Source organism: Lepidochelys olivacea, assembly GCF_965140295.1.
Source record: "Lepidochelys olivacea isolate rLepOli2 genome assembly, chromosome: 2".
In the NCBI taxonomy this organism is placed as follows: Eukaryota; Metazoa; Chordata; order Testudines; family Cheloniidae; genus Lepidochelys; species Lepidochelys olivacea.
Window position 1 is genome coordinate 67,249,889 of NC_140412.1, and position 122,019 is coordinate 67,371,907.

Sequence of the window (122,019 nt, forward strand, 5' to 3'; positions counted from 1 at the left end):
TGGTAAGAAAGCCAGGCAAACTTGATAATTGGCCATTCAAAATCTACTGAGCCAGAAGCAAAGGCATTCTGCCTGAAGATCCATTTCCTGCTACTCCAGTCAATGGTCATTGTGATGGGTTTGGTCACAGAAACCCCCTTGGGCCTGTCTATGCTGGGGCAGATGTAATGTCCTGGTGAAGGAGCTGGTCTCTTAGCTTCAGTAAGAGCCTTCATGGAATACTGCATTCAAGGACACAGGAGAAGCTAGAGTGGCTGCTGCATTATGGTGTTTCCATGATGCCTGATCTGAGGATAGAAACAGTATCCTGGGATCCTCCAAACTGATGATGTGGAAGGGGCTCAGGATACCAGATTAGCACTGAATAGCGAGGTGTGGGGCAGCATCAAAATGGCCATTAGGTACTGTACTCAGATGGTGTCCTTGGGATTTGTAATAGTGAAGTGTTCAGGTTTGTTAGTGCTGAGAGGTCCAGTGGATGAGATGTGTGGAAAAGAGGTGACAACTGCCATTTAAGAGGCCCCATACCAATCCTATATTGATGGGAGAGAGTGCTTCCTCTTATTTACATCTCCCACCCTTATGGGGAGCTGGCCTTCCTTTTTTTCCTTCCCCGAGGGTACTCTGATGGGTCCTCTGGAGCAGTTATCAGTGCTGGAGGACAGGCCCCAGAGCTGGTGCAGATAGCAGTGGTGCTGGTTGAAGTGGTAAGACACCTGAGTCTATACAAGAGCTTTTGTAGCCTTGTGAAACAGGATGCCTTCATCTCAGTGCTGTACTATGAATCAACATTGGGGCAAAGCAGTGTTGGCTAATTCACCCCATGATGAACTCCCACCTCTTCGGTGGAAGGGTGTGCTGAAGCCAAAGTGTGTGTGGGGGGGGTGTATCTTCCACCCCAACAGGGAAGTACTCAGCCCTGAGGCTGCACTTGGGCTATGTACATTCTAAGGCCAGATGAGCCTGGGTCCTCAAGTCTCAATCCCTGCTCATCTGAGGAGTAAGGGTACAGCAAACTGTACATCATGGAGGTGACAGCTATGGGTGTCAGATATTAGCATAGTCTATACTGCAGCCGGGAGCAAGCTTCCCACCTCAGCTAGATAGACTTGTACCAACAGGCTTGAGCTAGCAGTATGGATATTGCATGAGAATGCTTGAGAGCCCATGCTGCAATGACATCACTGCTATTTTTAGCATACTAGCTCAAGCCCTGCACCCATGAGTCTGGTCTAGGTGATTTACCTCCAGCTACAGCACAGCCTGATGGGAAGTGGCTCAGGCCTCAACACAGTCCCAGTGGAGAACTTTGAGTGCTTGCAGGACAAGAAAATGGACTATTTAACTGAACAGTAACCCCCTCTCCCAGAATCTTGCCCAAGGCAGTGCTATTGCTTGACAGCAGGGGGAGTCAATCCCACAAGGCTGTACAGAGACAGTTTGAAGAACAACAGGAGCATAAATGCCATCCCTTCCCTGTTGCAAACCTACATAGGGAATTTGAATGAAGCACTACTGCCTAGGCCACCTAACTCCCCCATTTAGACTTCCTTTCAAACCCATACACACTCAGCTGTGGGTACAGATGAAGCTTCCTGGATCCTGATGCTCCCCCAGAGCTAATGGCCTCACTCACATCTCAACACAAGTGGGAGTCTCAAGGTAGCTATTCAGCCCCTATCTCTGCAGTGGCATCTGAGCACCAGGAGGCATTCAGAGAACATGCCTAAGTGGTAGCAGCTGGGGCTAAGCAGGTAGCCTAGCACTTAGGAAAAGCACTTGGGATATGGAAGACCTAGGTTTGAAATCCCTTCTGATTTAGCCTACCTACTGAGCAGAAACCATAAAGGGCTGTGCCTAACTCTCTTTGAGGGGTTAGGCTTAGGTCCCCCTCCTTCCCTCAGCATTTCCTACTAACTAGCTTGGTTTGCTGGCATCTGGGAGTTTGGCTCGTTGCCTCAACAGCATTTAGGTGCCTAAGTCCCACAGGAAATCAATGCCATGGCAGGGAACCTGACTCCCTTTCCACTGCCTCTCTTTCCTGTCAGGCTGACTCCTAGAATAATTATGGCATGCATCAGCTTCTCTTTAGGAAGGGAGGTATTTTTTTTTCCCTTCATGAGCAGCAACAACTTGATTGAGCCTGAACCACTATGGCATTTTATTAAAGAGTGGGAATTTAGCACATTCTCCTTCAACAATCCCCCAAATCAGCACCAACCCTTTGCCCAGAAAAAAAAAATTCAACTGATCAAGAAGTTCACTGCAACAGTGATCATCTGCAGCTTGCAAACAACCTGAAATAACTGAGTAGTTATGATTGGTGAGGCTTGAGAAACTTAAGCCACCCATCACGGAAGTCAATTACACCCACACAGACATCCCCTCCTCTCAAACAGATCACAAGGGAGTTGTCATCTGATTTTACCAGAGTCTTGCTTGAAAGCTTTCCTTCCCACCATTTTTCAGAAAGCAAGTTTAGTGTGAAAGACCAGTAGGTTCTTGACAGGGAGAGTGCACAATTAGCTGTATGTACTAGAATAATCACATAAATGACCCAGCCTCAAAATATGCAAAGACTTCTGTACTGGAATTGGCTTAGGAGCAGCTCACCCTCTAAAAACTTTAGCTTAGAAGATTTAGGAAGCAATGGTCAATCCAATGCTCAAATAGTTGGTGTCCTGGTGTAGGAGCACAAAGCAGGACAAAATATGTGGCAATCATTGGCCTATGGCATCATCTGGCTCCATTTCATTAGTAAATATGGGAAGTGGGGCCCTATCCCTCATGCAAGTATGAAAAAAGTTATTTCAGCATGCATTAAACCTCCATTTCAAACTGTGAGAAGAATGTAATATTTGTAGTTGCCTAGATTCTGTTAAAAACACTTAAAATTAGAAGTAATTTCACTAATTACACTTACTGCTGAATGCCTTTTATTTACTTATTTCTAAATGTTTTTCCCTTATTGCTATGTCAGACCCCCAAAGAAACAGGACAAGCTAACTCCATAAAGGGGAAAGAATGAAATTGACACCACACCCACCCACCCAACAAATACAGGATGCTCTTTACGATACCGTTGTTCTGTAAATATTCAACTTACATCAATTAGCTGTTATTTGCAACAGTAGGTAATGTGTATGTTTAAGTTAACAGTGTCCCTTTAAGTCTAAAAAGCTCTGGGACTGTTTCAAACAAAGACTGCTGCTAGCCAAAACCATTTACAGGAAAGGGAAACCATTTCTACACTAACCCATTGGAGCTGCTTATAATGTACAGCTATTTGAATTGTAACATTTAACATAGGGGAGATTTAGACTCCCACTGAACTACCAATAGAAAGAACCAACTCTTCCTTGAACGAATGCTCCAATTTTTCAGATGCCGACCAGGAACAGCATTTTGCAAAGTATCAATTTTAATTTTATTTGGATATACCTCCTGGTTAACGCTTAAACTCAGTTTGCTTGAATAGTTAATCAACAAAGTTACTCTGCAGTTTTAAAATGTTCATCCTACATCTTAAAAAAATATCCAAAGTTTTGCAATCTTATTTGGTTATTCCTGAACTTTATTTTTAAACATGTTTAAGGATACAGAATTTAAGCATATTAGAGTTACAATTTGTATAATAAGAGTAGTAAAAAGTTGAGTTTAACAATCGATTTTTATCGATATACTTTACCCTTTAAAGCACTTTAACGTTTAATGCCAATATTAGCTAAACTTCGTTTTCAAGTGGCTTTTTTTTTGCCAACAAGATTACTTGAACAAAAAGCACACTACCACTAAAATAGTCAATTTTCTAAATATACTGTTCTAAATATATGGTTACAAAGAGAAGGCAATAAAAATACTTATTCATCCGAAAAAGAACATACAAAGAGCAGCAATATGTTCTAGATCATGGATAACTGATATTATCACTTGCAGAAGAAACACTTATTAGTTTCCTTTTGTTGCAATGGCTTATAACCATAGAAACAGTAGTAAATTAGAGTAGCATGATCCTACAGAAAAAGAGATCAGCAGAACTTTGTTGAAAATTTCACATTTGTAAAAATCAGCATTAGGCTACAAACAAGTCTTACGGTTGCATGAATAAACAAGATAACGTGTTGAATGGTAACATTCCCAGCCATGATATATAATGTAAATGCTCAATGCAGCATATCTCCTCTTGGACTCAAGAAATGCTCATGTGCAGAATCCAGAAGTTGCTGAGTATAATAGCCCAAGATTAGCTGAGTTCTCATATGCATATACAATACAATGGCTTTAAATTTAGACCTCAGGGATTGTATGGTCCATCAGACTTTTCATGATGCCAGAAGCCATCCTGGGGGAAGGGGAAAAAAAAAGTCCTTTACTAAATTTAAAAAAAAACTTCAAACCCTTACTTTGTTATTAAAAAAATGCAAAGAAAGAGAAACCAAAGAATACTTGACATTAAGTTTTAAATCAAAGCATTTTGTCTTACTAGATTAACAGCAAAACATTGCAGCAAATGATATAGAAAACTAGCAGGTAACCATGCCGTTGGCATTTTATTCTACCTTGTACGTTATGAAAGAAAACAGAATATTCTAATATACTTTGTGTATGGGTAAAGAACTGGGAGGTGTATTCTGCCTGATGTCAACTACAGAGAAACTGCTGAGTGTAGCAGCTAAGGATAACTTTTTCCATCCTCAACTTTGAAAGCAATATGTTTTTGTCATACTGCAACCAGAAGAGGTGCTCAGGTAGTGGCAAAGGCTTAAAGCACAAATGAAGATGGCAAAAATGTCTCAGTTTTACAGAGAATAGTGGAGTCCTAGTCCATCTTTAACAGAAGCTGGACTAGTTTTAGTGCATCACCATGGTCTAACTGGGGTGAGCAAACTTTTTGGCCCGAGGGCCATATCTGGGTATGGAAATTGTATGGCGGGCCATGAATGCTCGCGAAATTGGGGTCAGGGTGTGGGCAGCAAACCACTGAAGCATTTGAGATTTCAAATACATTGCTATATTCAAAAATCCATTAGAACTCTGAAAAATTATTTGGCTAAATTTCAAAGAGGGCTGTTACTTTGAAAAACGTTAATGAAGCAGAAAGTTACATATTATTGATTTTTTTTTTGTATATGAGATGTAGGAGACATCTTTCAATTTGACTGGAATAACAGGATTAAAGACAATGATTTCCCAGTCCCAAAAGACTCCATTTCAGGTTTACAATTGTTTGAAGTAAAAAGGTATTCCATTTCTGTAATCAGCTACTCTAACATTACACATGAACTCTGCCCAAGTCACAACAGGACTGAAATGAAATACAAATCTTGTCCTACAATAATCTGAGATATAGTCTAAACTGTGGGAATTTTATAAGTTACACACTTCCCCCATAAAGCTATTCCAGTGCCCTAATTCCTTGCCACTAATTTCTTCTGTAAGTTTACTCTGTTTTGTTTGCAGAAAACATGTTTTCAAACTTTTGTCTTAAAAGGATCCATAGTCATCCCCCACAAATTCAGATTAAATCATGTTAGTGAACTGAAAACACATGACAGCAACGCCCTTGGCATAAATGCATTTCCACATTTCCTGATGCCAGATTTGGCATTTTCTTGACTCAAACACACAAAATGCATTTGTGTTTGAGAGTTAAAATTTACCCTAGAACCAAAGGAGTAATCGTCCATTGGAATATTGTTTCCACAACACTTAAGAAGCAGATTCGTGCAACTAATTAGCTATATTTAAAAAATGAATCAAAGTTTTCTTGCTTACCTCTTAATTATATGTTCAAAGATATATGAAGGCATGATAGTAATTGTCACAACATTCCCAGCTGTTGCCAATATGTCTGCAATTTGGGAGTCCTGTTAATGAAATACAAATGAACAAAAAAACCTCATGATCTGAATTCCTGAAATCCTTCTGCATATAGCTACGGACCATAAACAGGGCAAAAAGAACCTTTTCAAAATATCTGCAAGGAAACACTAAGGGAAGATATCTAATGTAGACTAGGACCAAACAATAGCTGTTAGCATAATTAAAAGATCCCTGGTCTTGGAATACAAAGGTCAGCATGTACCCAGACACAAGGACACCCTGGACAGGAAGCCATAAATTTACAGGGCAATCACTCTCAATGTTGATACTGGCAAGGGAACATCTAACAAGATGTACCTCATGTCTCCAGATGGAGAAGGAGAAGAAATACCACGCACACATTTCTTAGAGAAATGATACTAAAACAGAGAGTTTAAGAAAGTTGATGACAAAAACCTAAGGATAAAGCTAGGTAAGAGCCTAACTCTTAATAGCCATTTCTATCTGCTAAGACACACAGAAAACTGGAATAATCAGATAGACCACCTTCAGATATTGAGATGTTAAAATTTTGTTGAGCATTCTTGATTACATGGACTGGTAAAAAGTCACATCAATAAATGTTCAGAATGACACTCTCTCATACCATACTTGTGATCTTCTAAAAGCCCCACTCCCCTCTCAGAAGAGTGCAAAGATAGGACTATTGTTACGCTGAATTTATTTTTGTAAAGCACATTACTTTACCTTCAGTCCAATTACATTCTGGCCATTAATTTCACACATGTTGTGATCTGTAAGAAGACCATTTCTAGCAGCAGAACTGTCTTTTACTATTGAGGTTACTTTTCCATTTTTGAATATGAAGCCAACATGACCTGTGCTGTCCTTATGCATAGTAAGAGTTCGTTCAAAAGGCCTGTAAGAAATATGTTCACAACTTATTATTGTACTATATTCACTAAGTATTCAACATATACTGAACAATTCCACAAGATATTATAGAGTTACTACTAAACGCTAACAGCTCTGCAAGTTTATGCCATAATATATTATAACATTTACAATATCTTTGACCTACAAGTATTCTTTTTGTCTGAAATGTCTGTTCTCAATATTGGTACTATCCACCTTCCTAGCTAAAATATTTATAAAATTATATAGATTAAGATACAGTACGTTCCAGAAGTCAGTTTTGATTATTCAATTTTATGAGTAATTGCCATTTCAGTTTCAAGTTATGATTCTAACACACACAGTTCACTTCAGCGTTGAAAGAGACTATGGTATTTTAGGTGACTAATGTACTCTACACACCCATACTTTCAACTATATGCTGAAAGTGGCCTGATATAACCAGCTACTTCACTTAATATTTTAAGCTTATTTTTTCACTCAGGCGATAATCATTGTTCATTGGCTTTTTACCTATATTCCCCTATGACACAGGAAATACGTAAGTATCCCACCCTCTTTAACATATGTACATTTACATTTTAAATTACGCGTTCTTGTAGAATGGATTGGTCACCAAGTGTTACAACTAAAATAGCATTGTCATATATAGTAATAACATTGGTCAGATCACTGATCTCCTTTTTGAAGGCCTAATACTTGCCCACATACAAACTTGCACTGATGTGTTTTTAAATCAGTTTAAGTTAACAAGTGCAAATGTGTATGCAGACACTTATTTCAGTTTAACTAACAATGTCAAAAACACACCTCTAATTAAACTTGCACGAGTCTGTATTGCTAAAGACCTTGGTTTAAAGCAGGGGTGGGCAAACTTTTTGGCCCGAGGGCCACATCGGAGTTGCAAAACTATATGGAGGGCCAGGTAGGGAAGGCTGTGTCTCCCCAAACAGTCTGGCCCCCCTCCCTATCCGCCCCCTCCCACTTCCTGCACTCTGACTGCCCCCCTCAGAACCTCCCACCCATCCAACCGCCTCTCAGGACCCCACCCCTATCCAACAGCCACTTCTCCCTGACCTGACTGTCCCAACCCCTATCCACACCTCCACCCCTTGACAGGCCCCCTGGGACTCCCACACCTATCCACCCCCCGCTGCTCCCTGACTGTTCCGACCCCTATCCACACCCCCACCCCGTAACAGGTTCCTGAGACTCCCACACCTATCCAGACCCCTCTGTTCCCTGACTGCCCCCCCGAACCTCTGCCCCACCTGACTCCCTTACCATGCCAGAGCCAGCCATGCCACCCAGCAGGAGCAGTGGGCCAGAGTGCTGGCGGCGCAGCGTGCCGTGGCTGCAAGGAAGGGGGACCACGGGTGAGGGGCCGGGGGCTAGCCCCTTAAGATATATGTATACTTTTTTTCCTATTCAAAAGAGGCCTAGACAGTAGTAGCAAAATTGCATTGGCAGAGTTTGAGAGAAACTCTGCATAATACCTGCCTGAGACAGAGTTAGCAGCCCTTGCTAATGCCAACAGTCTTAATTTAACAGATTTACTCATGAAATATTAGACAAGAAAAGGAAGCTTCTGAACTACTTAGACTGTAAGCTCTTTTGGGCAGAGATAGTCTTTGTTATGCGTTTGGTGCTTAAACACAGAAGAATCCCACACCTGGACGAGGGGCTCATGGTGCTACTGCAATACAAATAAGTAATAATGAACAATCACTTTCCTTTACACTTGATAGTTTTACCTGTCACGAATTATCATCGAAATTCTCTCCCCCGAAGCCTGCTTGAGAACTTTATGGGATTTCTCAGAGCTCCATCCTGCACAGTTTTCACCATTAATTTGCAGAACTTGGTCCCCAAACCTCAGACCAGCTAAAGATGCTGGAGAGTTGGCTTGTACTAACTGGACAAATATACCCTAAATGGAATGATAAAAATTGATTATTCTTGAATATTAACAGTCAGAAAAAGTTCCCAGTGCCTATTTTACACATAACAAAGTATACATAAGCAGCAAGCAGAAGATGAGTTGAACAACTATGCCTTTTGAAAATAAAGATATACTCAGGAGATGAATAGGCAATAATTTTTTTTTTAAATACATACAAAGGTGACCTACAAAAACTAAAAGGCTTATTAATCCTTTTATGATACAATGAAGGCCTGAAATCTTGTTTTTCATTTTTAAAAATGAAGCATTACCACCACAGAACTATCAGGAAGACTAGTCTTCACATCCCCTGATTTTACGGCAGGATCTCTTGGTCTCAAAGCAGGTTTATTGTGAGCTTTAAAGACTTGCATTAAAGTGGTGAAGGATGGTGAATCATTAGCAATGGATTTTACGTATCTCAAATGCTACTCTGAGATAAACAGGTGTTAACACAGTTGACTGAAAATCCCTTCTTCTCTCAGCTACTCAGCTTTGATTCCTGTGAGGTTATTTAGTAGTGCTTCAGTCATCATGGACCCTGTCTACAGTTAAAAAGCTAAACTAGCAATGCTGGGAGCCCTAATGTAGTTGGGGTTGTGTCTGCAATTATGGTTAACACCATCATGTTGATTAGATTTGCCCCCACTTCACTTTCATGAAAGGGTGCTGAAAGCTAAACCCCACCAGTGCTGGGGCACACAACACCTGTTCAGCTTAACCAGTGTTGACAATAGTGGGATGTTTCCGAAATGCAGACAAAGCCTTAGGGTTTTCCAAGGTAGACAACACCAGAATTTCTATTTTAAAAAAAAAAGCTGTAAGATAGTTATACCTTGGACAAGCCCAGTTTCTCCTGATTTTGCAGGTCACTTAAGAATGTGACAAGTTTCACAGTTGGGAACAGTCAGTCAGAAACCACAATGGAGGAGAGACTGGCTGCAGAGAAGTTATAATGATTTCTTTGCACATTTGGTCACCACAAAGGAAAACAAGAAAAGCATACTTTGGTGTTACTCTTTATAGATAGGTTTCAGAGTAGCAGCTGTGTTACTCTGTATCCGCAAAAAGAACAGGAGGATTTGTGGCACCTTAGAGACTAATTTATTTGAGCATAAGCTTTCGTGGGCTAAAACCCACTTCATCGGATGCATGCAGTGGAAAATACAGTAGGAAGATAGATATACACACACAGAGAACATGAAACAATGGGTGTTCTCATACACACTATAATGAGAGCGATCAGTTAAGGTGAGCTATTACCAGCAGGAGAGGAAAAAACCCAAAACCTTTCGTAGTGATAATCAAGATGGGCCATTTCCAGCAGATGACAAGAACATGTGCGGAACAGTACGGGGGAAAAAACATGGGGAAATAGTTCTGCTTTGTGTAATGACACATCCACTCCCAGTCTTTATTCAAGCTTAAGTTAATGGTGTCCAGTTTGCAAATTAATTCCAATTCAGCTGTCTCTCACTGGAGTCTAGCAAATACTCACCAGCAACCACATGCCACACAACAAAAACACTAACCCAGGAACCTATCCTTGCAACGAAGCCCATTGCCAACTGTGCCCACATATCTGTTCAGGGGACACCATCATAGGACCTAATCACATCAGCCACCCTATCAGAGGCTCGTTCACCTGCACATCTACCAATGTGATATGTGCCAGCAATGCCCCTCTGCCATGTACACTGGCCAAACCGGACAATCTCTACGTAAAAGAATAAATGGACACAAATCAGGCGTCAAGAATTACAACATTCAAAAACCAGTCGGAGAACACTTCAATCTCCCTGGTCACGCAATTACAGACCTAAAAGTCGCAATATTACAACAAAAAAAACCTTCAAAACCAAACTCCAATGAGAGATTGCTAAATTGGAATTAATTTGCAAACTGGACACCATTAAATTAGGCTTGAATAAAGACTGGGAGTGGATGTGTCATTACACAAAGTAGAACTATTTCCCCATGTTTATTTTTCCCCCCGTACTGTTCCTCACACGTTCTTGCCATCTGCTGGAAATGGCCCATCTTGATTATCACTACAAAAGGTTTTTCCTCTCTCTCTTGCTGGTAACAGCTCACCTTAACTGATCACTCTTGTTATAGTGTGTATGATAACACCCATTGTTTCATGTTCTCTGTGTCTGTGTCTTCCTACTGTATTTTCCACTGCATGCATCGGATGAAGTGGGTTTTAGCCCACGAAAGCTTACGCTCAAATAAATGTTAGTCTCTAAGGTGCCACAAGTACTCCTGTTCTTTAGAGATAGTATAGGCCAAATCAGAGCTTCACTTTCCCTAACGTTCCCCATCAGAGTATATGGTCTTAATCTAAAGGTGATGCAGGCACTCTTACAGTGGTTAATAGCACAATGAGAAATTAAAATTGCAATGTGTTACCCAGCTAAAGTTTATGAATGAAGACTAAAGCTACCGAGCTATGACCAAAATGCCATTTATCAAGTACTATAGCAGATAGCTGAAAGGTGTCCAATATCTGTGATGCTGCACCCCATATTCTTCAGTGATATTAGCATATGATTATAGCATAATTATGATGCATTTTGTACAAAATGAGTCGTGTGAGGTGTCGTTGGAAAAGTTACGATTTGCTGAATATGATTCGTATGCATGTATCATTTTTGTATCTAAAATTAAGAATATTGACTATGTATTTGTATTTCAATTGTGCTTACTTTGGGTGACACCCACAACTAGCCTTTCAGGTACAACAATGAAGAAACCAGATGGGGCTGATGGCCCATCAGCAAAGACAATGGACTGTGGAATAGCTTAACTTTCCTGTGGGCATTTTGGCCAGCCTGTAAACAAGAGCTGCTATAACAATGCAAGGGCATGTGACCAGACCACATGTCTCAGGACTCCATCTTGGATGTCAGTATTTTTCCACAAACCAGTTTGGGAACCAAGTTTTGAAACAAAAGGGTTCTTGCCATATGCTAAAACTATATAAGGCAGGGGAGTGACATCATCCGTGCTTCTTTCCTCCCCACACAAGACGAGTCCTAGAAACACCCGAGGAACAAAGACTGAACTGGGGGGAAGTGCTAGATCCAGGCTAAAGAGATTTCTAGCCTGTATATGAAACAACTGGGCATGCCAAGCTGCAAAGCAAGTGTAACTTGTGCCTTAAGACTCTGTAGCCCACTTATATCATCTGTCCGCGTGAGATATTAATTCAAATCTTATCTTTCGAGTATGTTAAGCTTAGTTTGCATTTTTGTTTATTTACTAGGTAATCTGCTTTGTTTGCTATCACTTACACTAACTTAATCTATTTTTTATAGTTAATAAATGTTTTATGTTTTAATCTAAATCAGTGAGTTTCGAGTGAAGTGCATGGGAATCTTAGCTCAGAGGGGCTGGTCCATTTCCTCTCCACACTGAACTGGAGGTGAACTGGATAATAAATTCATACTGGGTTGGGGTTTGGACCAGGGCAGAACAGCAACTGGTGGTTATTTTGGCTGTAGCCTCTCTATTGTTGGTTCACATGCAGTGGCTGGTCAGAGAACTGCAGCTGTGAGTTGTCCCTACCTGTGTGAATGCTGGTGGAAGTGTAAGACTGGGAGCATGTCTGCAGCTTGTCACAGCAGCATAGTGTGAGAGGGAGCCCAGGCTGGTGGGTCAGAGGGCTGAGTGGTACCCCAGTTCGAGGTGGTACCCTGGTGGGGAACCTGTCACAACCTGTACTTTTTATATAAAAAGGTGCGATATGTAAACTTGGGTACTAAACGTACAAGTAGTACATAATGCTAGTTGCTTCTATACATTTATATAAAAGTAAATCATTAGGTAGTACTTAAGTTTAAATCTCTAATCTATTAGTATATTTTGAAAGTGTTAACAGAAGACAAAAACAGCAGCTATAGATAAAAAAAGACAGAAGAAACATTATGCACCAGATAGAAGTTTATCCCATTTCGTATTAAACTTCACACTCCCATACAATTTCACTTTTCATTACAACAGGATTCAGTTACTGATCTACAGAAGCAAGACAGATTTAAGTTTCCATATACTTACATTGTCTATAGATTTAAGACGAAGTCCAATTTTTCCATCCTGATCTTTACACACAACTACTTCACGGATGCCTTGTTTAATTTCTGCTCTGCGAATTCCAACATCATTTCCAGTTACTGGAGCCACCATGTAATTCACAGTGGAAGGTCTTGTTACCAGTTGCTGCTGATTAAAAACCACATCATATCAAACTACTTAGAACAGCAACTTGTGTAGACATCTGAACAGGACAGGAGAGTCAAAATGAAATCACATTTTCACACAAATAAATGAAATTTTAGGATGTCTTACTTCTAGTTATTTTGGGGGCAATAAAATTGTTAAGGTTCAGTAAAAATTTCTTTATACAAAGTTCTTACTGAAAGGTAAGCTCTAGAGATGGAATGACTTAGCACCTTAAGATCATTAATCCATCACTGATTAACTATGGTAATTACCAGAAGTATAATCCACTAAATAGAATATGTGGAGTCCTATTTTTAAGGGCAAGGTATTTTGTTAATAAATACCCTGTCTCTGTATTTTCTAAAGATCAGGTTTACTTGAATGGTACCTACCCCCTGAGATTGTGTATCTGCAACCATTGGCAAGTTTCTCTGTACTTCTTCTTCATTAAGACTTAGGCCCATGTACTGAGCAAGTTCTGGGTATAGCCTGGGATAGAGGCCTATTGAAAGAAAAAAAATGCAAAGTAAATGATTCACTATTTACAATATAGAAAATACTTAGTATTTTAGTGAATAAACATTTACTGATTTACTAGAAGAACACTGTAGATTATGTTCCTATATGTTACTTGTCTGTTCCAGTACTTTACTTCAAGGTCAGCTGCATCAATAGCAACAAACTTTGCTTCTGAAAGCACACGCAATATCATCCATTAGAACAATACTGCTATTTTGTCACCCATCTTAAGATACTTTACTACTACTACATTTTACATAAAGCACTCTCCATTGTTGAGGTAATTTTTAGCCTTTTTTTAATCCTAGCTGAATCTATGCCATGCCATTTTTAGTTTCCAGTAATTCATGAAAACAAGGGTGAAGGGATTTGTCACCACAGACACGAGGTGAGAAAGCACTTAAAAGCTAGACTGTGCTCTGGAAGTCTCTGAGCAGAAGGCATGCGCTTCAGTTCCCCAGGCCTGTGTGGAGGGGGGGAGGGGGACCATTTCCCTTTCACCCCATTCCCAGGACTGTATGAGGGACTCTGCATTGGGAGGGACCCAATCTGGATGGGCATACACATGTTGCAAAGGAGCAAAGCATCCGATCAGTAGTTCTCGCAGAGACTCAGAGACTGCACACAGACCATCCTTGCTTTTTGCAGATCCCCAGGCACCCGTAGAATTTTGGAAGGCAAGAGGCCATAGCCATATCCTGTCAACAAGGGAAATAACAACAACCCTAACGGAATTCCCTCCCACTGTACCTCTTTCCACAGGTTTTTACCAGAAGCATGCCCAGTATGACCCTCAGTTAGTTCAACTTTCTGGGATGGCTATACTGAATATGTTTAAGCAAAGGTTAGAAAAGCATGAACTATTCATTCTCTTCAATACCTATTTGTTTTAGCAATTAGTTGATGCATAAGTGAAGAGTGAAAAGAATAATCTGTCCTGAAAAATAGTAATTATCAGATTTTAACTAACTGTGGTGTCAATTTCCCTAGGAAAACAAGATATTTTGATTACTTAAAATATTTTAAGTATAAATTCAGTATTTTATATTACTGATGAGACTATTAAGTACCCCGACACACTGTGTAGTACTAGCAAGTTAATGGCGCTATGAAAACCTTCTGAATTTCCTATCTTGCAAGTTCAAAAATGCTGAGTGTTACACAAAGGATTTTGCATTTAAAGCTACTGTGAATTTGCTTTTCATTGTCCAGTGTTTTAAGTATTTCACCGTACCTAATGATGAATATATTTTTGCTTTCAATAGTATCAGCCGACAGTAAACATCTTGATACTTTGCTCTAACACAATTCACTTCTTACAGTTATATGAAACTAAGGCACACAATCCACTTTATAAGACCGTGTTCGGCCAAATCATACTTCCATGGGGGAAAAAAAGCCCTCAGAAGGGCCAGAAAGCTATTAGTTGCAAGTCAGTTTCTGTGGAATAGCAACATCAAGGGAGCAGAATGTGCTGTCCCATAGAGCAAACATGGTAAAAATTGGAAGTAGTCATTGTTTTATTACAACAGGAAGAAAGTCAGTTTTGTTGAAAGGAAGTGGTATAAAAATATTTTAATACTGAGTTGGTTGGTCACTGGAAATTTCAGAAAAGCCAGGAAGATGTTTTTTAAAAACAAAAAACTGTTCAAAGACATTTAACACTTAATAGTTTAAAGCCATAGAACTTTACTCAACTATGATGGAGAAAAAGCCAATTTTTTAAAGAATAGTTCTGCTCAATAACTGTGCAGTTGGGTGACAAAATATCCCACCAAAAAAACAAACTTAATTATAGTGGAGCAGCAGCACCTCTATAACTAAAGGTTACTTCACAATATCTGTTTAAAGGTTACCTTTCTTAAATCCTCTAAAACTGACATGCTTAGTCGGATTTCTATGAAATTTAGTATGCCTTGGGAGGGTGTAGAGCAGGGTTGGTGAACCAAATGGAGTCACTGAGCCCAGGGTGCCAGAAATATAAATTCCCCACACAAAAAAATGCAATATTTTAAAAAGTTTGTAGGTGGGATTTTTTTTGCCCAGAGCTAAAGGCGGCGGGTCAAAATAGTCTAAATCTGTCAAATCTTATCCAAGATAGTGCATGGCACCCATGAAATCTCAGGGGGGAGGGACGGACCCAAACTGAGAACAGTAATAAGAAAATGCACCGATACCGAAAATGTGCTAGGTTTCCATTACTGCCATTTTATCTTTGAAGCTCCACTCTTGCAAGTGCTCTCAAATTGAAACATTTAACCGGATTGCTCTGAAATTCGGTGTGCTTCATGGGGGCACAGAATAGCATTAGGTGATACAAACTTGGGGTCATATGACCAAGGGATTCCTGCAATGCACCCCTCCCTCCCCAGGTTTCCTTTTGCTGCCTTGTACTGTTAAACTGAGAGGTGCTAAGGATGGGATTAATCAACAGAGCTCTGGATGGCTGTAAACTCTCACCCTTCAGTTAACAAAACTAAGGATAAATTAATCACACACCCTCCACCTACGTAGTTTTAGACTGAATAGCTGGAGGCTGCTATAATCTAAGCCCCGGTCTACAGTAGGACTTTAGGTCGAATTTAGCAGGGTTAAATCGATGTAAACCTGCACCCGTCCACATGATGAAGCCCTTTTTTTCGACTTAAAGGGCTCTTAAAATCGATTTTCTTACTCCACCCCTGACAAGTGGATTAGCGCTTAAATCGGCCTTGCCAGGTCGAATTTGGGGTACTGACGGTATTGGCCTCCGGGAGCTATCCCAGAGTGCTCCATTGTGACCGCTCTGGACAGCGCTCTCAACTCAGATGCATTGGCCAGGTAGACAGGAAAAGAACCACGAACTTTTGAATCTCATTTCCGGAGACTGCGGGAACTGTGGGATAGCTACCCACAGTGCAACATTCCAGAAGTTGGCGCTTGCCTCGGTGCTGTGGAAGCACTCCACCGAGTTAATGCACTTAGAGCATTTTCTGTGGACACACACACACACACGAATATATAAAAACGATTTCTAAAAAAACGACTTCTATAAATTTGACCTAATTTCATAGTGTAGACATACCCTAAGAGTCATGGATGGCAATTTTATTTTGGGGATAATGTAATCAGTCACTGAGGGAAAAAATTAGACATGTGAATGCTTCCTGGGAGAGTAGGCATATTAGGGAGGGGAGGAAGAGAGGGGAAAAGGGGTTGGGGCTGCAGCAAAGAGATGAGGGTTATGTGGATGGATGGCACCTGCAGGTCTGCCAGTACACCCTGAGCCCTGTGCGCTACCAATACTGCCAGTGCATCCCAATTAGGACGGAACGCTATAGGTGACAGTGAACAGGTTGTAAAAAGGAGACAAGGTGCATCTGCATTTCAGGAACAGTGGGGTGGACATAGAAAAGGTGTGTGTTAACAGGGCATATTGGGGCACTGCTGAAAGAGAGCAGAGTTAAGGTTGAATGGGCAATCTTAACTCTGCATTTCCTGGTTTTCAGAAGTTTGAGTTTTGCTAAACACAATGTTCTGCAAGGGAACAACATACCACCAAGCAAACAATGCTGCATTAAAATATTTTTTGCCATTGAATCTTATAGTGACTAGTTCATCACAAACTTGGGATCCATGCGGACATCATCATCTTGAAGTCAGAATCTTTGAAAAGCAGTTTCAGAAGCATCCTTGTGCATCCCCACCAGAGGTTGAACGGCCAGAGTGGCTACAACCCACCCTTAGTTCTCTTTACCTGGGATTTTGAATTGGCAAGTGAATGACAGAGGTTTGTGGGATCTATGTGGACAAGAAAGAATGGCTCAAAGAAGCATAATTACTTTAAGGTAAGTAAACTGTTTTTCCTTTAAGTTTGTGCGCACATGTGAATTGCATTCTAGTCTAGGTGACTAATAAGCACACATGCCAAACTTGTTGGGGGGCGGGGGGGAGAGGAAATGCAGAAACTGGCTTGTTTTTGGCTTAATTGACTTGTGAGTTGATTATTGGCTTGTAGCTTTTTTTTTTTTTTTTTTTTGGATCAGCTCCTAGCAAGCAGGGGAAACGGGGGTGGAGGGGAAGCAGGAGCAAGAAAGTTAGGGGTACACAGTGGGCCCATCACAGTTCCAGGGCGATCTAGTCAGATAGAGTGTTGGGGTTCTTAGGGATTAGCTTGTTTTAGCATTGTTTTGAAATGGGATTAGCTTGATTTTTGGCTTATTGTGAAAATCGGGGTGCTTACTTACCACAACTGTGCTAATAAGCAGTATGGAAGATGGGACTGAGGAATCTTAACTGCCACTAACAATCCCCTATCAAATTTTGCATCTGATCTCATAGCCAGGAGAAGGGCAGTGTTTAACAAAAGTAAGGGGACTACCACAATTAGCTGCCTTGCAAATTTCAGATATGGTGATGTGTCCACAGCATGCACAAAATGCAGATTGTGCAGTAGTGGAGTGAGCTTTGGCATTTGAAGGAAGCGGTGTATCAGTCACATTACAGCAGATTGAAATACATGCATAATTCTTTTTTATATTCTCTGGGAGAGAATGGCTTGACCCTTAGGAGTACCAGAGATGGCAAGAAAAAGATGGGAAGACTGTGTAAAGGCTTTATTTATCTTATGATGAAGATACAAGATCTTTGAAACATCCAGGATATAGAATTTCTTCTTTCCTGAAGAAGAATGGGGTTTTCGAAAGAAAACAGGTAAATCAACTGTAATTCAAAATGAGAGTGACAAGTTTGGGAATAAACTTGCGATGAGGTCTTTACACCAATTTATCTCTGTGGAACATTGTGTGAGAAGGGTCAGCCTTACGAGACTGGAGTTTGTCATCCTTCCGCCTGACATAATGCTGACTAAAAAGGCTATCTTGAGAGTAAGGTAGTGCAAAGTGCACTCCAAGAGGCTTAAAGGGGGGCTTATAAGGACAGTGTGGAATCTTAATATTGTAGACCGTTATCTAACTGCTGGGTAAGTATGGAGTAGTGATGGTATATGATGGTACCGAGGGGGGGGGGAGAAGAGACGGACGGACTTGAGAACACTGCAAGGTGGCTTTTGATAGAACTGAAAAAAAAAGTCCAGTGCTTTACATAACGAATATAGTATAGGGTTTTTTGTTTGTTGGGGCATTTTTCCCTTTTGTCCAGAGATGGTCCAGGTGCACATACAATGCATCTGTGATCAATGTCTTCATAGGAGGAGCAGAGAAGGGAATCTCTTTGAATATTTTTGGGGTCTAATGACCCATTCAGTGCCAATAAACGTGTCCCGACACTTCAGTCACATGCTTATTTGATGTCCTATAAGGTAATACACCCAGCTTTAATCAGCCTTTTAATGGACCCAGGTGAAGTCTGACTAATAGTGTCACATAAAAGCAAGGTGATGTGAGCTAAAAGTTTGAGGCAGTTTTCTTACTGTAGTTGACATTCATTTTATGAAGAGAAAAATCTGCCTTTGGCAATATATGTTTTTGCTGGTTTGGAGTCCACTACAGCTCTTATAAACTATCATTTATGATGGACTGAGACAGAATTTTTCACAAGTTATCACGAGGCCCAGCTAGCTGAACAAGACAACGTAGTTCAAGGCTATGATGTCTCCTTAGATCAGCCAATCATCTGGTTATGGGTATATGTGAATGCCCTGTTTTCTTGGATGTGCCACCACTACAGCGAGGCATTTTATAAAGCCTCAGTGCTATAGAGAGACTGAATAGCAAAACCTTGGATGGGCCCTACTGTGAACCTACTGTGCACCAGGGGATGGCAATATAGAAGAATGTGTCTTCAAGGATGACAGCCAACCAACCAGTTTTGAGCATGAAGGGACAGGATGATGGAGGCAAGATACCATTTCTTCCTTTAGATAATTTTCATTAAAGGTCCTCGAAGGACAAGAAAGGGGATGGATAGGGGTTAACGACTGAAACTGGATGGAACAGCTACAGGAGGTAACAGAAAGATGGGTATTGGAAGTGATGTCCCAAGTCGAATGGGAGAACGAAAGCCAGTATCTACAAGACAGAGTTTGGAGATGGCTTTTGAGTGACTTTAGTGTGGTTTTCTACCTTCACATCAAACCTGCTGTTCTGGAAGCAGCTGTAGACTGCTCAACAAACAAGGAAGATTCTCTTGGACAAGAGAATCTCAGCTTCTCCCTTGTTAGGTACTCAGAAGACCACTGTTGAGAGAAGGCAAGATGTCTTCTGCCGCAATTGACATCCTAGTATCTGAAGGTCTTACAATTTGGGGCTGAGGTGTAGATGCCCCCAAAAAACTATGTGGGTCTGGAATCCTATAGGGAGTGTAGTGATTCATCCGTGTACAAGTTAAATAAATCTGTGCTTTCAAATGACATCCTCAATCGCATTTCGCTGAACGCCAGAGACTTGCAGCAATGAAGCAATGGGCAGCCGCCACAGATCAAGCTGTGTCTTATTTGTCTATTGCTGACTGTACATGTTTTAGCCACAAGTCCTCTTCAACCACTCTTCAACCAATTGAAATGCCTTTCAATTCCCCACTCAAATCTCAGAGGAGTTTAGCTAGATGGAGAATACCTGACCCCATGTGAGATATTTTGCATTTAAGCCCTGATGATTAGCAACTCATAGTTCCAGTGATCCTGAAAAATAGGCTTTTCTCCAAAATAAATCTCATTTCTTTTGTCTTTTAGAATGTTCTTAAATTGCTTGGTCTTTTCATGAACCACATTAAATCATCAACAAACCCAATGTTGGATAGATACAGAACTCCTTTTGGGGTAACCAATGTTTCTTTTCTGCTGTCTTAGCCAGAAGAGGCAGCGTGGCTGGTGCCTGTCACAGAGTCTTTGCTGGATCTAATAGGCCCTCACTAATTGCGGTCCCAGCAAAAACAGAAGAATATAGAATACCAAAGAGCTTGTGAGATTTTTTCTTCTATCACAGATGTTCTATCTTGAGAGTCTCAGCAATGAGGAAGAGCAGCTCCAGCCGTGCTCTAAAGTCATCAAAGGCTGATACATGATCTGAAGGGAAAGCCTCATTCGGAGAAGCTGAAGATGAGGTGTGTTGCTCAGGGGGTATGAATGCCCATTCCTCCTCTGCCAGCTGCTGCTGTTGTTCTTTCCTGTCTGCAGATAAAGATCAAGACCCTCTATACTTCCTTCTATATCATTTAAGAAGGATCAGCCCCTGGATGCAGGTCCCTGGTATGCCTATAGGGCTAAGGCAGAGCATTACATTGGTAAGGCTTGTTCTGATAGGATTGACCAGGCCATTGCCCTGCCAGACAGGAAGACACTGGGGCTCTAAAACGGAGTCCCTGGTCTGCAGAGAGAAACCTTTGCCTGACTGGTCAGAAAAAGGTTCCCTGCTGGATAGTGGAGATGTAGTACGTACTGGAGATGAAGAACAAACATCTTCTAGAGGCAGGACCAATCTTCAAGACAGCCTCAGTACTGGGAGATCAGAAATAATGCAGTACTGAATGTAAATAGGGGTGTTAAGGGTGGTGCTGGGACATAATTATCTCCTTCAACATTGAATCAGGTGGTACATTTAAGGCCTCCATTGACAGGGCCGACGTTCATGCTGATGTTTACTAGTTACCAGTATTTTCAGGTATGGGTACCAAATGTGACTTCAGTTCAATGGCCACTGCTAGTCAAAGATTTTTGACCTGAGGAGCATGAGGTTCATGCAAAATTAGATGGGATCCATGTGGTCACATACTCTAAGAAGAAACATGTTTTTATCATGAAAAGTGGCAAGTCAGTTTGTATCAGTCTTTAACACCTTTCCAAACACACGGATCTTAAAACATCAGCAGGAACTTCATGCAGAAACTTCATACTGTCACACAATTCCACTGTCCTGGCTTCTCCTCAGTATTAGAGATAGGATCCCTGACCCTGTCCCAAAAATCCCCCTTCATTTTATGACTGTGTATGCAGAGACGAAAAATATGTGAAGATAATGCTGACAGTCCTCAAACTTGCAAATCTCCCATGGATTTCAAGGGTGATAATGGCAAAGAGCCACTAACTCCCCAGCTTCAGAACTGTAATCACCTGAAAGAGGTATCCACAGTGAAGAGAAAGGATGAAAATATATGTATTTTCCACACAACTCCCTCTAATTTCCTTTCCTTTCCACACAACCCCCCCTAATTACTTCATTTTTAAAAAATTCTGCAGCCTACCACCCAAATATTTGCATTTCCAGAGGACACAGTCTGACCCTTAAAGAATTATTTTGTTCTCCTATACAGTACAGTTTGACTGTACTTCAAGCTCCCCTCCAAAAGAGTGTTTGTTTACAAAGTTTCAGGATTTTACATTTTTTTTTTTTCAAAACATCAACTTTTTGTACAGTACTTAAACTTACTTCCATCTTGAGGGATGGGAGTGGAGGCTTCAGACAAAATTGCTGGATTGGAAGGGTTTGAAGAAAAGGCAGTCTGGGCCTAACAGGAAAAAGGAATTCACATGCATCATTCTGTACAAGAGAGACTATTAGATAATTATGTAGTTGCAAGGTCAAATGTTCAGGTTTTTAGGAAGTACAGCTCGTTACATTAAAAAGCCAAAACTTCAGAACTCATTCTTGGATCTGAACACTAATTCATATAAATGGAGTCTTTTTCAATGGTGTTAAAAATTGCTTAATTAAAATAAATATCACTTGTCAAAGGAGCTTACGGCTGTGACTTTCTACAGAGAAAAAGCAAGGGCAACAGCACAAAAAGGTAGTACCTTATAAAGAAAGAGGGTTGGTAAATTAACTAAGTGTACTTACTAAAACAGACTCAGAATTTAAGATATTTACACTAAACTTCTCATCCAGAATACATGATGAGAAATCTACACTAATAATACACTAAGAAATTTAAGTTGTTCTGAAATGGCACTGTTTAAATGTAATATGAAATTTATAAAACTTCAGCAATTGCAAATACCCAAAATATTTTCTTTTAGTTCAGTAATTCATAAGGACCTTCAGAGTCTAGATGTGTCACACTCATCCAATCACACCTACCTCTTCTTGTGCGACCCACAGGGATTAAATTGTGAATCAAAGCTAAAATGTCAACAATCCTTTAAGATTAACAGCTCCTATTCAGAGAAGCAGTTAACCTTCTAATTAGATTTGTATACAGAACTTGAGAAGTGGGTTATTACAAGAGAGGACACAATGCTTACAGCTAATGCCCCCCAAAAATACTCTCTATTTATAAATTAGTATTTGCTAGTCACTGGAAGAGAGTAAATGATAAGCTTATGTGTAATGCTACATATTTCCTTCCTTTTCAGTCTCCCCATCTTTCAGTAGTTTTAGAGAACACACACGTTTTCTGCGCCTCTGAATGCAAGCCAGGTACTACTGACCATTTAAAAATTACCTTTAATCATAGAATCATAGTTGCCACAGTTCATGGCTATCTGACGTTTTACAATTGAATTAAAAGAACACAGGCATCAGCATTATGATTTAACAACCTAGTTCAACACACTGGTCAAATTAACCAACAATTTAAGAAAATAAAGCCACCACTAATAATGCCTTCTCTGGAAAGCTGTGGATTAGAAGTCAAACGCAAGTTGCACTTGAAAATAAGTCTGAACAATAAATGAAAACAATTGTAATGGTTAAATATGACAAGCCATCTGGGGGTTAGTTTCCAGTTTAACTATTCCTGTTCAAATCTGTCCTTTTAATCTATACTCACTGGCTGAGACTAGAGAATTTGTGCTTTTTTCTTCAAATGAAATTATTGAAGGGGAGGGAAGGTCTCAAATCTCAACTACTACAAAAAGCTTTAATATGTATCCACACTTGACTTGCTTGCGACACCAATCACTAACACTGGTAATACAAAAGAAAAAACATGTTCAAACACAGAAGCCTCTAAGACAACCAGGTTACTGCATAGCTCAACTTCTAGCGTGGACAGGCCCTCATAAAGGCTGGTTAGCAGGATTTATTAAACTTAAAACTTTACATCAGACCACATGCTGGAGCACCAAATAGTTTAATCTTTATCACTGAGAGTAGCAGTGAAACTGGAGTGGTCCAAACCTAGAACATTAAGATCAATTAACTGTCCCCCAAAAAACACATATTTGTTCAACATAGTATTCCGGGATGCAGACTGTGCTTTGAGATCAAAATTTGAAGTGGGGTTGGAAATAACTTGACAGTACTTATATTCAAGGGGTTATTTTCTTTTTATTACGCACACTCTAAGTGAGACGTGCAAAGTGTGTATACTGACCTGTCTAGCACATCTGAATAAATGGAGTAATTTTGTTCTAGAAAGAGATGCAGCTTTTAATCAGCATTTTGTTACTCACTGGTTTACTGTATGATCTAACTTTTATTTGCTGCAGCCTTTATCATTAAAATAAAATGTACCTCTTATCTTTAAATTGTCATTTTGATATAAGCAGAGAAGTTGCTATCAATTTTGAGATACCAGCAAACAAACAACTATTTGGTTAAAAAAAGCATAAGTGTGCCATATGGATAACATAAGATTTACACTGAAATATTTGTAAGAGCAAGCTCTCCTAATTTAAGTATTAATATCCAATCCATCCAAATAGGTGGCAAAGTACAAAAAAATAAAGACTTTATAGTAATTAAGTATTAAATGTAGTACCCACACATTTAACATGAGAAACTTGTTTTAGATATGAAAATCTAATTATTAATTGAACTGTTCATTTTTAACTAGAACTTATCTCAAAAAGAAGTCTATATATTTCAACATACCTGAATTACCTTGTCCACTTTCAGATCTTCCAGAGAAGGATAGAGAGACATTTTTGTGCAATTTCCACTAAAGAAAAATAAGAACATTATTTTAATAATCAAGTTATTTTACTCCCAAACAATATAAAATGCCAAGTAAAGTTTGGAAGTTGGCTATGTTAAAAGCTCCTGTCCAGAAAAGTGAATTTCTGTGAGCAAACAAGAGTAAATCATGTTATAGAAGAAAGATGAAACCCTTATTTGATCTGCAGTCTAAAGTCTTGCTTAATGCTGAACAAAAAACTTCAGGATAGATTGATGCACAGGACATTACTGCACTATCATCATCATGACTTCTATTCTACCCACCAAAGAACCTCCAAATGTTCAATTTTACTGAAAGATAGATCTGGAATGTAAACAGAACTTCTAATGGAGATAACTGTGTTCCAAAAGAAATATTTTATTCTATAAAGGTGGATTTCTAGGAAGCCAAGATTCACAGAACCACAGGTTTAGATGGGGCCACAAGGGACATCTAGTCTAACCCCCTGCTAAAATGCAGGGTTTTTTGTGTCTAAATCAGGGGCCTCAAACACGCAGCCCATGGGGGTTATTTTTTGCAACCTGCCAGCTCCCCGCAGCCCCCCCAGCGTTTACCTAGAGCGGCTCCAGTGCGGCCCGGCACACTCCGGGGGCAAGGGCAAGATCCCCACCTGCCTGCCCTGTCCCCGCGCCACTCTGGGAAGCAGCCGGGACTTGGGGGATGGGGGGCACAGGGGTCTGTGTGTTGCCCTGTCCGTGCCTCCAAATACCTCCCTCAAAGCTCCCATTGGCAGCAGTTCCCCGTTCCCAGCCAATAGGAGCTTCGGGGGAGGTGCCTGGAGGCACAGCCAGGGCAACACACAGACCCCTGTGCCGCCCCCTCCCCCAGGTTCCAGCCGCTTTCCAGAGTGGCATGGGGGCAGGGCAGGCAGGCAGCCTGCCCTGCCCCCAGTGCATGCCAGGCCGGAGCCCGCCCCCAGAACCCTTCCTGCAGCCAAACCCACTGCCGCACCCCGTGCCCCTCCTGCACCCGGACCCCCTGCCCTGAGCCCCCTGCTGCACCTGAACTCCCTGCTGCACCCCGACCCCCTGCCCTGAGCCCCCTGCTGCACCCTGCACCCCTCCTGGGGGCAGGGAGGGGGTGGAGTTGGGTGGAAAGAGGTGGGGCAGGGCCTCATGGAAGGGGTGGGGCAGTGGGGGGAGGGTGTCAGTGATGCAGCCTTCAGGACAATGTACTAGTCCTCATGTGGCCCCCGTGGTCATTTGAGTTTGAGACCCCTGGTCTAAATCATCCAAGACATACAGCTAATCCAGCCTCTTTCTGAAAACCTCCAGCAAAGGAGATTCCATGACTTCCCTAAGCAGTTTGTTTCACTGTTCTTCCAGTTAGGCAGTTTTTCCTGAGATTTAATGTAAATCTGCTATGCTGTAATTTGAACCCATTGCCTCTTGTCCTGCCCTCTACTGCAAGAGAGAACAATTATTCTCCATCTGTTTTATGGAAGTCTTTCCAGTATTTGAAAACTGCTATCATGTCCGCCCTTAATCTCTTTTCAAAACTAAACGTACCCAGTTCCTTCAGGCTTTGCTCATATGGCTTGCATTCCATCCCTTTGATCATCTTTGTTGCTCAGCTCTGGAATCTTTCCAGTTTCTCTATATCAGGACCAAAATTGAACACAGTAGTCCAGCTGAGGTCTAACCAGCACCAAGTAAAGTGGTACTATCACCTCCTGTGACTTGAGTGCTATGCCTCTGGTAATGCAACCCAAAATTGCATTTTCTTTTATTTGCAACAGCACCACATTGTTTACTCATGTTAAGGTTGTGATCCACCACAACTCCCAGATCCTTCTCAGCAGTGCTGCTGCCGACAAGCCAGTTATTCCTCATTCTCTATTTGTGCATTTGGTTTTTCTTCCCTAAGTGTAGCACCTTAAATGTGTCTCTATTGAATTTCATTTTGTCTATAGCCCAGTTCTCCAAGTGAAGGCCCCTTTGAATTTTAGTTCTATCCTCCAAAGTGTTTGCAACCCCCCCACCTCCTCCCAGCTTTGTATTATCCGCAAATTTAACCAGTATGCTTTCTATTCCTACATCCAGGTCATTAAAAAAGATGTTAAGTAACACTGGACTGAGAACAGATCCCTGTGAACCCCACTTGAGGCCTCCTTCCAATTTGACATTCTATTAACAGTCACTTTTTTTGCAGTTATTTAACCAATTATGTATCCACTTAATGGTAGTTCTACTGAGCCCACATTTCTCCAGCTTACTTATGAGAATGTCACATGGGACTGTGTCAAAAGCCTTGCTAAAGTCCAGGTGTATTATGTCCACTGCATTCCCTCTATCCACCAAACCAATTACTTTGTCAAAGAAGGAATCAAGCTGATTTGGTATGACTTGCTTTTAGTAAATCCATACTGGCTGCTAGTGATCACCCCTTCACCCTCCAAGTATTTGCAAATTTAATGTTTACTACCCTTGCATAGCTTCACAGGTATTAAAGTCAGGTTGACTGGTCTATAGCTCCTTCTTTTTCCCCTTTTTAAAGAGGAATACTACACTGTCCTGGAGAAGGGCTTTCTCCTGTCATCCATGAGTTTCCAGGGGCTCCAAGATTTCTTCAGCTAATTCCTTCAGCACCCTGGGGTGAACAGTATCAGGCCCTGCTGAATTGAATTCATTCAAATTAGTCAGAAGATCTCTGACATGTTCTTTACTTAGCCTGATCTTCATTCCTTCCCTTTTATTGTCTATGATAACTTCGTCAGTAATCCTGTCACGTTATTTTATATGTGAAGACTGAAGCAAAGTAGGTATTCAGCAGCTCTACCTTCTTATCTTCTATAGTCAGCTCACCTTCTCCACTGAGTGGCAAACCCACACCATCCCTGATCTTTCTTTTTTGCCTGACATTTTTCAAAACCCTTCTTAAGTCTTCAGAGTAACAGCCATGTTAGTCTGTATTCGCAAAAAGAAAAGGAGTACTTGTGGCACCTTAGAGACTAACCAATTTATTTGAGCATGAGCTTTCATGAGCTACAGCTCACTTCATCGGATGCATGCCGTGGAAACTGCAGCAGACTATTTATACACAGAGAATATGAAACAATACCTCTTCCCACCCCACTGTCCTGCTGGTAATAGCTTATCTAAAGTGATCATCAGGTGGGCCATTTCCAGCACAAATCCAGGTTTTCTCACCCTCTACCCCCCCACACACATTCACTCTCCAGCTGGTGATAGCCCATCCAAAGTGACAACTCTTTACACAATGTGCATGATAAACAAGTTGGGCTATTTCCTGCACAAATCCAGGTTTTCTCACATCCTCCCCCCACCCCCATACACACACAAACTAACTCTCCTGCTGGTAATACCTCATCCAAACTGACCACTCTCCAAGTTTAAATCCAAGTTAAACCAGAACATTCGGGGGGGGGGGGGGGGGGGAAGGAGGAAAAAATAAGAGGAAACAGGCTACCTTGCATAATGACTTAGCCACTCCCAGTCTCTATTTAAGCCTAAAGTAATAGTATCCAATTTGCAAATGAATTCCAATTCAGCAGTTTCTCGCTGGAGTCTGGATTTGAAGTTTTTTTGTTGTAATATCGCAACTTTCATGTCTGTAATCGCGTGACCAGAGAGATTGAAGTGTTCTCCGACTGGTTTTTGAATGTTATAATTCTTGATGTCTGATTTGTGTCCATTTATCCTTTTACGTAGAGACTGTCCAGTTTGACCAATGTACATGGCAGAGGGGCATTGCTGGCACATGATGGCATATATCACATTGGTGGATGTGCAGGTGAACGAGCCTCTGATAGTGTGGCTGATGTTATTAGGCCCTGTGATGGTGTCCCCTGAATAGATATGTGGACGTTCCCGATTTTATCCCTATACATTCAAGCTACTCGCATGTATATTTCCATAGTTACATGCTCCTCTGTCCATTTCCTGTTTGTATCCCTTTTGGTTTTTAGATACCTAAAAAGCTCCTTGTGCTGCCACACTGGTGTCCTGTGGCTCTTATCTTTCCTCTGCATTGCAAGAGCTTGATATTGAGCCTCTAGAATTACATCTTTTAGGAACTGCCAGCCCCCGTCCCCTTTGATGCTTTTTCTTCTTAACTGGTCTCTCCCCGGAACCTTGCCTACTATTTCTCTGAGTTGGCTGAAGACTGCCTTTTTGAAATCCAGTGTCTTTGTTTTGCTGTTCTCATGTCCTCATTTCTTTAGGACCTTGAATTCTATCAGAGCATGATCACTTCCTCCCAATTTCCTGACAACCTTCACATTCGCAACTAATTTATCCCGGTTGATCAAAACCAGAACCAAAATGGATGACCCCTCATTGTTTCGTCAACTTTTTGAATCAGAAAGTTGTTCCCTATATATGGTAAGAACTTGCAGGATACATTATATTTTGCTGAATTAGTTTTCCAACATCTATCAGGGAAGTTAAAATCCCTCATTAACAGAAGCTTGTGTGTGTTAGCTAATCTTGTCACCAGCTTGAAAAATGCTGAATTAGAAGTTATGTCCTTCTAATTAAGTTGAACAAAAGTGTTCCATAGGTAAACATGAAATTCCAGAAGTGCCACCTTAAGTGCAGTCCTACGAAATCTGTTAACAAGCACAGACAGAATTGCAGAATCAAATCCAGGCTCTCCCTGGCACTAGGACAGTGGCTCTCAAACTTTTTTACTGGTGACCCCTTTCACATAGCAAGCCTCTGAGTGCAAACTCCCCTTATAAATTAAAAACACTTTTTAATATATTTAACACCATTATAAATTCTGGAGCAAAGCGGAATTTGGGATGGAGGTTGGCAGCTCTCAATGCTGCCGCTCCCCCCACCCCCCCCAAATAACCTCATGGCATCTTAGGGGTCCCAACCCCCAGTTTGAGAATGCCTGCACTAGGACCTCAGCACAGGCAGGCAGGGTGGGTTGCACAGCTGAACTATGTGCAGCCACTGGAGGTAACAGACCAGTGGGCACGGGGCAGGGGAGTCGCGCCAGCATCTGGGATTTACAGGCAGCTTCTAAGAACTCACTTCTTTGCTGTGTCAGTTTCATGTCAGGAGTTGCAACTTCCAGGCAGACTCCAGCCATGCAAAAAACATCGATTAGTATAACAAACTACCACCTCTCAACCATCCCTCACCAGAACTGTGTGAACAATGGTTGGTGTTTCTGTATAGCACTCAGCATGAGCCCACCTCAGATCCATGGGATCTTTGCGCTTATTTGAAGGTTATGAAGGGACGAGTGCCTAAAGTAGCAGAGGTTGCCCTATCTTACATCTTCTTCCTTGTCAGCTCTGTAGGCAGAGAAAAGTTTTAGTAAATATAAAAATCTACTTATAGACAAGAGGGAATCACTTTCTGAGGAAAACACTAAAAGGCTAACTACAATGTATCACAACGGAAATGTCCGTCAGAGATGGCAAAAACATTTAAGTTTATGAATTTGTATGTTATTCAGCAATAAACTGTTGATTTGATAGTTTGAAATTTAAGCATTCCTTCAGAATATAGGAAGTACTGAATTTAATTTAAAATGGCAACAATGAACGCTGCAAGGACAGATTTTATGCTGGTGCTTTTCTTATTTTTTAATTATTCAAATATTAATTCAGTTAAATTGACACTACAAGGCTCTTCTGGGGACTTCTTGTGTTACTGTTCTCCAATGTCAGTGTGGTCATATTACTAAGTGCTACTTCAAAAAGTGATTTAAAATGTATTACTTTTACCATATACTGCATATCTGCAGTATTTGTTTAAACTGTACGCTTTTTTCCTAAAATTGTTTTTTCCTATTGCAATCCAATTCTGAACATTTTTATGCATTTATAGTAGGACCACTTAACTGTTAATGCAAACATTTGATTAAAAATCAAAGACGGAATTTTCTTAAATGATAAAACAAAACAAAATCAGAAAATAAAACCAAAAACCCACAATAAAATGGATTTCATAGGGTGCTACTTAAGTATTTGTATACTTTCTGATCTCCTATGAAGTTTGTAAGACCAACTCACTCAAACAATTGGATTCTACTGTCCATTAAAGCCACTTTGGTGCCATATTAGTAATAGTGAGTGACCTTAAAACAATGAGAAATAGCCAGTGGAGAATTCCCCTTATGTAAGTGAACTTCACCATGAGTGAAAAGTTGGCGGAAGTGGCCAGACCAGGGGTTCTCAACCTTTTTCCTTTCTAAGACCCCAACCCCAGCATGCTATAAAACCTCCCACCTATGTCACAACCGATTTTCTGCATAAAAAAGCCATGGTTGGCATTAGAGGGTAGCAAACATGACAACTGCTTGAGGCCCCATGCCACAGGGAGCCGCATGAAGCTAAGCTACTCAGGCTTCACCTTTCTGCTCTGGGCCCCAGTGAGTCTAATGCTGGCCCTGTTTGACAGACCCCTTAAAACCTGCTTGCGGCCCCCCAGGAAACCCTGGACCTCTGGTTGAGAAACACTGCACAACACCCCCTTCACCCACAGGCTAAGGATAGAAAGAGGCAGGTCATTGACTTTCTAGAGCCTCATTTCACCACATGTGATCTTCCAATGGATCTTATGGAAGTTAGAGCAGCAGGGGGTCTACTCTAACATCTGCCAGGACTAGGTGGCTGAGAATCAGGGAGCCACATTATTGAATATTATCTGCACATGAACTCCCACTGAAGTCAAAAGGAACTCCATACAAAGTTTGGAAACGCTGGATACTAAAGTTTTTATTTGTGCTTTCCTTTCTTAATAAAAAGTATATGAACTGTCAAGAGAGGATTTTGCCACGTAATCTGGCACGCATGGTTCAAACTTTCTGTTCTCGTTTATGCAAGTATCAAGTGCCAGCTTCAAACTTAAAAGATAGGATTTAAATCATCAGGTCATTAATCCATAACCTGTTGATTCACTTTGTCAAATATTGGGGGTAGCCGTGCTAGTCTGTATCCACAAAAACAACAAGGAGTCCAGTGGCCCCTTAAAGACTAACAGATTGCATCTGAAGAAGTGAGGTTTTTACCCATGATAGCTTATGCTCAAATAAATCTGTTAGTCTTTAAGGTGCTACCAGACTCCTTGTTGTTTTTGATTCACTTTGCTATGTAAAGAAGTTAACTTCCTTGTCTGCTTTTAAACAGATTACTTATATACATCTTAACACTAGCCAAAGTGCATAGCCTAATTTTGCAGCAATACAATAGACATGCCTATGCCAGTCCAATCATTAACAGATTTTTGTGATTCAGTTAGCTATCCATCAGACAGCTCCTACAATGTCAATTTGGACTATAATCAAGCTTTAGAAAAAAACCCGCTCAAAATTCAATATCCCTGTACACTACACAGCATACGTACAGGAATACGTACAGCATATCTACCTATTTCTAAGGCATCAGTAGTGTACCTAAATGCTACATCTGTGTCTGTAACAGTTTATGGTTTAAATTAGGCTCAATCCCAATTCCTTGTTGGCTTATTTCCCAAATCGCTAGCTCAGAGGACCCCGAACTGTGGGGCAAGCCCCCATAGAGAGGCGCAGAGGAACATCTGGGGTGGCGCAGCAGGGCCCAGGCCAATAGGGAGTGGGGAGGGACCACCACCCAGTCCTGCTCTGGCCCCGCACCCAGAAGCTGCCCAGCTCCCAGCCCTGCCTTAGCTTTGGCCACTGACCGTGGCCCAGATGTACTCAGCCCCATCCCCAGCCTCTGGCAATGGGTCCTCAACAGGCCCCAATCCCATCCCAGCCTCAGCCCCCTTACACTGCCCACTTTGTCCCCACTTCCCTGCCCCCAGGAGCCACATCCCCTGTCCCAGCCACTGGGGGGAGGTGGGAGCACAACACTGAAAAGATTGGGAACCACTGCTGTAGCTGTTCCAATTGAATTAGGGGGGAGGGATAACTCAGTGATTTGAGCATTGGCCTGCTAAACCCAGGGTTGTGAATTCAATCCTTGAGGGGGCCATTTAGGGATCTGGGGCAAAAATTGGGGATTGGTCCTGCTTTGAGCAGGGGGTTGGACTAGATGACCTCCTGAGGTCCCTTCCAACCCTGATATTCTATGAAGAGGATGCAACTTCAGCATTAAGGCCTTAAATACACTGGGCCAAAAAAGTACATTTAACCGGTTTAGAATTCCCTTTAAAACCAGCGTTAACCTGAACCAATTAAGTCTTCTTTTCCCCTCACAGCCAGAGTGGATGAGCTCAAACAAAATCCTGAAAAATCCTTACTCATGCAAGCAGTCCTTCAGACTTCTGCTTGCACCAAGTAAGCCGATAAAGAGAGAAAGAATCTCCACTTTCTTATAATTTTTCTTAGCAATGTCACCTGATCACAAATAGGAGGGGAGGTGGTCCCTGCAATCACAAAAGAGATGGGGAAATGGCCGGAGCGGCATGTTGCTACAAGGAGGTTCACATTATGGAAGGGTTTGAGAATCTCTTATTTATAATGTAAATTTGCAATGAGTCAAACATAAAAAAACCTTAACTGCAACCACAACAGCAGAGATCAATAATCACTGAAGGTCTCGGTCCGAGCTTCTAAAAAAAATTATACTAAGAAATAGCATCTTTAATGATATTGGGTATTCTAATGGACCAAAAATTCCAGTTATTTTAAAAAAATCATGTATTCAGCTGAAATGTGTCATTAAATGGTCAGATTTATACAAATATTAAAAGCCACCAAGATGAAAAACCTTGAAAAAACTCCCCACTGCAATTAGCTATTGTAGTACATTGTGTAACAGGCAGGCATCTTCTACCACAGACTTAGTAGCTTGTAGCTAGCTTGTTGGTTAACATATTATGACAAAAGTATGGACAGAAATCACTACCCTATTATTACAGCTATTTAAAGTTATGAGAAACACCGAGCAGGAAAAGGATTCTGTCTCCCCACACAATCACTTAGCTTGATTTTTGTACAGAGATGACTCAGTCCATTTTTGTTGATAAAATTTTGCATGCTGGTATGTGCTGCAATACCTAAAAAGGGGGGGATTAGATAAGTGACTCTTTGGGGAGAGGGGGAACTGAACTAGCAGACTTAAACAAGCTTTTCATTAAAACAGATTGCTCCCCTTTTCCCAAAATCCTGGCCTGTAGATGTATCTTGTTGATTCTCTCATATCCATCTTCCAGACTCCACTGCGAGCAACAGACTGAGGACAACCAGTTGTACATCCCCTCGTTCACAGACTCCACCAAAATCATCTCTATCCCTAGAGATCAGTAACTGGTTCAAATTCAACCCAGCAAGACCAAAGCTATACTAGCTGGAAGAGAGAAACACTTTGAAGAACCGACCAAGCAACTGTTCTCCCATTCCATCAAGGACATCTCTAACCTATTCACTTGAAAGATTCGAAGGCTCATGGTCTTGTCTTAATTGCCACTTCGTCTGGAGTCCAAGGCAGCATCAGTGATGAAAATGTCTTCTTATACTTCCAATTTACTGCTAAGTGACTCCTTTCTCAGGCAAGGAAGATATCTTGCAAAAGTGACCCACATATTCACCAGCTCCACTCTGGATTGCTACAACTAGTAGCATCTGCATTTGAAGCTGAAGTTTCAGCTTGTGCAGAATGCAGCAACTCAATTCTCCAGTGTCACTGCAAGGCCTTAGTTCTCATCATTAAGGACATTCACGAGTCAGGACCCAGTTATATCAGCAATCATCTTCATCCACAACCCACTAAGTAGGCTGTCCTTCTCTCAAAAATTTAGTTTACAAATCCAGGACAAAGTGAGAATCAGAGTAAAGTCATTCTCAGAAGAGGAGTTAGAGTTTTCAGAGGAAAACAGTCTAATCCAGAATAGTACCATCTTCAGAGTAATTTGGTGACCTACGCACAAAAGTAATCCTTCAAGAAAACAATCTTTCCAACCAACTATAGTCCAAGCCCATCCTCCTCTATCAAGGCACAAGAAGATTAACAAACCTAGTCATGTTTCACAGTAGCAGCCGTGTTAGTCTGTATCCGCAAAAAGAAAAGGAGTACTTGTGGCACCTTAGAGACTAACGAATTTACTTGAGCGTAAGCTTTCGTGAGCTACAGCTCACTTCATCTATGAAGTGAGCTGTAGCTCACGAAAGCTTTATGCTCAAATAACCTAGTCATGCAATCCTCATCATGAAGCTCCAAGTAGGTTACCTGAATAGAACTTAGATTCTGTAGTGACCGGCATAAAAGAAAGGGAGGGGGGTGTGGGGGGAAACAGGGCTGATAACTAACCACAGACTAAAGATCTCTACCTCTAAAAATGTAGGCATAGATAAATATTTACTATAGATCCTGGGTAAAATAAACTTGTGGTCTCAGTAGAAAATGAAAAGCAAGTCAGTCAGCCAGTACACAAATGAAAAGCTAGTTTATATATGCAATCCTAACTGACCATTGTTGCAAGGAAGTTAGTTGAGCCTTACTTACAAACAGACAGGTATTTATTCATCATCTTCTATAGTGTTCAAATTATCTATAAATTAAAACTCTAATCCCAAACAGTTTTACCCAACCATTACTAAAGTGAGAAGCTGATACACAGTAGTATCTCAATTTTAGCCATGTTTTCAAGCAGATAGTTAAGGACTCTGTCTACACTGTCGACATCCTAGCCATAAAATCTGTTCCTACATGGATAAGTCAAAGTGAGTTAGTTTGTAAAAACTAAGAGCATTAACCAAGTTATGGCACAGAAGCCTGAATTAGCCACTGAATGGTTTGTGAAGTGCTACAGCGCCAGCTACGGCACTACGGGTCTTGTGAGCGCACCAGATCTATCCCAGTAACACCGACGCTTTCAAGGGGAGGTAAAAGATTGCCAAAGATACAAAAGAAAAAAACACCTTCTCCAGTAAACCGAGCCGAGCAGACGAAGCACTGATTACTCTCGCTGGGTAATCACCAGAGAGCCCAAGGGAGCAGGGGCTCGGCTCAGCTCAGCCCCCCACCCCCAAGCCAGGACTGCCTTATTTCGGGGGGGCTGGGGGAGACTTGCAGGATTTCCCATTGCGGGGTCTCCACGGTACCCAGGTCTGCTGTTTGCCTCCTTCAAGGGGCAGGAGCAGGAGTTCGAGTAAATGACATGCCCTGCTCCCCCCGCTAAAAAAAACCCGTCTCCCACCACCCACCCCCCCGCCGGCCCGGGGTGTGCGTGTGTGTGTATGGGGCGGGGCCCTCAGGGCTTTACTCCCCGCCCGCGGAGCAGGGGTGGGGGAGCGCGGAGCCCAGCCCCACGCTGGGCTCAGCGCCAGCCCGAAGGTGAGGGCCGGGCCGGGCCGGGCGGGGCGCGCTCTGTACCCGGGCCCCCAGCCGCTGCGGCTGCCCGGGTGGGGCGGCAGCAGCGAGCGAGCCGGGAGAAGGGGCGGGGGTGATACCTCCCCGGACCCCGCTCCCGCAGGGGCAGAGCCGGGCTGCCCACCCCGACACTCACCGGCCGGGCCGAGGCGGCGGCGGCTATTCCCAGACCGCTGTCGGCGGCGGCGGCGGCGGCTCCTGGCGACGCGTCTCCGCAGAAGGAGCGGCGACCGAAGCTGCGGAACAACGGCTGAGTGCGCGGCTGTGCGCATGCGCCGCCCTCGGGGCCCCGTGACACGGCGGAAGGAGGGGGCGGGGAGTCTTTTGCCCGCTGAGGGAAGCTGAGCAGGCGCCCCGTCGTGTCGGGGCCGGCACCCGCCCTCCTGGAGCGTCTGCAAAGGGCCTGGGCGGCGATCTGCGGGGGAGGGGCGGCCCTGGCGGAGCCGGCGGGGGACGCCCGAACCCCATTGCCTGCAGCCTGGTCCGCCGGGCGGTGCCCGCCTAGCGCGGTGTTACAGCCCCCGTGCCCAGCAACGCAGCCCTCGAGCCCCACCCCAGCGCCCCCCGGGTCCCTCACACGGACCCCCTCCCCCCCCCCAACCCGTGACCGGAGCTGCTGGCTCAGCGGCATGGTGATTCCCCGCTTCCGTCGGTAGCCCCGGCGCGTGGCAAGCCGCGGGGCGCCCGGAGACCCTGGCCCATAGGTGCTGGAACTAGGGCAGCTGGGCAGCACCCTTGGGGTTGAAGTGGTTCCCATCGTTTACAGGGTTACGGTTTTGTTCTCTGGCTTTCGGCACCCCTTCTGTAAAAATTGTTCCAGCGCCTCTGCCCTGGAGGGGATGCAGTTGACCATGCGGTTAACCTGAGTTCATTTATACAGCACAGTCCTGATTAAAGAAATGAAACTCCTCATCAAGGCCCCTGTGTCATGCTGAGAACGAGAGAACTGGTTTTACATTACAAACAAACAAACAAACAAGGCGTCCTTGGGGCACCTTAGAGGCTAACAAATTTATTTGGGCATAAGCTTTTGTGGGCTAAAACCCACTTCATCAGATGCATGGAGTGAAAAATACATAAATAAATACATAAACATTTATGCCCAAATAAATGTGTTAGTCTCTAAAGTGCCACAAGGACTCCTGGTTGTTTTTCCTGATACTAACACAACTACCCCTCTGAAACTTGATTTTACATAGTGTCACGGCCCTGAATTACGCCTTTCTACTTTCATAGCCTTGAGGTATGATTTTGGCATGGGGCTGACAAGAAACTAAAGCATGTGACAGTTGTGCATACTGTGAAGTTTTTTGTTTTTTTTTTTAACTAGCCAGAAGTCTGGGATAATCAAGTGAGGAAGCATAAGTGAAAACTGCAGCTTTTCCCAAAGTATATGAAAGCTTCATAGCACCCACCATAGCCATATTTATTTATATTACGTGTGTTCACTCTCTAGAATAAAGGTGGGGGGTTTTCAGTCTTTCATCATATATTTGCCTTCTTTACTCATGTTTTTATCTTCTCAAGTCAGCAGCTGCGTGCCCATATGATTCAGTGTTTCTCTTTCCATTTCTTTCTTTTTTTTTTTTTGTAATCTTTTAAATGGTTTACGTACTGTTCTTGGTTGTGTTTGTGGTTTCACTTCCTTATAGGAGGGACTTCAGTTGCTCTTTTTGTTGCTGTCTTGTAGACAGTTTCATTTGTGGCTAGATATGGCACTTGGCTTCACCTCATCATTGAAAGAAAGCATTTGTAGATTTAATTTGTTTATTATTCTCAGAAACATTCATATTGTCACTTGGAAGACTAATTTAGATTGCAAGATCTTTAAGGGAGGGACCGTCTTTTTGTTCTGTGCTTGTATACCATCTAACACAATTAGGGTGACCAGATGTCCCGATTTTACAGGGACAGTCCTGATTTTGGGTCTTTTTCTTATATAGGCTCCTATTACCCCCCCCCCCCAACCCCTGTCCCAATTTTTCACACTTGCTGTCTGGTCATCCTAAACACAATGGGGTCCTGGTCCATGACAGTAATACAAATAATAATAATAAGACAGATAATGATTCTTTTACTGCTTTTCTAGCTTTGAGTGTGACCACAATTAGTTGTTTAAAAGACGTGGACTGAAAGATCCAGAAATATTAAAGTAAACCAGGTTCAGCATACCAAGGGAGCAAGCTGCAGCTGATTTAGGCCTCCACCTTATAATGAGCTCAGTGCTGGCAAACCCTTGCACCCACACCAAGTTCATTGTAGGACTGGGGCTTTAGTATTGTCCACAAAACTTAAATGAAAGGCATTATAGCACAGTTTGAAATTTGTGTACTCAAAAATAATCAATAATACAATTATGTGCTTCATAAAACCAAGTTAAGACACATTTCTGAGCCTCGTTCCATTAGTCAATGGGAGTTTTGCCACTTTCACAGAACCAAGAATTGGGTCCACAATTCCTGCCATAAAAAAAAACAAAAAAAAACAAAAAACCAAAAACCTTATGTTTTAAGGCCCCAATCCTGTAATCTGATCTGAAATGGATGGGTCTCTCTGCAACCCCTCTCATTTCAGCAGGACTCTACATTAGCAAGAGCGAGAGCTTCCCCAAACTCTGGGTCCATGTTGAAGCTCCCCAAGGATAACTTGAGGGAGTCCTTGAAATGTGTCTTCTGGCTTCCCTGAGTGCTTTCCCTCCTTTAGCTTGCCGTAAAAGATCTTAGATGAGCAACTGCCAGACATTCTGGTGACATGGCCTGCTCATCTCATCTGTGACTTCATCAACCGTGTGGGGATGCTTGGAATGCCTTCCCATATGAGAACTTCAGTATTTGGAACCTTGTCTTGCCATCATTGGTTTCCTTAGACAGCCCATGTGAAGTGAAAGTGATTCAGCTTCATAGCATGGCATCTGTACACCATCCAGGTTTTGCATACATACCTCAGAGTTGGGAACACAATGGTTTTGTAGACCTTCAGTTTTGTTTGACTGATGTCTCTACGCTCCCACATATTTGCACATATTCTGCCAAAGGCCATGCTTGCTTTGGCAAATCTGGTGTTGGTTTCATCAATGTGAACTGCATGTGACAGTGTATTGCTGAGGTAGGAGAACCCTCTTCAGTATGATGTTCTCTGCCATGCTTCCAGATGCCTTTTGTGACTGACACCAGGGACTGGCATCAGATACCGGACTGATGGCAAGCTCTTCAATTTGAGGAGACTATAGGAGAAGACAAAAAGGTACAGGAAGTGGCTGTTCATGATCTTCTGTTTGCTGATGGCTGTTCCCTGAATGCTAAATCGGAGTCTGACGTAGTGGACTTTGTCATAAACCAAAGAAAAATAATCCAATTTAGGTCTTACAATCAACATCAAGAACACAGAAGTGATGTACCAGCCTGCACCAGGAAAGCCTTATGTAAGCCTACTATCACAATGAATGGCCAAACCCTCCAGGCAGTGGACCACATAGGTAGTATGTATGTATATTCACGGTTACAGGGCTAGCTGAACCTCTGGTCTGTTCAAGTGCAGTCTTAGTGGTCTCAGGCCTTGTTTCCTTACCTGTCTTTAGGAGAGAATCACACAATTCTCATTGCTTTAGACCAGGTCCTGAGTTGAAGTACCCTGTGGATCAACTGTGCCTTCCCAGCAGGTCTGGGTTCTTGTGGTTCTTTCCTTTAGGAATCTGTGACCAGTGGGTTACAGTGACCCGGAACTGCCTTTTTAAACAAAAGTATCGATTATTTAACCAGAGGAACAAAGCATAGCATAAAAGACAGAATTTTACACCACCACAAGGGGTACTTACGTATCTATCATACCTAGTGTCCTAGGCATGCCTATTTTACCTTGGGCTCCTAATCTCAGCGATGGGTTGGGGGAGGAGGGGTGAGTGGGTTTGAGTGTCAGTTTCCAAAAACCTAGGTAAGTCCTTATGGGAGCGTGGGTGCCTTTAATTCCTGCTATGGTTCTTTGTTCACAGTTTCCTGAACTTGGACTTGCTGCCCAACATCAGTTTGGTGAGTTCTGCAGGCTCAGAGATAGCACATCCAAGCCGATGGCTCTTGTATCATTCCTGAAGTGTTTGCTTAGAGGTGTATATTGAGATCTATCTCCCCTTTCCTGGGTGCATTTCCTGACAATCCTGCTATTGAATTAACTCAATATATGTATACAGTAAACCGCAGAGTAACCAGATCATACATAATATTTATAAATTCATACAGGAAACTCAAAATTCATCACCACCAATGTAATTCATAGAGATGGCTGGAGAATGAAAACCTATATTTGTGAACAAATTTTAAATTGTTTTGTTTCAAAGTTTTCAAAATGGACCGGTTCTTTTTGGGGGAGGAGTTGAACATTTTTTAAATGCCTTTACTGTTTTAGCTTCTGCTAGTTTCTGCTGTTCTGAATTGGCCTTGAGCAGTGACCTTTCCTGAATTGGAGAATAAGAAAAGAAGATAGATAGGAAAAAGTGGGAGTGTCTTTAACAACTATAACTTAACAAGCCTCACATACTTTGAAAATATTTGTATAGGGATCAGTACCTTAGCAACCTGAGATAAAAAAAACCATTTATCTTGCTTAATATAATAGATATTCTCATTGTATGTATGACAGGACCAGAACATCATCTAAATAGCTAGAAATAGACTTCTGTTATTTTTTTTAAATGCAACAAAATGCAGTTAAAATGCTTTTAGTGTATGTGAACAGTTCAAAAGGGGAGGACTTGCAAATGTTACTCCTGAGTAGTTACTCTTTACCCTAGCGCACAAATCAGATAAATGTAGTATTTTTAAGGGTATATTTAACTGAGCTGATTTAGAACTAAAAATAGCATGTAAAAATAGCATTTTTAAAACTCTAATATGATATTGTTTTCTTTGGTTTTGAATAGCAAGATCAAGTAGGGCTGGTTGCTTTTCAGATTAACTGTTTATGGAGAGGAGTCCTTAATTTCTTAGTCATTGAAGTTCACGGGAGTTTTGCTTGAATAAGGGTTACAGAATTAGATCTATTGTTTGAGAGCAGAGCAAACACATGGTGAAGTCATCAGTTTTTTGTTCACTTAAATTGCAACCAATAGCTTGGTAATTTCTGTTGTTGAAATACTTTTTTAAACAAACCCTGTTATTGTGCTAACATCCGGAGAATAACAGACTCTACCCGTGGGGAAATAACTAGTCATCAGAAGCTGAAGAATTCCTAATAAAATAATCTATGGCAGGTAATGCGGGCATTTTCCCCCTGAAACTGGAAATAGACTCTACTTTGCACATGAGAAAGCTCTCTGACCATCCAGCAGCAAACAGTTGTGAAGAGTCACTTGGACTCTACAGAGAACAAAGACATTTGTTCTCTGCCATATACATTGTTTGTATATGGCAGAGAGGGATCCAGCATGTATGTGGCAGATACAATTATTAAAAAAAAACCTACATTAAAAGATTATTAAGGTTGCAAAATCAAGCACTCAAATGTTAGGAAATGCCAGACTAAGGCTGCTTGTGCAATGTTGATTTGGCCCTCTTGTGCATATCCGTGATGATACATTCTTTAATCACATGAACATGTGCTATTTTTTCCACTTCTGGCTCATTCCAAGGAGGGACAGTGCTAACTGAATGAGCAGCTGTTCAGTTTTCTCCTTGTTCAACAAGAAGCCATATGACTTATTTACTGCACACTATTCAACCTGGCTTTAATGGCAGAATTATTAATTTCCTCATGGGCTTTTCTGTTATGCTTATCAATGTGCTTCACAAACATTAATGAACTTATTTTCAGAGCAGCCCTATGAGATGAGGGAGTATTATTCCATTTTACAAATGGGGACCGAGACACAGAGAGATTAAAGTAAAAAAAGTATATGAATTTTGGTACCCAGTTTGAGATGCCTATAGCCTGGTTTTTCTCCCCTGAGAAATTAGCATTCTGCAGCACTTTATTGCTCAGTACACACCTTCTGACTCCAGATTTTTACAGAGGTTCTGACTGCATCCCTACCACCTGATTTATGAACATCCCATCCATGGGCCCACAAAGTCGCAGAACAGCCTTTTCAACCTCCTCCTAGCACTGGCCAACATAGCCATTCATCACACCAGGTGGAGGAAGCTAGACGGGTGGTTTCTCTGTAACTGGGGCCTATTTCCTTTCCCGTGTTCAGTCATGTCTCTAGGCTGAGTTCCTCTGGGCAGTGTCCACTGATTCCTTGGACACCTTTGAGGGACAGTGGGTGCTGTCCAGGGTTCTCTGCTCAGTGTCCCTATCTGGTTCTTTGATTTTTCAACTTTGGACCTCACTCCCATTTCTGTTTTCTCGTTTGTTGTCCTCTGTAATTAATTGGAGCCTGGTGTTGGTGGTTCCTCTCACTTAATTGTGGTGGATGGCCTTTAGTTTTGGGTGGACCTAGATGCACCTGTCCCCAATACTTCAAATGCTACATACTTCCCAACTTTAGAACCTCTTGCTGAAGTTCTGGCTATACTTTTCCTCACACCACCTGATGAATGCACATCCTATGCGTGGTTCCATAAAGTCATGGGACCTCCTTGCCAAACTCCTCCTGGCACTGGCCAGGACAGCTGGATGGGGGTGGTGCTCTGCAACTCTGGGGCCTATTTCTGATTCCTCATATGATCATGCCTCCAGGAGAGTTCCTCCAAGTAGCATCCATTGAATCCCTAGCTGCCTTTGAAGAGCAGTGGACTCTGTCTGGGGTTCTTTGCTTGGTGTTCCCTTCTAGATTCCCGATTTGTTACTGCTGACCTCCTCCCTGCTCCTTTTCTTTTATCTGTGGCCCTCTATAATCAACTGAAGCGTGGATTTAGGGGTGCATACTTCTTAGTTGAGGGCCTTTAATTTTGGGCAGGCCCATAATTGCCTTTCCCCAGTATTTCAGATATAATATGCCTTCCAACTCCTGCAACAAATGAGGCAGGGGCCCTACAGACAACAGCCTCTTTCATCACACAACTCTGATTTATTCCCTGTGAGAGGAGACAGGAAAGAGAAGTCAGGAAGTGGGTGGAGTGAAGCTCTGCACTTATACATAGAGGGGCTTATTGTGCCTTTTCTGTAACTAAATCACAGGTGGGGTTCCTCTGGAAGGGATAGTGACTGAATGAGCTAATATGACTTTTCCATCTCCTACCTTGTATAAGTTAATGTTTTAATGTGCTAAGGCTGGAAGCTGAACTGAACAAATTAGCACTGAAATAAAGCTCACATTCATAATAGGGTAATTAACCATTAGATCAACATACAAACGGATGTGGTAGATTTTCAGTCTCTTGAAATCTCTAAATCAAGATTACATGTCTATCTAAAAGATCAAACAGAAGTTAGGGGCCTGATGGTGGAAATACTGGGCAGGAAGTCAGATTAGATCATTATAATGTAGCCCTCAAAAATCTCTAAATAAAATGGAATAATTGAGTGTTTCTCTGTATTCTGCAGGTAGTGCTACACTATATTCAGCTGAAAATGCAGTAGTGGTTTAGTTAGAATGTTAAGTGAGTTGGAATTCATCCAGGACACTGGGACTTTGCAACTCTTATGAAAAGTGCCATGGGTTCTTTAAGTGGTCAGAACCTCCATTTTATAACTCAGTGCTCTCCCCCTGCCCCCCACATCAGTAGCACAATGACCCTATATACTTTCCCAGAGCACTGTCTCAATACTGACTTAGAGCAGAGGGAAGAACACTATATTAACAGTACTTTCTGCAGCTCATGGGTTTTTCTTGGAAATCTGCCATCTAATTACTGACCAAACTAAACCTGTTTCATTTAGGAGGTCAGAAGCCTTAGATGGTATGGCTGCAGGAACACCCATGTGAACACCAATTTGTAAAGAAAATAATTTCACCTATCTAAACTTTCCATCTGTTTCTATTCTTCTGTTTTCTACCCCTCTTTTCATGTCGCCTCATTATGTGTAGGAACAGGTTAGGAATAAAATATACCTCTCTTCCAACATCTAGTTTTTTATTTCTCTATTCTCTTCCCTCTTCTTTCAGTATATTTTTTCCTCTCTCCTCCTTTTCCTTTGGTTGAAGTCTCTCCCTTCAGTGCATGATATAAGCATGCTAAGTGCTAGTTCTACAGCCTTTACCAACTTTAAAAAAAAAAAAAGATACAAAAAGTTCTAGTGATGTTTACAGGGACAGAATAATTTGTTTACACACAACTGCACAATAGCAAAATGCAGTGTACTTAGTTTGGACAAAGGACAATTTAACTGTGAATTTTTTGTTGCTTTTTAAATTTGTGGAGAAACTGAAAGAAAGGCTGCTTCTGAATTCCTGCTCCATCTGCTGGAGTAATACAACATGGCTTGTCACATGTTTGGAGCAGATTAGGATAATTCTGTTGGTAATTTACATAACTTCTTCGCTGTGCAGTAATTTTTTTCATACTAATAGCTACCATTTTGTGAGTTTTTTAATTTTGACTTTTTAAAAACTACTTTTCTCTGTTCAACTGAGTGCTTTTACTTATTCACTTGAAACTAATGAAAGTTATTTTTTAAATATGCTGTTTTAATGGGGGCCTTATCTTTAAACAAATGATATTGCCCAAGCTTTAAGAGTACACTTTTAATGCAATAACTGTTAGCCATAACCCTTCTCTTCATGCTACATTTTGTGTCCACTTCTCCAATTCTGTGTCATTTGCTACTTCTCATTGGTGTTCTCTCTTTCACCAGCTTGTAGTTTGCTTCTGCTTCACCAGCTGCTCCCTCTTTTCAATTTGTTCTGAAGTGAAGCTTACTAGAATCCTGATCTTTTGCATCACTGTTTGCCAATATCAAAGATCAGGGATTGAGTAGACTCCCTTTGCTACCAGCTGCCAATGGAAAAAAAAATAAAGCACAATAAAATTGTTTAAAAACAAAAGTTGTAAAATCGTAATGCTAAATGTTATTAAAATCTGCTTATTTGACAGAAGGGAAACTGTTTGTCCAGAAGTTATATTTCATATTGCTTGGAATTATGGAGAACCAAATGATCCCAGTCCAGAGCAAGTGCACCTGTATTCCCCATCCATGGTCTCTTGAGGATACCGAGTCTAGGCTCCAGGCTCCTCAGCGAATACCTCTCTTGGGTAGAGACCTGGGTCAGTCTGTCTCTCCCTCCCTATCCGAGTTTTTGAGGCTATGCAGTTCCCTGCTTACACTGTGATATCCTCAGCAAGCCAGGCTGTCTAAACAGGCCAGCGTCTGTGTTGGCTCTCTCTTCTGTTACTGCCAGCAGTCATAAATTACTACCCAGCCTTTGTGTAAGCAAGCACATTTATTCTTAAAGTAAAAATATGACAGAAAAAACCCATTAATAAAAATAAAAATCTACATGTTAATAAACTTACCAGAAGTCATGCATCAGTCTTATTGGGCCTTAGTAGGTCAAGTCCTTGCAAAGGAATACTATCAAAAGTGGAAACATGGAAAAATTTCTAAGGACGAGTATAGAAGAATTGGATAAACATGTAAGGACAAAATCAGAAAGGCTAGTGCACAGAATGACTTACACCTAGCAAGGGGGAGATAAAAGGCAACAAGAAGCGTTTCTTTAAAGGAGCAACAGAAAGATGAAGGAAAGTATAGATCCTCTACTTAGTAGAGAAGAAGAGCTAATACAAAATTACATCAAGAAGACTGATCAGTTCAATGTCTATTCTGATTCAGTCTTCACTAAAAAGGTTAATGGTGACCAGATACTCAACACAATTAATATTAACAAGGGGGAAGGAACAGAAGCCAAAATAGGGAAAGAACAGGTAAACAATATTTAGATAAGGTAGATGTATTCAAGTCAGCAGGGCCTAATAAAATTTATCCTAGGATACTTAAGGAACTAGCTGAAGCAATCTCAAACCATTAGCAATTATCTTTGAAAACTCCCAGAGGATGGGGGAGGTCCAGAGGACTGGAGAAGGGCAAACATGTTCCCCTTTTTAAAGATAGGTACTAAATTGGACCTGGGAAATTATAGACCAATCAGCCTAACTTCAATATCTGGAAGGATATTGGAACAAATTAAACAATTAATTTGAAAGCACATAGAGGATAATAGGGTCATAAGGAATAGCCAGCATGAATAAAACGTGTCAGCTATAAATATTATAAGCATAACCTCCTCTCCATTATCCAAGTAATTAATGAAAATATTGAACACTACCAGTCCCAGGAGTGACCCTTGCAGGATCCCACTAGATATGTCCTCCCATTTTGACAGAGAGCCATTGATAACTGCTCTTTGACTATGGGTTTTCAACAAATCATGCACCTACTTTATAGTAATTTCATCTAGACCGCATTTCCCTAGATCGCTTATGAGAATATCATGTGGGACTACTGTGTCTAAAGCCTTACTAAAATCAAGACATATCACATCTATTGCTTTCCCCCATCCACTAAGCTAGTAACCCAGTCAAAGAAGGACATTAGGTTGGTTTGGCATGATTTGTTCTTGACAAATACATGTTGGCTATTACTTATCCTATTATTTTGTAGGTGCTTACAGACTGATTGTTTAATAATCTGTTCCAGTACCTTTCCAGGTATTGAATTTAGGTTGATTGGTCCAGAATTCCTGGGGAATTCTAGATAGAAAGTAGACATCAATCTGTTCATTCTCAAGAAACAGTGGTCTATACCAGTGGTTCTCAAAACCTGAGGACGTGGCAGGTAAACAAACTGGACTAGCCCGCCAGGCTGAAAAAAGCCCACCTGAAAAAAGGTGGTGGCCCTAGTTTGAGAACCACTGGTCTATACAATATTAAATTAAATTTGAAATGTTCAGTGACTACTATGTTTGGAACAGGAGAGAAAGAAAACCACTTCCCAATATTGGACAGTTTCAAAAACACTGATTGTCCCAGTGCAAATATAATTCATTGTAGCAGAGTACTAAAACATTAACTTCAAAGATTCTCCTAGGTATAACTGGCCAAAATAAAGCAGGTCACCTGGTCTCAGAGGATGTGAGAGCTGCACCTTTGCCACGGTAAGACTCAGACAGGATTTGATACAGAGCCTGAGAATAACACAGAAATCTAGAAGTTAGAGCATCATATTTTCTGATTTCTTTTGTGTAACTTTAAGGATTTGGGCTTGCCTATGAAAAACTAGGGAGTCTTGGGCTAGGTATGTTTCTTTCTACTGTTTATTTATTTTCTTCAAAGACAACTGAATCCTAGAATGCACTTTTTACTACAGTCCATCATAGGAAAGGTAAACAACTTCGGAGGAGCCAGTCTAATTTGGTTATAAATCAAGTACACAGACCAAAGGATGCAGCTGACACAATGCCCAGAAAAAGCCTGAAACCTAGACAAGAGAGGATTGGAGGGAAAAGATTGACATTAATTTTGTCAGGCTATGTCTACACTGGCAACTGATCAACAAAACTTGTGTCTTTCAGGAGGTGTTAAAAACAACCCCCCCCCCCAAAAAAAAAGACAAACGTTTTGCCGACAAGCACCGGCATGAACAGCTCTTTCTGCCAACAATGCCACTCGTTGTGGGTGGAAGGTTTTTGTTGGCTGGACAGCCGACAAACAGTAGTTACACTGCACGACTTTTAGCGGCATGGCTGTAGCCACACAGCCCGTCACTAAAAGCTGCATAGTGTAGACATAGCCAGAGACTTATACCAACTGTTAACATAAGGCCTGGTGACTTTTGTCAGATACTGGGCTACCTGATCGCTGAGTTCCACCTCTCAGGCCTCAAGCCATCACCTCTTTGGGGGCAGAATCATGTGATTCTCTCATTCTCACACCAGGTTTGGGGCTGCAATCCCCTCTGTACCAACTGTGATTACCTCAGGAGGCCTGACTTGTTAGGTTCAATACCTGCAGTTCTGTACCCTCCTGGAGCTAGGACCACTGATATCCAGTGACCAGATAGCCTTCTTAAAGCAAAGGATTGTTTGTTTAGAACCAAAGCATTTCAGAGCAGAAGATTGCACAATGAAGAACAGTCTATATACATGCTTATCTTGCCTAAGGATTACCATTGCCTGGAAGTTTGGGAAGCCCCCCCAACTGCTTCAGACATTCTTGCAGTCTCTGTGACTGTCTGTCCCCTGGGTGACCAGCTCACAAACAACTCCCCCCCAGCCCTCTCTCCAGGGAGTCTTTTTAAACTGCTCAATATGCCAGTAACTTTGAGCGGCAGCCTGGAAGTAGCATATTCACTGCTAAAAGTTCATCTGTTTTGTAATCACTCCCAAGTGTTTGTTAGGAAGCTGGTTATCTAAAACCACTGTGTTGTCTTCTTCCTTGTCTGTCCAACAGCTCCCTATTAAAACTAAACCACCACATTCATACACGAAAGCCCAGTAACTCAGTATAGCTATATAATGATTGACCTGACTAACCAAGTCACATACTGTATTCATAAGATTATTACCCATCATTATTTCTAGATCATTACATAGCAGCTGCACGTCCACTACAATTTTTCGTCAGTGAAACTGAAATGTTGCTGTATAAAAATGGTACATGTTCTACTTCTTAGATGGAAACGTTCGTAAGCAAACCGGTAAGTAGGTGGCTGAAATACTTCTCTGATGGACTGTATTTACTGAAACAATGAGGAGTCCTTGTGGCACCTTAGAGACTAACAAATTTATTTAGACATAAGCTTTCGTGGGCTAGAACCCACTTCATCGGATGCATGGAGTGAAACTACAGGAGCAGGTATCAATACATGAAAGGATGGGGGGTTGCTTTACCAAAATTCAAAAGTTATCTTTCTTCCCCTGGTATCCTGCTGTTAATTGATTTAACTTATTATACTGTCCACTAACTTGGTAAAGCAAACCCCCCCCCCCCATCCTTTCATGTATTTATACCTGCTCCTGTATTTTCACTCCATGCATCCGATGAAGTGGGTTCTAGCCCACGAAAGCTTATGCCCAAATAAATCTGTTAGTCTCCAAAGGTGCCACAAGGACTCCTTGTAGTTTTTGCTGATACAGACTAACATGGCTACCACTCTGAAACCTGTATTTACTGAGGGACTACCTATCCTAAATTCTCAATTACTAAGGGACAATCTACACTCATTGCTATATTTGTTTTCCACAAACTACTATTAGCATAACCTTTTATGAGTGATGTACCAGAATATTTGGATGCTAATATCTAAACTGTATTGTTAAATTTATTAACCTTTATTTGGGATAGTGCAGATTATGTACTATATGTATTTTATTACTTTTAAACCAAACTTTGTACTTTTGGATAATTTAAGCATTAGTCTCTCCCTAACCTGTGTATTAGATAATTTTAGCATTAGCTTTAATACATTTTTTAAATCTGCCTATTAGATCATCTAGTACTTTACCATGGCAATGCAAAATTGTTCTCTACAGAATATTTGCTACTACTTTACTCAGTCTCCTTTCAAATGCTTCAAAAATGGGTCTTCTCCACCATTTGAGACTGTTCCACTGTCTAAGGAAGAAGGAGAAGACTGAAAAAGAATAGTGAACTATTTTTTGGTCAATTTACCTCTGATATCACAACCAACACATAATCCAAAAACAATAATCTGTTGTTGAACAGCTACAGAGCCAGAAGGAGGCAGAGAAAATAATGGGGAAGTGGAGGATGCAACAAACTACCTTTGATGTCACAATCCCATTTCCTAACAATAAGTTCTCTCTTTGAAATGGGGAGATCAGCAGAAGTTGTAGTGCAACAGGGAAGAAGCAGAGTAGTGCTGATCATTTCCTCCCAGGATTAGTACAGACCAAACTGCTTTGCTCATTACTAGAGAGGAAGGAGGAAATCCTGGCCCTGTGGAAGTCAGCAGCAACTCTCCCATTGACTCCAATGAGGCCAGGATTTTATCTCAACCCTCAAAGACAGAGGTGAGTTAAACTGGCAGAGTAGTGGGGAAGGCTACCTTTCCACTCTCTGCCTAAACTACCTTTAGTCTGACTAAAATAAAGACTTCCTTCTCAAGTGCTATTAGTACAATAACTTTCAAAAGCCCTATATTTATTTTACAAAGAAGAATACTTTTAAGGAGGATACAATTATCATTCCAAAAGGCACTTATAGTAATGGAAATAAACCCCACAAATATCAAGAGATAAATTCTATTATTGCTGTAGAATACATTATTCAAGTACCAGTTCATAAAATGAAAAGGAATACTTGTGGCACCTTAGAGACTAACCAATTTATTTGAGCATGAGCTTTCGTGAGCTACAGCTCACTTCATCGGATGCATACCGTGATGAAGTGAGCTGTAGCTCACGAACAGACTAACACAGCTGTTACTCTGAAACAGTTCATAAAATGCCACTAGGTGGAGATGTTATGTAATCATCAGTCACTTTACAGGCAAGTTAGAAGACGCTGAGCTAGAAGCAGATACCTTGCAACTGTACTAAACTTTTGTTTCCTGTTTTTGTTCTTTATTATTCAAGTTTCCAACATAGGTTTTACATATTTCACTGATGTAATTGTATCTTCTGATTGCAATGCCATAACAATACAATCTATTGCTGACCTGTGAGCTACAGCTTTCTTTTTGTATTGCTTTCTCTGGTTCTTTTGATGGCTGATGTTAACAGAGATCTTACAAAATATATAGGGAAAAGCAGCAAAAGGCAAAGTGTCTCTTCACCGGGGACATTTGTTATCAACCATCACTGCACAAACAGAAATTATAATAAGCACACTCTAAGTACATTTCTTATTGCCACTTATCAATTGCCTTTCATAACTCACTCATTTCCCTGCTTGCTCCACTGCACCTGAATTATGAGGCTATCACTAACAGTGGGAACAAATTATGCCCATTTTATACACTCTAAATATTATGGGTCAAATAACGACATTACTGGTGGGAGCTGTGAGAGCAGAGGAAGCAGCGTGGTCTCAGCTACACATAAAGCTGGATCGTTAGTGGCCCCTGAGCAGCTGCACAGAGGTGAAGAAGAAATTCGCCTACACCTGGTGTAGGTTTTGAGGAAACATAATAGCAGTTCCTTTGCCTGCACTGTGGAGAGAGCAGGGACTACTTGCTCAGTCTGCCACAAGAAATTCATGGCCTTGCTTGCTCCTCCGCTTTGGCTCACAGAGTAGAGCCGGAGCATTCTTGGCAGACCGATGTCTGCTGCAAGGTATGCATGAACCCCCATGTGTAGGAGTGCCTCAAGGATAAATTGGCATAATCTCTCTGGTGCTCTTTTTATGGGCAGAATAGTGCCACTCCCCTCCTCCTCAAGACTGTGACATTAAAGGCACAGTCTAACCCATATACTCTGTGGCAATTCTGCCAGTATTGGCTTTGACTCATGGCCAAGAAGGAAGTGCTGCTAGGTGTATCTTATTACTGCTAATATCTGCCTCTCGCTAGTGCATGCTATCAATCACAGTATGTGCACTGACGCCATCTATACCCTCTTGTGGGCTTTCCTGTTGGGTCTGGGGTGCATTTTAAAACCAGGAATCCCTCTCCATGTTGTCTTTAGGGCTGGGCAGGTATTCATTGGATAGCACAAGGCAGATCAGGACTGGGACCCTATGGCAGGAGAGGCTGTTAAAAATATTTGTTTTTTCAAGAAAAGGTTGAATGAAATCTAATTGCTTAAAAAAAACAGAAACCCCGTTCTCTAGTACAGTTTAGTCCATACTAATTCTCACCAAACAATAAATCAATGTATTGCAGGTCTGCACCACTCTTTCTAACCGATATTTCTACGGCACGAGCAGTTAAACTGACAAACCCTATTAAAAATAATAGGGCCCAAGTCATGCTAAAGGTATACCATGACTACTTTTTTTAAAGTAGAAAGTTATTGGCCAAATAAAACAAGGCCCTGCACTCAGTGTGATGGCATTTCTCTGTCTGCCTTGTAAGGCGATATCTTTTGAGCACTGCATCCAATCAATTCCAAAACTCCAAGGAATGTTCTAGGCATCAAAGGGCAGAACCCCATTGATTTTGGTGAAAATGGAAAAGCTAGAAATGCCTGGTGTGACCAGAGTCCCGGGGGGGCCACACTGAGATTTCTCAATTAGAGAAAACTGCAAATAATAGGGCAGACAATCCCCCGAACTTGTGGTTATTCTACTACTTAGATTCACCAAGCTAGCAACAAGCCAGCTTCTATAATATCTTATTGGTTACCCAGAAGCCAAAACCCACAGTTCCCTTAAAGCAACCCAGCCTTGAGCTCCCACCCAGACAGCCAAGTCAAATATGATGAGGATTATTGAAAACCTTGGTCATCATATAAGAAGTCCTACCAATCCCAAAGGATCAGACACATTACCCACCAGGTTAATGAATATTTTAGATCTTACCCAAATACATGCTTACAGCTAATTCTTATTAAGAAGCTAAAATGTATTAAAAAGGGGAAAAAAAGAGAGAGTATTGGTTAAAAGATCATTATACATATAGACATGAATAGAGTTCTTAGGTCAGCTTTATAGTAGAGATGGTGAGCTTTAGAGCTGCAAAGAGTTCTTTTAGAATTAGTCCATAGGTTACAGTCCAATGTCAAGGTGATCCCGATGAGACTGAAGATCTCAGTCTTGCAACTCAAACTTCCTCTGATGAAGCTTAAGCACATCTGAGATAAAAGGATCAGGGCCCAAGAGTTCTTTTTATAGAACTCTGGCAGGCCATTGACAGCCTCTTGACAACAGGTGTTCCTTGGGTGAAGCATTGTGACTTTTAAGTAGAATCACCTATTTCCTATGTATACACAGGTAATTAGTTGCATTCATTAGCATAAGGTAATTATGCATTAAGCAGTTCATAGACAATTTACTACAAACTTCAAAGAAAAATATAGACAACGAAATTATTACATTCAGGTTTCATTTACATTTTAATATTCCCTTTTGATCTCTGAATCAATAGACACAGTAACAGAGAGGAACCATCTGTTTACATGGTTAACATCTAGCAAGATATAAGTAAATACATACAATTAGTATTACCTCTAATTCTCTAACAATACAGGTATGCATTTCAAAGCTTTAGTCTATTTAACATGAAATTGCCCTAATTACCATTTACATACTTTTCTAACACATCTCTACAGATTGAAGTTGGGTCATTTAGCCTGCTAGTCATTTAACCCTTTCTGGCTTAATGTCACACCTGGTTTTCCACTGGTACAAATCAGAGGAAAAAATCAGACACCTGTGTGGCCTATTGGGTGCTGCTGGCAGAGGAAGCTCTCTGGTGCCTTCTACTGCTGCCCACACATATCACAGGCAGAAGTTTCATAAATTAATCTCTTTCCTTTTCAAAAGTTTTTGTATTGATGACCCCTTTCACACAGCAAGCCTCTGAGTGTGACCCCCCTTATACATTAAAAAAGGGGGGGGTAATTTAATTTAATGGGGGCTTAGGGCTGTCAGCCCCACATTGCTGACAGCTCACAACCCCCATGTAAACACCTTGGGACCCCCCTGAGGAGTCACAACCCCCCCCAGTTTGATGAACCCCTGGCATACAGTGTGGACCACATAATCAACAACATGTGCAGCCCTCTAGTATTATTGAGTACCCAATAACTGTGCTAGGCACATCAGTGAGAGCAGCCATAGTGGTATTTTATCTATGGTATTACAAAATATTTTAAGAAAAAGTGGAGATGGATTTGACTCCCCTGCCTATAACAGCAATCGAGGTAGGCTTTGTCAATGACCGAGATATGGATGGTCATGCCAGTGGCTAGAGCAGGAGTCAGGTTTACTGGCCAGAGAAGGAGTCAGTAGTCAGGAATCAGAGCCCAGAGTCAGAGGCCGGATGCCAGAGCCAAGTCAGAGTCGAAGTCAAGAACTGGAGCCAAGGATCAGGGCTGTGTCACCTGGAGTGAGGCAAGGCAGGGGCAGTGCTGGGAATAAGCGGGCACAGGAGCTATTGCAGACACAGCTGAATGCTTTGAGAGCCACTGAACTGTTACTGGGCTTCAGAGCCGGTCTGCTGACTCTTCCAATCAATCGGGTGGTGTAGCCAAACAGGCAGCCTATTGCAGGCCTGCTGCACTCATTAGGTTGCCTAGAGACTGATTCTGCTGCAGGCCCTGCTTCCTGACTGTACTCCCCTGCCAGCTGCAGGGTGCCTCTAGGCTTGGTTTCTTGGGCTACTTCCGATGGAACTCTTGCAAAACGTCCAGGGCATGGATGTTCTCTACCAGTTCCCAAGAATCATAGAACGGGAATGGACCTCGAGAGGTCATCTAGTCCAGTCCCCTGCACTCTTGGAAGGACTAAGTATTATCTAGACCATTCCTGACCGGTGTTTGTCTAACCTGCTCTTAAAAATCTCCAATGATGAAGATTCCACAACCTCCCTATGCAATTTATTGCAGAGCTTAACCACCCTGAAAGTTAGGTAGTTTTTCCTAATGTCCAACCTAAACCTTCCAAGCTGCAATTTAAGTCCATTGCTTCTTGTCCTATCCTCAGAGGTTAAGAAAAACAATTTTTCTTCTTCCTCCTTGTAACAACCTTTTACATACTTGAAAACTGCTTGTCCAGACCATAACCTTCCCAGTCCACCACATACTGGAGCCTTCCACTAATTTGCCAAAATTGAGGATCGACTTTCATGGGTTCAGATGACAGAGAGGGGACTAGTGATGGCCGTGCAGAGCCAGAGGGCTGGTGGGAGCAAGGAGGACCATCTTTTTTCTTAGTTGCAGTCGGTCAGGTAGTTGTCGATCTTGATGCATAGGTCAGCTAAGGCAGTGGTTCTCAAAGCCGGTCCGCTGCTTGTTCACGGAAAGCCCCTGGCGGGCCGGACCGGTTTGTTTACCTGCCGCGTCCACAGGTTTGGCCGATCACAGCTCCCACTGGCCGTGGTTCACCACTCCAGGCCCAGGGGGCTGCGGGAAGGGCGCCGCTTCCCACAGCCCACATTGGCCTGGAGCGGCGAACCGTGGCCAGTGGGAGCCGCGGTCGGCCAAACCTGCGGACGCGGCAGGTAAACAAACCGGTCCGGCCCGCCAGGGACTTTCCCTGAACAAGCGGCAGACCAGCTTGGAGAACCACTGAACTAAGGGATCCAGGCTGGATGGAATTCCACCCATGCCAGTTCATCTTGAATATTATCATTTAGGCCAAGCGGGAAATGATAATGCCAGGCAGCCTCATTTCACTTGGTATCTACTACCAAGTATGGAACTCTGCTGCATATTTAGCAACTGGCTGGCATCTCTGCAGCAGCACCTGATTGTGGCTTTGGCCATATACTCATGTCTCGGATCATCAAAGATCACTGCCAAAACTCAAAAGAATGTCCTCAAATTTTCCCAGAAGGGGGCTTGAGTTTTCCAGGAATGGAGACACCCAAGCCAGGGCCTCCCCAGTAAGCAGGCTGATAATCAATTCCACTCAGGCTTGGTCAGTGGCATACAACTGTGGTCATAGTAGAAATAGGAGCAGATACCAATTTAGGAACCCAGAAAACCCACTGTGGCAATCGCCTTTGAACTTGTCAGTTATGGGGCGCTTGGGCTCTCAGGCAGTGGGGTTTGGAGCTGAAGGAGGTTTGGCTTGAACTTGCATGACCCCATTCTGCACCTGCAGGGTGGCAAACTGGGCCTGTGAGGTCTGTAAGGCTTCCACTGTCTCTGTCAGAGAGATATTGTCCTTTGAAGAATCCATAGCTACCAGATCAAGGTAACTCCTCAAGGTGTCAGTGACCAGGATATGGGTGGTTGTGCCCATTTACTTGGAGTGATGCTAGACAGGAGTAGGAGCTGCCACTGAACTGCTGCTGCTGGGCTTAAGGGTTGGTCTCCTGACTCTTTCCAACCAATCAGGTGGTGTAGCCAATCAGGCATCCTGTTATAGGCCAGTTGCACTTATTAGGTTGCCTGGAGACTGGCTCAGCTGCCAGCTCTTCTTCCTGTCTGGCTCTGCTGCAGGCTCTGATTCCTGACACGGTGGCATCAAGTTTCTCCATAATTCCCAGCCTTGCACAATTTGATTTCTATAGTACATGAAGAAATCAAAAGGCTCCTATTTTTAGACTTGCTGCTCCTTCTTCTGGAGTAGCTGAATCCAGTCTGTGAAAGGCATAATGACATTATCACATTGTATTGTACCTACACAAGTCAAGTAAGGAAATAAGGAGCAGGTGTGACAGAACTATCTAGATGCACGTGTTATGCTGTCGTGAGCCAAAGATCTTAAAATAAAATAGGTCAATATCTGTTATTTGAATAAATCCTATTACTGCTATATGACCTTCCAGCTCATAGGAGGCAGAAATTTTTGCAGACACACCCCCTATTTATTGAAAAAAATTTTGCTAAACAAAAGACTAAGACCTGCACATGTGAAGAGAAGAGACATTGTTTTGCATAAAGTGACATCCAGAATTGAAAGGGTTTTAGCTTATTGCTCAATGCGCAAATTTCCCATAATGGAAATTACCAGCTTGGTAGACTGGGAGTAAGGAACATGAGTCTTACAAAGTGACCACCAAAAGAGGATATAAGCAGCAGCCTGTAAGCTTAGTTACAAAGGGGCGGTCTTTTCGGGAAGTCAAAAAAGGAAGGAGGATGTGAAATCGGACTTTCAGCTGACATGCAGAAGGAGACAGACAGCCTTCAGACAGAGAGAGGGAGCTCTTTTTTTTTTTTAAAGGATTTTTGTCTTTGTTCAAGAAAATTTAAAATTGTCTCAATTACATTAGCATAGTTAAGAGCTATTTGCAGTCCCACAGCCTGCCTGGAATGTGGAGCAAGGGGACATGGGATAAGAAGATTTCTATCCATCAGATTTTCAGTCTGCTGACTTTGGCTTTGCTCTGGGAGTTTTGCCCAAGGGCCAAATTCTGCAGTCCTTACAAAAGGAAAACTCCCACTGACTTTACGTTTCCATTGTGCTTCTGGAGCAAATCTCCTGAGTGGGAAATTTCACAGAGAAGTGAATTGCACAATGTGATATTTAGAAAGGAAAAAAAGTCTCTGTGTCCTCAAAATGACATGGTTCACAAAATTAGATGAATATAAAAACCACACAATGAATTGCCCCAAATATTCCTAAAATCCACACTGGTTTTACACAGTTCTGACCAACTCATCACTTTTGTGTGGAGTGGTGGGAATGTGAAGGTTGGGATGCTTTTCATGTGGTAGAGAAGAGTTAGCAGGGTTTCTGAGTCAATTAGGACTTTATGGAATGATATGAAGCCGGTGGGCTAGGTCCTCTGCTACATCCAATAATTATACTGTAAACAGCTGCCACACCTGTGATACCCTCTAACAAAATGGTAGTAGATTGTAAATGTGTATATATTTGCATAAATTCACAAAATCATTAGAAGCACGTATCTTCTAACTATATCTTGCAACTGCATATCAGGAATTTCCATTTACATAGTTTAGAAGACAAAAGCCAGATAATTGCTATAAAACATTTTAGTGCCAGGGCTATTTCTCAACACATGTTCTAAGTAGAGGGAAATACTGTTGTGTCTTAGACAGTAAAGCTCGAGAACTATTGGAAAATGTTGGCATTTTAATGACAATCACTGTATAGTGAGCTGGGATAAAGTGCTCACATGTACCCAATTTCATGTTCATTTACTGTGAGGGCACGTGCAAAAATAAGCATAGAGGTGTGCCTACAAAATGACTGTAGAGCTTCAGCTTCTTTTTCAAGAAAGTAAGTGAGGTCCCAAATGACTGGTGAGACATCACTTACTATCTGAATCTTCTAACTTGTCCAAATGCCATTGCTGATATTGGTGGGATGCCAAGATTTGAGGTCCTAGTGGCAAGAGTCTGAACTACAATCAAAGCTTAAAGAACAGGAGTACTTGTGGCACCTTAGAGACTAACCAATTTATTTGAGCATAAGCTTTCGTGAGCTACAGCTCACTTCATCGGATGCATTCCATGAAGTGAGCTGTAGCTCACAAAAGCTTATGCTCAAATAAATTGGTTAGTCTCTAAGGTGCCACAAGTACTCCTGTTCTTTTTGCGGATACAGACTAACACGGCTGCTACTCTGAAACCAATCAAAGCTTAATTTGTCTTGATTACATTTGTATTATAACAGCAATATTACAGCCACTCCTTTTTCCTCATTGGAGATCCGGTGTCCTCATTGTGATAAACTACTCTAACTTTGGTCTTGTAATGTAGTCACTCAGAAATCAGACTATTGACAAGAAAAAGCAGACATGTAATGACACTGTCATATAATCAAGTAGCCCTTTTTCAGTGGAATTCCCTTTAAGACTAGATTGAATTTCCAATTCTTGAGACTAGACCCCTAAAACCTACCACTGAGTCACTAAAGAGTGCTAGAGAAGGTGACTACTCTGCATCCTTATCCCTCTCTAAGCAGAAGGAGTACCCTGATATCAGAACACACACACACTGGATTAGTGCTCAAACTGACCCTTCTCCCTGGGTTCTTCTTTTATTGGAAGTCAAAATAATGATAACACAATAAGCTAGGCTGCTCTTAGGAATTCCCTCCAGAACCTCTCTGTCCCAGACCCTAGTCACCTCTGCCCAGAAAGCCACTCCCATCTATTTTTATCCAAGATGGTGCTAGTGAGCCAGCAAGAATCAGTCAGCAGCCCCAGGCAGGGTTCTAACAGTGTGTGTGAGGGGTAGGTGGGTACAGAGTGGTAAGGACATGAGAGGAACAGTTTCTGAGTGAGGTGGGATGGAAGGATGTTTCTGAGCTCCAGAAGTTCTCAGCCTATAATGAAGTAGGTAGCACAGGAAAAGGTTCTGAGCCTGGAAGTTTAGGTGAGCAGGACCTTGGATTTTGAGCCAGAGGGAAGAGTGAGGTCAAAGGGGGCGGGGCTTCAGAGGTATATGTGAGATGAATAGGAAAGGATGAGTTCTAGGTTTTGAGCTAAAGGGAAAGAAGATCTGGAATATGGTGGGGTCAGGCTGAAGGAGATTTCTGAGCAGGAATGGGTTAGGTTAGATGGAGAATCTGATGGGGTCAAAGTTTCTGAAAGGGGAGGGAAATGGCAGAATTGAGTGTAGGTGAGTGGGGAGAAAGGATTATAAGGATGTGCATGAGAAAGGGGTTAATTGATGAAAGAGGGTTTTGATCCTGTAAGGTGCTGAAAGTTCAGTATATTCTTTGGAGCTTTGCTGGATCAGGACTAGAGTGTCCAGATCCAGCCAGGAGCCTGACTAAATTGGTGGTGTGCAGACAGGAGGAAGATAGATCAGGAGATAAGAGCTAGACTGGAAGAGGGAGAGGGAGGCTGGGACTAGTCAAAAACAGCAAAATGAGGCTAATGCTGTTTTCTCCTACTCCTGCCCTCTGCTGTAACTGTGTCCATGCTTTTCATTTTGACAGTGACAGATGCTTGGAGAGGGAAAACAATCTTTTTCTTCCCATTTTCCTATTAATCTCTCATTCCCAGCCCAAATCTTCCCCTGACTCCCTTGAAAATTTAGTCAATCTGCAGGGAGAGCATAAAGTGTGGTAGGGTGCTGTGGCAGAAAATTCAGGGAACTATGGTAAGTACTTGGGGCACCAGCTACCACCGTCTGTATGTTGGCTAGTCATCTCCTATATTGCTAAACTTGAACTATAAACTGTAGTTGATAAATCTACATGACAGATCAAAACACACCTGAGAGACCTTCAAATTATTAACTATTACAGCTCTTTGATTACTTTGGAATCTGCTGATACCAGCTCAAGGCCGTCTCTGCAACTGTCCAGATTAAGTCTCTCAAATTTTTTTTACAGAGATATCAGTCAGAATGAAGACATAATAGTTTCTATCCAGAAATGGTTAATTAATAGCTTGCCTAGGTTATTTAAGTTCAATTAAGTAAATTCGTGCCCCTGATCTATATAAAAAGTGGCTGTTTGATTTGTCATTTGCATGACTCTCAGTCTTTAAAGTGTACCAAGCTACTCTTTTTCACTGTAATTTGAAAAGTTCACTGTAATTGTCTGAAATGTTAGCAGCATCTTTGATCTGGGGAATAGTGATGATACTATGCTGTTGTTTTTGGTTTGTTCTGGGACTAAGAAGGAGGTAAGGTTTCTTTTTAAACATATCCCAACTCTAATTTCTGTAAAAAGATAGTATGTATATAGCTGAGACAAAACTAGTCTGAACATTGGCAGATGGATACGTAAAGGATAACAACGGTGATGTTGGTGTTTGTTCTTTGAAATCTTTATATTCTAATGGCATTTTTTGTGCACATAAATTTAAAAAAAAAACAAGCAGGCTATGCAGATCTATAGTCATGACTAACAGAAGATAGAGATACAAAGAAAGGAGGAATCCATTTGCAAATGAGGTTATCATCATTTGGAACATTAAGGATCTGATTTTTCAGAAGTGCTTAGTATGTGCAGCTTCTGTTGAAATCAACAGGATTTACAGGTGCTCAGTATTTTTGTGAAATCAGATCCTACATGTTTGTGCTTCTGATTACAGATGACTGTTTTATCCCTTATACCTTTTTCATTTTCTTTTCTGTATCAATGTAGTTTAATCTGGACTGCAGCCATATTGAATGACTTTTAATGCTAGTTATCATTCGTCTTGTTTATTGTATTGAGTAAATACTCTCAAGTCTTTATCCTATTGGCATGTGCTCTGTACAGAAACAAAGAAATTAATTAATATATTTACTATAAAAAGTGGCTCTTTGACTTGTCTTTTGCATCACTCTCTGGTTTTAAAGTGTACTGTACTGTTAGCTACTCCTTTCCACTTGAAACTCCTGAAATTTCACTCAGATTGCCTGAAATGTTAGCAGCATCTTTGATCTGGGGAACAGTGATCTTCTGTAAGTTGTAATACTTTGGCTTCATCTTGGTTGTTGGGTTTAGTGTACAGGCGCTGGGCGGTGTTGTGACCTATGCTATACAGGTTAGATTAGGAGGTGATTGTAGCAGGATGATCTGTAGCCTTTAAGGGCCTGCAGAGTTAGGGAGCAGCAGGCTGTGGCTTAAAGAGAAGCCCAGCAGGCAGCTTTTGGGAACCAGCTGATCCAGCTCGGAATCAGATCCAGTCATTAGCTTCTGCTTAGCTAGATCAGCTAGTTCCCAACACAGGCTTGCTGGGCTTCTCCTTAAGCTATAGCCTGCTGCTCCCTAGCTCTGCAGGTGGTTAAAGGCGCAGACCACCCTACTACAACAGTCTGGAGGTCCCTTCTGACTTTAATCTCTTTGACATGTATTATTTAAAAGTTATTAGTGACTTACTGTGGGTGTCCATATCCAGGAATACAGTTATTTGGATCCCATTCAACAAAGCACCTGAACACATGCTTAATTTTAAGCATGTGCTTAAGTGCTTTGTAGAAATAGGGCCTGTAAGCAAAACTCCCATTGATTTCAATGGTGCAGAATCAGACCCAAGAGGAACATGCAAACAACAATACTGTAATACTCTTTCTTTGGTGGGTTCAAAGGCCTCAGCATTCAGTGTGCTAGAGAATTGTGCAAGCCAAAGACCGACCAAATAAATAAAGTAATCCTATCTTCATGTCTCTGGAAGTCCAAATGATGCTTGTCCATCCATCTTCTATTCCTCCTTTCTTTCTGTCCATTAGAACTGTTAATAATAAGTTTTTTATACAGTCTTAATTGAGTGTGTATTTGAGGTAATGTTATCTATTTTAGAATTTGCAGAGCAATTAAGGGCCCAATCCTGAGCAACTAAGGGGTTGATTCTTGCAAAGTGCCATGCATCCTCAACTCCCAAGGGGCATTGAGGTAGTCAGCAACTCCCAGCATCAGGCTCTAGAGCAGAGGTGGGCAAACTACAGCCCGTGGGCCACATCTGGCCTGCGGGACCGTCCTGCCTGACCCCGAGCTCCCGGCCAGGGAGACTAGCCCCCAGCCCCTCCCCAGCTGTCCCCCTCCCCTGCAGCCTCAGCGCACCACGCCGCCAGCACTCTGGCCCGCTGCTCCTGCTGGGCAGCACGGCAGCGTGGCTGGCTCTGGCATGATAAGGGGGCAGGGGTCCTGGGGGGCAGTCAGGGAGCAGGGGGCAGTCAGGGAAAGGGGGAAGGGGGGGTTGGATAGGTGTGGGAGTCCTGGGGGGCCTGTTAGGGGGCGGGGAGGTATGGATAGGGGTCAGGGCAGTCAGGGGACAGGGAGAAGGGGCGGTTGGATAGGGGGTGGGGTCCCAGGGGGCGGGTAGGGGCGGTCAGGGGACAAAGAGGAGGGGGGTTGGATGGGTCGGGGGTTCTGAGGGGGGCAGTTAGAGGGCAGGGGCCAGGTTGTTTGGGGAGGCACAGCCTTCTCTACCAAGCCCTCCATATAGTTTTGCAACCCCAATGTGGCCCTCGGGCTAAAAAGTTTGCCCACCCCTGCTCTAGAGGGGCTGAACCTGCACTACTGAAGGAGTTTTGCCATTGACTTCAGCTGGAACAGGGTCAGGCCCTAGGTGCTTAGGGCTCTATCCTGTTCCCGATAAAGTCAATAAGAGCTGGGCCAATGACTTTAATGAGAGCAAGTGTGGATTATTACTAACAGAAACTACAAACCAGAAATTCTGGACCTCATTCTGCACAGCATTACTTACGTGAGGATCACTTATTTATTTGAATAATAGAGTGATATAGCGTCAGTTCAAACTACATTTTTTGTTGTTCTTGGATTCTAATAAGGCTTCTGTAGGCTGTTAAGGTCATTCTTTCTAAGATACTATAGACCTCATCATGGATTTGTTATGAAACGGAGGGCAATTTCCTATCAACACTGATAGAAACTGAATGTTCTAAATAGACCGGTATCACAATCTTATTTAGCTGGCTAAGCTGAAGGACAGGTCTTAATTTATAACCCTAATTTGTAACATTTGTTTGTAACTTGTAGGCGTCCAGGTGAGCCGCCAGTGGAAAATGGGCTACTTCCATATCTGGGCTGCGCTTTGCAATTTGGTGCCAACCCTCTTGAATTTCTCAAAGCAAGACAAAAGAAATATGGGCACATTTTCACTTGCAAAGTGGCTGGAAAATATGTTCATTTTCTCACTGACCCTTTTTCATACCATTCAGTGATACTCCAAGGAAGGCATCTGGACTGGAAAAAGTTTCACTTTGCTGCTTCTGCAAAGGTACCGCTTTAAAATTATAGTAGTATTTTAACATATTTTAATATTTAATATGAAAAATATCAACATGGTCAAGTCAGACTGTACCTAGTTAATCTATATGTGACTTTTCAGTATGTCTGCCTGTCTGAAAGATAGTTTGTCTCCTGGCTCAAATCTACCAACAATGTGTAATACTAAAGCAAAAGTACAGCACAAGATGGTTTGCACTATTGTGAATTTATATTGAATTGACTAATTTTAAAAACAAATTACTACTTGTGAAAGATGCCAGATTAGCGGCCCTGGAAACTGAAATCCTCTATATATCCACAGAGCAGGTCTGGTATAGACTCCCATCAGTACAAGTTTCTTCCCATTAGCCTAGCATTGTTCTTCAGTCAGTAGTTGGAAGGGTCACCTCTAGAAGTCTCATTCAGGCCATTCAAACCTTGGCCTTTCTGCCAACAGAATAACAGTTATGGTGTTGGCTGTGTAATGTAGAAGCCTGTGTCCTAGAATCAAAATTCTAGATTAATCCACACACTCATTTCACTGAGGACCTCAAACAACACTTAGATAGTAATGGTCACTACTGATTTATCCCTTTATTTGCCCTGCAGTGACACCCTGAGAAGCAAATATACATCTGTAAAATAGAATGTGTCTTTACAAATCAGTTTAATCTTACCTCAGACCACAAACACTAAAATGCCTTAATCATAACTCAGGCTACATCTACACTGCAGTTGGACATCCATGGCTGGCCCATGCCAGCTGACTTGGGCTCACGGGGCTCGGGCTAAATGCATCGCTGGCAGGTATAAGAGGCTTGGGGAGACTAAGCCTCCCCAAATGGGGCACGAAATGATGGATGCGGCACACCTCCCTTTGGAGTCAGGCTGGCCAGCCGCCTTTGGAGCACCCCTGCTGGAAGCTCCTGAAAAGTAGGGAGGGCCACTGGTGCCTGGACTGTGGCCCTTCCCGTGCTCTGCCCCAAGGCCCCATTCCTACTTGGCCTTTCCTCCCATAGCCAGACCCACGCTGAACATCTTCCCCCTGAGGCCCCCCCCTTGCTCCGCCTCTTCCTGCCCCCACTCAGTCTCTTCTCCCAAAGCCCCTGTCTGCCACTTGCTTCTCTCTGCCCCTGTTGCTTGCCCCTAAGGCGGGAGGGGGGGGGGCAGAAAGGAGTAGGTGGAGAAGAGTGAGTGGTGGACAGGGTGACCTTGGGAGAAGGGGTGGAGAGGGACAAGCAGCGGGGGCTTCAGGGGAAGGGCCTTGGGAGGGGGGCAGAGAGGAGCAAGCAGTGAGTAGGCGGGGGTCCTCAGGAGAGGGAGTGGAGAGGAGCAAGTGTCGGGCAGGGGGTCCTCAGGGGAGGAAGTTGAGAAGAGCAAGTGGTGGGCAGGGGGTCCCTGCGGAGAGGGACAAGCAGCGGGTGGGGGGGTGTCTCAGGGGAAGGGGCCTCGGGAGAGGGGACAGAGAGGAGCAAGCGGCAGGCAGAGGACCTCAGGAGAGGGGCCCTTTGGGGAGGGGGGCAGAGAAAAGTGAGCAGGGGGGCTTTGGGAGAGGGGGCGGAGAGAAAGAGTGGCAGGTGCAGGGCCCTCAGGGGAAGAGACAGAGTGAAGATGCAAAGAGGCAGAGTGGGGGCGAAATCTTGGGTAGGGTGACCAGATAGCAAGTGTGAAAAATCAGATCAGAGGGTGGGGGTAATAGGCGCATATATAAGACAACACCCCAAATATTGGGAGTGTCCCTATAAAATCGGGACATTTGGTCACCCTAGCCTTTGGGGGAGGAGGCTGAGCAGGGGCAGAGCCTCAGGCCACAGTTCAGGCGCTGGTGCCCCCGTCCAGTTGTGAGCTGGAGCCGGTTTGCAGCGGTTCGCTGGAACCAGTTGTTAAATTTAGAAGCCCTTTTAGAACCGGTTGTCCCGCTTCTAAATTTAACAACCGTCCAAAAGTGGCGCCTTTTGCTCCGGGGCTGAAGCACCCACTGGGAAAATTTGGTGGGTGCAGAGCCACTTGCCTCTCAGCTCTCGCAGGCTTCCTGCGCGAAAAACGGAAACGGGGCGGAGAAGCCGAGCAGAGCGGAGCGTTCAGGGGAGGAGGCAGAGTGGAGGTGAGCTGGGGCCGGGCGCAGGGCGGGGAGCTGCTGGTGGGGGCTCTGTACCCACCAAATTTTCCCAGTGGGTGCCTAAGGCCCCACTTTTGGCCAATTATCACTTTACAGATTTGACAGTTCTTACTATATGTCCCAGTGTTAAATTATGAAGATGACATCTTGGCTATGATTTCCCTTGTAAATTATTATTTACCAAGGTTGTGGTGATCCTCATTTATCTTTCATACAATTTATTTGGTGGCAGGCTTTTGGACATGGCAGTATTGACCCACGTGATGGAAACACCACTGAAAATATGCATCAGACTTTCATTAGAACCCTGCAAGGTAATGCCCTGAATTCCCTCATTGAAGCTATGATGAAAAACCTACAATATGTCATGCTGCAATCAAGTACATCTAAACTGCATTCCAACACCTGGGTAACAGATGGGCTGTATGCATTTTGTTGCCGGGTGATGTTTGAATCTGGCTTTTTAACGCTTTTTGGTACAGAGTTTAATTCAACCCAAGACCAGAATCTATCTCAGCAGGAAACCCAGAGAGCACTTATTCTAAATGCTCTTGAAAACTTCAAGGAATTTGATAAAATCTTCCCAGTCCTTGTCGCAGGCATGCCTATCCATGTGTTCAAGAGCGCCCACAATGCACGGGAGAAGCTGGCAGAGGCTCTGCTCCATGAGAACCTCAGAAAAAGGAGCAACATCTCTGAGCTCATCACTCTCCGTATGTTCTTAAATGACACTCTGTCTACTTTTGATGATAAGGAAAAAGCAAAAACCCACCTGGCTGTACTATGGGCTTCACAAGCTAACACAATACCCGCTACTTTCTGGAGCTTGTTCTATCTTATTAGGTAAGTAGCAGTGTTTGCAGTTTCTAAAGGAAAATAACTTCTTGACTTTGTTGCCACTCAGAAATTGTCTCAGCATTAAGGGCCAAATTCTGCTCTTGGATGAATGTCAAATCTAGGTCCCACTGACGTCAATGGCAAAACTCCTATAGACTTCTGCGGGCCCAGGATTTTGTCCTGCATAAGTAAGACTTCCACAGAAACCCCTCTCATGCTGCCCAGGGAAGGAGATGGTCCCACATAGGGTTTTTCTACATTAGAGAAATTTACTAAAAATATCTCGTCTAATGCTGTGAGCCCTGGTATAGAGAAGACTCCTGCAGCCACAGATGCTTTTAATGCTATGTTAATTAAACCTTCAGAGCAAATCCTAAACAACACAGTATTAAAAACACCAGTGCCTGTGGAAGTCTTGATTACGCTAGGGCTCTCAACAGTAGGTCCTGTGGGACATTTTTAGATCATTGCCCTAGAATCAACAAGGTTTTATTGCACACTTTTGTTTATCTGCCCACTTGTTGGATTCGCAAATATATATTGGCTGCTTTACAGGAAAAGAAAATGAGGCTTCTGCAGAGCTTATGTTGATGTAGCACTGTTGAAGTTAATGGAGCTACACCAATTTGCACCATCTGAGGATCTGACCCATAGGTCCTGATTCTTCACTCTGCTGCTCTCTTTTCACTCTGGTGTAACTCCCCTACATGTCTTAAAAAAAACCCCAAGCTAAATTTCTAAATCTGTACTTTTCAAGATGAGACTTTACACTGCCTACCTACATTTCTGTGATAAATTGACATAACATTAAAAAACACCATACCTACCTGCATTAATGATGATGATTGAGATTTAGATAGCACATTTCATTCAAAAATCCATAAGTGGTCTATTAACTTTACAAACATGATCCTGAAGTACTTGGGCACGCCCATTGATTTCCATGGAAGTTCTGTGCCCCCCAAGGACTTTGGGATTAGAACCTGTATATCTGTTTAAAATCATGTTCTCCATTACTAACATCTGCCATATCTGTATGGAAGACCAGAAAGTGAAGGATACATTATTTAATTTAAACTATGGGGAGACTTTTTTTTTTTTTGGTAGGCAGAATGTAATTGTCCAACTGGATATAATTCAGGACAGCTGATAATGTGAATGTGATCTAGATTTTTAGCTGCAATGGGGCTATCTCCTAATCTAGGATTGATCACTATATTCCTTATTCTTGGCATTGCTTAACAGACATGTCATTATTTAACATCATTATACACATTAATTTGGTCTTGCTCAAAATTGGATACTGAACAAAATCTTTGAAGACCTTTTCAGTGTTTTGAACAACCAGGATTTTGCCAATAAAATAAGTATACTTATATTTTTTTTCTAGGTTCTTACGTAGCTTTTTTGTTATACATCCATGGATTAACAAACTACACTGTAGACAGGAAAAAATGAATATCATATTTAACAGCAAACCTTTTGAACATTCCTTAAGTTACAAGTAACAAATATTTTTGTTTCTGGCATATTGATTTTAGGAGCCCAGAAGCAATGAAAGCAGCTACTGAAGAGGTGCAAAAAACACTGGGAAATGCTGGTGAAAAGATCAACTTTGATGGCAAATGTATCTCCTTGAATCGAAAACAACTGGATAATATGCCAGTATTAGGTATGGTCACCACATGTAACAGTACCAGGAACACCCACTTTCAGATATTTTTCTATCTATAGTCAATAAAACACTTCCTATGAAATGCTAAATGACTATCCAACAGCAGGATAATAACGCTACACTGTATCCTTAGTTAGCAAAGGCCACACTTCTCAGCAGTCCTCATGTCTGTGGTGTGGGGATTATCAGAATTTTGAAAGGAATCCCATTTTTCCCATGTAATTTCATGTATGAGTAATGCTTAAGTACTATGTCATGCAGCACCAATGATCTATAGGTAAGTCAAAGTAAGGTTGTATTTTGTTTTTGTTAAAGGACTAAGATCAAAAAGAAGGATCTTACCATATATGGAGTTAAAACTAATGCTTGAGAAATGTTAAACAATGAATTTCTAACAACATGGCTAAAAGCATTATTATGATGATGCATATTTTTTAAAATATGGGTAACATTTTCAAAAGCACCCAAGTGACTGAGGAGCTCACTCCCAAGTCACTTAGGCCCCTGTTAATGTCAATGGAAGTTAGGAGCCTAAGTAATTGTGAGGATCTGGGCCTTACAGCTTTTGAAATTGTTGCCCTATAGTTACTGGTGGGGGGAGGTTCAATGTACTTTTTTTTTTTTTAAATCATTTTTTTTGTCAATATCATTCTCCTCCCTTGAGCTCTAAGGTTTAGGAAGATACTGCCACACTATTCTGATTTTTTTTTCCTCCACATCTTTCTCCAGCATCTTTATTCCATTCCCATCTTAGTGCAGGTTCATTTCCCAGTCTCAAATATTTTGTGCCTCCACTTTCTAATGTTTCCCTGGGAGGAAAGTGGAATGTCCTCCCAAGATGATCCGCACAGCGGGTTACCTCTGCACAGACCTCGCCGCTCCCTAGTAGGGCAAAGAGGTGTCTGTCACCTCTGCTGCAGCATCCTCCCATCCCCACAATCCTCCAGTGGAGTAGGAGCCCACAGCTGGAGACTGGTTGGGCAGGGGAGAGCTGAAGGTAGGGCTAGGAGCTGTGTATTGAGGGACCTGCAATTTCAGGTGGTGGAAGAGGTTTTTTTTCCACAATGGTGAGGCAAATCCCTCTGAGGAACAATTTTAGGGGGAGGCCACAAAGGGATCTTGTCTGTTTTCTCCCTATCCAGCCCCCTTTTTTGTTTGTTTCCTTGGGAAGAGTGATCCAGGTCACAGTTTCGTTTTCATATCAAATTGACTTGAAATTGGAATGATAAACAAAAATAGATCTGCAAACTAGGGTCCTTGATTTCAAAAGGGAAAACTTTTAAAATAGTAAGAGAATTAGTTAGGCAAGTTGACTGGCCTGAAGAACTTGGAAGGCTTGGAATTACTTGAAGACAAAGTTGCAGGAACTATCTGGAGCCCGCATCTTAGCTCTATTCATTTTAGCAGTTTCCTTCTCTCCATAATATTGCATGTTTATAGAAGATTACAGGCAATTTAAACTGTGCAGCCTTCCCAAGGGAATACATAGATTCTTTTCATATTAATAATTTTCTTTTTCTCTCTCTACAGATAGTATTATCAAGGAAGCAATGAGGTTGTCCAGTGCATCCATGACTGTCAGAGTGGCTAAGGAGGATTTCACCTTGCACTTGGATAATGACTCCTACAACATCCGCAAAGATGACATTGTAGCTCTTTATCCTCAGCTGCTGCACTTTGATCCAGACATCTATGCTAATCCCTTGGTGAGTGATTACAGTGACATACAAACTTCCTGTTCCAGGAGATGTTAACTGCCTGTTAACAAGGCATCTGGCGTCAGTGCCCTGGTGGTTGGTGCTTCACTCTACCACGCATGTCCTGGATTTATGCCTGGGAACTCCCTGAACAGGTAGGGGTTGGGAGCGCAGTGGAGGCAGCAAAATCAGCCCTGGCCTCTTCCATCGCTCCGCAGAGAATTCTTTAGCTGAGCAAAAAAGTAGCGTTGATAGGTTTAAAGGCAGCTCCCTTCAGCCTTCCTCAGCCAGGAAGTGGTGGTGTTTCAAGAGAGGACAAGAGAAGGGGAAGTCCTTAAGGACATACAGTGGTGATGCGGGAAGTGGCACAAAGTCTTCCAATTTGGACATATGTACAAAAAGCTAGATTGCAGCTGTTCTGTGTGTGGGTCAGTAAAAGGCAAGGAGAGGTCCAAAAAGCTTTCCAACAGTGATGCCCCTGCACAGGGGTGGGTATTCTGCTACCCCAAGTGGCAGAGCTGCTCAGGGTAAGGGGTCTTGCAGAGGCTAACCTCTCCCAAAAGGGTTTAGAGGACGGGAAGCATGGCCAGCCACAGAGAAGGAGCATACTGTGCATTGGCTGCTCTTCCCAGAAGGCATTGTGTCAGTGCAGTTGCACATCCTTCCCTCCCTGCATAATCTGGCTCTAATAGACATTAAACTTTCAACTTTCATTACAGACATTCAAGTATGATCGCTATCTCGATGAGAATAGAAAAGAAAAGACTATCTTCTATCGCAACGGTCACAAGTTAAGATATTACTACATGCCATTTGGATCAGGAATAGCAAAATGTCCTGGAAGATTATTTGCTGTCCATGAAATCAAACAGTTTTTGACTTTGGTACTTTCATACTTTGAAATTGAGCTTCTTGACAGCAATGTGCCGTGTCCTTCTTTAGACCAATCCCGAGCAGGGCTGGGTATTTTACAACCAACTAATGACATTCATTTCAAGTACAGATTAAAATGTCTGTGAATATATAAAACATTTTACCTATAGGAGAAAAAATAAGTATCAAGATTATCACTGATCTAAAAACTCCAAACAGATTACACCATAATGCTAATGCATTGCAATGTGAATAGCACACAGTGCTGGTAGGGATTACAGAAATGGTTGTTTTTCCTTCCACCAGGCTTTTCATATGCAAATTGAGATTTTTGTACTGGGGAATCCGGCATACATTTTCTTTTCTGCCAGCAAACACAACTTCTTCCTGTGAACGGAATAAGAATATTCCCCTCTGAGTTAAATAATTTCCCCATATTTGCTTGTAAACAAATTTTTGCCATGTTCATAGATGAAAGGTCTTATATTTTTTTTCATTATTGTAACATTTTTGTTGTATAATGGCATAATACTTTATGTTTTCATGGAAAAACTAGCATAGTTTTTGAGGAAAACCTACAAAATGTTTCACGTTTTAGTGAAACTGCACCAACTTGTACTATATTCCTGGTGTGAGAATCTCTTCACAAAACTCTAACCACATGGGCGTGAATCTAATTGACTGAGGGAGATGCTTCTCTCAGTTGTCTGCTCTTTCGTCATTTTTCAACAGTCCAATGTCATAAAGCACTGGGCTCAGCCATGATTCGTTTCTCTATTCCATACGATTCTATTCATTTCAGTGTTCCAAACTGGGCATTTAACATCATACAAGACCAACTAAATTTGGATGGATTTTCTTAGGAAAATTTCTTCAGGGTAGAAGAGGTAGTTTTGTTGTCATCTGTCAATGAAAAAAACAAATGAGAATCTAATCTACAGTTGTTTTTTCCCCATTCCTTGCATGATTTCAGGGATTGAAGGTCTGATCTTGCAAACCTTACTCATGAGAGTAACCTCTGTCCAGGAAGAGATCACATAAAGAGCTCTTAGCCATTTCTAAACTGCATATACAGGCAAAAATTCCATTGCAATTTATAAGAGTTATTCCTAAATTAGGAATTTGGGATTGAGCCCTAAATCTGCTTTAGATTTGCCATCTGCTTCCCTTCTCGCTAGCCTTTATTTTAAATATTCCTGGACAAAGAAAAAGAAAAGGTTCTGCTATTTGTAATTATTTATTACCCATATTTTGTCTTCTAATTTTATTTACTCACTTTTCATTTTCAAAAGAGAACTGGTAAAAGCAGAAAATGACACTCTATCACTTCATGTCTGTCTTAGCGTTTTAACTGTTATGTACAATGTAAATACAGTTTAATTTCTTATTGTAGCTGATATGGATGTAACCTTAAAATATGGATTATTTTCATAGTTTTGTCAATCATATTTATGTATAATCCATTTACCATACATTGCTGCTCCCACCTAAAGTGTGTTAGAAGTACAGTAGTATGCTACTCATACACAGCATGGAAGGCCTTGCTGCCTTTACAGTATGGCTCCTTTCCTCTTAAAAAAAGTTCTTTTTAAAAATCAGTGTTGGTGGAGGTGGTGGGATATGGTATGCAGCATATTCTTCCACTATGAAAAGTAGTAACTAGTAGAATGAAAACACAAAACAATGGGGAAAGACTATGAAAACACTTCCTCTACTGTTTTAAATATATTTATTGATAAATTAATTTTGCATTACTTTTACTTTATTCCAGGTTCCCTGGAACATTTCAGCCTCCATCTTCCTTCTCCTATCCCCTTTAATTTAGCTGCCTTTTCAGCGGCACTTTGTGGCCTAACATGCTACTTTCAGTTCACTTTGTATTTTGAAAACTAACTTGGAAGTGTTAAACAGTTGCTAATGTTGACCTCTATCACCACCTTCCACAGAGATACCTATGGGAAGGAGAACATATGAACAAATTCTCTCCCAGAATTCCATGGGGACAGGTGCAGGGTCTGCATCTTGTGGAATGGGTATTGATTTTAGCCCCAAACTCTACTGATTGTGAGGAATCCACAAGAGGCACAAAGACCTATGTTCGATCTGAGGACCTAAAAGAAAAGGAGTACTTGTGGCACCTTAGACTAACCAATTTATTTGAGCATAAGCTTTCGTGAGCTACAGCTCACTTCGTCCGATGAAGTGAGCTGTAGCTCACGAAAGCTTATGCTCAAATAAATTTGTTAGTCTCTAAGGTGCCACAAGTCCTCCTTTTCTTTTTGCGAATACAGACTAACACAGCTGTTACTCTGAAATCTGAGGACCTAGTAACTTTTCCCCTCCCATTGCTTCCTGGCAGTGCAGCTCCACTTGAGACAGCTAGCGGGCTTTCCCCCTGACCATGTCCGCCCCTCTTAAAGGTGTTTCGCACTGTACAGAGGGTGTGTGCATTCAAGTAGCACAGCCCCAGAGTCTATTATCTTTTCTGGATAATGTCTATGGGTAATGTCCATGGGAGGATGATGAAAGGGGTGAAAGTAAGGGGTTACAGTCTGGCACAGTGTACCGGTAAAAAGTGTCTGCCAGTCCCGGCCCCAACTGCCTTACTTTAACATCGCTGCCGCTTTTGCGCCCCCCGTCGGCGGCCCCTCCCGTAGCAAAGGAACCTGCTTAAAGCACTGCTGTGGCATTGCTTTATTGTCGCTGCCCCTTTTGCCACCCCAGGCTGCCAACAGAGGCGGGGGACAAAAGGAACAGCTGCCCCGGGGCCTGCGATTTAAAAGGGCCCAGGGCTCCAGGCCCTTTTAAATCGCTGCTGGAGCCCCAGCTGGCATGGGCCAGGCACCCTGGAAGGGCTGACCCCCAGCCCCGTCCCTTCCGCCCAAGGCCCCACCTCTTTCGGGGGTGGGACAGAGCTGGCCCCTATACCGGTAAGTTTTCAATTTTACTTTCACCCCTGGGTGATGCACCCTTTCCCCCAGTCTTTCAACTTCTTCTCCAGCTTGCCAGTTCCTACTACCTCTCTGCTCCTTCTAGGTAGCTGACCCAATAAACAGTCTTGCCTAGGGTTTGAGGAAGGGGATTGGGTGTGGTGCCACAGAGGCAACCAACCGCCCCATACATTCTGCACAGTAGCACTTTACATAACGGTTCAGTTATAAGCAATCTAGCCCTCCCATACCTCAGGGCTGGCTCTTAAATCCTCCTGCTAGTGCTTCTCTAGCACTTAAGAGCGCTCATGTGCCCCATTTAGGGAGTGATGCAAAGCTCACTGAAGCCAATGGAAAGATGCCCATTGCTTTCAGTGAGCTTTGGATAGATCCTTAACAAGCTGAATACACCAGAGACAACCTACATATGCAAACTGGCACTGTAGTAGCAGCAGCTTGGTCGTCAAGGAAAATGAACATCACTTGAGTAAAGCATTGTAAAGATCACGTTAAACATACTATTAATGAACTAGAATATGTTTGATATCGATTCAAATGCTAAAATTGCTGTTGCTCCCTATTATTAAAAATCTAGATGGAAAAAGTGCTTCCTTGCAACTTTCAGATGCCCTCCAACATTTGGTGATGGAAATAAGCTGAATTGTACTTTAAAAAAAATATATCGTTCCAATTAAAATAGTTGTAAAATATGTGATTTCTCTGTGTGTGTGTGTGTGGTTTTTATTTATACAGTTGTGGGTTGGGCTAAACCTTGCTGTCATGGGTCACACATAACCACTGCCCTTGAAGACAGCTGCAAAGTAAAAACCCCTTCACCTAATACAAAAGCATATGTGAGTTTACTCAGGAAATTTGAACCATGTTGGTGTAAGCAGTGTCAGGATGAGCTCCACCCTGACATCTGGTGGGGAGGTGTGGCAAGCTGTGGAAAAGAACTTCAGGGGCCGATCTCATTTGCATAGGCACACCCACCCCGCCTAGAATGAGACCATAGCTGCCCAAATGGTCACTTTGGCTGCTGTGGGATCCCCATTGTCTCTGTTATTGGGGCAGGAAGAATAAATTGTTATTGCCCTGATTATGGGAACTGTGCTTGGAACTGTACGTGGCCTTTTGTTATGATGGAGGGACTCACCATCAACTAAGCAGCACTAGCTAGGCAAGGGTCATGGGTTCCAAAACTCTGTGAATTGAGAGAGACTGGGGACAAGTATTAATACTTGGTGGCATGGGCCCCTTGGTGAGGGCCTTACATGCTAATTGCACTTCTTCCTCTCTCCACTGTGGAATATCAGAGCTAATTTTGATTCCATTAGGAGTCTAGTTACAGGCTGCTGAGCTCACTTTGGGCTAATGGTGCACCAGCACTGAGGCTCCCCTACTACAAGCTGAATTCACCTAAGAGCTGAAATCACTGAGCGTTGTGTTAAGTAGTGGGGGAGCCTGAAGATAGATTGTGGAGCAGTTTGTGGGACGGTTGGTGGAGCAGTTCATAGGACGGCAGGAGCTGCTTGTGGGACGCGGAGCAGTTCGTAGACCGGCTGGTGGAGCAGTTTGTGGGACGGCGGGAGCTGCTTGTGGGGAGCGCAGCAGAGTGGAGCGGAGCGAAGCGAAGGAGTTCGTGGGGCAGCTGGCGGAGCGGAGCGAAGGCCTATGGAGCTGTGGGGCGGTCAGCTTCAGATCATGTAAGGTGCCCCTTACCTCTCTTCCCCCCCCATCTCCACCCAGGTTGGGAGGTAAAGCTCTGCAGATAAACTTTCGAACTCTGGAGCTGCCCTGACCAGGGACAGAGACTTTTGGGTCATTGGACTTTTGGGACTTTGGGTGATTTTGGGTTGCTGGACTCAAGAACCAAAGGGAAAGGCCATGCCCCAATTTGCTTGGGGTGGGTTTTTTGCTCATGAGTTGTGTTACGAATCCGGTTGGTGGTGTTTCCCCAACATAATGCCACATTGTTTCTCTGTTATTAAAAGGCTTTTTGCTACACTCAGACTATGTGCTTGCGAGAGGGGAAGTATTGCCTCTTGGAGGCGCCCAGCGGGGGTGGTATATATTTGTCCCAGGTCACTGGGTGGGGGCTCGAGCCAGTTTGCATTGTGTTATTGGAATGAATCCCCTAGATATTGAACCCGGCCCTTGTTGCTGCCAACTCTGACGGGCAGAAGGGTTACATTGGCAAAGGGCGTTTGCTGGCCATTACATTGTTTGAATAAGGGGTGTGTAGGTGCAGGGGTGTGTGTGGGGGTTGTTTGGATAAAGGGGGAAGGGGTAAAGGGTAAAGAGCAAGACAGAGTGAGAAGCAGAAAGAAAGCCAAGCAGGCACAGCCTGGAAGCACAACACGTGGCCCTGGGAGAAGCCTAGAAAGAGACTTTTGGTTGGGATACTGGCTGAAAAAGGCCTGGACCTGTAAGCAAGGACACTGTCTCCCATTGTTCAATTCCTCCTTGTTCAGGCAAATGGGGTTTTGTAATTCTTTGCAAGTAAACAAAACTGCATCAAAGAAATGCCTGACTCTCATCAGTTTTTCCTCCTATCTGGAACAACTCAGAGCACCACAATTTGGGCTCCCCACTTGGGTCCAAAGTGGTAACAATACTGTATATTAGATAACTTTGCTCTAAAAATGAGTCCTCATAACACACAAAGCATTGAATGAAGAGAAGGCCTTGAGTGTAAAAGGAATTATATTAAATCCAGATCCCATGTAGAATGAATCTATGCTGGCATTGGGGCTGAAATGGTTGAAGAGGCATAAATGCAGCTAGCGCTCCCCAAGACATTTAGAAGCCGTGGCTTTGCAGTCTTCTCTCTTGTCACTGTATCCATGAACTTTGTTTTAAAAATGAGGTTGTTAAATAAAATTCTAGCCTGAGACTAAATCTTGAGGGCTCTCAAAAGGACTTAGCTGTTCTGGCCAACACTATTTTAAAAAGGTCTATTTTGTTGAATGATATTGTTATTCATGACACAATGAGAGAGGTGTTGGGCACTAAGCCCCCCCCCCCCCCCCCGGTTCTGGGCTGGTGCTGGAAATATGGGCAGGTTGCACCCCTGTCAAGATGGAAGAATGGTTGGGCCAAATTTGGGAGGCACTGTGACCCTATGCACCATGTTGCAATGACATTGACTCAAATTTGGCCCAGCCACTGCCCCTCCCCCCCCCTTCGCATTATGACAGAGCAACATCTGGGCCAAATAATAGTGGGGCTGCAACCACATGCAACAGCCTGGCCCCTCCCACTTTTGCAATCTTTCTGGTGTCCATGAGCACCCAGCACCCTGAGAGAAGTGGAGAAGGGGGCATTCCCAGTTCCGAGGAGGGTGGGAGGATTGGATCTGGGCTTTTGGTACCTCCTGGGGAAGTGGCGATGAAGAAGGAGATGGGGTCTGGGGCTCTCAGAACTGCTGGCCCCTGGTGGGGATGGTGCTCTTCAGCTTGACTGCCTTTCTGGGTAAGGGCTTGGTATTAGGTGTAGCGGGGAGAGCTCAGAGCTGGGTGTGAGGCAATGTGGAGCGCAGAATTCAGGCCTGGGTATGGGGCAGCAGGAGGAGAGTGTGTGTAGAATTGGATGCAGGGGAAAGAGTGCAGGTCTGGGTACAGAGGCTGGGGGTGGGGGAAGAAGGAGTGTGCTGGAGGAGAGAGCTTGGGGCTAGTTGCAAGGCAGAGGAGGGAGAGCTCTGGGTTCCCTCCTTAGACAAATGCTTGTTGTGTGGCTGGTGTGATTCGTATTTCCATAGCACTTGCCTCTTCCAAGTGCTGTTCAAACGTTAACCAGCTCACCCTACTAAAAGTCTGGCTGCATCTCTCAATCACAGCAGACCAGCCAGCCTTCAAGCCTCCTCTGAACAAACAGGGCACCTCCTTAGCACAGTCCAACTTCCCTTATCTCTTGCCCTGTTGTAGGGAGGACCAATGGATGTGGATAAATTGGAGAGAGTCCAGCGAAGGGCAACAAAAATGATTAGGGGTCTGGAACACATGACTTATGAGGAGAGGCTGAGGGAACTGGGATTGTTTAGTCTGCAGAAGAGAAGAATGAGGGGGGATTTGATAGCTGCTTTCAACTACCTGAGAGGTAGTTCCAGAGAGGATGGTTCTAGACTATTCTCAGTGGTGGAAGAGGACAGGACAAGGAGTAATGGTCTCAAGTTGCAGTGGGGGAGGTTTAGGTTGGATATTAGGAAAAACTTTTTCACTAGGAGGGTGGTGAAACACTGGAATGCGTTGCCTAGGGAGGTGGTGGAATCTCCTTCCTTAGAAGTTTTTAAGGTCAGGCTTGACAAAGCCCTGGCTGGGATGATTTAATTGGGTATGGGTCCTGCTTTTGAGCAGGGGGTTGGACTAGATGACCTCCTGAGGTCCCTTCCAACCCTGATATTCTATGATTCTATGAATGCCCTGCTACCTACTTCATTGTCTGCAAAGGTAAAATGTCAGCCCTGCACCTTCTCTTCAAATATACCTCACATTTTGATCCACCTCTCTCAGGCTTCTTCTTGTGTCCTTTCTCCTTTATTTATACTCCTCTTTGCCCTCCTCCTTTCTCCTCCTCCTCACACTGTCCCTCCTTCAGTTTTCCTTCTCTTAAATCCCCTCTCTCCCTATCTCAGACTCCCACTTTTAGGCTTCAGCTGAGGGCCACACTCCCCAGGGGACAATATTGATGCTGTGAGGCTGAGTGCTGTTTGTACGAGCCTCCTAGCCAGCAGGTACAGTCAGGGCTCTCTGTGCCAGAGGCTCTCCTGCTCAGTTCAGAGGGAACATGGAGGGTGCATAGGAGAGGACAATGCCTGTGGCACAGAGAATGTTGTACTCTGCCAGCTGAGGAAAGAGAAGAAAAATCTGCCTGACTCCTGCCCAATGCAGTAACAGCTCAGTTTGGCAAAAAAATTGAACTTTTGTCCTAGAAGAACTGGAAATCAACAAACAGAGGGAAATGGGATGGGTTGTGGTTTGAGGTCCTACAAATCAGCCCAGAGATACTGCTGTGGCAGAAGCAGGTAGTGTCCCACAGTGCTCTTGTGCAGTAGCTAGAAAATTTTCTGGGTCAGCTAGGTAGGACTGTACAAACTGCACTACACCTGATCAGAGAATATTAATGGACTGGGCTGATCGATCACGGGTTTGACCGGAACCCAGATCTACCCTGATTTCAGGTCCTAGCTAATTTTTTCTCACCACACCTTTCAGAACCTTCCCCTGCCAATCTTTCCTGTAAATTATTTTGTAAATCCTCAGTCTAACTTTCTAAATTCATTGCTTTCAGTGTTCCACTATTGCCATACGAAAGAAGAAGTGGATTATAACTTCAGTCAGGATGTCCTGAAACACATTTATAATCAATCTCCACATATTATATATCCTGGAATTTAGTTCATAATTATACCATCTTCCTTCCACACATACTTTTATTCTGTGTTCCGAAGCAACAATATTATCCAGATGCTATTTTATAAAATTTCCGCACATAGATTGCTTTAGAACTTGATCGCTATTTGAATGTCTTTGTATTTTGCCTGTATTGTTCACAAATAGTTTTACATATGCAAAGCAAAAGTAGAAATCTCAGTTTGTATTAATATAAAATGCTAAACCTTAGGATAGTCTCAGACTATAAATAGCTCCTTCAGGAGAAGATGAAGGAGACTTTCACTTAATTTAAAAAAGTCCATAACTCACTCATGATACATGCTTGACTTAAACCTGTAAAAGCAAGGACACTCATAGATAACACCAAGCTTCCAGACTGACAACATGGCCTCAGCTGACTCCTTGCTACCATGGGATTACAATAAATAGGATATATAATATAACACACTGGTCTGATGCCACTGAAATACTGGTAAGTTCCCCTTCATCATGTATGCCTCCAGACTATTTCTGAAAGGCAATCTCTGTTCTCAATTCATGTAATATGGCTGTCCCTCATAATACGAGTATGGATTTACATATTGTAAAATGCTGTTGAAATATAATTGAGCATGCACAGCCAGCAGCTTGTATATAGTAATAACTCAAAAGTTTTATAATTAAAAGCTTTCACAAAAGAGACCAAGCATGGAAGAGTCCAAAAGGGTCAAGCACAAAGTGAAAAAAGAACATTTTTTTAAAAAAGATGATGCAGTTTTTGAACATTAAATCTACAGCAGAAAAGCATCAGCCAGAAATGCACAAGGATCCACACAACCAGATAATTACATCTGAAGGGATCTCTTTTCAGGATCAGGGCCCTGTATTGTATGCTGTATAGCTTTATGAACATACAATGCTCTTATACTCTTTTGAGTCATCATAATCACTGAGCACTTTTCATCTTCAAAATGCTTTTCAGACATTAAATTTTTGTAATTAATGTTTATTAATTATTTATAGGACAGTAGCACTCAAAATGTGCTCTGCAACCATAGAGTAAGACACAGGTGAGATTCTTCAGAAGCACCTAATAGAGCTAGACCTAGATCCTCAAAGGTATTTACACACTTAACTCCCTTTGACGTCAAGAACAATTTCAGTAGCCAAACAGAGAACACCTGCAAAGTGTATTTTATATTTGATACATGTAAAAACTTGGGCTATTGGTACTTCATATTTACCCACCCTCAATCTTCATTGGGACTACTCGTGTGATGAAAGAGATGCATATGTGTGTTTAAAGGATTAGGGCCTCAGGTAAAAACCAGTATTATTAATATATCGATGTAAATAGATTAGCTGTGATGGATACTTTCAAGCAATCATTTTATATGTAGACTGTGAAATGGTGCAGTAGTTTAAATATGCAGATAATGCTAGTAGAATGGAGACTTCTTAGCAGCAGATGGTATACAGTGAGACTCACATTTTCAAAAATATCCTCTAACGTTGGGTGTTTCTTTTTCTGGGTGCCACACTTTGGACACCTGTTGCTTGATTTTCACATATTCTCAGCAGTCACAACTCCAGTTGGAAGCTGTAGGTGTTTGCCATCTCTTTAACTCAGCCTCCTTTATGGTGCAGAAGGCACTCAAAATTAAAAGCCACTTTTGAAAATTTGTTCCTAAGTTTTCTAAGGGTATATCTACACTGCAAAGTAAGCCCAGAGTTTGAACTCAAGTTAAACCCTTTTCTGTCTACAACTAAATTGCACTAACCCAGGGCTCGGACCCAGGGCCCAGGACCACAAGGGGGTGAAAGGTCTGAGCCTGAGTCAAGCCAGGACTGAGGGTTCAAGATGTATTGCATTGCAGTGTAGACACAGTCCCACTGGCCTTGTGCTCTAGGAATCCATCAAAAGTATCCCACAATCCCATGGAATGACATTTTTTCCCTCTGGCCAGCCAAGTTTGATGGACAGTCAAGTTTTCCCACACACAGCATGATGAACAAGAGCCAGAGTGGCCACTTTTAGGGAGGGCACTAGGAAGTCTGGGACATGGGTGGTTGAACTTGAGCCTGCATAATACAGTGTAGACTCTGGATCCCCAGGTTGGGACCCAGGATTCAACAAATACTAACCTGGGGTTACAAATGAGCGTAGACATTCAAGTCCTAGTTTAACAAACCTGAGGTCTGCTTCCTCGAGTTCTACTAACTCTGGACTTACATTGTAGTGTAGACATACTCTGAGGGTCAGTTTGAAGCCATAGTTATTAGTTCTGCTTCATACTCAGTCAGAAAATAAGATTTTTCTTGATGAGGAAAAGATATTTTGCCACAGACTTCTCCATAAACATCACAGAAAAGAACGCTGGAGATGTGGCTAAAATTGACAAGATTAACAGAATTGAGACATGATTTTTTTTTTTTTTACCAAGGGCCTAACAATAACTTGCCAGAGGTATGGTGGCATGTTGTCCTCCTTCATGGACATGTCAACTGTTTCCACCAGTAAAGGACCAAATGCTTTTATCTAGCTTTAACTAGCCATGAAGGACATGTCTACAACTTCATATTACAAATTGTAACTTCAGGTTTGCCAAGTGAAATTGGCCAAAACTCAGTGAGAAAAGCATCATATTTGCCCCTGCTCTGAAATATTACTGACACCACAGAACCAGCCAATCTGTTCCAAATCCAATGAATCATATCTATGAAGTAGATAGAAGCTTTTCCCAATGAACAAAACTCCACTCTGTATCTGAGTGGAGGCAGACTGAGTTGACCATATTCCCATCGCCTAGAATGGTTCCTTGGATCCAGACTTCATGGTCACTGTATCGGAGGAAAGGAAGACTTACATCACAGCCACAGTATAAGACTTCACAAATGTTTCATGCCATGATCCACTGGGATCAGAGCATTTTTTCTGCTGATAACCCTTCAGGCTTCTCCATGCCTGGCTCATCTTTTGCACTTCGTTAGAATCCTGTAATAGTAACCACTAAATACACACACCTGTCTCATGACAGAGATATTTAGCTTTGGAGGACTGAACCAAGTCACGTGACTGGGACCAGGAAATAAAGTTTCTTATAGATTCATGGATTCAAAGGCCAGAAGGGACCCGTGTGATCATCTAGTCTGACTTCCTGTACAACACAGGACATAGAACTTCCCCCAAATAATTCCTAGAACATAGCTTTTAGAAAAACATACAACCTTGATTTAAAAATTGTTAGTGATGGAGAATCCACCACAACCCTTGGTAAATTGTTCCAATGGTTAATTATTCTCACCATTAACAATTTATGCCTTATTTCCAGTCTGAATTTGTCTAGCTTCAATTTCTAGACATTGGATTATGTTTTACCTTTCTCTGCTACATTAAAGACACTGTTATTAAATATTTGCTCCCCAAGTAGATACTTATAGACTATAATCAAGTCACCTCTTAACCTTCTCTTTGTTAAGCAAAATAGATTGAGCTCCAGGAGCTCAATCACTATTAGAACAGGAGTACTTGTTGCACCACCATCCTGGCCACTATGGATGTAGAAGCCCTCTACACCAACATTCCACACAAAGATGGACTACAAGCCGTCAGGAACAATATCCCCGATAATGTCACGGCAAACCTGGTGGCTGAACTTTGTGACTTTGTTCTCACCCATAACTATTCCACATTTGGGGACAATATATACCTTCAAGTCAGTGGCACTTCTATGGGTACCCGCATGGCCACACAGTATGCCAACATTTTTATGGCTGACTTAGAACAACGCTTCCTTAGCTCTCGTCCCCTAACACCCCTACTCTACTTGCGCTACATTGATGACATCTTCATCATCTGGACCCATGGAAAAGAAGCCACTGAGGAATTCCACCATGATTTCAACAGTTTCCATCCCACCATCAACCTCTGCCTAGACCAAGCCACACAAGCCATCCATTTCCTGGACACTACTGTGCTAATAAGCAATGGTCACACAACCACCACTCTATACCGGAAACCTACTGACCACTATACTTACCTACATGCCTCCAGCTTCCATCCAGGACACACCACACAATCCATTGTCTACAGCCAAGCTCTAAGATACAACCGCATTTGCTCCAATCCCTCAGACAGAGACAAACACCTACAAGATCTCTATCAAGCATTCTTAAAACTACAATACCCACCTGCTGAAGTGAAGAAACAGACTGACAGAGCCAGAAGAGTACCCAGAAGTCATCTACTACAGGACAGGCCCAACAAAGAAAATAACAGAACGCCACTAGCTGTCACCTTCAGCCCCCAACTAAAACCTCTCCAGCGCATCATCAAAGATTTATAACCTATCCTGAAAAATGATCCCTCACTCTCACAGATCTTGGGAGACAGACCAGTCCTCGCTTACAGACAGCCCCCCCAACCTGAAGCAAATACTCTCCAGCAACCACACAGCAGACAACAAAAACACTAACCCAGGAACCTATCCTTGCAACAAAGCCCGATGCCAGCTCTGTCCACATATTTATTCAAGTGACACCATCATAGGACCTTATCATATTAGCTATGTCATCAGGGGCTCAATCACCTGCACATCTACCAATGTGATATATGCCATCAAGTGCCAGCAATGCCCCTCTGCCATGTACATTGGCCAAACCGGTCAGTCTCTATGCAAAAGAATAAATGGACACAAATCTGACATCAGGAATCATAACATTCAAAAACCAGTAGGAGAACACTTTCTAACCATCAGAGGAGTGAAGTTTTGGAATAGCCTTCCAAGGGAAGCAGTGGGGGAAAAGATCTATCTGGCTTTAAGATTAAACTCGATAAGTTTATGGAGGAGATGGTATGATGGGATAACATGGTTTTGGTATTTAAGTATTCATGGTAAATAGGCCCAATGGCCTGTGATGGGATATTAGATGGGGTGGGATCTGAGTTACCCAGGAAAGAATTTTCTGTAGTATCTGGCTGGTGAATCTTGCCCATACGCTCAGGGTTTAGCTGATTGCCATATTTGGGGTCAGGAAGGAATTTTCCTCCAGAGCAGATTGGAAGAGACCCTGGAGGTTTTTCGCCTTCCTCTGTAGCATAGGGCACGGGTCACTTGCTGGAGGATTCTCTACTCCTTGAAGTCTTTAAACCACGATTTGAGGACTTCAATAGCTCAGACATAGGTGAGAGGTTTTTCGCAGGAGTGGGTGGGTGAAATTCTGTGACCTGCATTGTGCAGGAGGTCAGACTAGATGATCATAATGGTCCCTTCTGACCTTAGTATCTATGAATCTATGAAACACTTCAACCTCTCTGGCCACTCAGTAAAAGACTTAAGGGTGGCAATTTTGCAACAGAAACGCTTCAAAAACAGACTCCAACGAGAAACTGCTGAGCTTAAATTAATATGCAAACTAGATACCATTAACTTGGGTTTGAATAGAGACTGGGAGTGGCTGGGTCATTACACATATTGAATCTATTTCCCCATGTTAAGTATCCTCACACCTTCTTGTCAACTGTCTAAATGGGCCATCTTGATTATCACTACAAAAGTTTTTTTCTCCTTCTGATAATAGCTCATCTTAATTCATTAGCCTCTTACAGTCGGTATGGTTACTTCCACTTTTTCATGTTCTCTGTATGTGTGTGTATATATATCTTCTTACGATGTGTTCCATTCTATGCATCCGATGAAGTGGGCTGTAGCCCACGAAAGCTTATGCCCTAATAAATTTGTTAGTCTCTAAGGTGCCACAAGTACTCCTGTTCTTTTTGCGGATACAGAGTAACACGGCTGCTACTCTGAAACTTATCACTTTTAGGTATATTTTCTAATCCTTTACTCATTCTCATGGCTCTTTTCTGAACCCTGTCCAATTTATCAACATCATTCTTCAACTGAGGGCACCTGAACTGGACACAGTATTCCAGCAGCTGTCACACCATTACTAAATACAGAGGTAAAATAACCTCTCTACTTCTACACAAGATTTCCCTGCTTATGCATCCCAGGATCACATTAGTTCTTTTAGCATCACACTGGGAACTCATGTTCAGCTGATTATCCACTGCAACTCCATACTCTTTTTCAGAGTTACTGCTACCCAGGGTGCAGTCCCCATCCTGTAAGTATAACCTACATTCTATGTTCCAGAAGTACACATTTACATTTAGCTGAATTAAAATGCATATTGTTGCTTGCGACTAAGTACCAAGTCATCCAGATTGCTTTGAATCAATGACCTGTCCTCTTTGTTATTTACAGCTCCCCCAATTTTTGTGTCACCTGCAAACTTTTTCAGTGATGAATTTGTTTTTTTCCAGGTCATTGATAAAAATGTTAAATAGTGTAAGGCCAAGTACCAATCTCTGTGGGACTCCACTGGCATCAAACCCACTCAGTGATGATTCCTGATTACAGTTATATTTTGAGACCTATAAGCTAACCAGTACCTTAACCAGCATTGCTCTCTGTAAGATCCTTATTCCAAATACCAAGATGCCCTCTAAAGATGACACAAAAGGAGGGGACGCTTAGAACTCACTGTTTCAATAATCAAAGATTATCAGTGTCCCTTAGAGCGGTGGTTCTCAACCAGGGGTACGCGTACCCCTGGGGGTACACAGAGGTCTTCCGGGGGTACATCCACTCATCTAGATATTTGCCTAGTTTTACAGAGGCTACATAAAAAGCACTAGTGAAGTCAGTACACACTAAAATTTCATATGGACAATGACTTGTTTATACTGCTCTATATATTATACACTGAAATGTAAGTACAATATTTATATTCCAAATGATTTATTTTATAATTATATGGTAAAAATGAGAATGTAAGCAATTTTTCAGTAATAGTGTGCTGTGACACTTTTGCATTTTTATGTCTGATTTTGTAAGCAAGTAGTTTTAAAATGAGGTGTAACTTGGGGTATGCAAGACAAATCAGACTCCTGAAAGGGGTACAGTAGTCTGGAAAGGTTGAGAGCCACTGCCTTAGAGGGTATCAGTAACTTAGTCCTGGTCTACACTAGCGGGGGGGGATCGATCTAAGTTATGTAATCTCAGCTACGAGAATAACGTAGCTGAAGTTGACGTACTTAGATCAACTTACCATGGTGTCTTCCCCTCGTTGAGTTGACTGCTGCCGCTACCTCATTGACTCTACCTGCACCTCTTGTGGCGGTGGAGTACAGGAGTCGCCGGGAGAGTGCTCGGGGGTCGATTTATCGCGTCTAAACTAGACTCGATAAATTGATCCCCAGTGATTGATCGCTGCCCGCCGATCCGGCTGGTAGTGTAGACCTACCCATAGAGAAGTTGTTTTACTTCTCTCCTGTTGTAATACTTAACCTTTAGCCAATACCTAATTTTAACACACACAAAAAAGGCCAGTTCTGTCCATGCTAGGAAACTGACCAGTTGCCAACAATTGATAAAGATGAATCCCACTGAGCCAGCACTGAAAATGATTTAGTTGCTAGCACAGACATGACAAAACCTTTTTCTCACTATTATGAGCCTGATTGAGACTTTGTGGGTATATCTACACTGCAATAAAACACCTGGGCTTGCAGGGCTATAAAATTGCCCTGTAGACATCTGGGCTTAGGTGGAGGTCAGGTTCTAGAAACTTGCTGGGGGGAGGGTCCCAGAGTCCGGGCTCCAGCCTGAGCCCAGATGGCTGTACTGCAATTTTATAGACCCACAGTTTAAGCCCCGCCAGCCAGAGTCAGCTGACACAGGCTAGCTGTGGGTGTTTTATTGCAGTTTAGAAATTCCCTCTGGAACCATGTTTCTGTAACAGTAATGAAAATGATTTTGTTCCATCTATATTAGCAGGTAAATCGACATGAAGGGGACTGACTGGTGACAATCACAGTCAGGAATATGTTTATTTCCTACTGTAGATGGGGCATCATTGTACAATATATGCAGAGGATAAGAAGTCTACTTCTGGCCTAAAATATAACCACATGCTGTTGTTGCCATTAGAAGATAAACATTTCCTAACACACAAGACAACGGACCCACAGTTATTTATTTATTATAATTTAATAATGGATCAGATCCTCAGCTGGTGTAAATCAACGTGGCTCCATTGAACTAGCTGAAGACCTAGCCCTGTGGGTTCTGAATTCAGACTTAGATTTGAATGTTATCTGGACTTATAGTGCTCTTAGGACAGTAGACTAGGCCTTGTCTAGATTTAAAGTTACCCCAGTTTAACTTCAAAAGAGTTAAAAGAACAATTTAGTTAAATGAGTGCATAACTCTGTGTGAATGCTGTTAATTTGATTTAAAATTGATTTAATTTAACTAGATTCCTTTAGACACTCAAAATTGATTTAAAATCATGTTTAAACAAGTGCAAACATGTATATGAGCAAGGGTTATATACAGTCATACTGAAATCATGTTGTACTCATACTTTCTGATACACACCAAAACTTCAGTGTGCACTAGGACCAGCTTTGAGAACACTTAACATAGGTCACTGAACAGACATCAGAGGGTAATAACTTTCTCTCACTGCTGATTTGGGCTGGATTTCAAAGGATGATTTACTGATGAAAAACTTTGTAACCCATCGCCCATCTCCTGAGCGATACGGACCCAAAAAGAGAAATTAATAATTTTAAAATAATGGCATCAGTGTCCTTAACAAGATTACCACCCCCCAGGAAATGCTGTTGTGTAGCAGAGAAGCCTAGACAGAGAGACACTATTTTTGTCCCTAAATATACTTATGTTAAACAGAATTTAATAAAGTAAGCACCAAATTTTTGGTTTTTATCTAAATTACACATTGCAAAACTTTGCTCTCAGTAGACAATAGTAACCCCAGACCAGATTCTCAGCTGGTGTAAATCAGCATAGCTCCAGCAAAGTCAATAGAACTGTGCCCGATGTACACCAGCTGACGCTCTGGATTCCTTTGGATTAATTCTTTGTATTTACTTAACCCATGGTAACTTTATTTTACAAGGCTCTTCGTTCAAAACAACTTCAGTTAAGGACAGGTATATTAGGGCCATCTCTGTGAACCACTATTATGATAACTCAGCTAAGGATAGCAGCATTCGGGACATGGCACATCAAATAGTTAGATTTCTAATGTTTTCTTTGAAAAACAAAGGAAAAAATGGAATTTCCATGTACAAAACATGTTAGTTTCATACTGGGGTTGAGCAAATAAGCAGTAAAAATCAGTAAGGGTCTGATTGAATGGGAGCTGGATTGGGTTTATCCTCCCTCCCCGCCCCCCGCCAAGTTGAATTGGTGGGAGTTTTGCTCACTGAACCTGTGCCTGTACTGAGACCAGTGTGGGATTTGGAGGAAAGGCTGCAAATCAGGCCCATCCATAGGAAGGTCTGGTACCCCTTCACATTGAATGGCCCCTTGAAATATGTGTTGACTACTTATGCTAAACAATCTGTTCCATCTTTATTGAGCTGTGGAATTCTGAGTACATTTCCCAGACCTCGGAAGCTTGTCTCTCTCACCAACAGAAGTTGGTCCAATAAAAGATATCACCTTACCCACCTGGTCTCTCTATATTTCCTTTTATTTTCCTCTCACCCTCCCTCAGTTCCATGACAAGACAGCTAGGATGGATCTGTTCTTGGAAGGTTTCTCCTGCCAGCTGTTGCCACCTTGTGGGAGGTGGGGTGGTTCAAATTACAGAGGGAGACCTCCCCAAGTTAATGTGCTGGACAGAATTGAGTAATCTGTGAATGGATGTGGGGCATGCTGGGGAATGCTGCCACAGAGAGCTGGTGGCCTGTGGTTCTAGTTCTCTGTGGAGGTCCCAGTTTCTATGGAGCACCAGTTGGAGCAGGTTCAGAAGGCTGAACAATACTGCAGAGACCATACTTCATTGTTCCACACATGCCATCAGGATTTGCCAAATCACAAAATGCCTCTTGCTTCTGGAAGCAGAGTGTAGTGATATCACCCCATAATATTTGACTTCATAAAGCATACTGAGATACAGTTGGTATGAAAGTTATACAAGATAAAGCCATACCGTATGCTTTTAACAATACTGCTGGTTAAGAAACTGCAATATGGTTCAACAATGAAATTACATTTCCCATTTCACTTTTATTATTAATTATTAGGTTAGAGTGAATTTACAGAAAGAAAAACTAAGGGCTGAATTCAGTTGTCTGCTAAATACATTTTGCACTGTTTCCCCCTGCGTGTCATGTGTGCATGTCAGATTCAGGCTGGGAGCAAGCTGGGTTTGGAAAAGTGTAATAGAGCTGAACTCCAGTATGCCTGATTCCTCAGGGCAGAAGTTAGAGTAGGGCCCCTGCTGCTAAGGCTTTGGCTAGGCAGCTGGGGATCAAGGAGGGACAGCTAGTTTCTGGCAGCCTCTACTGCCCACTACATCAGAGCACAGCTCAGACAGAGAGAACATGGGGGAGTGCCTTAGACTTCAGAGTTGTGTAATTTTAGCACTATTCAATTCTGCATTATTTTCAGTAATAAAATGTTTTGCTCCCTTTTACCTTTGCATTCCCTCTCCAATCATGACTCTACCAGATGAAGGTACTTTAAAAAGGACCCTGTAGTTTGTGCAATGCATTGCTAGTGATAGGACAAAGGAAGAGATTCTCTCTCCTTGTTTGCTACTTTCCGGAGAGGTTTCAGAGTAGTTTGCTACTTTCAGGAGAGTCGTTCTAAGAGGGTAGGGAGGGTCCATCTGTGTTTTGGTTTACTCCAACAGCTGAGAAAACTCTGAACTGTGTTAAACCAATGCCACTGAGGAGTGAGGTCATACAGATGTGAGGGCAGAAACTGGACCAAAGGCTGTAGCTGCTACACTTACGCTAATGTAACCAAATACTTCAGCAATCAATACGCACTTTTTTTGCAATGTCATCTGACCGAATCAAGGTTGACAGGGCAGTTCTGTTCACTTGTAGTCCAACCAGTAGGTTTTTTTAAAAAAATGTATTTGAATGACTGTAGTAGACAAGACTGTCTCTCACTGATAATTAAAGACTATAAAATCAGCAAAAAACATGAGACAGATCCTGTTTGTTAGCAAATTGAGACAAATCTTCATCCATAGCTTTTTCAAATATTCAAAAATATTCATTTTTACATATGTGTAAATACAATGTATGTAATTGTGTGTTTCCTCTTTCAGGACCTGTGTGTCAACCTCAGATTGTTAACGAAAGTGAGAGTTGATGAAGTTGAGATAAAGTCTAGGGTATTTAGCCACCCACCTCCACTTAATTTCAGTCAGAGCTGTGTTGCTGGCTACATACCTCAGTAGGTTTTGAACAATTCAACTTGATCTGTTGTGATCTCTTTGTTAGGCATAGGATCTGTCTATCTTCATTCCAGCAGTTAAAAAAAAAGGGTGTGGGGGGGAGAGTAGGAAGAATTTTCTGTCCTCTCCTTTTTCAGGATTCCCAGCTGTGTGTTTTCTTATGGAGGTGAGAGCCATTCTATAGAAAAGGGTGTCACTCATTAAATTTCTGTTAGTCAGATACAGCATACATAGGACATCCTTCACTTGCCTTTCAAATGTCTTAGTTTCTCTGGATCCTATTTTGGATTTGAAGTTGTGCACTTAGCACATATGCATTCTGAAGATAACAGTCTCTTACTGGTAAACTCATACAAGAGGGTCTGAAGGAAAATGCTTACATTATAATCAAGTGGCAGAGGTGAAGGAATTAGGAAAAGACAATGGGTAACATTTTCTGAAATGCTTAATGTAACTAAGAAATCTGAGCTCCATCTACTTCCAGATTTAGGCTTTTAAGTCACTCAGACACTTTTGAAAATTTGAAAATTGTATCCATGATCTTAGAGTAAACAGATCTCTATAGCAGTGTAAAAAGATACGCACCCTCCAGGAACCAGGTGAACAATCCAATTTGTAAAGTGTGTAATATACACAACCAGCAGGCTAGACATAGGGCCAAATTCTGCTCTCGTTTACATTACAGCAACTGCAATTGGAGTTATTCTGGATGCAGACCCAGCACCAGGCCTAAATAGACTAAGCAATTGTATAAGGTTCCAAGCAGTTCAAGGGGACCCCCTATTCGGTTTTTACTAGGTGGTGTGCGTGGAGGGGCAAAAATATTCCTGCTTAGAGCCCCCAGGGGACTAGCACCACCTCTGTCTGGATGCACACTGGCCTGAGCAGAATAGTCTGCCACAATCTTCATTGTGCCTGTTCAGATGGCTTAGGAGAAGAAGATCACTGGCAAAAATAGCTACTGCCCCTAAGAAACTTCAGATTTAAATACTTTTGCTTTTGGTGCAAGATGTAGAAAAGGTTACATATTGTTAAGTGGACCAATATCAATGTAAACATACACTTCAGTGGCCATTGTTGACTCAAGCTTGTTTTCTGCCAAGACTGACAACCCTACGGGAGAAAACAAACTCAAACAAGATTTTTCATGGTTCACGTGTCTGACATGTGCATGTAAGTGTATGAAATTGGTACGTGTGAATATAGCACATATAGACATTCCCAAGTTAGCTTTGATCTAGTTAGATCAAATAGACACTTGAGTAATTACCTAAGGTTCTGGGAGGGATGGGGTTAGCCCACGCAACCACTTGTGAGACGGCAGATTCTCCCTGCTATTGTTATTCCAGCTAGCTTTGATCTAGCTCAAATCAAAGTTAGCCCAAGTATGGCTACCCCGGCTGCAATCACAAGTCTGATTGCACATCCTTAGTCTGATTTACTACAGAGGCTACATATTTTATGTTATTTTTAAATGAAAACTGGCAAAATGTGGGTTACAGTTAAGATAAACAAATATCTCCCAGCATTTCTTTTATTCTTTTCAAAGATAACACTCATTTCTGAATGTAATCACAGCAGGCAGAAAAATCCTGAAGAGATTTCAAAAGCTAGCACATCAGTTGATTAAATCACCTTTTGAAAACCCTGGTATGTGGAGAGATATGGGATTAGAATCCCATAGCATTTTGTATGATTTGGAAGAAGACTAAGGCTATGTCTACACTGCAATAAAAGAACTGTGGCTGGCCTGGTTCAGCTGACTTGGGTTCATGGGGCTCAGGCTGAGGGGCAATAAAATAGCAGTATAGAGTTCAGGCTTGGGATGGAGCCTGGGCTTTGGGAACTTCCCACTTCACGGGAGTCCAGGCTGCAGCCTGAGCCAAAAAAATCTACATTGCAATTTTATAGCGCCATAGCCTGAGCTGGAGTCAGCTGACCCAGGCCAGCCATGGCTGTGCCACGAGTGTCTTATTGCAGTGTAGACATACTCTATATGCCTCAGAAGTTTGACAGCGAGATAAGGAAGCTTTCAGTTCTTGGTCACTGCTGGTCAACATCAGGACAATTCAGAAGTAACTGAGGCCAATAATCTCAAACTGGAGTGCCTACAGTTAGGTAACGAAATCTCAGTACACGTTTTCAGAGGTGCTGAGCATACCATTGCCTGATCCTTCTGTAGTAATAGACTGATAGTCCTGGTGGTCTGGGATAGGTCCCTGGCCTGTCATGGAACTACAGGGTGACAGATTGCCTAATGTGGTCCCCAAGTTTCCCTCTAGTTTCTTTGTGCATCTGTACTGTGGACATTATTGCATGGCTGCTGCATTGTCTATGGGTAGATCAATCTCAGCATGTCATCCTCTGTCTCTTCTCCCATGCTCTGCATGAATGTTTGTCTTATATGATGCAGAGTGTAGGAGTAGGGCCCTGGAGACTCAGAAGCTAGATAGTGGAAAGACATTAACTATCAGTCCATCCAGCAGTTTAGAGAAACCTCTCTCCCCTCCACCACTCCCACACAAGTGCTTTGAAATAAGGACAAATAATTTAAGAATAAGGTTGTTTAAGAGGTGATGTAAAGAGCTGCTCAAAGGAAGCCATTTGTAGTGCATAACAGCAACACCCTTTATTGCATCTACAAACCCCTTAAAAACAATGCTACATATTCCTGAGTGCCCTTTATCCGCACATTTTCTATTTACATATATACAGACACAGAGCACTCTTGTAACAAAGGTTGAGCTCAAACTCTTAACTGGCTATGACTGAATCCAGATTTAAAGGTACAGCTCCAGAGCTGGAAGGCTTTCCTCCATGATTGTGCAGAAGCATTCAGCAAATGATTTTTTTTCTGAGACAATAAAGGGCAGATGGCTGACTACTTATGGGTTCTACAGTCAATGCAAGGGCCAGAGCCTTAGTTAATATATATCAGCATAGCTCCATTTCCTTCAACGTGGCTATGCCAATTCACAACAACTGAAAATCTGGCTGTATGCCTGAAGAAAGGACAGCATAATATCACCTATGCCACACTTCCCCACAAGGCACTTGACCTCTTAGGGGAGACACCCATTAGGGTTTATGATTTAATTTAGGACCAGATCCACAAAAGGATTTAGGCACTTAACCACCACTTTAGGCTCCCAAATCCAACCACTGAGATCCTTGTAACCCCATCTTAGCTGCTGCCTAACGTGCAGGTGCTTCAAGTCTCTCAGGCACCTACATTTCTGCTCTTAAAGTCACCAACGTGTCTAAGTTTCTGCCACTGGGCATATGCACAGCTGCCTCTAACCTGATGGCTGGCACCTACCTCATACCTAAGAGCAGTCAGGATTCTCAAGCTAGGTGTTTCCCTGCCTCTCTTGTCTGTGGGGCCTGATCTGATAGGCATGCCCAAAGAACGCTGCACTCCACACAAAATGAAGAGAGAGAGGAAGAGGTGGCTTCTCTTATAACCTTTGGCCTAGTGGTTAGGGCACTAAGCCAGGGTGTGGGAGATCCTGGCTGAATTCCCCCTCTGCCAGAAGTGAAGAAGGAATTTGGATTTGGGTTTCCCACCTCTCAGGTGAGTGTCTTGACATTGGACTACAGGATATTTTGGTGTAGGTCTCTCTCAATCTTTCCGGAAGAAGCTTCTCCATTGTGTATAAACAATTAAATATGCGTTGGGACAGAGTGAGAATGAGGCTAGTGATTAGAGCACTCTCCTAAGAGGTGAGGAAATCCCTTATTCACATGAGGTAGAGGTAAGTATTGAACTGGGGGCTCCTACATCCTGGGTGACTAAAGGGATTATAAGGGAAACCCTCTGCCTACTTTCCCTCCCCCACTCCGGCTGTTTTATGGGGGTTTAAGCATATACCACCAACCTTCTTCCAAGAAATGGCATAAGCGCCTAACTCCAGGAGAAGATTCACAGCTGTGAATCGTGAATGGCAATAGGCCCTTTGCTCCAGCCCAGATTTAGATGCCCAATTCTGAGAGGGGTGGGATTTAGGCCACACCATTTCCCTCAGAATCTGTTTTTCACTTGCTCCACATTCAGTGCGCTTGCTTTTGTGGAACCCATTCTGAGGTGCCCAACTCTCCCCATGCATTGTATAGGGAGCCTGGGTGCCTACCTCAGGGCTGTGGATTTCACTAGGTAGCAAGCGGCCTAAAAATTAGACATTGCAATGCTGACCATTGCAACATCTGAGTCCCTTTGTAGATTTAACCCTTAGTCTCCATGCACATTCATTTCTCTGCCTCTCTGTGCGTACTCCAAGAGCACTAATAAGGATGCTAGTAATTGTGAAGCAGAATTTATTAGAACTGATGTCTATCTTTCAGGTCAACAAAACAAAATAGCTACATGTGCTAAATAAAACATAGCAGACTGAGTGTGCCTGCAAACATACACACGATAGCACTCTGGATCAAAAAGTTATTTGATGATAGCATTCAGCCTTGAGCATTTAGCCTTGAACAGCATTTGTTAAGGTCTTCCACTACTCCAGCTATCTCTAAACATCAATACAACAAACTGCACTTTCAATTAGCCTTGAACCTTTGTGCAGGTGTTTTCCAATAAATAATTGCCAGAAAATATGTTATATTTCAAGCTTGTCAAATAACAGCTAACAGCAGCAGCTTAGGTAAGTATTAATATTTATTTAGTGTCATAAATAAAATATCTGGCAACTATAAAATAAATAAGATGACATGCAGTAACCATCTGATTATGATAAAGAGATGTTAATGTTTATGGTCCCAAATTAGATTAACCTGACATTTAAAAACCAATTTAGAGGGTTTTTTTATAATCTTTTTTTACCCTCATGGCATCATTACAGGGCGGAGTTGAGACTGTCTGGCTGCTTTGACTGTACATTTCCAGACATTGACATGCTTGGATTTCTTTTACATTTAACCCTAACTCTGAATTTCCTTTGTAATTTTTGTTGTAATTCTTCCCAAAAACATTCTCAGGATTTTTTTCTCCTCTTAAATTACTGATACGTATGTTCAGTTTTAACTTCTTTTTTGCATAGTTTTTTGCATGTGAATCGTTTATATTATGTACAATTGTAATAGACTTATCAAAGGCTAAGCCAATAAAGATAGACTGGACGAGTATGGCAATGAAAATAGGATAAGTATACATGCATGAAAAAATATTATGCTACATGTATATAATATGATAAAAATATTGCATGATATTATTTAAGAAATAGTGTAAGATGCTGAAATTAAGGGCTATGGATAAAATTTTCCAAAGTCCCATTTTCACAAGTAACCAGTGGTGCAAGTAGGGTGGTCCAGTCCAGTATCCTGTACCAGTAAGCTATTTATAGCTGGTACACCGTAACGGAAAGACACAGGAGGAGCAGAATGTAGGGCCACTGGGTGGCCCCACTCCAGCAGCTCCTCTGGTGTGGCTGTACTTTCCCCAGCCCTTCCATGCAGCTATGTCTAGTGTCTCCTGTCTGGAGTCTGTAGGCAGCCCTGCCGGAGGACAGGGCTGGGGGCGGTACAACCGCGCCGGAGGAGCTGCCGGTGTGCAGTCGCCAGGCAGCCCCATGTTCTGCTCCTTTCACCACTGCGGTTCCCAGGAGAGCCCTTAACCGCAGGGGTCTCCTGAGGACTGCAGCAGAGAAAGGAGCAGAATGTCAGGTGGTCCCATGCCGGCAGCTCCTCCACCTAGCCTCGCAGGCCCCGGACAGGACTCAGGACACACAGCTGTGTTTAAGGCCTGGGGGTGAGGCTGGGGGCAGTACAGCCCTGCTGGAAGAGCTGCCGGCATGGTGGCCCCACATTCTGCTCCTTTCACCACTGCAGTTCCAGAGAGCTCTGTGGTTCAGAACTCTCTGGCACAGCTGGAGGAGAGCGGAACTCCCTCCACTCCCCCCCCAGGTAACATGGGATGGATCATGGGGAGGGGTGGGGGAAGAGCACGGGGCCCTGGGCTGGGGGTGGAGTCACATGAGATGTCATTTTCCATGGGTGTTCTGTGTTGGCCTAACTCAGCTCCACATGGGAGTTTTACCATTGATTTCAATGGTAAGAAATCAAGGCCAATACCAAGCACTCTTTCAAATGCCACTTCTAACCTTTAGCGGAAAAACGTAGGTAGCATTTATATTCTTTTAAAAATCAGAGGAACACCCCCAGGTATTTTGGGAGCAGCATTCTTTTAATAATTTTGTATCTGTCCTTGATTCATCAGAACATGCAAAGACAGGCCACTCAGTTGACATTACACTTATGTGCACAGGTCACATGACTGCAGCAGCCATTGTCCAAGAAAAACAAATGTTGAAGAGTGGTGAGATGCACTTTGGATAACCCGTTTATGCAAAAGGTTGGAACAGCTCAGAGGTAGGGCTCTATCTTTCTTGTTTACTTTGAAATTTACCTGAAAAGAAGTTAAATTAAGGTCTAATCAAAAAGCAAACCCAATGATTGTTATTTCATTAGGCTACCGGCTTTTGTTTGCTGTTTATAAAGATAAGGTACTCCTAGCTGATAAAATTGCCTCTGTAGCTGCTGACTCACAAAAGCTTTCTGGGGCTATATAAGAGGAGAGATTTCTCCCTATTTGGGAGCCCCATCAAAGCTAGTGTCTCACAGAGGGTGAAGCTACCCCCATTCTGACTCCACCCTCTTGAGCTCATAGGAATTACATCAGACTCTGTAGGGAAGAATTTTAAACGAGTCTGAAGACACCAAGGAAGTCCCTGGCTGACAATTTCACTCTGCTACAGAAAACAGTGAAGGAGAAGAGTAGTATTGCCATCCCCAAAGGCTAAAAAACAAGCAGGAATCAGACCCCACCCACCCACCCAAAATCATGAGACTTAAAAAAAAAAAATCTTATGATTTGGGGCCCAAAGATTATATTGGGTTTTCCTTTCTGACCCCCCCCTCTGCCCAGCTCCAGTGTGTGCGCATGTGACAACATGGCCAGCACTCCCAGATTCAGAAACTATCACGATTCCAGCCCTGCTGCAGGTGCACTTGCTGGCTGCCCCAAAGTTCTAATTAATTAATACTGGGCCCCGCATCTCATTGGTCATCCCCCAGCCCAGAAGTTAATTCTGTACTCGCAGCCCCACACCTGTCCTTTGCCCCTCATAGAATATCAGGGATGGAAGGGACCTCAAGAGGTCACCTAGTCCAACCCCCTGCTCAGAGCAGGACCAATCCCCAACTAACTCATCCCAGCCAGGGCTTTGTCAAGTCTGACCTTAAAAACCTCTAAGGATGGAGATTCCATCACCCCCCTAGGTAACCCATTCCAGTGCTTTACCACCCTCCTAATGAAAACGTTTTTCCTAATATCCAACCTAAACCTCCCCCACTGCAACTTGAGACCATTACTCCTCATTCTGTCATCTGGTACCACTGAGAAAAGTCTAGATCCATCCTCTTTGGAACCCCCTTTCAGGAAGTTGAAAGCAGCTATCAAATGCCCACTTATTCTTCTCTTGTGCAGACTAAAGAATCCCAGTTCTCTCAGCCTTGCCTCATAAATCATGTGCTTCAGCCCCCTAATAATTTTTGTTGCCCTCCGCTGGGCTCTTTCCAGTTTTTCCACATCCTTCTTGTAGTGTGGGACACAAAACTGGTTACACTACTCCACATGAGGCCTCACCAATGCTGGATAGAGGGGAATGATCACGTTCCTCTATCTGCTGGCAATACCCCTACTTATACAGCCCAAAATGCCGTTAGCCTTCTTGGCAACGAGGGCACTGTTGACTCATATCCAGTTTCTCGTCCACTGTAACCCCTAGGTCCTTTTCTGCAGAACTGCTGCCTAGCTGCTCGGTTCCTAGTCTGTAGCAGTGCATGGGATTCTTCTGTCCTAAGTGCAGGACTCTGCACTTGTCCTTGTTGAACCTCAGATTTCTTTTGGCCCAATCCTCCAATTTGTCTAGGGCCCTCTGTATTCTATCCCTATCTTCCAGCATATCTACCACTCCTCCCAGTTTAGTGTCATATGCAAACTTGTTGGGGGTGCAATTCACACCATCCTCCAGATCGTTCATGAAAATATTGAACAAAATCGGCCCCAGGACCGACACCTGGGGCCTTTTGCTTGATACTGGCTGCCAAGTAGACATGGAGCCATTGATCACTACCCATTGAGCCCGACGATCTAGCCAGCTTTCTATCCACCTTATAGTCCATTCATCCAGCCCACCTTTAACTTGCTGGCAAGAATACTGTGGGAGACCGTATCTAAAAGCTTTGCTAAAGTCAAGGAATAACATGTCCACTGCTTTCCCCTCATCCACAGAACCAGTTAACTCATCATAGAAGGCAATTCGATTAGTCAGGCATGACTTTCCCTTGGTGAATCCATGGTGACTGTTCCTGATCACTTTCCTCTCCTCTAAGTGCTTCAGAATTGATTCCTTGAGGACCTGCTCCATGATTTTTCCGGAGACTGAGGTGAGGCTGACTGGCCTGTAGTTCCCTGGATCCTCCTTCTTCCCTTTTTAAAAGATGGGCACTATATTAGCCTTTTTCCACTCATCCAGGACCTCCCCCGATTTCCATGAGTTTTCAGAGATAATGGCCAATGGCTCTGAAATCACATCAGCCAACTCCTTTGGCACCCTCGGATGCAGTGCATCTGGCCCCATGGACTTGTGCTCGTCCAGCTTTTCTAAATAGTCCTGAACCACTTCTTTCTCCACAGAGGGCTGGTCACCTCTGCCCCATACTGTGCTGCCCAGTGCAGTAGTCTGGGAGCTGACCTTGTTCGTGAAGACAGAGGCAAAAATAGCATTGAGTACATTAGCTTTTTCCCCCACATCCTCTGTCACTAGGTTGCCTCCCTCATTCAGTAAGGGGCCTACTCTTTCCTTGACCACCTTCTTGTTGCTAACATACCTGAAGAAACCCTTCTTGTTACTCTTAACATCTCTTGCTAGCTGCAACTCCAAGTGTGGTTTGGCCTTCCTGATTTTGCTCCTGCATGCCCGAGCAATATTTTTATACTCCTCCCTGATCATTTGTCCAATCTTCCACTTCTTTTAAGCTTCTTTTTTGTGTTTAAGATCAGCAAGGATTTCACTGTTAAGCCAAGCTGGTCGCCTGCCATATTTACTATTCTTTCTACACATCGGAATGCTTTGTTCCTGCAACCTCAATAAGGATTCTTTAAAATACAGCCAGCTCTCCTGGACTCCTTTCCCCTTCATGTTATTCTCCCAGGAGATCCCGCCCATCAGTTCCCGGAGGGAGTCAAAGTCTGCTTTTCTGAAGTCCAGGTCTATATTCTGCTGCTCTCCTTTCTTCCTTGTGTCAGGATCCTGAACTCCACCATCTCATGGTCACTGCCTCCCAGGTTCCCATCCACTTTTGCTTCCCCCTACTAATTCTTCCCGGTTTGTGAGCAGCAGGTCAAGAAGAGCTCTGCCCCGAGTTGGTTCCTCCAGCACTTGCACCAGGAAATTGTCCCCTACACTTTCCAAAAACTTCCTGGATTGTCTGTGCACTGCTGTATTGCTCTCCGAGCAGATATCAGGGTGATTGAAGTCGCCCATGAGAACTAGGGCTTGCAACCTAGTAACTTCTGTGAGTTGCCAGAAGAAAGCCTCGTCCACCTCATCCCCCTGGGCTGGTGGTCTACAGCAGACTCCCACAACGACATCACCCTTGTTGCTCACACTTCTAAACTTAATCCAGAGACTCTCAGGTTTTTCTGCAGTTTCATATTTGAGCTGTGAGCAGTCATACTCCTCCCTTACATACAATGCAACTCCCCCACCTTTTCTCCCCTGCCTGTCCTTCCTGAACAGTTTATATCCATCCATGACAGTACTCCAGTCATGTGAGTTATCCCACCAAGTCTCTGTTATTCCAACCACATCATAGTTCCTTGACTGTGCCAGGACTTCCAGTTCTCCCTGCTTGTTTCCCAGGCTTCTTGCATTTGTGTATAGGCACTTGAGATAACTCGCTGATCGTCCCTCTTTCTCAGTATGAGGCAGGAATCCTCCTCTCTTGCTCTCTCCTGCTCATACTTCCTCCTGGTATCCCACTTACCTCAGGGCTTTGGTCTCCTTCCCCGGTGAACCTAGTTTAAAGACCTCCTCACTAGGTTAGCCTGCCTGCTTGTGAAGATGCTCTTCTTCCCTCCTGCAGCACAAGGGGTTCTTCACCCCCATCTTCCCTTTCCCGGTCGTGCTGGGGCAGGGAGGAGAGAACAGTCTGACCCATTGTTCGCAGAAGGGGAGGGAGGAGGAAGGGGCAGAGCTTCCTGAAATGCTGGGCTCTTTCTGCTCTGTGAGAATAGTGTTGGCTGCTCCTTCTCACTTCTCCCCTCCCTGACACCTCCTCTCCACTCCTGAGGGGGGGATGACAGCTCTGCTTGATTCATGCCTTCCCCACCTCCCAGGCAAGAGCAGCCAATCAGAGGAGGTTTTGCCCAGGCAGGGCTGAAATACAACAAGCTGGAGCATTTTACATCACTGGGATATGTTGGCACCAGTGAGGGCCAAAACTCCATTACACACAATGAAATTGTGCAGACTGGTACTACTGGAAGAGAGATCCCTCCCCTTAGGCTGAAGGTTTCTTGTACCCTTCCAAACCAAAATGATAATGAAGGAGTGAGGCCCCTCAAGGATTCAGATGGTTGGGGAAACTCAAATGGCAGAAAAGCACTGGTTGTGAGGTTCTGTGGGGACAGGACTGGAACCTGGATCTGTGAGGTGCGGGATGGCTAATACCTGCACACCACTATCCAGCAGCCATGGTAAACCTGCACGTGTTACCACATAGATCCTGTGCAGATAAATACCACAGGAAGTACTACCTTGAAAGGCTGGATTGACAGCCCTGATTGGTCCAGGCATCCTATTTAAGCCCAGGAGGAGTTTTAGGAAGTGTCTGTGTAACAAGGCAAACTCCCTTGTCAGCTCTAGCAACAGGGCAGGCCTTACCATGAGGTGAACAGAGGCGGCCACCTCAGGTGCCAGACTGTGGGGGTGGGGGGCGCCTCTAGGACCCAGAGTGTAGAAAATTGTCTGCTGCTGGTGCATATGTATTCTCTCTGCTCTAGATGCACAGAGACGGTGGAGTGCTGTGCTGGAGGAAGGAGGGCCCAAGGACATAACAGGCAGGCAGGAGGAAAGGTGAGAGGGAATAACAGAAAGTAGCAGGAGCTGCAGGGAGAGAGAGGAGCAGGAGCCTCTTATGGACCTCTCTAGCACCCCCAGGAGCCTGGACTGATTAACACCAGCTTCTCAGGGAGCTTCCTGTTTCGTGCTGCTTCCCTGAACCAACTTGAGGAGAACAGGCAGTCAACTGAAGTAGTAGGAGCCAGTTAGGCCCTCAAGATGCTGATATCTTTCCTCACTCAGGCCCGGCTACAAGCCTGCTTATTTGTCCCCTTCAATTGAGTGTTGAGAGTCACTATAGCTGGCACAAAACAGCAGTCATGCGTGAAAGAAGAAAACGCCCCTCTGGGGCGGCATTCAGAAAAAGCAAGCAAGCAAAGGAAGCTTTTCTATCTAAGCAGGAAGGAGCTCTCCTGAGATACATACACACAAATGTTCTGGCCCCAGTGAGGATGTGAGTGGTGAGGAGATGCCTGATCTTCCAGTTAGTCAGAGTGCAGGTGACCTGGCAGCTACTGCAACATCCATATCTCCATCTCAAAGGGATGTAACCATGCACATTCCTGAAGAAAAAAGTGTAGATCAGAGAAGAGTCTGGTGGAGGCGCAAGAAACAGCTGCTGCTGAGTTTAGTTCCTTAAGTCTAGATGATCCAGGACTGTGGACCCACTTGAGCAGTAGCCTGAGGGACTTCCTTGTACTGCATGGGCCACAGCAAGTGAAAAACTTCATGTTACCCAAAGACAATGAAAATAGAAGTTTCCATCCAACACATTACTGGTGTGAAATCCCCAATGGTGACAAAGTGGAGAGGCCATGGTTTATGTACTCAAAAACCACAGAATGCTGCATACTGTTTTTGTTGCAAACTCTTCCAGTCTAATGTTCCAGCCACATTGGGTTCTACAGGAACAAAGGACTGGAAAAATCTGGCTAGAAATCTGGCATGCCATGAGAACATTCCATAGGTGGAAAGAGCTTGAGATGAGACTAAGGTTAAAGGCCACTAGAGATGATCAGCATCAAGAGAAGATTGCATCAGAGTCTCTCTACTGGCAAAATGTTCGGAAGAGGCTCATTGGCACTGTGAGAATACTTGCTACCCAAAACCTAGCACTGCATGGCACTTCAGATCAGCTGTGTGTGCGCCAAACAATGGAAATGTCCTTAAAACTGTGGAGCTGATGATGGAGTTTGATGCTGTACTCCAGAAGCATCTAAGAAGAGAGTCACCACCCAAGAAAAGTGCACACCCCACTACCTTGGAAAAACAATTCAAAATGAGATCATACAGTTACTGGCAATAAAAGTCAAACAGAAGATTGTGGCAGATCTGAAGTCAGCAAGATATTACTCTGTTATTCTGGACTGCACACTGGACATCAGCCATACAGAACAAAATGACTTTAATGGTGCGTTTTGGAACAACAGAACCTAGTGAAAATGTCCCTGGAATGGTGACTGTCAGAGAGCATTTTCTAGACTTTAGTGACATTGATGATACTACGTGAGCTGGTATGACAAATGTGCTTCTTAAAAAGCTGGAAGATATGGGAATTGCGATAGCTGACATGAGAGGTCAGAGGTACGATAATGGTGCCAACATGAGAGGAAAGAACAAAGGAGTGCAGACACGGATCCGAGAGTTAAACCCTCGAACTCTTTTTGTCCCATGCAGTTCTCATTCATTGAACTTGGTGGTCAGTAATGTAGCATCAGCTTTTTGTGAGGCTGCTGAATTTTTTCACGTAATTCAAAGCATCTATGTATTTTTCTCTGCATCAACAAATAGATGGCAGATTTTGAAGCAACATCTGGTAACATCCTCTCTGACACTGAAACCACTGAGAACCACAGGATGGGAAAGTCGAGTGGAGGCGATAAAGCCTAACACACACACACACACCCACCCCCCAAATTGGGAAGATAGATGATGCCATAGTTGTCATTATGGAGGATAATGTTATGACAGGAACTGTTCATGGGAGAACAGTGGTAGAGGGAAATGGAATCACCAGAAACATACATAACTTCACATTTCTGTGTGGCTTAGTGTTGTGGCATGACATACTGTTTGAAATAAATGTTGTAAACAAGAGACTCCAAGGTATTGACCTTGATAAATCTGGAGCAATGGAACAACTGGACAAAGCAAAGTCATACCTACAGTCTTACCGGTCAGATGAGGGATTTCAAAACGTTCTGAAGAGTGCACAGAAGTTGTCAGAGGAACTTCACACTGAAGCTATTTTCCCATCCATTCAGGAATACAAGAGTCACCCAAAAAGACGACATTTTGATTACGAGGCACAGGATAATCCCATAAGAGACCCCAAACAACAATTCAAAGTTGAATTCTTTAACCAGGTGCTAGCTTGTGCAATACAGTCAGTTGAAGAACGTTTCATGCAGCTCAAGGAACACAGCAGTATATTTGGGATGTTGTAGGATATTCCCAAACTCCTTCACTATACCTGAAGACGACCTACACCAGCAATGCAGGGCACTAGAGACAGTGCTGACACATGATGACATGCGCGATTTTGATGCGACTGATTTAGAAGATACATTTCAGCAGGATCAACTCCAAAGGCTGTTCTGGGGGAATATATGTGCACAGATAAGATGACCACCCTCTTTCCAAATGCTTTTGTTGCTCCACACATACTTCTAACACTTCCTGTAACAGTTGCCAGTGGAGAACGCAGCTTCTCCAAGCTGAAGTTAATAAAAACACATCTGCGCTCCACAATGACACAGGAGAGGCTGGTTGGCCTTGCAACCATCTCAATAGAGCATGAGCTGGCCCAGACTGTGGACCTTCAGCAGGAAGCAGTTCAAATCTTTGCAACCAAGAATGCATAGAAAGCACCACTTTGATATTCAAGCAGATAAAAATGCCAGTGTTTACTATGCAGACAAGAAAAGTTAACTTTCAAACGCCTAAACAGCAAATGTAAGTGTTACTTAAAATTTTTGAACAATGCATTTTTAGTTGTTAGTTCTCCTTTATTGGGGTAGGTAGCAGAGCAGTACCACGAGACGAGTAGAACAGGAAGAAGGCAGAATTGAGACCTTTTAAAGTTTTGGCCCAAGTGAAGGGACATGGGGGCGTCATTTGAGCTCCCCACCTCAGGTGCCAAAATGTTGTGGGCTGGCCCTGTGTAGCAATGGTCCTGCCTCTTGAATCACTCTTAGACTCCTGACCCCTTGTGCTGACTCCAGCTCTGATTCTTGGTTCCTGACTCCAGCTCTAATGCCTGGTTCCTGACTCCAGGTCTGACACTTGATTCTAACACCTGCTTCCCGACTTCAGATCTGTTTCCGGTTTCTTACTGCTACCACTCTGATCACTAGGTCTGACCTCCCAAGCTCCAGTAGTGACAGTGTGGATAGACCCACACCTAACCTCCCGCACAGAAATGGCCCCAATTTGGGGAATGAAAGCAACAGGCTTCCCACTAACCAGGGTATTCCAAAGGGCAACAGAACTACAGGAGTGGGTTGCCCACCTCCAGGCTGAAAACCGTGCGCTGCAGGCTCAGGTGGCACAACTGTGGCTGAGAATCAGGGCCTTCGAAACAAGTGGCCTGCTTACACAAAGAAAACACTTCACTCTAGGCATGGATCATGATTCCATCTTCTGAAGAAGCAGCATACTCACCATGTTAGAACCATCCTAGAGAGATTGCAACAATGCAACCTGAATGTGAAGTTGGAGAAGTGCGTTTTTGACCAAACCTCCAAAGAATTCCTAGGGTTTATCCTACCTCCACAGAAAGTATTGAGATGGATCAGAAAAAGGTGGAGGCCATTCACAACTGGGCAATGCTCTAGTGCACCTGAGACCTCCAACACTTCTTTGGCTTCATCAATTTCTATCAGTGTTTTATCACAGACTTTGGGCAAATAGCACCTATGACCACCTTCCTCCATAAAAATGGAAGATTTATCGAGCCCCTGAAGCAAAACATTTTGCACAACTCAAACTTACCTTCATCACTGCCCTAGTACATCCACATGTGTGAGTTGATGCATCCAACATGGCAATTGAGGCAGTGCTCTCTCAGAGGCACGGTCCCCAACAGTTACTACACCCGTGCACCTACTACTCCAGGAGACTCACTGCCACAGAGCAAGATTATGAGATCTTGGATGCAGAACTCCAGGCAATAAAAGACGCTTTTGAAGAGTGGTGTCACTACCTCAAAGGAACCCCATGTCCAGAACAGGTCTATACTGACCACAAAAACCTTGACATCTACGCAAGGCCAAAGTACTGAACCAGAGACAACTCAGGTGGGTTACATTCTTCTCACACTTCAACTTTATCATTACCTATCTCCTGGGGGACAAAATGGTAAGGCCGAGGCACTATCCCAAAAGGGGGAATATCACGTAGGCCCAGAAAAAGCCTAGCCAGAAGCTGCCCTACATTGTCAAGCCCCAATATTTCCTGAATACCATCATTCAGCAAGATCTAATCACCTTAAACTGTCTGGCCTCAAGGAAGGGGATATCTCCTGAAGAGCTAAGAGCAGGGGGAAAGGGACAACACTCTATGCAGGATAGGATAATATATGTGACTGGATGCATATATGTCCCATTGGGACTTCCCCGGACAGTGGTGATGCGTCTGTACCATGACACTCCAAGTGGAGCATTTTTGGTCATCTTAAAACCTATTGCTTAGCCTTCCATTTCTTCTGGTGGCCTCACATGCAAGCCACAAGCCATAATACAGACTTACATTGACTCCTGTGACTTGTGCATCCACTCCAAGACACAATACCACAAACTGCTTGGCCTTCTCCTGCCCCTAGAGACCCTGCCAAGGCCCTGGATGTCATCATTCATTGTCAAACTCCCTGAAACCAGTGGCCTCACAGTAATCCTGACTGTTGTGGACCAACTTACCAAGATGGCACACTTCATCCCCTGCATCCACCTACCTTTCTTTGAAGAAACAGCTCAGCATCCAGAGAAACATGTGATCTGCCTTCATGGGCTCCTGGACCATGTTACTTAGGACTGAGACCCACAGTTCATCTTATGCTTTTGGCATGAAACTTTCCTGCTCTTTGGAGTCTGCGTTTCCACCTCTTCAGCATACCACCCACAGACAGATGGCCAGGGTAAGCCAAATATTACAACAAATACCTACAATGCTTCATCATTTACCACCAGATCAACTGGTCTGTACTCCTGCCCTACATGGAATGCACATATAACACTGACCATAACTCCACTGGGCCAATATATATATATTTGGTGGCCAATTATGGGTTCCACCCAGCATTATGTGCTACTTCCCCAAACTTAGCAGCCACTGACTGGATTCAACAGATTTACCATGCCTCTTTGAGGAAGCAAACACAGCCTGCAAGTGATATGCAGACTGTTGCTGAAGGGAGAGACCAACACTTTCAGTAGTCCAAAGGTGTGCCTTGCCACAACACCTGTGCACAGATAGGCCATCCCGTAAACAAAACCACCAGTTCCTTGGGCCATGCTATCTGTCAACAGAAGGAAGAAGCTGTTCTAGATTTGATTTTCACAAATAGAGAGGAACTAGTTGAGAATTGGAAGGCAGCTTGGGTGAAAGTGATTTAAGGATGATTCTATGGAATGGTAGAAGGGAAAAGAGCAGAATAAAGATAATGGATTTCAAGAGGGCAGACTTCAGCAAACACAGGGACTTGGTAGGTAAGATTTTATGGGAAGCAAGTTTAAGAGGAAAAACAGTTTGAGAGAGCTGGAAGTTTTTCAAAGAGACATTATTAAGGGCACAAGAGCAAACTATCCCACTGCGTAGGAAAGCTAGGAAGTGTGGCAAGAGACCACTCTAGTGTAACCAAGAGATATTCAATGATCTGGAGTACTTTTCTTTTTGCGAATACAGACTAACACGGCTGTTACTCTGAAACCATTCAATGATCTGAAACTCAAAAAAAGAGCCTTACAAAAAAGTAGAAACTAGATCAAATTATAAAGGATGAATATAAACACCACAAGCATGTAGGGACAAAATTAGATAGGCCAAGGCACAAAAAGAAGCTAAACTAGTTATAGACATATAGGGTAGCAAGCAAACATTCTACAAATACATTAGAAGCAAAAGGAAGACCAAGGTCAGGGTAGGCCCATTACTCAATGAGGAGGGAAAGACAATAACAGAAGTACTAAATGACGTTTTTGTTTCAGTTTTCACCAAAAAGGTTAGTGGTAATTGGATGTCTAACATAGTTAACGCCAGTGAAAATGAGGTGGATCAGGGCCAGATTTCCAGGTACAGTAGGCACGTGCCTAGGGATGCCAGTGTTCTAGGAGCACCTAAAAGTTAAAAGTGGGTTAAAAGTTTAATTTTTTATGGAAAACATGAAGATCAGCTATAGGCAGGAAGGGTGCTGAAGATGCTGTGCTTAGGGGCGCAAAAGGCGTAAATACGCTCCTTGGTAGGATCTGAGGATAAAATAGGGAAAGAACAAGTTAAAAATTGCTTAGACAAGTTAGATGTCTTCAAGTCGGCAGGACCTGGTGAAATACATCCTAGAATACTCAAGGAGCTGACTGAGGAGATATCAGAGCCATTAGTGATTATCTTCGAAAACTCATAGAAGATGGGAGAGATTCCAGAAGACTGAAAGAGAGACAATATATGCCCAGCTATAAAAAGGGGAATAAGGACAACCCAGGGAATTACAGACCAGTCAACTTAACTTCAGTACCCAGAAAGATAATGGAGCAAATAATCAAGCAATCCATTTTGCAAACACCTAGAAGATAATAAGGTGATAAGTAACAGTCAGCATGAATTCGTCAGGTTTGACATGATTTGTTCTTGACTAATTCATGCTGCCTGTTACTTATCACCTTATTATCTTCTAGGTGTTTACCCTGATAAGGCCTCAGCTGGAGTATTGTGTCCAGTTCTGGGCACAACATTTCAGGAAAGATGTGGACAAATTGGAAAAAGTCCAGAGGAGAGCAAAACAAATTATTAAAGTTCTAGAAAACATGACCTCTGAGGGAAGATTGAAAAAATTGGGTTTGTTTAGTCTGGAGAAGAAAAGACCAAGTGGGGACATAACAGTTTTCAAGGATGTCATAAATATAAAGGGAAGGGTAAACCCCTTTGAAATCCCTCCTGGCCAGGGGAAAGCTCCTCTCACCTGTAAAGGGTTAAGAAGCTAAAGGTAACCTCGCTGGCACCTGACCAAAATGACCAATGAGGAGACAAGATACTTTCAAAAGCTGGGAGGAGGGAGAGGAACAAAGGGTCTGTCTGTAGTCGTCTTGGCCGGGGACAGAACAGGAATGGAGTCTTAGAACTTTTAGTAAGTAATCTAGCTAGGTATGTGTTAGATTATGATTTCTTTAAATGGCTGAGAAAAGAATTGTGCTGAATAGAATAACTATTTCTGTCTGTGTATCTTTTTTGTAACTTAAGGTTTTGCCTAGAGGGGTTCTCTATGTTTTTGAATCTAATTACCCTGTAAGATATATACCATCCTGATTTTACAGGGGGGATTTCTTTATTTCTATTTACTTCTATTTTTTATTAAAAGTCTTCTTGTAAAACACTGAATGCTTTTTCATTGTTCTCAGATCCAAGGGTTTGGGTTTGTGGTCACCTATGCAAATTGGTGAGGCTTTTTATCCAACATTTCCCAGGAAAGGGGGGGTGCAAGTGTTGGGAGGATTGTTCATTGTTCTTAAGATCCAAGGGTCTGGGTCTGTAGTCACCTAGACAAATTGGTGAGGCTTTTTACCAAACCTTGTCCAGGAAGTGGGGTGCAAGGTTTTGGGAAGTATTTTGGGGGGAAGGACGCATCCAAACAGCTCTTCCCCAGTAACCAGTATTAGTTTGGTGGTGGTAGCGGCCATTCCAAGGATAACGGGGGTAATATTTGTTACCTTGGGGAAGTTTTGACCTAAGCTGGTAAAGATAAGCTTAGGAGGTTTTTCATGCAGGTCCCCACATCTGTACCCTAGAGTTCAGAGTGGGGGAGGAACCTTGACATGGTGGCACAGCGGTGGGATTAACCTGAAATCATTTTGAGATCCAGTTGAGATTTTTTGAACTAGAAATACAGATTTTAAAAAGGAATTTTTAGGAAGTCCAGAAGGCAGCTTTGAAACTGAAAGCAGCTTGGTTTCTCTCTGCTTTGTGGCCAAGCAGAGACAAAAGGGGATTATCTTGTGAATTGCAGATTTTCTTTGCCTGGAGGCAGGGTACTTAACTCCTGCAGGGAAATTCACAGTCTTCCAACCCAGAGGTTTTTTTTTTTTTCTTTTCTTCCTAAAAGTAAATAGGGGGTGTGTGCTCTACCCATTTGCCTGGAGACAAAAGTGGCAGGGTTTTTTTTTAGGATTTTGATTTTTTTTTTTTTGTTTTACAAGGAGCACAGGTTTGAAAAGAAATTTTTTTCTTCTTTGGGCTGGGTAAGCAGGTTTCCAAGTAGTTGGAGGTTTTTTGCTTTAATTTGGGCCCAGAGCAGAGACAAGGGAATTGTCTTTTTCTGTAGGCTGACAATCACTATCAGAGAATAGGTATTCTATTCCAGCACAGCAAAATTTTACAGCCAAGTTTTGTTTGTTTATTTCTAAACCTCGGGTGTAAAGTTAGTTAAAAACAGAGAGGTTAGAATGGCCAAATCCTCAGCTCGACTACAGCTGGAATTAGCCAAATTTCAGGCTGAGGAAAAACAAAGGGAACATGAAAGACAGATAGAACTCATGCAGCTGACGAAGGAACAAGAAAGGGAGGCAGAACAACACCAAGAGGCTGCCCACAAGAGGGAAATGGAGGCAAGGAAGCATGTGGAGGAGGAGAGGGAAAAAGAGAGGAAGCATGTGGAGGAGATGGAGAGGATAAAGGCCCAGCAGAATATACCAACAAACCCTAGCAATCCTTCTCCAGGTACCACTTCCCATCCCAGAAAGTTCCCCACCTACAAGGCAGGTGATGATACTGAGGCCTTCTTAGAAAACTTCGAAAGGGCCTGCCTTGGGTACAACATCTCTACTGACCAATACATGGTAGAGCTGAGGCCGCAGCTCAGTGGACCCTTAGCTGAGGTGGCAGCTGAAATGCCTAAAGAACACATGAACAAGTATGAACTGTTTAAATCCAAGGCGAGAGTCAGAATGGGGATAACACCCGAGCAGTCTCGTCGGAGGTTCAGAGCCCTAAGGTGGAAACCAGACATGTCATTTACCCGACATGCCTACCACATTGTAAAACATTGGGATGCCTGGATATCAGGAGCAAGTGTTGAATCTCCAGTAAATTTGCCCTTCCTAATGCAAATGGAACAATTCTTAGAGGGTGTTCCTGAGGAAATAGAAAGATACATCCTAGATGGGAAACCCAAAACTGTAATTGAGGCAGGAGAGATTGGAGCCAGATGGGTGGAGGTGGCAGAGAAGAAGAAAACTGGTCGCAGTTGGAGCGGAGACCAGAAGGGACCACCCCAGACCACACCCTATTACCGGGGGCCGCCCAAAGCCCCACCTACCTCCCAAAGAACCCTCCAGACCCCTTATCGTCCCACCACCCCGTTCTCCAGCAACCCTCCTCGCCCCAGTGACCCGTCAGCTGGACGATGTTTTAAGTGTAACGAGCTGGGGCATGTAAAGGCCAACTGCCCCAAGAACCCCAACAGATTACAGTTCATTGCACCGGAATCACACCAGAGGTCCACAGGCCCAGATACCTCCCAGATACCCTTGGAGCGGAGGGAAACTGTGAGTGTGGGTGGGAAGAAGGTCACCGCGTGGAGGGACACCGGAGCACAAGTGTCAGCTATCCATGCTTCCTTAGTGGACCCCAATTTAATCAACCCAGAGATCCAAGTGACGATTCAACCCTTCAAGTCCAACTCTTTCAATTTGCCTACAGCCAAGTTGCCTGTCCAGTACAAGGGCTGGTCAGGAATGTGGACTTTTGCAGTCTATGATGATTATCCCATCCCCATGCTGTTGGGGGAAGACTTGGCCAATCATGTGAAGCAGGCCAAGAGGGTGGGAATGGTCACCCGCAACCAGGCTAAACAAGCCGTGAGGCCTAGCTCTGTTCCGGAAACTTCTATCAGGACCCAGTCAGAGGTGATGGACCTGGACCCCAGGCCAATGTCTGCAACAGCAGTAGTGGATCCAGTCCCAGAGACCCAGACGGAACCAGTCCCAGAACCGGAACCAGCCAAACAACCAACACCAGACCCCGTGTCAGCACTGAATCCAGTACTTGCAACCTCAACACCAGAGGGCCCCACCGAACCTGAACTGGCAGCAGCCGATAACCCTACACAAGAGGCTCAGCCGGAGCCTGAATCCCAACATAGTGCACCAGCGGAGAGCGGTTCACAGTCAACAGAAACAGCTCCATCCCCTATATCGCTTCCAGAGGGACCAAGCCTAGGTCCACAATCCCATGAGGAACTGATGTCTCCAGCATCAAGGGAACAGTTCCAGACCGAACAGGAAGCAGATGAAAGCCTCCAGAGAGCTTGGACGGCGGCACGGAGCAACCCACCGCCTCTCAGCTCTTCTAATCGATCCAGGTTTGTTGTAGAAAGAGGACTTTTATACAAGGAAACTCTTTCTGGGGGACACCAGGAAGACTGGCATCCTCAGAGACAGTTGGTAGTTCCAACTAAATACCGGGCCAAGCTCTTGAGCTTAGCCCATGATCACCCTAGTGGCCATGCTGGGGTGAACAGGACCAAAGACCGTTTGGGGGGGTCATTCCACTGGGAGGGAATGGGCAAGGATGTTTCTACCTATGTCCAGTCTTGTGAGGTGTGCCAAAGAGTGGGAAAACCCCAAGACCAGGTCAAAGCTCCTCTCCAGCCACTCCCCATCATTGAAGTTCCATTTCAGCGAGTAGCTGTGGATATTCTGGGTCCTTTTCCGAAAAAGACACCCAGAGGAAAGCAGTACATACTGACTTTCATGGATTTTGCCACCCGATGGCCGGAAGCAGTAGCTCTAAGCAACACCAGGGCTAAAAGTGTGTGCCAGGCACTAGCAGACATTTTTGCCAGGGTAGGTTGGCCCTCCGACATCCTCACAGATGCAGGGACTAATTTCCTGGCAGGAACTATGAAAAACCTTTGGGAAGCTCATGGGGTAAATCACTTGGTTGCCACTCCTTACCATCATCAAACAAATGGCATGGTGGAGAAGTTTAATGGAACTTTGGGGGCCATGATACGTAAATTCGTAAATGAGCACTCCAATGATTGGGACCTAGTATTGCAGCAGTTGCTCTTTGCCTACAGAGCTGTACCCCATCCCAGTTTAGGGTTTTCCCCATTTGAACTTGTATATGGCCGTGAGGTTAAGGGGCCATTGCAGTTGGTGAAGCAGCAATGGGAGGGATTTACACCTTCTCCAGGAACTAACATTCTGGACTTTGTAACCAACCTACAAAACACCCTCCGAACCTCTTTAGCCCTTGCTAGAGGAAACTTACAGGATGCTCAAAAAGAGCAAAAAGCCTGGTATGATAAACATGCCAGAGAGCGTTCCTTCAAAGTAGGAGACCAGGTCATGGTCTTAAAGGCGCTCCAGGCCCATAAAATGGAAGCATCGTGGGAAGGGCCATTCGTGGTCCAGGAGCGCCTGGGAGCTGTTAATTATCTCATAGCATTCCCCACCTCCAACCGAAAGCCTAAGGTGTATCATATTAATTCTCTAAAGCCCTTTTATTCCAGAGAATTAAAGGTTTGTCAGTTTACAGCCCAGGGAGGAGACGACGCTGAGTGGCCTGAAGGTGTCTACTACGAAGGGAAATGTGCTGGTGGTGTGGAAGAGGTGAACCTCTCCATGACCCTGGGGCGTATGCAGCGACAGCAGATCCAGGAGCTGTGCACTAGCTACGCGCCAACGTTCTCAGCCACCCCAGGCCTGACTGAACGGGCATACCACTCCATTGACACAGGTAATGCTCACCCAATTAGGGTCCAACCTTACCGGGTGTCTCCTCAAGCTAAAACTGCTATAGAACGGGAGATCCAGGATATGTTACAGATGGGTGTAATCCGCCCCTCTGAAAGTGCATGGGCATCTCCAGTGGTTCTAGTTCCCAAACCAGATGGGGAAATACGTTTTTGCGTGGACTACCGTAAGCTAAATGCTGTAACTCGCCCAGACAACTATCCCATGCCACGCACAGATGAACTATTAGAGAAACTGGGAAGGGCTCAGTTCATCTCTACCTTGGACTTAACCAAGGGGTACTGGCAGGTACCGCTAGATGAATCTGCCAAGGAAAGGTCAGCCTTCATCACACATCTCGGGCTGTATGAATTTAATGTACTCCCTTTCGGGCTGCGAAATGCACCCGCCACTTTCCAAAGACTTGTAGATGGTCTCCTAGCAGGATTAGGAGAATATGCAGTCGCCTACCTTGACGATGTGGCCATATTTTCGGATTCCTGGGCAGACCACCTGGAACATCTACAAAAAGTCCTTGAGCGCATAAGGGAGGCAGGACTAACTGTTAAGGCTAAGAAGTGTCAAATAGGCCTAAACAGAGTGACTTACCTTGGACACCAGGTGGGTCAAGGAACTATCAGCCCCCTACAGGCCAAAGTGGATGCTATCCAAAAGTGGCCTGTCCCAAAGTCAAAGAAACAGGTTCAATCCTTCTTAGGCTTGGCCGGTTATTACAGACGATTTGTACCGCACTACAGCCAAATTGCTGCCCCACTGACAGACCTAACCAAAAAGAAACAGCCAAATGCTGTTCAGTGGACCGGAAAGTGTCAGAAGGCCTTTAACAAGCTTAAAGCGACACTCATGTCTGACCCTGTACTAAGGGCCCCAGACTTTGACAAACCGTTCCTAGTAACCACAGATGCATCCGAGCGTGGTGTGGGAGCAGTTTTAATGCAGAAAGGACCTGATCAAGAATTCCACCCTGTAGTGTTTCTCAGCAAAAAACTGTCTGAGAGGGAAAGCAACTGGTCAGTCACTGAAAAAGAATGTTATGCCATTGTCTACGCTCTGGAAAAGCTACGCCCATATGTTTGGGGACGGCGTTTCCACCTGCAAACCGACCATGCTGCACTAAAGTGGCTTCACACCGTCAAAGAAACTAACAAAAAACTTCTTCGGTGGAGTTTAGCTCTCCAAGATTTTGATTTCGACATCCAACACATCTCAGGAGCTTCTAACAAAGTGGCTGATGCACTCTCCCGTGAAAGTTTCCCAGAATCAACTGGTTAAAATCGTCCTTGAGATGTGGAAAATATTGTTAGTCTTTATGTACTTGGTAGTATATTTAGAGATGCATGTGTCTTATTAACTCTGTTTTTCCTAGAGCTCCAGGAAGAAATCCCAGCCAGTGTTTCACCCTAGCTGAGATTTGGGGGGCGTGTCATAAATATAAAGGGAAGGGTAAACCCCTTTGAAATCCCTCCTGGCCAGGGGAAAGCTCCTCTCACCTGTAAAGGGTTAAGAAGCTAAAGGTAACCTCGCTGGCACCTGACCAAAATGACCAATGAGGAGACAAGATACTTTCAAAAGCTGGGAGGAGGGAGAGGAACAAAGGGTCTGTCTGTAGTCGTCTTGGCCGGGGACAGAACAGGAATGGAGTCTTAGAACTTTTAGTAAGTAATCTAGCTAGGTATGTGTTAGATTATGATTTCTTTAAATGGCTGAGAAAAGAATTGTGCTGAATAGAATAACTATTTCTGTCTGTGTATCTTTTTTGTAACTTAAGGTTTTGCCTAGAGGGGTTCTCTATGTTTTTGAATCTAATTACCCTGTAAGATATATACCATCCTGATTTTACAGGGGGGATTTCTTTATTTCTATTTACTTCTATTTTTTATTAAAAGTCTTCTTGTAAAACACTGAATGCTTTTTCATTGTTCTCAGATCCAAGGGTTTGGGTTTGTGGTCACCTATGCAAATTGGTGAGGCTTTTTATCCAACATTTCCCAGGAAAGGGGGGGTGCAAGTGTTGGGAGGATTGTTCATTGTTCTTAAGATCCAAGGGTCTGGGTCTGTAGTCACCTAGACAAATTGGTGAGGCTTTTTACCAAACCTTGTCCAGGAAGTGGGGTGCAAGGTTTTGGGAAGTATTTTGGGGGGAAGGACGCATCCAAACAGCTCTTCCCCAGTAACCAGTATTAGTTTGGTGGTGGTAGCGGCCTGTCCAAGGTGTAATATTTTGTACCTTGGGGAAGTTTTGACCTAAGCTGGTAAAGATAAGCTTAGGAGGTTTTTCATGCAGGTCCCCACATCTGTACCCTAGAGTTCAGAGTGGGGGAGGAACCTTGACAAAGGACATAACAGGTTGTTACAAGGAGGAGGGAGCAAAATTGTTCTTCTTAACCTCTGACGATAGGACAAGAAACAATGGACTTAAATTGCAGCAAGGGAGCTTTAGGTTGGACATTAGGAAAACCTCCTGTCATGGTAGTTAAGCACTGGAACAAATTGCCTAGAGAGATTGTGGAATTTCTGTCACTGGAGCTTTTTAAGAACAGGTTAGACAAACACCTGTCAGGAATCGCCTAGTTATTATGTAGTCCTGCCTTGAGTGCAGGGGACTGGACTAGATAACCTATTGAGGTTCTTTCCAGTCCTACACGTCTCTGATTCTATGGTATCTCATTGACTGGTGAGGTTACAGCCCTGAAGAATGGTCCTGGGAACCAGCTGCCCATATCCAAACATCTGACCTTGTGGATGCCTTTCATAAAAACGACTCATACAAGCCTGGTTCAGCAGGGCTTTAGGGGTGCCCCTGAAAGGGGGAAGGGTGATGTGAGGTTCTAGAGGGAGAACCAGGGTCTGCGGGATGGCTCACCCCTCCATGTCGCTATCCAGTGGCCAAGGTAGGGTTGCATGCATTACCACATAGACCCTGTGGAGATAAACACCACAGGATGGACTGCCTCAGAAGGCTGGACTGACAGCTTCCCTTGTGGTCTCTCTTAGGTCCAGGCACTCTACTTAAGCCCAGGAGGAGTTCCAGGAATTGTCTGTACAACAAGGTGGACTCCCTGCCAAGCATAGCAATGGACCTGCCTCTTGGCTTGCTCTCAGACTCCTTGTTCCTGATTCCAGCTCGGAACAGATGCTGTTCCTGAGTTCTTACTGCCACTGCTCCAACCACTAGCCATGACTGCCCAAGCTCCACTTGTGTCAGTGCAGGGGGTGGGCTCACAGCTCTGATCCATTATGGGAAGGCCTGATTGCCAACTGCTTCTATGCTAACTCATGTCTCCCTTTTGGGTCTGTAAAAGCCCCCTCCTTATCTCTAATACCCACTGTAGCCTTTTGCAACCCACTTCACTTGGAGATGCCATTGGTTTTCATGCTGTTTGGACCAAGAATGAGTGAAGTGAGAGGGTTAGGTTCCAGGCACATCTTTTACTTTCTCTACCTCCCCTTAGTGGTTAAAAGACTTTGCTCTCTCTGGGGATGGATTATGTGAAACACCCACACAACAGTCACTTGTTTAAAAAGATTTATTAGATAAAGAGAAGCAGATCAAAATAAAAGAAATTATTCACATAATATACCACATCCCTTAGCTTCATTAAAAGAGAAGAAAGGAAAATAGAACATGAAAGCAGGTCCTATCTGTGACCCAACCCTGGTCAAAACTGAAAGCCTTGCATAGCTGATTCTGGAGAGAGAATCCCCCCCTAACCTAGACCAGTTTTCTCCAGCTAGATACACAGAATATAGGAGTTGGTGAGCAGTTGCATTGTCTAGGGGATGTGCCACTGAGGATCAGAGGACACTTTAATGGTGCTAATGGCGGTCTTTCAAATGCTTAACCACCAAACTCAAGTACAGCCTTGTGCAGTTCATTTGGTCTGGCTGTCTCCAGTTTATCCAGGCTCCATCACTTTTCCCTTGCTGTGAAGTATAAATTATTGATAGAACCCAGACGCTCCATCACACAGATGAACTCAAAGCAAAGCAAAATCAGCCTAAACAGCCAAATTTTGACTGTTTTTGAACCAAAGCCATAAATCAGCCCCAATGTGCAGCCCCAATCAGCCAAACTTCAACAACACATGCACAAGCCTTGGCAAATCCTGCCCTACTTTAGAAACAAAACTCTAATCCAGTTTTATTTTGCCTGGTTGAGAGTTTTATTACAAAACCAGCATACTGTTTTGATTGCCTTAAACAGAAATACAACATACATTCATACAGAATGCAGTACAAGAAACAGTATTACTGAATGGAATGTCATGTTATTATATGGGAAAGGTTATCTGTAAATACTCTGCATAAAAATAGATTTCAGTACTCGTAAAATACAATCTACTTCTCTATGATAGAGTTAGACCTCTATCGCAGCAACATTTAATGAGGGTTTAATTACTGTACTTTTCAGAGACTATTCAGTTAGAGTATCTGAGTTTGCAGCAGATGGGGCTTTAAGAACTCTACTCCATATGCCACAGTTCTAGGAAAAGTCCTAAAATGAAACTTGTTTGTAATTGGCCTTGGCCACTACTGAAGGTCATTTGGAAATCACTTACACCAGGTCACCTCTACCTGCTCTGCTTGCGCAGTAGATTGGGTAATAGCTGCCTGTATAGGCTTTAAGGCAAACAGACCTTGCCAGGTTGGCATTTTCTGAATTTTTATGGGCTGAGCTAAATGATCACTTCAGAAAAGAGTAAAAAAAACAAAACAATTGAATAAAGCAAATGAACAAACATTCGGGTTTATTGGAGAGCATCACAGAGATAGCTCTTGGAGTATAATATACACTGTTGTTGGCTAATTTTGCTTGCCCATTAACAGCTACAGATGGAGAAACTAAATAAAAAATTTAGCAAACTGTATTGTTTAATAATTATATTTTATTAGCATCCAGAGGTCCCAATTAGAACAGCAGAGCCACTGTGCTAGCTAGTGTACAAACACATACAAAGACCTGTAGAAAGGACCAGGTCTTCAAGGATATCAATGGGAGTTAAGCACCTAAATAACTTTGAGGTGCTGGGCCATACAGGTGACAATCCAAGCTCCAAGTCCTGCAAACATGCCTGATTTATGCATGGAAGTGGTCCCATCCATTTTAATGGAACTACTCATGTGTGTCAACTTTTGTGTGTGCATAAGTGTTTGCAGGATCAACATCTATGGAGACAGCATGAATATTGAGCCTGTTCAGCAAGTCAGGTATAGCTGAATATCCACCAGAAAATATTTGGCTGTATAACAAAAGAAATAGTCAGTGTGGAATGGAGAAAAGATTTGGAAAGTAAAACTTCTCTTGAAATATCTTATCTGTATTGTGTTCAAAATCCTCTCAAATTTGTTTCCTGACAAATGTGGCCACACCCATATTTTATATATGTATAAATAAAATATACAGATCTGACCAGCTATTTACTTGCCTTTTTAATGTAGTCTACAAAGTTTTACAAGAAGGGATAAAACCAAGCAGAGCTTTCCTCATCACCTCTAAGGCTCAGATCTCAGAACAGGGTTTGCTTAGATCTGCAACAACGGAAATATAAGCACTATATCAGTAATATTAGTACTATATCAACAAAGCTCTTGCCCTGCTTACACACCAGTGGGGATCAAAGTCCAGATTTACCGGATTAACTAAAACAAAATTAAGTATCAGCTGTCAAGTGAGCTGTAACAGGGTGTAAAACCAGCACTGGATAGTCTGGAGTACAAAATGTATCTAACAGGGTATATTGCCATCCAACAATGCCAAAAATGCTTTTTAAATTAAATTTGAAAAATGTTTTGGGCAGCCATCCTTTAAAATAACTCAAAGGAGCTTCTTTCAGCCAAGGTTTTCCCTCGCGTATGTAGAGGGTCTGGTTGCTATAACAGGCAAGGTTGAGAAAGTGAGATTCTGCAGATGGGACCTAATCCTTGATAAAATTAAGATTGACTTTAGTTGGCATTATGTCAGACTCATAAAACAGGAGGAAAACTCCTGTTTACTTTTGTGGAAGTTGGATTGGGGCTGTAAACCCCTTTACCAGCAGAAGCTACATGACAAGATCATTTAACATTTTCAGCCCTTAAAAATTTAGCTTAATCGCCTTCCCATCATGAAGTTTCAGAATTTTGCTGAAAGCTACAGAAATACAGTTTTGTAAAACCTTTGGCACTGAGCAAATAAACTACTAAGTTATTGCTGTATTTCAAAGAGCTTTATGGTATATTTTAATTAGCCTGTCAACCTACTCCTCTGCTGTTCAGTTACTCATGTCTGGCTAAGGAACAGTATGCTTTTGTTGGGGACTGGCATGCTTAACTAGCCAATGGGAACAGGGTGGGAGTCTGCTGGACAGACTATATGGTCTGTAAAACTACGCAAATCGGACATCGTGGTGGCTCCAGCTAACTGAAGTGTTTATACGTCAGCTTCCTAGATTCATGAATAAGAGCTACATAAGCAATTACATTGACAAAACTCCCATTCTGCCCATCACCTGTATGTATACAACTGCTGCTGTAACATCCTTGCACTTGGCTGCCTCCTGTCCCCACCCTTTGTAAGCTGCTGTGACAGACCCAGACCAGTGGGGTACAAGAGTCTGGTAGAAGGCAAATATACTGGCCACTGAATGAATAATTTTCTCTAGTGCAGCCCGTTCTGGTCACTCAGGGAACAGAAATCAGGAACCTGCTAGAACCAATTAAGACAGGCAAGCTAATTAAGACACCTGGAGCCAATTAAGAAAATACTAGAATCAATTATGGCAGGCAGACTAATTTAACCTGGTTTAAAAAGGACCTCACATGGGGAGTGAGGAGTACAAGTGTGATCAGGCTTCAGGAGGAAGATCCTGCGGTGAGGATAAAGAAGGCGCTGGGGGGAGGCCGTGGGAAGTAGCCCAGGGAGTTGTAGCTGTCATGCAGCTGATACAGGAGATGTAGACAGCGGCTATCCACAGGGCCCTAGGCTGGAACCTGGTATAGAGGGTGGGCCTGGGTTCCCCCCCAATTCCTGATCGGACACAGGAGTTGACTTGATCTGTGAGCAACATCAGAAGGGAAGGTCTAATTTGGAAAGGGATCTGGCCTGTCCCTGATCCACTAGGTAGGGCAACAGAGAGACTGAAGATTGTTCTCTATTTTCCCCCATGCTGGCCAGTGATGAGGTTAGCTGAGTGAACGGCAGGTTCAAGCCTCTAGCAGAAGCAGCCAAACTGAGGGCTGCTGTGAACCTCTGAGATGAGCAAATCTGCCAAAAAGCACAGGACCCACCAAGGCAGAGGAAGAACTTTGTCACACTGTATATAAAGAGCATGTACAGTGGCCTATTGTACAGCTGCATGGTTTCTACTTGCTGATCACAAGGTTCACTGAATAGCAGGCATGCTTGAGGGGAGACCAAATGTCTTTCAGAGCAAAAGTATGAAACTAATAATAAAGGGGGTTGGATTCCTTAGCAGCTTGGCACCTATGACTAGATGTTGCTGAGCACACTGCTAGCCAGTGTCTGGGCTGCACACATGATAGGGGCCAGGGTAAAGAGAATCCAGGTGTGGTGTGCAGGGGACTTCACAGATGTTTAGCAGTAAAATTTCCAAGTGTGCTCACACATTACCTGAATGTCCACGGGTAGACGATCCCACCCCCTACAGGTGTAAGCGGGGCCAAAAGAAAGCCCAAACACCCAGAATAGATATCCTCACTGGGAAATGCTTGTTGTAGCAGATTAAGTATTAGTGTCCTGCTCCAATAAACTCTTTGGAGAGAGAGAGAGAGAGAAAACACAGAGAGATGTGGTTGAATATTGTGGTTCAGATCTAAGATGCACAGTGGCCTGAAAGATGAGCCTCTACCCATATCACACTGAGATCAAGGAAGACCCTCAGAGGGTCTTAGACCTGGCTTTAGGGGTAAAAGCATCTCCTCCTATCCACCTTATTCTCCCCCTTGTCAGACTCCTTTCCTTTATTTACCTCCTAGCATACAGAAGTCCAAGCACAATGATGTGTTGCAATGCAACCTTGCTCCCTGATGCTGTACTCTCTATACCCACCCCCAAAGCACCAGTATGTGAGCTCCCCACCATTTTCACTCCTCCCCCACTTATTCTGATCCCTGCCTGACTCCACCACCTATCTCTATAGTATTTATAGCTACTCTCAGCTGCATGTCTGTGTGGATCCCTACTCCATGCACTGTCTGCTTTAAGTGTGTCAATACCGCAAAGCAGCCAGTGAGACACAGCTGCTTGAACACCTTAACCTGTGACCCTTTACTTAGTTATGCTTCAGATACAATTTCAATAGAGAGTACATGGGATGAAACCCAGTGCCTTGGCAGCCCTTACCCAGGCCATTCTTGAACATCCATCATTACAGTACTCAACTTGCTGGGCACCCAGACAACTTAGTCAAGAGCAGCTACCTGCAGTGTAAATGTGCTGGCCAACCAACTCTAATTGTTATCCAGAGATAGCTGGCTAAATGGCTATTTATGCCCATACAAGCTTTTGAAAATGCAGGTGTTTAGTAAAGGTTCTGTGGCTTCCAGGTATGGCACACAGCTCCCATAGGGTGGGGGAAGATGATGTTATTCCCAAATACAGAAGTTTTTAAACTGACGCGTGGCCCTCCAAGGGGTGTGTAACAGGACACGCGCCCCCTTGGCCAAGTGCATGAGTCTTCAGTGACTCAGCCCTCCAGCAGTCTCACACAGTTGGTCTGTGAAAGCAAAGCAAAATCCCTTCTGGGGTACAAGTCCTACAGGGGTGTATCTCTGTGCTCTCTGTAACATCTCCCTCAAGTTGCCCAGCTCTGGGATAGAGCGGTACTAGTCGTGCTGCTGCTCTAGTTCCCTGGGCCACTTCTCCGCGGCATCTTCACCTTTACCTCAGGGCCTCGTCCCGATGGAGTCCCAGCAACCCTCTCGGAGCTCCTCACTCTCACCAGCTTCTGGCAGCACTGCCTCATCCAAGGTCCTGCAGGTCCCTCAGCCAGCCACACACCATCCATGCTCCTCCAGCTCCAGCAAGGAACTGGCCTTACTCTAGTCCTGCAGCTCCTCTTATACTGACCTGCTGGGCTCTGATTGGCTGTGTCCCAAACAAACACTCTAGGCAGTTTCTGGGCCCTTTTCTGCAGTGGGGTGTGGCAGGGCTGTGAGGCCTTCAGCAGGGGGCCTCAGAGGGTCTGGTATACTCTGTCACAGGGGGGCATGGAGGAACATTTGGGGAGGAGGGTGTGAGTGGCAATGCCTACCTTGTGCAGTGGAGCATGGGGAGGGAGTACAATCTCTACCCCTTGACTTACCTCAGCAGGCCATCCAGCCTGTGGGTCAGGGCCACATCCGCTGTGGCCACACCCAGCACTGGCTCTGGCCCCAGAGACCATTGCATGCACCTTCCCCAACCCTGAAAACCTGAGGGGGGAGTGGCAGGTATTGGGTCTATTTTTGCCTGGGTTGGGGGGGCACAACCCCAAATTGTAACTCAAAGTGGGGGGGGGGGGCGGTGCGCTCAGCTCAAAAAG

At 43.2% G+C, this 122,019-nt stretch overlaps 2 protein-coding genes across 3 annotated transcripts; one reads left to right on the forward strand and one right to left on the reverse strand.

Annotated features, from left to right (window-relative positions):
* Positions 1–3,553: 3,553 nt before the first annotated feature.
* SDCBP (syndecan binding protein) lies at positions 3,554–35,825 on the reverse strand. Of its 2 annotated transcripts, none has more exons than XM_084621614.1 (9): positions 35,668–35,825; positions 24,175–24,241; positions 21,787–21,865; positions 13,297–13,406; positions 12,740–12,901; positions 8,493–8,668; positions 6,571–6,742; positions 5,776–5,867; positions 3,554–4,342 (listed from the first exon to the last, which is right to left on the reverse strand). In XM_084621614.1, exons 2-9 carry the CDS (start codon positions 24,223–24,225, stop codon positions 4,288–4,290), a joined length of 897 nt encoding a protein of 298 aa, XP_084477740.1. In that variant the 5' UTR covers positions 24,226–24,241; positions 35,668–35,825; the 3' UTR covers positions 3,554–4,287. The 2 variants fall into 2 exon arrangements, with proteins under 2 accessions (XP_084477740.1, XP_084477739.1); XM_084621613.1 differs by having other exon boundaries at positions 12,740–12,904.
* A 23,674-nt stretch (positions 35,826–59,499) lies between these two features.
* On the forward strand, positions 59,500–69,961 carry CYP7A1 (cytochrome P450 family 7 subfamily A member 1; the record flags this gene model as incomplete). The annotated part of the gene is made up of 6 exons (XM_084618938.1): positions 59,500–59,579; positions 62,384–62,624; positions 64,966–65,576; positions 67,112–67,242; positions 68,776–68,951; positions 69,662–69,961. 6 exons carry the CDS (start codon positions 59,500–59,502, stop codon positions 69,959–69,961), a joined length of 1,539 nt encoding a protein of 512 aa, XP_084475064.1.
* Between the last annotated feature and the right edge of the window lie 52,058 nt (positions 69,962–122,019).

What these genes read in the sequence shown, in the direction of transcription:
- SDCBP (XM_084621613.1), bottom strand. Translation starts at nt 24,225, where the DNA reads ATGTCTCTCTATCCTTCTCTGGAAGATCTGAAAGTGGACAAGGTAATT. An exon ending in TCGATGATAATTCGTGACAG is followed by an intron (nt 6,743 to 8,492) that starts GTAAAACTATCA and finishes TATTTCTTACAG; the next exon opens with GCCTTTTGAACGAACTCTTA. An exon ending in TTTGAACATATAATTAAGAG is followed by an intron (nt 4,343 to 5,775) that starts GTAAGCAAGAAA and finishes CCCTTCCCCCAG; the next exon opens with GATGGCTTCTGGCATCATGA.